Here is a 144,179-nt window from a genome sequence, read left to right as displayed (position 1 = left end):
CTGCCACCTAGTGGGGAACAACTGTACAGGTGGTGGTGACAGACATAACTAAACAGGTCAACATGGCCGCAGGGCCAGACGGATTACCAGGACCGAGTATGCACTGACCAACTGGCAACTGTCTTCACTGACATGTTCAACCTCTCCCTGTCTGAGTTTGTAATACCAACATGTTTCCAGCAGACCACCATAGTCCCTGTGCACAAGAACACGAAGGTAGCCTGCCTAAATGATTACCGACCCGTAACACTCACGTCTGTAGCCATGAAGTGCTTTGAAAGGCTGGTAATGGCTCACATTAACACCATTATTCCAGAAACCTTAGACCCACTCCAACTTGCATACCACCCCAACAGATCCACAGATGATGCAATCTCTATTGCACTCCACACTGACCTTTCCAACATGGACAAACGAAACACCTACGTGAGAATGCTATTCATTGACTACAGCTCAGCGTTCAACAACATAGTATCCCCAAAACTCATCACTAAGCTAAGGACCCTGGTACTAAACACCTCCCTCTGCAACTGGATCCTGGACTTTCTGATGGTCTGCCCCAGAAGGTAAGGGTAGGTAGCAACACATCTGCCACGCTGATCCTCAACACGGGGACCCTCAGGGCTCAGTCCCCTCCTGTTCCCTGTTCACTCATGACTGCATGGCCAGGCACGACTCCAACACCATCATTATTTTTGCAGATGACACAACAGTGGTAGGCCTGATCACCAACTACGACAAGACAGCCTATAGGGAGGTCAGAAACCTGACCGTGTTGTGCCAGGACAACAACCTCTCGCTCAACGTGATCAAGACAAAGGAGATGATTGTGGGCTATTAGGAAAAGGAAGACCGAGCACGCCCCCATTCTCATTGACAGGGCTGTAGTGGAGCAGGTTCAGAGCTTCAAGTTCCTTGGTGTCCACAACAAACTAACATGGTCCAAGCACACCAAGACAGCCGTGAAGAGGGCCCACGGCAAAACCTATTCCCCCTCAGGAGACTGAAAAGATTTGGCATGGGTCCTCAGATTCTTAAAAGGTTCTACAGCTGCACCATCAAGAGTCCTCAGACTATTTGCATTAACCCCCCCCCCCCCTTTTACACTGCTGCTACTCTGTTATTATCTATGCATATATCACTTTAATAACTCTACCTACATGCATATATTACCTCAATTACTTCAACTAACCGGTGCCCCTGCACATTGATTTTGTCCCGGTACCCCCTGTATATAGCCTCGCTATTGTTATTTTACTGCTGCTCTTTAATGATTTATTTCTTATTTTTCTTTAGGCATTTTTCTAAAAACTGCATTGTTGGTCAAGGGCTTATAAGTAAGAATTTCATTATAAGGTCTAGCTGCACCTGTTGTATTCGGCTAATTTGACAAATAACATTTGATTTGATTCGATTTTAACACCCATTTGAAATGATGCAAAAGAAGCAAACAGACCGAAATGGGGAGAGACCTACCTGAACTTGTCCAATAAGACACAGAGCGCGCTCAGGACACACAGAGTGCACCCAGAGTAGGCTTTAGCGTTGTCGAATCACACAAAGTTTGTAAACGGCGGTCATTTTTTAATATTTTTTGTTCAAATTGAACCTTTATTGAACTAGGCAAGTCAGTTTAAGAACAAAATCTTATTTACAATGACAGCCTACCCCGAACAATGCTGGGCCAATTGTGCACCGCCCTATGGGACTCCCAATCACAGCCAGATGTGATACAGCCTGGATTCAAACCAGGTCCATCTCTTGCACTGAGATGGAGTGACTTAGACCACTGTACCACTCGGGAGCCCCAACAAAAGTCCAAAGTTGCTAAATTTGCTAGATTACCTCCAATTAATGACTATTTGGCTAAATCTAGTTGATGATTATACAGATAGCAGATCAGCCCATGAACAACAGCGAGATGAAGAGAGGAAAGTGTTTAAATATCAAGGTATCTTAACGGAGACCAACAGTTTAAAAAATATTTCCATATCTACCCTCATCGGCCTACCATTTGTTGATCACACATTCTCTACTGAAGCTCTCACATCGGCAGCAATACCAGACTACATTATTAGACTACAGGATTACAGAATAAAGTTTGGAATGTTCATGCAAGACAGGAGTCAGGATTTTTGATTTCAGTGGGATTGGGACAATGTGAAAATTGCCTAGGCTCTATATAAGGCTACTACAGTACGTGAGTCCATAGATAAATAATCATCTTGATTTACATTATTGCATGCTAAATGTTTCTAATCAGGGATAGATGAGCAAACGAATAGATGATCTACCACTTCCACTTGTCCAGCCAGAGATCAATTAACCAAATATACAGACAGAGATTCAGTGAAACAAAATCACATTGATTGATTATCAGACAAGTCACAAGTCACAAAATTCACTTGTATAAAATGCTAGCGAAATGTTCTGATCAGTTAATATGTGAGCAAACTAGACTAAAGATGATCATTAGCACTCACTTCAACTTAGCTAACATTTCCCCAGCCTAATTGTAACAAAATATCAAAACAGAGATGAAGTGAAAACAAAAAACAAAAATGGGACATTCATTGATTTATCTAATTGATTTATCTAGACCAGGGATTCCCAAACTCGGTGGGGCCCCCCCTGGGTGCATGTTTTTTGCCCTAGCACTACACAGCTGCCGCCCGCCTCCGCAGCGTTGTTCTCAACACCAGTTTAAATCAAATAGCCTAACGTTTTCTAGAAATCTGTTGTTTTTACTAATCTGCATGTTGTGTATTTTGTGGAAAATGTTATAATTTACCAGGTCTTGTCATAAAATGTTTTGGGGAAAGCTGTACAGGCAAATCCCTTGCATTAATCTGCCCAAAGATAACAAAGTCACAGGCTGACACCAAATAAGAATTTACAAGAAACATGTCCAAAAATGTGCATAGTTATGTCCCAAATGACACCCTATTCCCTATATAGTGCACTACTTTAGACCAGAGGCCTATTGAACCTGGTCAAACGTACTGCACTATATTGGGCATAGTGTGCCATTTGGGATGGAACCAGAGTGTAGGACCTTCCAGATGCAGAGGACTAAAGGGAGTCCATCCAGTGGCATAGTCTGCAGTCCATACTAGTCTCGCCTTTTCCACTACACTATGTGCTATGGGATGAGGGGAGTTAGTGCACACTATGGGGCTCTCCCACTCTGTAAGGCAGGGGCATGGTGCGGTTACGGCCCATCAGAGCTTGGTGTTCTCCTGAGAGGTGGAAAGATAACAACACACACACACATGACTGTTAGAGGTCAGCTTAAGGCCGGTATAATACAAGTCATTTCTTAAAGATAATAACAGTTGTTGTGTTATCAGCAAACAGATTATATTCTGTGCATGGGGATGGTAAAGGATAACATGAGGTGACTTGATGTTGAATAGAGTTGTTTCAGAGTTTTTAGGAAACGTCCATAGATGTCCTTAGATACAGTTGAAGGGGGAAGTTTACATACACCTTAGCCAAATATATTCAAACTCAGTTTTAAACACTAATTCCCTGTCTTAGGTCAGTTAGGATCGATCAGAAGTTTATTTTAAGAATGTGAAATGTCAGAATAATAGTCGGGAGAATGATTTATTTCAGTTTTTATTTATTTCATCACATTCCCAGTGTGTCAGAAGTTTACAAACACTCAATTAGTATTTGGTAGCATAGCCTTTAAATTGTTTAACTTGGGTCAAACGTTTCGGGTTGGGTGAATTTTGTCTCATTCCTCCTGACAGAGCTGGTGTAACTGAGTCAGGTTTGTAGGCCTCCTTGCTCACACACGCTTTTTCAGTTCTGCCAACAAATGTTCTATAGGATTGAGGTCAGGGCTTTGTGATGGCCACTCCAATACCTTGACTTTGTTGTCATTTTGCCACAACTTTGGAAGATGGATTGGGGTCATTGTCCATTTGGAAGACCCATTTGCGACCAAGCAACTTCCTTAACTTCCTGACTAATGTCTTGAGATGTTGCTTTAATATATCCACAGAATTTTCCTGCCTCATGATGCTATTTATTTTGTGAAGTGCACCAGTCCCTCCTGCAGCAAAGCACCCCCACAACATGATGCTGCCACCCCGGTGCTTCACGGTTGGGATGGTGTTCTTCAGCTTGCAAGCCTCCCACTTTTTCCAACAAACATAACGATGGTCATTAAGGCCAAACAGTTCTATATTTGTTTCATCAGACCAGAGGACATTTCTCCAAAAGTACGATCTTTGTCCCCATGTGCAGTTGCAAACCATAGTCTGGCTTTTTTATGGCGGTTTTGAAGCAGTGGCTTATTCCTTGCTGAGTGTCCTTTCAGGTTATGTCGATATAGGACTCGTTTTTACTGTGGATATAGATACTTTTGCACCTGTTTCCTCCAGCATCTTCACAAGGTCCTTTGCTGTTGTTATGGTATTGATTTTCACTTTTCGCACAGCTAAGTACGTTATCTTCAGAAGACAGAACGCGTCTCCTTTCTGAGCGGTATGACGGCTGCGTGGTCCCATGGTGTTTATACTTGCATACTATTGTTTGTAAAGATTAATGTGGTACCTTCAGGCGTTTGGAAATTGCCCCCAAGGATGAACCAGACTTGTGGAGGTCTACAATTTTTTTTCTGAGGTCTTGGCTGATTTCTTTTGATTTCTGTATGATGTCAAGCAAAGAGGCACTGAGTTTGAACGTAGGTCTTGAAATACATCCACAGGTACACCTCCAACTGACTCAAATTATATCAATTAGGCTTATTATCTGAAGCATCTAAAACCATGACATCATTTTCTGGAATTTTCCAAGCTGTTTAAAGTCTGACCCACTAGAATTGTGATACAGTGAATTATAAGTGAAATAATCTGTCTATAAACAATTGTTGGAAAAATTACTTGTGTCATGCACTGTCACGTTCTGACCTCTATTTCCTTTGTTTTGTATTTATTTAGTATGGTCAGGGCGTGAGTTGGGTGGGCAGTCTATGTTTGTTTTTCTATGTTTTGGGGCAGTTCTATGTTTTCGGCCTAGTATGGTTCTCAATCAGAGGCAGGTGTCATTAGTTGTCTCTGATTGAGAATCATACTTAGGTAGCCTGGGTTTCACTGTGTGTTTGTGGGTGATTGTTCCTGTCTTTGTGTTTGCACCAGATAGGGCTGTTTTGAGTTCTCACGTTTCTTGTTTTCGTTAGTTTGTTCATGTATAGTGTCTTCATTAAAATACAATGAACAACCACCACGCTGCTTTTTGGTCCGCTTCTACTTCACAACAAGAGAACCGTTACATGCACAAAGTAGATGTCCTAACCGACTTGCCAAAACTATAGTTTGTTAACAAGAAATTTGGTTAAAAAACTAGTTTTAATGACTCCAACCTAAGTGTATGTAAACTTCCGACTTCCACTATAAATAGTTCAGTGATCTTGGTTCGTGAAATATCTACCATCAATATCTTGGGGCTCTATTCAATCGGATTGAATAGAGCCCCTGAACGTGAACGAACACCTTCCTCACCTTCTCTTCGTTGCAGTCTGTATCTCTCTCTCCCTCCTTTTCTTTGCAGGCCAGCTCTTCCCCCTCTTCTTTCTCTCTCTCTGTAGATGACTCCTCCACTGAACAAGTCTCCCTCCCCTTCTCCTTTTCTTCTCCTCCACACCCCTGACCACAATCTTTCACCTCTTCTCCTCTAGACCCTGTTGCCTCCTCTCCTGTCTGCCTGTCCTCCTGTCTCTCCTCTCCTGTCTGTCTCTCCAGCGTTTTTTCTGACTTTGTCTTTTCCAGTGGGTCAGGGTCTGTAGTTGATCTGTCTGTTGTGGCAATCTGTTGCTGTGAGTTAGCAGGGGTAGAGGAGCCTGTCTCTATCTTTTCTTTGGTATACATAGTGGTGTCTGCTCTTTCACCATCCTTCTCTTCCACTTCCTTCTCAAACACCTCCTCCCCCTCTCCTTTCTCTTCCTCCCCAACTTTGGCCTCAGGGTCGTCGGGTGTAGTTAGGGGCATCTCTTCACCCGTCACCCCGTCTCCTTCCTCTCCGCTGGACTTCCTGTGGCGTCTCGAAGGTGGGCGTCGCCGGATGGAGAGGCGGGCTCTTCCCTGGAGAGGCAGGGACACAGACCATTAAGAACAGGTATGACACAGGATATGACATAATACACATGCTGACAAACACACAGGCTTAAAGGTATAACACACACACACCCTGGCACACACACACACACACACACACACACACACACACACACACACACACACACACACATTTGTTTTACTAACCATGAAGGGACCAAAAAAATTATTGCAATCCAAATCCTAATTTCCCTAACCCAAACCTAACCTCTTAACCTAACCCCAAACCCTAATTGTAACCCTAATTGCAACACTAAACACAACCCTTAACACTAAAATAGCATTCTTCCTTGTGGGGACTGGCAAAACAATGAATATATATATATATTTTTTTAATAAAAAAAAAATATATATATATATATATATACACACACACAGTACCGGTCAAAAGTATGGTTACACCTACTCATTCAAGGCTTTTTCTTCATTTTTACTATTTTCTAATCATGTAGTAGCCAAAAAAGTGTTAAACAAATCCAAATATATTTTAGATTCTTTAAAGTAGCCATCCATTGCCTTGATGACAACTTTGCACAGTGCTGGCATTCTCTCAACCAGCTTCATGAGGTAGTCACCTGGAATGCATTTCAATTAACAAGAACAGCTCAAATAAGCAAAGAGAAATGACAGTCCATCACTACTTTAAGACTTGAAGTTCAGTCAATCCGGAACATTTCAAGAACTTTCTTCAAGTGCAGTCACAAAAACCATCAAGCGCTATGATGAAACTGGCTCTCATGAGCACCGCCACAGGAAAGGAAGACCCAGAGTTACCTCTGCTGCAGAGGATAAATTCATTAGGTTTTAACTGCACCTTAGATTGCAGCCCAAATAAATGCTTCACAGAGTTCAAGTAACAGACACCAACTGATCAGAGGATTGCCCAAACTTTTGATTGGTGCTGTATGTGTGTGTATTTTATGGTCACATACACAAGATGGGTACAGCGAAGCGTGATCTTTTACAGGGTCAGCCATGGTAGTACGGAGCAAATTAGGGTTAAGTGCCTTGCTCAACGGTACATCAACCTGATTTTTTTGCCTTGTCTGCTAAGGTATTCGAACCAGCAACCTTTCGGTTACTGGCTCTAACCACTAGGCTACCTGCCGCCCTAAAATTTTACCACTTGTTGAATGTTCCTTGTTTTACTATCCTTGTGAGGACTTCTGATCCCTACAAGGATAGTAAAACCAAAAACACACACACACTTAGCAGACCTTGTTGATACTGGGCAGTAGGGATCCGTCGGTGGGTGTGGCTGGGACCTCAAAGGTGGCAGGTGTCTCTTCCTCGCTCAGCGACCGAGGGAGGGGTGCCCTGCTGACTGGGGAGGTGGGGGTTACTGTAGTAACAGGAGGGATGGGGGAGCAGGTGGAGGTGGGGGTGAAGGAGGGGGGCAACAGTTTCAGCCCAGGGCTCTTAGGAGAGGGTAGAAGGGAACAGGGGGATAAAGCCAGGTTAGCCTGGAGAGAGAGAGAGAGGTTGGGGAGAGAGAGAGAGAGAGAGAGAGAGAGAGGGTGAGGAGAGAGGGAGAGAAAGAGAGGGTGGGGAGAGAGAGAGAGAGGGTGAGGAGAGAGGGAGGGAAAGAGAGGGTGGGGAGAGAGAGAGGGGGGGTGGGGAGAGAGAGAGGGAGAGAGAGAGAGGGTGGGGAGAGAGGGTGAGGGTGGGGAGAGAGGGAGAGAGGGTGAGAGAGAGAGGGTGGGGAGAGAGGGAGAGAGAGAGAAGGTGGGGAGAGAGGGAGAGGGTGGGGAGGGAGAGAGAGGGTGAGGGGAGAGGGAGAGAGAGAGAGGGTGGGGAGAGAGGGAGGGGGTGGGGAGAGAGGGAGAGAGAGAGAGAGGGTGGGGAGAGAGGGAGAGAGGGTGGGGAGAGAGGGAGAGGGAGAGAGGGTGGGGAGAGAGGGAGAGAGAGAGAAGGTAGGGAGAGAGAGAGAGAGGGTGGGGAGAGAGGGAGAGAGAGAGAGGGTGGAGGGAGAGAGAGGGTGGAGGGAGAGAGAGGGTGGGGAGAGAGAGAGAGGGTGGGGAGAGAGAGAGAGGGTGGGGAGGGAGAGAGAGAGAGGGTGGGGAGAGAGAGAGAGGGTGGGGAGAGAGGGAGAGAGAGAGCAAAGAAGAAAGAGAGAGAGAAAGACAGGGAGAGAGATAGTTATTGCAATGTTATTACATACTAAGATGTACCTAAGATTCAGAGAGCACAGCAGGCATTTTGTGTGGGCTGTGCTCAGTGACACTGACTGGATGTTGAAGTGTGAGACACTCAGTCAGGAAATGGCTGCTCTCTCTTATTATCAACCTGTGAGACTGTAACTGATCCTCTCCATCTGACCTCCCTTCTCTCTCTACATGCACCTACACAGCTCACTGACATACAACAGGGGCCTTGAATGCTCTTCACATAACTGTATGGTACAACAAGAGCATATCACTCTCCAAAATCAACACGCACACAGATGCAGACCACTACTCACACACACACCATGCTCACCTGCAGTTTCTCAATAAGAGCAGAGTTCCTTTTGGTTTTGGCAGGATGCAGAGACGGGGAGATGGGTTTCTGAAACACAGGTGAGAAATACACACACACACACTGCATCACTGCATCACTGCATGCTTCTCTGTTTCGTCCTAGATATTAACTTTATCTCCGCCTGTATTAGATACCAGGTTTAGGGTCAACTCTAGATACAGATGATGTACATAGAACTGTACAACACACAGCCCCTCACACTAGAGGTCGACCGATTAATCGGAATTCAGGGTATATGCAACAGTTTGGGCTGCCTGGCTCATTGCGAACTAATTTGCCAGAATTCTACGTAATTATGACATACATTGAAGGTTGCGCAATGTAACAAGAATATTTAGACATAGGGATGCCACCCGTTAGATAAAATAACAAACGGTTCCGTATTTCACTGAAATAATAAACGTTTTGTTTTCGAAATGATAGTTTCCGAATTCGATCATATTACTGATCAAAGGCTCGTATTTCTGTGTGTTATTATGTTATAATTAAGTCTGATTTGATAGAGCAGTCTGACTGAGCAGCAGCAGGCCCGTAATCATTCATTCAAACAGCACTTTCGTGCGTTTTGACAGCAGCTCTTCGCAAGCACAACGCTGTTTATGACTTCAAGCCTATCAGCCTAATGGCTGGTGTAACCAATGTGAAATGGCTAGCTAGTTAGCTGGATGTGCGCTAATACTGTTTCAAACATCACTCGCTTTTAGATTTGGAGTAGTTATTCCCCTTGCGCTGCAAGGGCCGCGGCTTTTGTGGAGCGATGGGTAACGATGCTTCGAGTGTGGCTGTTGTCTATGTGTTCCTGGTTCGAGCCCAGGTAGGGGCAAGGAGGGGGACGGAAGCTATACTGTTACACTGGCAATACTATAATGCCTATAAGAACATCCAATAGTCAAAGGTATATGAAATACAAATGGTATAGAGAGAAATAGTCTTATAAATACTATATTAACTACAACCTAAAACCTCTTACCTTGGAAAATTGAAGTCTCATGTTAAAAGGAACCACCAACTTTCATATGTTCTCATGTTCTGAGCAAGGAACTTAAACGTTAGCTTTTTTACATGGCACATATTACTTTCTTCTCCAACACTTTGTTTTTGCATTAAACCAAATTGAACATGTTTCATTATTTATTTGAGGCTGAATTGATTTTATTGATGTTTTATATTAAGTTAAAATAAGTGTTAATTCAGTATTGTTGTGTCACGCCCTGGTCTTAGTATTTTGTGTTTTCGTTATTATTTTGATCAGGCCAGGGTGTGACATGGGTTATTTTATGTGGTGTGTTTTGTCTAGGGGTTTGTTGTAGGTAATGGGATTGTGGTTAGTAGGGTTGTCTAGAAAAGTCTATGGTTGCCTGGAGTGGTTCTCAATCAGAGGCAGGTGTTTATCGTTGTCTCTGATTGGGAACCATATTTAGGCAGCCATATTCTTTGAGTGTTTCTTGGGTGATTGTTCCTGTCTCAGTGTTTGTTTGCACCAGATAACCTAAACAGCCTTTTCACGTTATGTTTATTGTTTTGTATTGTTCATGTTTATCTTTTATTAAACATGTATCGAAATAACCACGCTGCATTTTGGTCCGCCTCTCCTTCATCGGAAGAAAGCCGTAACAGAATCACCCACCACAACAGGACCAAGCGGCGTGGTGACAGGCAGCAGGAGCAACGAAGTCTGGATTATACGACTTGGGAGGAAATAGACAGGTGGGCGGTCGACCCAGGGAGAGTGCCGGAGCCCGCCTGGGATTCGCTGGAGCAGTGCGAAGAGGGTTATAGGAGAATGGAGTTGGAGAGACGAACACGGTGGCGGGGATGGAAGCCCGAGAGTCAGCCCCAAAAATGTCTTGGGGGGGAGCACACAGGGAGTATGACGACGCCAGGTAGGAGACCTGCGCCAACTTCCTGTGCTTACCGGGGGGCTAGAGAGACCGGGCAGGCACCGTGTTATGCTGTGGAGCGCACAATGTCTCCAGTGCGGGTGCATAGCCCGGTGCGGTACATACCAGCTCCTCGTATCGGCCGGGCTAGAGTAAGCATCGAGCCAAGTGTCATGAAGCCGGCTCTACGCATCTGGTCTCCAGTGCGTCTCCTTGGGCCGGCTTACATGGCACCAGCCTTGCGCACAGTGACCCCGGTTCGTCTGCATAGCCCAGTGCGGGCTATTCCACCTCGCCGCACTGGCAGGGCGACCGGGAGTATTCAACCAGGTAAGGTTGGGCAGGCTCGGTGCTCAAGAGCTCCAGTGCGCCTGCACGGTCCGGTCTATCCAGTACCACCTCCACGCACCAGCCCTCCGGTGGCAGCTCCCCGCACCAGGCTTCCTGTGCGTGTCCTTGGCCCAGTACCACCAGTGCCAGTGCCAGCACCACGCACCAGGCCTTCAGTGCGCTTCGCTTGTCCAGCGCTGCCAGAGCCTTCCTCCTCTCCAGCGCTGCCGGAGTCTCCCGCCTGTCCAGCGCTTTCAGAGCCTTCCTCCTCTACAGCGCTGCCGGAGTCTCCCACCTGTTCAGCACTGCCAGAGTCTCCCGCCTGTCCAGCGCTGCTAGAGCTGCCAGTCTGCAAGGATCCGCCAGAGCTGCCAGTCTGCAAGGAGCAGCCAGAGCTGCCAGTCTGCAAGGAGCAGCCAGAGCTTCCAGTCTGCAAGGAGCCGCCAGAGCTGCCAGTCTGGAAGGAGCCGCCAGAGCTGCCAGTCTGGAAGGAGCCGCCAGAGCTGCCAGTCCGGAAGGAGCCGCCAGAGCTGCCAGTCCGCAAGGAGCCGCCAGAGCTGCCAGTCCGCAAGGAGCCGCCAGAGCTGCCAGTCCGCAAGGAGCCGCCAGAGCTGCCAGTCCGCAAGGAGCCGCCAGAGCTGCCAGTCCGCAAGGAGCCGCCAGAGCTGCCAGTCCGCAAGGAGCCGCCAGAGCTGCCAGTCCGCAAGGAGCCGCCAGAGCTGCCAGTCTGCAAGGAGCTGCCAGTCTGCAAGGAGCCACCAGAGCTGCCAGTCTGCAAGGAGCTGCCAGTCTGCAAGGAGCTGCCAGTCTGCAAGGAGCTGCCAGTCTGCATGGAGCCGCCAGAGCCGCCAGTCAGCATGGAGCAGCCAGAGCCGCCAGTCAGCCAGGATCCGCCATTCAGCCAGGATCTGCCAGAGCCATCAACCTGCCTGAGCTTCCTCTCAGTCCCGAGCTTCCTCTCAGTCCCGAGCTACCCCTCAGTCCCGAGCTACCCCTCAGTCCCGAGCTACCCCTCAGTCCCGAGCTACCCCTCAGTCCCGAGCTGCCCCTCAGTCCAGTGGGGCCCTTGGTGAGGGTTACTAGGCCAAGGTCGGCGGTGAGGGTCGCCAATCTTTTCATCGGAAGAAAGCCGTAACATGTTGTAATTGTCATTATTACAACAACAAAAAAATTCAATCGGACGATTTAATCGGTATTGGCTTTTTTGGTCCTCCAATAATCGGTATCGGTATTGAAAAATCATAATCGGATGTCCTACACACAGACGTCAAAAGGGACATGGCATTATAGAACTGTACAACACACAGCACTACCCCTCACACACACATGTACACAGACATCAAATGGGACATGGCATTATAGAACTGTACAACACACAGCACTACACCTCACACACACATGTACACACAGACATCAAACGGGACATGGCATTATAGAACTGTACAACACACAGCGCTACCCCTCACACACACATGTACACACAGACATCAAAAGGGACATGGCTGTACATAGAACTGTACAACACACAATTGTCAAACAGTCTCCTCAAACACTCACACACTCCTCTCACCTCCTCGTCCACCTGTCCCTGTGCTGTGGTCTTGGGGAGATGTAGGGTTCGAGGGGGGCGTCTCCTAACAGGCTTATTACTCTGGAAGAGAAGCCAACACCAAGGGTGTTACTATACCAACAGCCATAATACTATTACACATAGTAATCACATAACACTAACACACACACACACAGATCAAGAGACACAAGACCAGAGGCTACTAAACCAACACTGTGCCATGAACACAATAGGCCTACTAACAACATAACATACACACAACACTGGAACGTCAACATAACAGAACAACACAACTAGAACACAGGGCGCTACAGACATGCAGACATACACATCTGATACTACAACACTCACACATGCCACTGACCAACAACACAAACGTTAATTTTAGAGATTTTAGAGACAAAAAACGATCATAGTGTACTGTCACTGACATGACTCAGAGGCACACAGCACAAATGCAGTACACCGACTGACAACACAGCAACCACAACCCATACATGAACACTGACAAACAAACACACTCCACATACACACACATGGCATGCTGACATCAACGAACACACCAAAGTACAAGAACTGTGCAGCACGTCAGAACAAAATATGTCGATAAGAAACAGCATTACACATAAATGATAAGTTTTAGAACACCTACTCATTCAAGGGTTTTTCTTTATTTGTACTATTTTCTACATTGTAGAATAATAGTGAAGACATCAAAACTATGAAATAACATATGGAATCATGTAGTAACCAAAAAAGTGTTAAACAAATCAAAATATATTTTATATTTGAGATTCCTCAAAGTAGCCATCCTTTGCATTGATGACAGCTTTGCACACTCTAGATATTCTCTTAACCAGCTTCATGAGGAATGCTTTCCAACAGTCTTGAAGGAGTTCCCACATATGCTGAGCACTTGTTGGCTGCTTTTCCTTCACTCTGCGGTCCAAATCATCCCAAACCATCTCAATTGGGTTGAGGTTGGGTGATTGTGGAGGCCAGGTCATCTGATACAGCACTCCATCACTCTCCTTCTTGGTCAAATAGCCCTTACACAGCCTGAAGGTGTGTTGGGTCATTGTCCTGTTGAAAAACAAATGATAGTCCCACTAAGCGCAAACCACATAGGATGGCGTATCACTGCAGCATGCCGTGGTAAAGGGAACTGAATGTACTCAACGGAAATGTGTCTTCTGCATTTAACCCAACCCCTCTGAATCAGTAGCCATGCTGGTTAAGTGTGCCTTGAATTTTAAATAAATCATTGACAGTGTCACCAGCAAAGCAAAGCACCACCACCCACACCATCACACCTCTCCTCCATGCTTCACAGTGGGAACCACACATGCAGAGATCATCTGTTCACATACTCTGTGTCTCACAAAGATACGGCGGTTGGAACCAAAAATCTCACATTTGGACTCATCAGACCAAAGGACAGATTTCCACCGGTCTAATGTCCTTTGCTTGTGTTTCTTGGTCCAAGAAAGTCTCTTATTATTATTGGTGTACTTTAGTTTCTTTGCAGCAATTCGACCATGAAGACCTGATTCACGCAGTCTCCTCTAAACAGTTGATGTTGAGATGTGTCTGTTACTTGAACTATGTGAAGCATTTATTTGGGCTGGTAACACTAATGAACTTATCCTCTGCAGCAGAGGTAACTCAGGGTCTTCCTTTCCAACGGCAGTCCTCATGAGAGTATCATCATAGCACTTGATGGTTTTTGTGACTGCACTTGAAGAAACTTTAAAAGACTTGACATTTTCCGGAATGTAGAAAATAGTAAAAAATTAAGAAAACCCCTTGAATGAGTAAGTGTGTCCAAACTTTTGACTGGTACTATACATTTCATGAATTAATGTTTACGACTGAGTGTGTGTTTATGATCTATTTGGTCAGAACTAAACACGTAAAAAACATAAATGAGGAGCTAAAATTATTATATTGACACATTACAGTGCCCATCAATACATCAATGAATGTGGTTGTGTGTTTTAAAGCAGGGCTGACACTGTGTTCACCCAGAAGCACAGTGTCACGCCCTGACCGTAGACTGCTTTGTACTATTTTTAGTTTGGTCAGGGTGTGATGTGGGTGGGTATTCTATGTTGTAGGTCTAGGTTTTCTTTTTCTATGTGTTTGGCCTGGTATGGTTCTCAATCAGAGGCAGCAGTCTATCATTGTCTCTGATTGAGAGCCATACTTAGGTAGCCTGTTTTCCCACTGTTAGTTGTGGGTGATTATTTTCTGGTTAGTGTTTGTTGCACCTGTCAGAACTGTTCGTTTATCGTTTTGTTGTTTTTGTTCGTGTATTCATTCGGGATTAAAAGTAATATGGGCACGTACCACGCTGCACTTTGGTCCTCCTCTCCTTCCACCAACGAAAATCGTTACACACAGATATTCATAGAACCACTTCCTGTGTGTAACTTCCTGTTTCACTTATCGGCGTTTTAACACGTGTAGCTGCTTCAGTACTATCTATCTATCTATCTATCTGAGTGTGAAAGAATAGAAGAGAAAAGAGAGAAAAAAGAGAGATAGAGAAAAGGAAGTTATAATGACCTCACCCCGTCAGTTCCCGTGGGGAAGGGAGGGGCATGAGCTTTGAACTTTCCAGCCAGCTCCGCCACTGACTTCTTAGGCGGGGCGTCCTCCTGAAACACAGGAAGTACAATATGGCTTAGTCCACACACACAAAGTAAATGGCTGCTGACACACAAAGAGACGAGGTGAGGTCATTGATTTGGGGGAAGCTGGGAATGCTTCCCAAATGGTACCCTATTCAATAAATGTTCAAATCAAATGTTATTGGTCACATACACGTTTAGCAGATGTTGTTGTGCATGTAGCGAAATGCTTGTGTTACTAGCTCCAACAGTGCAGTAATATCGAACCATTCACAACTACACACAAACCTAAAAGTAAAATAATGGATTTAAGGAATATATTAGTATTAGGATGAGCAATGTCGGCGTGGTATAGAATAAAATACAGTAGAATAGAATACAGTATGTACATATGAGATGAGTAAAGCAAAAATATGTAAACAATATTAAAGTGACTAGTGTTCCATTATTAAAATGGCCAGTGATTTCAAGTATCTGTAAACGGGGCAGCAGCCTCTAAGGTGCAGGGTTACAGAACCGGGTGGAAGCCGCCTGGTGACGGCTGTTTAACAGTCTGATGGCCTTGAGATAAAAGCTGTTTTTCAGTCTCTATGTCCCAGCTTTGATGCACCTGTACTGACCTCGCCTTCTGGATGATAGTGGGGTGAACAGGCAGTAGCTCGGGTGGTTGTTGTCCTTGATGATCTTTTTGGCCTTCCTGTGACATCGGGTGGTGTAGGTGTCCTGGAGGGCAGGTAGTTTGCCCACGGTGATAAGTTGGGCAGACCTCACTATCCTCTGGAGAGCCGTACGGTTGTGGGCGGAGCAGTTGCCGTACCAGGCGGTGATGCAGCCCGACACAAAGCTCTCAATTGTGCATCTGTAAATGTTTGTGAGGCTTTTAGGTTAATTATTTCTGTTGCGCCTTTTTCACCACGCTGTCTTTGTGGGTGGACCATTTCAGTTTGTCAGCGATGTGCACGCTGAGGAACTTGAAGTTTTCTATCTTGTCCACTGCAGTCCCGTCGATGTGGATAGGGGCGTGCTCCCTCTGCTGTTTCCCGAAGTCCACGATCAGCTCCTTTGTTTTGTCGACATTGAGTGAAAGGTTACTTTCCTGGTACCACACTCCCAGGGCTCTCACCTCCTCCCTGTAGGCTGTCTCATCCTTGTTGGTAATCAGTCCTATTACTGTTGTGTCGTCTGCAAAATTGAGTTGGAGGCGTGCGTGGCCATCCAGTCATGTGTGAACTAGGGAGTACAGAAGGGACTGAGCATCCACCTTTGTGGGGCCACTGTGTTGCGGATCAGCGAAGTGGAGGTGTTGTTTCCTACCAGGACCCAGTTGCACAGGGCAGGGTTCAGACCCAGGGCCCAGAGCTTAATGATGAGCTGTGAGGGTACTATGGTGTTGAATGCTGAGCTGTAGTCAATGAACAGCATTCTTACATAGGTATTCCACTTGTCCAGATGGGTTAGGGCAGTGTGATGGCGATTGCATCGTCTTTGGACCTATTGAGGAGGTATGCAAATGCAAGGTATGCTTTATTGGGTACAGGAACAATGGTGGACATCTTGAAACAAGTGGGGACAGTAGACTTGGATAGGGATAGATTGAATATGTCCGTAAACACTCCAGCCAGCTAGTCCGCCCATGCTCTGAGTATGCGGCTAGGGATGCCGCCTGGGCCGGCAGCCTTGCAAGGGTTAACACGCTTAAATGTCTAACTCACATTGGCCACGGGGAAGGAGAGGCCACAGTCCTTGGTAGCAGGCCACGTCAGTGGTACTGTGTTATCCTCAAAGTGGGCGAAGGTGTTCTAGCTTGTCTGGAGGCAAGACGTCGGTGTCCGCAACGTCAGTATAGAGACAGTGGATTTGCAATTGAACCGCTCAGACACAAGATGTATGTGATGTTTTGCCTGTTTGATTGTCTTACGGAGGGAATAACTACACGGCCATATTCCCAGTCACCTTGCCATGGTTAAAGGTGGTGGTTCGCACTTTCAGTTTTGCACGAATGCTGCCATCTATACACGATTTCTGGTTAGGGTAGGTTTTAAGAGTCTGTGTATTCATCAATGTTATTCTCAGAGGCTAACAGGAACATATCCCACGTGATCAAAACAATCTTGAAGCGTGGATTCTGATTGGTCAGACCAGCGTTGAATATTCCTTAGCACGGGTACTTCCTGTTTTAGTTTCTGCCAATAGGAAGGAGCAAATTGGAGTCATGATCAGATTAGCAGAAGTTCAGGGAGGGCCTTGTAGGCATTTAGAAAAGTTGATTAGCAGTGGTCCCATGTTATCTCAGATTGAGTGCTACAGTCAATGTGTTGGTAGAACTTCGGTAGCGTTTTTCTCAAATTTGCTTTGTTAAAATCCCCAGCTACAATAAATGTTGTCTCAGGATATGTGGTTTCCATTTTGCATAAATTCCAGTGAAGTTCTTTGAGGGCTGTTGTGGTGTCGGTTTGAGGGGGAATATACACAGCTGTTACTATAATCAAAGAGTATTCTCTTGGGAGGTAATACTGTCGGCATTTGATTTTGATGTATTCTAGGTTGAGTGAACAAAAAGACTTGAGTTTCTGTATGTTATCACAATCACACCATGAGTAGTTAATCATAAAACATACACCCTGCCTCACTTTTTCCCGGAGAGTTCTTTATTCCTGTTTGTGCATTGTACTGAGAACCCAGCTGGCTGTAAAGACAAAGACAATATATCCGGAGAGAGCCATGTTTCCATGAAACAGAGTACGTTACAATCCCTGATGTCTCTCTTGCCCTGAGCTTGTCTACATTCAGAGAATGAACATTAGCGAGTAATATACTTGGAAGCAGTGGGTGGTGTGCACACCTCCAGAGTCGGACTAGAAGTCCACTCCGACTACCTCTTCTCCGCTAGCAGTGTTTGAGATCAGCCTCTGGAATCAGTTCAATTGCCCTTGGGGGTACGAACAAAGGATCCAATTCGGGAAAGTCGTAAAAGTTATTTCCGGCTTTATGTAGTAACACAAAAAAAATCCTGGGCTAATAGAGTAAGAATTAACACACAAAAAAATACTGCAAAGTTGCTTAGGAGCTAGAAGCAGAGCTGCCCTATTTGTCGGCGCCATCTTGCCCTGGTCCAAAGTAGCACACAATGTAGGGAATAATGTGGCTTTTGGAACACAACTTCTCCAATACAGAACCATACTGACACAACAGAACATTTACATTTATATTTTAGTAATTTAGCAGACGCTCTAATCCAGAGCGATTTACAATAGTGAGTGCATACATTTTCGTACTTTTCCAATTTTCCACAACAGGAAATGACCTCACACCCTCAGAATGGCTAGGGAAGGATATAGGGGGGAATACAGCGAGGAGCATGATTAAAAGAAAACCGAGAGATGGGTGTAGAAATAGAACAAACAGTTGGATGTGTTTGCCTGTCTGCCATTATGTCTGTCTATGGATGCTCTCTCTCTCTCGTCTCCATGTATCCTGTGACCTCACCACACTTATATTTGCCACTCCCCTTTCCTTCTAACTCTGGAACAGTCAGATTACACAGGTTACACACAAATCCCCTCTCTCGCTCTCTCTCTCTTTCCATCTCCCTCCCTCCACCCACCCCTCCTCTCTCTCTCTCTCTCTCGCTCTCTCTCTGCATATGTCTGGGCTACCAAATTTTCCTAGCAAGTTTGTAGCTTTCCTCAATACTCCTGTAAATCTAACATAGAGATAGATGAGAACCACACTGTGTCTTATGGTAAGTAATTCTGCCATATACTGTGGCTCTTTCTACAGTCTAAGTATGATCTCATCCTGCTCTCTCTCTCACTAGGGCAAAACCCAGTTAGATCATGACTACGTCCCAAAAGGGCCTTGGTCAAAATCTGTGCACTATAAAGGGAATATGGTGCCATTTGGGATAGAGCCCATTCCCCTCCCTCCATCCAGAGCTGAGGTCATATCCCTCTCTCTTTCCCCGCTGCTCTCAGCTGTTTTCCCCTGCTCTGGTCAACAAGCACTTCCCTCTCTAGATATCCCCACTGCCCACTCAAGAGAGTGTGAAGAGAGAAATAGGGAAGACAGAGAGATGGAAGGAGAGAGAGAGAGAGAGAGAGAGAGAGAGAGAGAGAGAGAGAGAGAGAGAGAGAGAGAGAGAGACAATATTGATTATTATTTTTATTATGTTCATATTGGAAATCTCAGAAGTAAGCTTTGGCAATATGTACATTGTTACATCATGCCAATATAGCAAATGTAATTGAATTGAATTTAGAAAGAGAGAGAGAGTGCAAGCCGTGTGTCTGTCTGTGTGTGTGTGGGTGGGAACCTGGGGACTTGGGACTGGAGGACATTACATAAAGTGGCAGTGAATAAGGTAAATGACAGGCTGGTGAAAGAGAGAAAGCACTGGCTTGAGAGATATACTAGGGAAAGGGAGAGAAAGCCCTGTCCTGAGAGATGTACTAGGGAGAGGGAGAGAAAGCCCTGGCCTGAGAGATGTACTAGGGAGAGAAAGCCCTGGCCTGAGAGATGTACTAGGGAGAGGGAAAGAAAGCACTGGCCTGAGAGATGTACTAGGGAGAGGGAGAGAAAGCACTGGCTTGAGAGATATACTAGGGAGAGGGAGAGAAAGCCCTGGCCTGAGAGATGTACTAGGGAGAGGTAGAGAAAGCCCTGGCCTGCGAGATGTACTAGGGAGAGGGAGAGTAAGCACTGGCCTGAGAGATGTACTACCTAGAGGGAGAGAAAGCCCTGGGCTGAGAGATGTACTAGGGAGAGGGAGAGAAAGCACTGGCCTGAGAGATGTACCAGGGAGAGGGAGAGGGAGAGAAAGAATGAGAGGGAGAAAGATGAGAGATATCAGTAACAGATTGAGAGTCTGCTGCCTGGAGCACAACCCTTACTCTGTGGTGTTTACAAATCTGAAGAGATGGGATAGGTGTGAGCAATATGTAACAATAAAGCCTAAGTAGGGTCATCACTATATTACTTAGGCCCCAGACCCCCTGTCCCCTGACCCAGATGCCTGGCCCCCCGGACCTGGACCTGGACCCAGACCCTCAAACCCAGACCCCCTGTCCCCTGAACCAGATGCCTGGCCCCTGGACCTGGACCCAGACCCTCAAACCCAGACCCCACCAGGCTCTGCTCTATGGACACATCCTGAAAGGATGGATTGGATGCCAGGCATTTCTTCAACAGTTTCACTTATTCCCATGGAATTTTCTCTGGTGGTAAAAGTTTATATGAGGAAAATGGGATGGCCCTTCTTATTGAGGTGCGTTGTTTAGGGGAGAGAGAGAGAGAGAGAGAGAGAGAGAGAGAGAGAGAGAGAGAGGGAGAGAGACCAGAGCTGTTGACAGTTCCAATGTCCCATTCAGGCCTGCTTCTACAGTACAATACCTTTCTTCCTGTTTATAAGTCCATTTAACACATACACTCAGTATTTGGGACCCATGCAAGGAATTAAACCCACAAACCTAGTGTTGCCACTGCCAGTACTATGCTCCACAATGCTCCAAGTTAGCTCACTAACGTGTGTTATAGAAGAGCTTGGGATAACAATATAGCTGGTCTAACCAAACACACTCTCTGAAGGTGGAAGTTCAGACATTTATGTACACTCTGTGTGAAAATTGTCTTTAAAATAATATAAACCAAACTGCACAATGCATCCAGTGAGTGCTGCCTGGCCTTCTTCTGGCATCATTACTAGACACACACCTGTTCCACAGTGCATGATGGGAGATGATGTCACACCATGGCAGACAGCTTCAACACCTGAACTGCTGTTTTTACGATGCTTTTACAGCATTAAATAAACACGCCAGCCTCACGCACTCCCTTCCCAGCCTCGCCCCATCCCTCCAGACGTGTTGTTAATTTCGTGTGAGCGTGTGTGTGTGTTAACTGGGCTTGGCAGCACTCCAGCCATAGGGAGAGAGTAAACACTGCAACAGCACAACAAAAACACAACATCTTAATCACTTTACCATGCTGGACCTCTCCCTCCCTCTATCTCTCTCTCTTCCTCTATAATCTACACACTCTGCTCTGCTCTCAGTCATGTTACTATGTGTGTGGGCTCTGGGGAGACGTTATTGGTTGCACCCTTCCAGAAACATCCAGATATAACTCATCTGATCCCTATTTATATGCCTGTATACATCATCCTCACACATACAGTGCCTTCAGAAAGTATTCATACCCCACAGAGCTTTCCACACCTGGATTGTGCAACATTTCTTCAAGCTTTGTCAAATTGGTTGTTGATCATTGCTCAACAACCATTTTCAAGTCTTGCCATAGATTTTCAAGTCGAGAGAGAGAGAGAGAGAACAGAGACAGACAGAGAGAAAGAGAGAGAGAGAGAGAGAGAGAGAAAGAGAGAGAGAGAGAGAACAGAGACAGAGAGATAGATAGTCAGAGAGAGAGAGAGAGAGAACAGAGACAGAGAGATACAGAGAGAGAGAACAGACAGAGAGAGAGAGAGAGAGAGAACAGAGACAGAGAGAGACAGAGAGAGAGAGAACAGAGACAGAGAGAGAGAGAGAGAGAGAGGCCTATCGGATAGAATGGAACCGTCAGATTACACAAATTACAATCTGACTGTTCCATTCTGTCAGATATAGACACCTCTCTCTCTCATGACATCATCATCTGGATCTGCTTATGTGTGGTGGATATGAGGTGGAGTCCAGTGTGTGTGTTGGCAGAGACTAAACATTAAGCTCAAACAGCATCCCAAATACACTCCGAACATACACACACACTTTCAGTAAGACCATACCCAGATCTTTACAGTCCTTTACTCCCCTTCCTCTCTTACTTTCCCTCTGTCCCTCTTTCCTTTCTCTCTTTAACCCCCTCTGTCTTGTATCTCTTTGTCCTTCATTATCTGCCCTCACTTGAGGCAGCAGCAGCCTACACACACACACAGCTGTTGAAGTGGGGTTGATACACACTAAGTTGAAGGACTCACATTGCTGGCATTCAGCAGATAATGAAATCACATAGCCCGGAGGCCAGGCGAACGTGGGGGTACACACACACAAATTAATTCTCATCCTTAAAGGCAGGAGACCAATTGTATGAGTATAAAACATGCCTTTAGCATGGACTGGACTTGTCAAATGGCACCATATACCCATTTAGTGTACTTTTGACAATAGGGAATAGGGTGCCATTTGGGATGCAGACAGTCTTGATCTAACGTCTCGTCTCTGGACAACTAGTCGCCCAATCAATGTCACGTTTCACATCCCACTCATGTATATGTCTACAGCGTGTAGAATTGTGCAACTCCATGTGTAGAAACCTGTTGCAAAGGCAACGGTTACACCACTTCCTCTGTGTGTGGTGTGTGTTCCTGTCATATTTCCTGTTTGAGTAACGTACTGAACAACATCGATGCAGAGAAGCAGCTACAGTATAGGGTCAGCAAACCAGGAAGTCTTCCTGTGATAGGCTGCCATTCCACCACCACATGCATCATGCATCTAACTCAAACCAATATGTCTGCTCCAAAATGCTACAACTCTATTCTAACAACTACTACAAGTTACATTCTTTCATCATAGCCTAATGCAGAGGTGTCAAACTTAATCCCAGCTCTTCCCTTGTACTTGATTGATCAATTAAGGAAATTGTTCAGTTAGAAACTCCCCTCACCTGGTTGTCTATTTGTTCACCGTCCCCAGGTCCAGAACATATTCAAGGAAACGTACAGTATTATACAGAGCCATGATTGCATGGAACTCCCTTCTATTTCATATAGCACAGGTGAAGAGCAAACCTGGTTTAAAAAAACAGATACAGCAACACCTCACAGCACAACGCCTCTCCCCAATGTGTTATACCTGTTTTTTGTATGTATTGACATGTGTAACTAATGGATGCGCGCACACACACACATTACATGTTAATAATATGTTTTGTATTTTTTCAGTAATGTCTTCTTCTTTATGTCTCGGACCCCAGTAAAACTAGCTGACACCATTGGTGTCGGGATCGCAATTTAAAAAATGCAACATTTAAAAATGTCTGTCTTAATTGTACACAAATTGAAAGGTTTGTAACAAAAACCAGGAATAACATTTGACACTCTGGGCTTAATGCATACAAATTCAGTCATTAGGCTATATGCTTGACAGTATCTCACACACTGATGGCACTATGAACATGAGAGAAAGAGAGTGAGATGTCATGACAAGTGACAACATGCATGACAAAGTTTAGTTCAGTGAAATGTACGGGCTAAAACTAAGCCCAGGCCTGGTTGTTATGCTCTTCTGTAATTCAAAACATATGAATCATCTAAATCTGCATGCTATCAGTTTGGTCCATACAGATCACACAGAGAGTGTCATGTCTTGCGCAGGTTATTAGACTACATAGCCGACGAAACTCAACTCTACCATTTACGAGTTTAGTCGGCTATAGACTACATTGTACTGGACAGCACAGAATCACAGATATAATTCTATATGTAAATCCACAACTTAACTCTTCAACACAAACAAAAAACGATTTTAAAACACCCCAAAACTCTGTTTACCTCCATCCTCTGCTGCAGCTGCCTTGACTGTCGTCCCGTTCACATCAAGTTTCAACTCCCTCTAAAAGTTTTATTTTGGGACTTGTCAAAGTTGCACTCGGTCTCCTCTCCTCACACCCTTCTCTCTCCTGCCAGGCCCGTGTATGTGAGCTCAGCGAGAACCCTTAGTCGGCTGGAAAGGTGCTCTCTCTCTCCCGCTCTCTCTCTGCGGTTATATTTAGAAAGCACTCTCACAACATTTCCAGAACGTGTGACTAGAGTGAGAGTGAGTGAATCAACAGTAGCCTGTTGGTCGGTTTCAAACTGTAGTGTTGCGTTGCATGCATTTTCATGCTGAGCCGATGCTGAGATTTATACAAAGTGATTGAAGTTCATTTTAGGGATGCGTATGACGCAGGTGTAGCTACCTCAGAGGAGGAAGGGGAGGACGAATCTACTCAGTGAATTTCATAAAAATAGTGCAACATTTAAAAATGTATCCTTTTTACTATACTGAATATATTAATGTCACCAAATAACTGATTAAAACACGTATTGTAATTAAGCCTCAGCAGTACCCTCTAGGGTAGCACACTTGTGAAGCTGGAGGACAGCTAGTTTCCATTCTCCTCTGGGTATGTTGACTTTAATACAAAACCTAGGAGGCTCATGGTTCTAATTGAGGACTTCCGGAGGATGTCATCTAGAGCCTGACTGATTTATCGGTTTACCAATATTATCCTTTTACCAATGTGTTTGTATCGCATTTGATCCATTGAAAATTACCGATATCAGATGCGGAGAAAACGCTATATTTGCTCTTTGTGAAGGGTATTCTTCAAGCTCGGTCTTTCAAATGTTTTCAGAGACACTAAAAAAACTTTGCAGAAAAGTAGCAGTTCGTAACTTCGTTTTGAAGTATGGGTTCATTGTCACTTGATAGGGATTGGTCCAAATTCACATTTCGCCAATCGCCACCCCCATTTCCATGACGAGTGCTCGCTAGCTAGCCAGCTAACTAGCTGTGTGAGACTATTTGACGCCATCACTGAGGTTTAGTGCTATCTGGAATCCTCTTATCACTTACCGTAATCATGTGTATGGACGTCCCAAGGATCTAAGATTGCACCGCGGCAATGCTTGCTGCAAGAAGCAGCGGCAAATTTTGTGATTTAGGTTTTTCAATTCAACTGTATTCAGTGGCTACAGCCCTACAATCGATGAAAACATAGGACACATTTTCAATGCATTAATATTTAACTATGTCATTGTTTTCTGCTTTGCTTTTCAACACTGGACCCCCTCAGGGGTGCACGCTCAGTCCCCTCCTGTACTCCCTGTTGACCCACGACTGCATGGCCAGACACGACTCCAACACCATCATTAACCTTCCGGCGCCGACAGAGATGGCCGCCTCGCTTCGCGTTCCTAGGAAACTATGCAGTTTTTTGGTTTTTTACGTGTTATTTCTTACATTGGTACCCCAGGTCATCTTAGGTTTCATTACATACAGTCGAGAAGAACTACTGAATATAAGAGCAGCGACAACTCACCATCAGCACGACCAAGAATATGACTTTCGCGAAGCGGATCCTGTGTTCTGCCTTTCACCCAGGACAACGGAATGGATCCCAGCCAGCGACCCAAAAAAACGACGTCGTAAAAGAAGGAAACGAAGCGGTCTTCTGTCAGACTCCGGAGACGGGCACATCGCGCACCACTCCCTAGCATACTTCTCGCCAATGTCCAGTCTCTTGACAACAAGGTTGATAAAATCCGAGCAAGGGTAGCATTCCAGAGGGACATCAGAGACTGTAACGTTCTTTGCTTCACGTGGCTCACTGGAGAGACGCTATCGGAGTCGGTGCATCCAGCTGGTTTCTCCACGCATCGCGCCGACAGAAACAAACATCTTTCTGGTAAGAAGAGGGGCGGGGGCGTATGCTTTATGGTTAACGAGATGTGGTGTGGTCACAACAACATGCAGGAACTCAAGTCCTTCTGTTCACCTGATTTAGAATTCCTCACAATCAAATGTCGACCGCATTATCTACCAAGGGAATTCTCTTCGATTATAATCACAGCCGTATATATTCCCCCCCAAGCAGACACATCGATGGCTCTGAACAAACTTTATTTGACTCTTTGCAAACTGGAATCCACATATCCTGAGGCTGCATTCATTGTAGCTGGGGATTTTAACAAGACTAATCTGAAAACAAGACTCCCTAAATTGTATCAGCATATCGATTGTGCAACCAGGGCTGGCAAAACCTTGGATCATTGCTATTCTAACTTCCGCGACGCATATAAGGCCCTCTCCCGCTCTCCTTTCGGAAAAGCTGACCACGACTCCATTTTGTTGCAGAAACTAAAACAAGAAGCTCCCGCGCTGAGGTCTGTTCAACGCTGGTCCGACCAATCTGATTCCACACTCCAAGACTGCTTCCATCACGTGGACTGGGATATGTTTCGTATTGCGTCAAACAACAACATTGACGAATACGCTGATTCGGTGAGCGAGTTCATTAGAACGTGCGTTGAAGATGTCGTTCCCATAGCAACGATTAAAACATTCCCAAACCAGAAACCGTGGATTGATGGCAGCATTCGCGTGAAACTGAAAGCGCGAACCACTGCTTTTAATCAGGGCAAGGTGACTGGAAACATGACCGAATACAAACAGTGTAGCTATTCCCTCCGCAAGGCAATCAAACAAGCTAAGCGTCAATATAGAGACAAAGTAGAATCGCAATTCAACGGCTCAGACAGAAGAGGTATGTGGCAGGGTCTACAGTCAATCACGGATTACAAAAAGAAAACCAGCCCAGTCACGGACCAGGATGCCTTGCTCCCAGGCAGACTAAATAACTTTTTTGCCCACTTTGAGGACAATACAGTGCCACTGACACGGCCCGCAACCAAAACATGCAGACTCTCCTTCACTGCAGCCGAGGTGAGTAAAACATTTAAATGTGTTAACCCTCGCAAGGCTGCAGGCCCAGACGGCATCCCCAGCCGCGCCCTCAGAGCATGCGCAGACCAGCTGGCTGGTGTGTTTACGGACATATTCAATCAATCCTTATCCCAGTCTGCTGTTCCCACATGCTTCAAGAGGGCCACCATTGTTCCTGTTCCCAAGAAAGCTAAGGTAACTGAGCTAAACGACTACTCACTTCCGTCATCATGAAGTGCTTTGTAGAGACTAGTCAAGGACCACATCACCTCCACCCTACCTGACACCCTAGACCCACTCCAATTTGCTTACCGCCCAAATAGGTCCACAGACGATGCAATCTCAACCACACTGCACACTGCCCTAACCCATTTGGACAAGAGGATTACCTATGTGAGAATGCTGTTCATCGACTACAGCTCAGCATTTAACACCATAGTACCCTCCAAACTCGTCATCAAGCTCGAGACCCTGGGTCTCGACCCCGCCCTGTGCAACTGGGTACTGGACTTCCTTACGGGCCGCCCCCAGGTGGTGAGGGTAGGTAACAACATCTCCACCCCGCTGATCCTCAACACTGGGGCCCCACAAGGGTGCGTTCTGAGCCCTCTCCTGTACTCCCTGTTCACCCACGACTGCGTGGCCACGCACGCCTCCAACTCAATCATCAAGTTTGCGGACGACACAACAGTGGTAGGCTTGATTACCAACAACGACGAGACTGCCTACAGGGAGGAGGTGAGGGCCCTCGGAGTGTGGTGTCAGGAAAATAACCTCACACTCAACGTCAAAAAAACTAAGGAGATGATTGTGGACTTCAGGAAACAGCAGAGGGAACACCCCCCTATCCACATCGATGGAACAGCAGTGGAGAGTGTAGTAAGTTTTAAGTTCCTCGGCGTACACATCACAGACAAACTGAATTGGTCCACCCACACAGACAGCATCGTGAAGAAGGCGCAGCAGCGCCTCTTCAACCTCAGGAGGCTGAAGAAATTTGGCTTGTCACCAAAAGCACTCACAAACTTCTACAGATGCACAATCGAGAGCATCCTGTCGGGCTGTATCACCGCCTGGTACGGCAACTGCTCCGCCCACAACCGTAAGGCTCTCCAGAGGGTAGTGAGGTCCGCACAACGCATCACCGGGGGCAAACTACCTGCCCTCCAGGACACCTACACCACCCGATGTCACAGGAAGGCCATAAAGATCATCAAGGACAACAGCCACTGCCTGTTCACCCCGCTATCATTCAGAAGGTGAGGTCAGAACAGGTGCATCAAAGCTGGTACCGAGAGACTGAAAAACAGCTTCTATCTCAAGGCCATCAGACTGTTAAACAGCCACCACTAACATTGAGTGGCTGCTGCCAACACACTGACTCAACTCCAGCCACTTTAATAATGGGAATTGATGTAAAATATATCACTAGCCACTTTAAACAATGCTACTTAATATAATGTTTACATACCCTACATTATTCATCTCATATGTCTACGTATATACTGTACTCTATATCATCTACTGCATCTTTATGTAATACATGTATCACTAGCCACTTTAAACTATGCCACTTTGTTTACATACTCATCTCATATGTATATACTGTACTCGATACCATCTACTGCATCTTGCCTATGCCGTTCTGTACCATCACTCATTCACATATCTTTATGTACATATTCTTTATCCCTTTACACTTGTAAGGGTAGTAGTAAGGTAGTAGTTTTGGAATTGTTCATTCGATTACTCGTTGGTTATTACTGCATTGTCGGAACTAGAAGACCAAGCATTTCGCTACACCCGCATTAACATCTGCTAACCATGTGTATGTGACAATTAAAAATGTGATTTGATTTGAACCTGTTGAGTGTAGGGGGCAGTATTTTGATGTTTGGATGAAAAACGTACCCAAATGAAACTGCCTATTTCTCAGGCCCAGAATCTAGAATATGCATATAATTGTCAGATTAGGATAGAAAACACTCTAAAGTTTCCAAAACTGTCAAAATATTGTCTGTGAGTATAACAGAACTGATATTGCAGGCAAAAACCTGAAGAAAATCCAACAAGGAAGTGCCTAAGAGAAAATAATCTCCCTGTTCCATTGCATGCCTTCCCTCCATTTAAAGGGATATCAACCATATTCCTTTCCCTATGGCCTCCACATGGTGTGAATAGTCTTTAGACATAGTTTCAGGCTTTTATTCTGAAAAATGAGCGAGAATGATCACATCGCGTCAGTGGATGGCTGGGTGCCAGCAGAGTTTTGCATGCGCAACAGCTTGGAGCAGACATTTTCTCTCTCTCTCCTATTGAAAAAGCTACAGTCTGGTTGAAATATTATCGATTATTTATTGTAAAAACAACCTGAGGATTGATTATAAAAAACGTTTGACTTGTTTCTACGAACTTTACGGATACTATTTGGAATTTTCGTCTGCGATGTCGTGACCGCTCGAGCCTGTGGATTTCTGAACAAAACGCACCAAACAAATGGAGGTATTTTGGATATAAAAATTATCTTTATGGAACAAAAGGAACATTTATTGTGTAACTGGGAGTCTCGAGGGTGCAAACATCCGAAGATCATCAAAGGTAAGTGATTCATTTTATTGCTTTTCTGACTTTCGTGACCAATCTACTTTGCTGCTAGCTGTTTGTAATGTTTTGTCTGCTGAGAGATATGTCCTAACATAAACACTTGGATAGCTTTTGCTGTAAAGCTTTTTTGAAATCTGACACGCCAGGTGGATTAACAACAAGCTAAGCTGTGTTTTGCTATATTGCACTTGTGATTTCATGAAAAATACATATTTTTAGTAATTTAATTTGAATTTGGCGCTATGCCATTCAGCGGATGTTGACGAAAATGATCCCGCTAACGGGATGGGTGCGCCAAGAAGTTTTAAGTTTGCAGATGACACAACAGTGGTAGGCCTGATCACCGACAATGACGAGACAGCCTATAGGGAGGAGGTCAGAGACCTGATCGTGTGGTGCCAGGATAACAACCTTTCCCTCAACATAATCAAAACAAAGGAGATGATTGTGGACTACAGGAAGAGGAGGACCATGCACGTCCCCATTCTCATCGACGGGGCTGCAGTGGAGCAGGTTGAGAGCTTCAAGTTCCTTGGTGTCCACATCACCAACAAACTAGAATGGTCCAAACACACCAAGACCTCTTCCCCCTCAGGATACTGAAAAGATTTGCCATGGTCCTCAGATCCACAAAAGGTTCTACAGCTGCAACATCGAGAGCATTCTGACTGTTTGCATCACTGCCTGGTATGGCAACTGCTCGGCCTCCAACCGCAAGGCACTACAGAGGGTAGTGCGTACGGCCCAGTACATCACTGGGTCTTAGCTACCTGCCATCCAGGGCCTTTATACCAGGCGGTGTCAGAGGAAGGCCCTAAAAATGGTCAAAGACCCAGCCACCCTAGTCATAAACTGTTCTCTCTGCTACCACATGGCAATCGGTACCGGAGCACCAAGTATAGGTCCAAAAGGCTTCTCAACAGTTTTTACCCCCAAGCCATAAGACTCCAGAACAGGTAATCAAATGGCTACCCGGACTATTTACATTGTGTCCCGCCACTCCCCCCCAACCCTTCATTTACGCTGCTGCTACTCTCTGTTTATCATCTAATCACAGTCACTTTTACTTTAAATTCACATACATATTACCTCATCTAGCCCGACTAACTGGTGTCCCCGCACTTTGTCTCTGTACCGGTACCACCTGTATTTAGCTTTTTCATTGTCATTTTATTGTTTTATTTTTATTTGGTATTTTTTATCTATTGTTCACCTAATACCTATTTGTTACTTAAAAATTGCACAGTTGGTTATGGCTTGTAAGTAAGCATTTCACTGTAAGGTCTGCACCTGTATTCGGCGCACGTGACAAACTTTGATTTGACCCAGATGCAGACACAGGAGGCGGACAGTTTGATTCTCAGAATATTTATTATAACAAATACAAAGGACAGGTCAATGGCAGGAAGAGGTTCATTATCCAAGACAGAGTCAATCAGGGACAGAACGGCAGGCGTGCTCAGGTTCAGGACAGGCAGAAAGGTCTAAACCAGGAAGACTAGAAAACACACCGTCAGAACAAGTGAAACACACTGGTAAGACCTGACAAAATAAGACGAACTGGCAACAGACAAACTGAAAATGCAGGTATAAATACACAGGGGATAATGGGGGGAGATGGGAGACACCTGGTGAGGGGTGGAGACAAGCACAAGACAGGTGAAAGAGATCAGGGTGTGACACCGTGCTCATAAAACTATTTGAATCCTCCCTAATCTTAAACGGCACTGCTACAGGCCCTATCTGTCAAAACATGTCAAGAGCTCCACTGCTTCTCTGCTGGGGCAGGAGAAGGATAGTGAAGCCCTATTCTGTAACGCACTGAACTGCAGACCTAATGGAGGTAACACGTTTATTCAACTCCAATGAATCAACAGTGCATGGATGAATGATCAAACTAGATACTTGAAAATATTCAACAAACTAATGGCATTACAATGCAAAGTCCCCAAAGTATATTTCTGCTAGGATCATAATAATATTTTAAACACTGTTTTATTTAGGTTATTTAATTAATCTCGACTAATCATCAAGCGGTTGATTAGTTGAAGCAGGTGTATAAGTACTGGTCAGGAACAAAAATGTGCAGTCCATTGGGGCAGGCTTTATGACTATGGGCCTTGGATTGCACTTTTGTGTCATGTTGGGTCGGGAGACAGGCGCAGGAATGCATAAGAGTTTTTTTATTTCTTACCCAAATTATGGAGTGCTGTGTAAAGGCACGGGGACAAAGACCAAACAAACACTATACAAAACACAGGGTTGAAACCCAAACAAAAGAGCGAGGAGTACCTCGAATAAATAACACACACCCACGGGAGGAGACCTATAATCATCTGCACAATCCACAATGGCATAAAAACCAGAACACACAGCACAGGTACTCACACACACCAATGGACATTGTAACAATAATCGACAGGACACTGGTAAACCAAGGGCACACTTATACAATTACTAATCACTGGGAATAGGGGCCAGGTGTGCATAATGAAAGTTCCGTAGGGATCTGACATTTTGGGACGATTCCATTGGCTTCCATAGCATCAGGCAAGCTCAGTCAATTATCTGAGAGAAAACAAACAGTATTTCATGGTGTGTAGAAACATTTGTCTCTTCTCTCTAACTGCATCTTTGCTCCTCACAGGAAGTTGAGTCACTGAACTGCTTTCACTTCTGCTTCTTCTGCTTCTTACACACTGTGAAAGTTGTGAGTCACATTCAGCAGCAGCTCCCCTCGATAGAGCACACTGTCGTGTCCAAGCTAAGCAGGAGAAGCTCTCCCTTGAGAAAGATACCTCCCACCCTGAGTGGGTCAAACCAGACCTCTTCATTATATAACCCCACAGACGAGCAACCCCAAGCAGAATGTCAACCCCCCAGCACAGAGTTCTACTCCCTCATTGAAATGAAAGATACATTTACCCAGCTGGAGGTAAGGCAGGTGGAGCTGGAACAGCAGGTGATTACACTCGTCAGCACAGACCCAGACAACAGTCCTTCACAACAACACCCCCTTAACCAGAGCTGGAGAGAGACATATCTGCACTCTGGACTGCGGTGAGACAAATTCAACAGGAGAAAAAGCAGAAGCATGAGAAGAACAGAGCACCAGAGGAGAGGATCAGACTGCTGGAGGAGAGGGTGAGGGGGATGACATGTAACAGAGAACAACCCACTAGAGAGGTGGCCACCCCTGCAAAGAAGCCAGCAGAACAGCCCACCTCAGCTCCCGACAAAAGTCTCGACACCACAGCAGAACAGTCCACCCCAGACCCTGACCACGTCGACATCACGGGAGGACAGACAAATTAAGAACCCCAAGTCCCCTCGGAGCAACCCCCCGTCAGCCACCCTGATAGCCCTCCTGACGACACAATGATGAAAATAATCATGGCCTCTAAACCTTCAAGCTGCATACTGGACCCTATTCCAACTAAACTACTGAAAGAGCTGCTTCCTGTGCTTGGCCCTCCTATGTTGAACATAATAAACGGCTCTCTATCCACAGGATGTGTACCAAACTCACTAAAAGTGGCAGTAATAAAGCCTCTCTTGAAAAAGCCAAACCTTGACCCAGAAAATATAAAAAACTAGAGGCCTATATCGAATCTTCCATTCCTCTCAAAAATTTTAGAAAAGGCTGTTGCGCAGCAACTCACTGCCTTCCTGAAGACAAACATTATATGAAATGCTTCAGTCTGGTTTTAGACCCCATCATAGCACTGAGACTGCACTTGTGAAGGTGGTAAATTACCTTTTAATGGCATCAGACCGAGGCTCTGCATCTGTCCTCGTGCTCCTAGACCATAGTGCTGCTTTTGATACCATCGATCACCACATTCTTTTGGAGAGATTGGAAACCCAAATTGATCTACACGGACAAGTTCTGGCCTGGTTTATATCTTATCTGTCGGAAAGATATCAGTTTGTCTCTGTGAATGGTTTGTCCTCTGACAAATCAACTGTAAATTTCGGTGTTCCTCAAGGTTCCGTTTTAGGACCACTATTGTTTTCACTATATATTTTACCTCTTGGGGATGTCATTCAAAAACATAATGTTAACTTTCACTGCTATGCGGATGACACACAGCTGTACATTTCAATGAAACATGGTGGAGCCCCAAAATTGCCCTCGCTAGAAGCATGTGTTTCAGACATAAGGAAGTGGATGGCTGCAAACTTTCTACTTTTAAACTCGGACAAAACAGAGATGCTTGTTCTAGGTCCCAAGAAACAAAGAGATCTTCTGTTGAATCTGACAATTAATCTTAATGGTTGTACAGTCGTCTCAAATAAAACTGTGAAGGACCTCAGCGTTACTCTGGACCCTGATCTCTCTTTTGAAGTACATATCAAGACCATTTCAAGGACAGCTTTTTTCCATCTACGTAACATTGCAAAAATCAGAAACTTTCTGTCCAAAAATGATGCAGAAAAATTAATCCATGCTTTTGTCACTTCTAGGTTAGACTACTGCAATGCTCTACTTTCCGGCTACCCGGATAAAGCACTAAATAAACTTCAGTTAGTGCTAAATACGGCTGCTAGAATCCTGACTAGAAACAAAAAAATTGATCATATTACTCCAGTACTAGCCTCCCTACACTGGCTTCCTGTCAAAGCAAGGGCTGATATCAAGGTTTTACTGCTAACCTACAAAGCATTGCATGGGCTTGCTCCTACCTATCTCTCTGATTTGGTCCTGCCGTACATACCTACACGTACGTTACGGTCACAAGACGCAGGCCTCCTAATTGTCCCTAGAATTTCTAAGCAAACAGCTGGAGGCAGGGCTTTCTCCTATAGAGCTCAATTTTTATGGAACGGTCTGCCTACCCATGTCAGAGACGCAAACTCGGTCTCAACCTTTAAGTCTTTACTGAAGACTCATCTCTTCAGTGGGTCATATGATTGAGTGTAGTCTGGCCCAGGAGTGGGAAGGTGAACGGAAAGGCTCTGGAGCAACGAACCGCCCTTGCTGTCTCTGCCTGGCCGGTTCCCCTCTTTCCACTGGGATTCTCTGCCTCTAACCCTATTACAGGGGCTGAGTCACTGGCTTACTGGGGCTCTCTCATACCGTCCCTGGGAGGGGTGCGTCACCTGGGTGGGTTGAGTCACTGATGTGATCATCCTGTCTGGGTTGGCGCCCCCCCCCCCTGAGCCCTAGGACCATGCCTCAGGACTACCTGACATGATGACTCCTTGCTGTCCCCAGTACACCTGGCCGTGCTGCTGCTCCAGTTTCAACTGTTCTGCCTTATTATTATTGGACCATGCTGGTCATTTATGAACATTTGAACATCTTGGCCATGTTCTGTTATAATCTCCACCCGGCACAGCCAGAAGAAGACTGGCCACCCCACATAGCCTGGTTCCTCTCTAGGTTTCTTCCGAGGTTTTGGCCTTTCTAGGGAGTTTTTCCTAGCCACCGTGCTTCTACACCTGCATTGCTTGCTGTTTGGGGTTTTAGGCTGGGTTTCTGTACAGCACTTTGAGATATCAGCTCATGTACGAAGGACTATATAAATACATTTGATTTGATTTGACCAAACTCACTCCATTAAATTAATCAAAACAGGAACATTTGGCTAGAAATTCAAAAGGAAATGATCTTAAGAGAAAATGTCATCCTGTGTGCTACCTATATTCCCCACTAGATTCCTCATACTTTAATGAAGACAGCTTCTCCATCCTGGAGGGGAAAATCAATAATTTCCAGGCCCAGGGACATGTACTAGTCTGTGGCGACCTAAATGCCAGAACCGGACAAGAACCTGACATCCTCAGCACACAGAGGGACAAACACCTGGCTGTAGGTGACAGCATTCCCTCCCCCTTGTGCCCCCCTAGGCACAACTATGACAACCAACAAATATGGGTCACAACTATTGCAGGTCTGCCACACGCTATGTACAGTGTCAATGGTAGGCTTCGAGTCGACTCGTATGGTAGGTACACCTATAGCTCATCTCTTAGCAGTAGTACTGTAGATCTGAACTGAGTAATATTAAGAAATTATATAGATGGAAGGAATGTAGTGTAGAATAAAAACAATTAGCCAACAACAAATTCAATCCCTTTTAGACAATTTCCTGGACAATTTATTTTTATTTTATATTTTTATTTAACCAGGTAGGCTAGATGAGAACAAGTTCTCATTTGCAACTGCGGCCTGGCCAAGATAAAGCAAAGCAGTGCTACACATAGAGTTACACATGGAATAAACAAATATACAGTCAATAACACAATAGAAAACAAAATGTCTATAAACAGCATGTGCAAATGAGATAATAACAGGGAGTTAAGGCAATAAATAGGCCATGGTGGTGAAGTATTTACAATATAGCAATTAAACACTGGAATGGTAGATGTGCAGGAGATGAATGTGCAAGTAGAGATACTGGGGTGCAAAGGAGCAAGATAAATAAATAAATACAGTTTGGGGATGAGGTAGATAGATGGGCTGTTTACAGATGGGCTATGTACAGGTGCAGTGATCTGTGAGCTGCTCTGACAGCTGGTGCTTAAAGCTAGTGAGGGAGATATGAGTCTCCAGCTTCAGTGATTTTTTGCAGTTCGTTCCAGTCATTGGTAGCAGAGAACTGGAAGGAAAGGCAGCCAAAGGAGGAATTGGCTTTGGGGGTGACCAGTGAGATATACCTGCTGGAGCACGTGTTACGAGTGGGTGCTGCTATGGTGACCAGTGAACTGCGATAAGGCGGGGCTTTACCTAGCAGAGACTTGACGATGACCTGGAGCCAGTGGGTTTGGCGACGAGAGTCAAGCGAGGGCCTGCCAATGAGAGCGTACAGGTCGCAGTGGTGGGTAGTATATGGGGTTTGGTGACAAAACGGATGGCACTGTGATAGACCGCATCCAATTTGTTGAGTAGAGTGTTGGATACTATTTTATAAATGACATCGCCGAAGTCAAGGACCGGTAGGATGGTCAGTTTTACGAAGGTATGTTTAGAAGGATGCTTTGTTGCGAAATAGGAAGCCGATTCTAAATTACATTTTGGATTGGAGATGCTTAATGTGAGTCTACAGTCTAACCAGACACCTAGGTATTTGTAGTTATCCGCATATTCTAAGTCAGAGCTGTCCAGAGTAGTGATGCTGGATGGGTGGGCAGGTGCGGGCGGTGCTCGGTTGAAGAGCATGCATTTGGTTTTACTTGCATTTAAGAGCAGTTGGGGGCCACGGAAGGAGAGTTGTATGGCATTGAAGCTCGTCTGGAGGTTAGTTAAATTACAGGTTGTAATCCAACAAAATAGGAAAAACGCCAAGGGGGTGAGTACTTTTGCAAGGCACTGTAGTTGGGAAGGTTCCTGTCTCTTTCTGTGGCTAAACCAACTTGGCTCGTAATTTAACAATTGTATTTGCATTTACAGATGGCATACACAAGGCACATTAAAGTTCATGTTCCAGAAGGCATTTCTGCCCAAAAAAACGCATTGATAAAAAAAAAAATTAAGTTCAAATGCCTCTCCTGTGAAGTAGGAACCTGCGACGACTAGTTTCCGTTAGCTAACTGCTTTTTGTCACTCTAAACTCTGAGAAACACCTGTACATTTTTATTGGTAGAATATATTTTTGTTCGAATGCCAAATTTGAATAGCAGAAATGTAGAGGAAGATTAAATACACTAAGTTTTTGTGACTTTGTAAAGTGCACGCTGGGAGTCGGGAAGCAAGTTCAAGGACTGAATTTAATAAATATACTCCCTGAACCAGCTGAATCATGGGAGCATGTCGCGCTTACCAAGTCTTGTGAACCTGTCGAGCCAGCTGAGGCATCCTCGGTAGACTCAGCAATAGATGCTTGACGGGCCAACCGGGTCTTGTCAAACTGACGTGTCGGCAGAGGCATGGAAGCCTGACTAGCCAGCTGAGGTATCCCTGAGTGCTCCGGTAGCGACACCTGAACCCTACGTCACCTACACTAAAAAAAAACAAAAAAACACTCCCTGATGCGTCCCTTTGGTGAAGCGTTATTCTGTAACGTGTATGCTGGGAGTCGGGAAGCCAGTTCAGGAAGTGTATTTAAGTCTTTTGGGATAGGGGGCAGCATTTTCACTTTTGGATGAATAGCATGCCCCGAGTGAACTGCCTCCTACTCTGATGCTAATATATGCATATTATTAGTAGTATTGGATGGAAAACACTCTGAAGTTTCTAAAACAGTTTGAATGATGTCTGTGAGTATAACAGAACTCATATAGCAGGCAAAAACCTGAGGGAAATCTGAGGTTTGTAGTTTTTCAAAGCTTGGCCTACCAAATACACAGTGTCTATGGAGTCAAGTTGCACTTCCTACGGCTGCCACTAGATGTCAACCGTCTTTAGAAACTTGTTTCAGGCTTCTGCTATAAAGGAGAGGCTCATGAGACCTGTTTGGGTCAATGGTCTGGCAGAGTGTCTCAGGCTCGTGACACGCGCTCCCAACAGAGTTAGCTCTCGTTCCAGTGCTTTTCTTCAGACATAGGAATTCTCCGGTTGGAACATTATTGATGTTTTATGTTAAAAACATCCTAAAGATTGATTCCATACATTGTTTGACTTGTTTCTACGACCTGTAACAGAACTTTTCGAGTTTTTGTCTGGATGAAGTTCTCGCACCTCATGAAGATGGATTACTGGGCTGAACACGCTAACAAAAAGTGGCTATTTGGACATAAATTATGGACTTTATGGACATTTATGGAACAAATCAGTCATTTATTGTCAAACTGGGATTCCTGGGAGTGCCTTCTGATGAAGATCATCAAAGGTAAGTGAATATTTATAGTGTTATTTCTAACTTCTGTTGACTCCAAAATGGCGGATATTTCTCTGGCTGGATTGGGCTTTGAGCGCCGTTCTCAGATTATGCTTTTTCCGTAAAGTTTTTTTAAAATCTGACACAGCGGTTGCATTAACTTTTTATGACTGCAGGGGCAGTATTGAGTAGCTTGGATGAAAAGGTGCCCATTGTAAACGGCCAGCTCCAGTCTCAGTTGCTAATATATGCATATTATTATTAGTATTGGATAGAAAACACTGTAAAGTTTCCAAAACTGTCAAAATATTGTTTGTGAGTATAACAGAACTGATATTGCAGGCGAAACCCTGAGGAAAATCAAAAAAGGAAGTGGCTTCTATTTTGAAAACTCCATGTTCCATAGCCTCCCTTTGCTCCATTTAAAGGGATATGAACCAGATTCCATTTCCTATCACTTCCTCAAGGTGTCAACAGACTTCAGACATAGTTTCATGCTTTCATTTTGAAAAATGAGCCAGAACGATAACATTGCGTCAAGTGGTCACATGAGTTTTGCTTGCGCAACAGAGTTTGGATAGGTATTGCTTTTCCCTCTCCTACTGTGAAAGACATTTGCGGTTGATATATTATCGATTATATATTTTTAAAACAACCTGAGGATTGATTATGAAAAACGTTTGACATGTTTCTGTGGACATTATAGAAACTATTTGGAATTTTCGTCTGCGTTGTCGTGACCGCTCTTTCCTGTGGATTTCTGATCATAACGCGACGAACAAACAAAGGTATTTTGGATCTAAAAATAATCTTTATGGAACAAAAGGAACATTTGTTGTGTAACTGGGAGTCTTGTGAGTGAAAATATCCAAAGATCATCAAAGGTAAACGATTAATTTGATTGCTTTTCTGATTTTCATGACCGAGCTACCTGATGCTAAGTGTACTTAATGTTTTATCGTGCGATCGATAAACTTACACAAAATCTTGGATTGCTTTCGCTGTAAAGCATAATTTCAAAATCTGACACGACAGGTGGATTAACAAAAGGCTAGGCTGTGTTTTCCTATATTGCACTTGTGATTTCATGAATATAAATATTTATAGTAATATTTATTGTATGTAGCGCTATGCTATTCAACGGTTGTTGATGACACTTATCCCGATATTGGGATTGCAACCATAACAAGTTAAGGAGAAGTCTATCTTTAATTCTGTGAATAACACTTGTCTCTTTTATCAATGCTTATTATGAGTATTTCTGCAAAATCACCAGATGTTTTGGAATCAAAATATTACTGCATGTAACGTGCCAATAATGTAAACTTATATTTCTGGATATAAATATGTAAATATAAATATGCACATTATCGAACAAAACATACATGTATTGTGTAACATGATGTCCTTTGAGTGTCATCTGATGAAGATCATCAAAGGTTCGTGATTAATTTTATCTATATTTCTGCTTTTTGTGACTCCTATCTTTGGCTGGAAAAATGGCTGTGTTTTTTTGACTTGGCGGTTATCTAACATGTTGTGCTTTCGCTGTAAAGCATTTTTTAAATCGGACACAATGGGTAGATTAACAAGAAGTTTATCTTTCATTTGCTGTATTGGACTTGTTAATGTGTGAAAGTTACATATTTCCCAAAAATATTTTCAGCGGAATGTTGTCGAGGGTTTCCGCTAGCGGAACGCCTGCCCTAGAAAGGTTTTAATAACTAAATGAACATAGAACAAAACAAGAAACACAGGTAGAGTACAGACATGATCACTGGAACAGAAACAGTAAAGTGTAGAGAAAGAACCAATGGGAGTTACAAATATAGGGAAGGTAATCAGGGAGGTAATGGAGTCCAAGTGAGTCTGATGAGGCGCTGGTGCGCGTAACGATGGTGACAGGTGTGCGTAATAATGAGCGGTTCCCACCTAAAAAGTCGAAGATTTAAAGTTGGGAGTTTTGCTTCGCAAGTCCTACCTAAAAAGTCAGAAGTATGACGAAGATTCAAAGTCGGGACTTTTGCTTCGCAAGTCACACCTAATAATATAGTATGTATGTAAGTATGTAAGAAATCTACAGTTGTGCATTGCTTTGCGTGCACTTAATAAGTATGTTGAAGATTTAAGTGTGGGCTCTTGCTTCGCAAGCCCCACTAATAATAATAAATACTATGTTGAAGATATAAAGTGGCAACTCTTGCTTCCAAGCCCCATTAATAAATAATTGAAGTAGGATGAATAACAGTAGTGTTTACATAACCAGATACACAGCCTTCAGTCTATGGTCTAGCTACACGTATACTCACCACCATTGGGGACCAACAAACTCCAACCACCTATTTCGCATGGTAGTGTACTAGGGTCCTTCGGCAGGGCATGCAAACCATAGTTGGCTGTGGTCAATCCGTATAAGGCTATTCAGTCTCGGCCGTGATACTTTAATTAAACAAGTTGGGGGTGATGAAACAATGGAGTACCCCCATTCAATGAAGGGAAGCAAAGTGGTAGGAGGGGCGATTTGCATGTAGTGCTTGCCAAAAGGGGGCACGAATTGTTGACAATTGCAATCCAAACCCAACTTCAATTTACTCATTGTGACGCACTCAGCTTCCAAACTCTGTTTTAGAAGAAACTGACATTATGACCAAAATTGTCCTATTTAATAATAATTTATTACATTTGTAAAGCACTTTTCGTTATACAGAATAATCTAAGTGCATTACACATTACATATTTACACTTGTAGTAAATGTTGACACTAGAATAAATGATTGATTTAAATCGATGCTACAGGTTGTTTTCAAAGGGATTAGTTGCTTTTTAGGGGCAGTCGCTCTAATATCTTCGGCAGTGAGTGAGAAAACAAAAGGCCTTCATAACAATTACTGGAAAAAATTATACGGATATTTTTGGTACAAAGGTGATAATGAAAGTGTCTTATTTAGTACTGCAGTTTAACAGAAGAGAAGAGGAAAATTTGACTTCTCTATGGGGAGATCTATGGGAATGGTCCTTTTGGGCTCAGCTTTAGCTAAACTGCCATACCGAAAGTGCCCTCTGAGCACAGGGAAAAGTGTGCTTCCAGATCGGAACCATGGACCCCTGGGCCAGAGGAGGGCCTCAGGCTCCCAGCCTGCTGCAACACAAGCAGTCCAATTGATATATTCACTCTGAAAAAGATCTGATGTGACCGTTAGTTAAAAAAATATCAGAAATCGGCTGCCTTTGTAAACGCAGCCTCAGTATACTGTCTCTGAGACATACACGTTACTCAGAAAGAAATCCTACCCAATCCATAGGTTTAATGGCAGATGCTAGATATTCAGTGGAAATAAAATGATCTAAGATCACAGAAAATAAAAGACAAACTAATTCTAGAGAACTTTATTTGGTATTCAAGCCCCAAGGTGACAAAATCATTAAAAAGCTAACTTTGTAAAAGGGGTAGGAGGAACCAGGGAGACGCAATACAGAAAGCCACACCAATCACTGTTCATACAAACAAACTGTCAGATTTATTTTTATTGAATATTGAGTGTTTTTTACCAAACAAAATTGCTATTGTTTCTCAAACTTCTGCAAATAATGTATTTAAGATTTCCAACAATGTGATTGTAAACCAGGATCACAGACAACTGTGTAGAAACGTTAGTTGCTAGCTATGTCTTGTTGTATGTACACAGCAGTGTAAAGGTCTAAATGTTATTCCTCCTTACCTATTGTAAACTTAAACCATCGATAAATTAATAAACTAAACTGCTTATTTTCAAATTAATTTACCACATATAAACGCAACATGCAACAATGTCAAAGATTCTACTGAGTTACAGTTCATAAGGAAATCAGTGTAAATGAATTCATTAGGCCCTAATCTATGGATTTCACATGACAGGGAACACAGATATGCATCTGTTGGTCATAGTATCTGGCATGAACACTATTTGTGACCACCATTCGCCTCAAGCAGCACGACATCTGCTTTGTATAGAGTTGATCTGGCTGTTGATTGTGGCCTGTGGAATGTTGTCCCACTCCTCTGGGCTGTGCGAAGTTGTTGGATTTTGGCAGGAAGTGGAACAAACTGTCGTACACGTCGTTCCAGGATCGGATGAATGGCACAACAATGGGCCTCAGGACCTCGTCACAGTATCTCTGTGCATTCAAAATTGTTTTTTCGTTGTCCCTAGCTTATACCTGCCCAAACCATAACCCCACTGCCCCCATGGGACACTCTGCTCACAACGTTGACATCAGCAAACTGCTCGCCCACGCAATGGATATACGCTGTCTGCCATTTGCCTGGTAAGGTTGAAACCGGGATTCAGCCGTAAAAAGCACACTTCTCCAGCATGCCAGTGGCCATCGATGGTGAGTATTTGCCCACTGAAGTCAGTTACGACGCCGAACTGCAGTCAGGTCAAGACCCTGGTGAGGATGACGAGCACCCAGATGAGCTTCCCTGATACGGTTTCTGAAAGTTTGTGCAGAAATTATTTGGTTGTGAAAACCCACAGTTTCATCAGTTGTCCGGGTGGCTGGTCTGAGACGACGCCGCAGGTGAAGAAGCCGGATGTGGAGGTCCTGGGATGGGGTGGTTACACTTGGTCTGTTGTTGTGAGTCCAGTTGGACGTACTACCAAATTTTCTAAAACAAAGATAGTGGTGGCTAATGGTAAAGAAATTAACCTTCAATCCTCTGGCAATTTCTCTTGTGGACATTCCTGCAGTCAGTACGTACGGATGAGAGCAGCCCGTAAAAGAGAAAAGAAAAAGAGAAAGCAGCATGGTTTTATTGTGAGCCTCACCACCAGGCTCCCCGACAACAAAGCCTTAACTTCTTGTTTCACTGCAGCGCAGCAGGAAGTGTCCTCACGCTACTCATTGGCCTCACACTTTATGGGTGAAGAGAGACCAACGACAAAAGGAGGAAAAAATATGATCAGCAAGAGGCGTAGAAATATTTGAAAGACTTAATTTCACAGACCAAACAAAAACAAAGATCAAGCGTGTAAACTGATACTTAAATGTTTGTAATCTTCAAAACACAAAGGATGATATATCTGTAGAAACATATTAAGACATAAACATCAAATTTGATTAGAATTACCATCTGTACATTCCATTATTAAAATAATTATTTTACATGCTCGTGCTACGAGTGATCTCTGTAGTGAACAACCATCTTCTCGTCATCTCTCTCGTCATCCCTCAGGTGCCACTTCTCTTCCTCCTCTTCCCAGTACATCTGAAACGGCTTCTGGCAGATCTCACACGTCTACACACAGACAGAGGAGGAAAGAAAAGTTTGACTCTAACAAGATTCTGACAATGTGCAGTGTCTAATTAACAACACAACAAGACATAATATACAGGCTACAGCAGCATGATGTGAGAATGTCCCAGCGATTGAGGATAGAACCAGAAGACGGGGAACATTCTGGCACCGAAGACATAGCACTGGACTTGTTAACACACACAAACATGAGTACAGATGAACAGTGTGCATGCCAAGAATGGAGGTTCAATCCCTAACTTTAAATATAAATGAATATTCACTGTTCTGTTACATGAGTGTTTATTTCCATTTGGGTTTGTTTATCTCCCCCTGCTGGCGGTTTTATATAAGCAGCTTTCCTTTCTGCATACAGTACTACAGTACTAATATGCAGTACTAGAACTACCTCTCCCGGATCCGGGTGAATTGTCATCAACTGACACTAATTAGCATAATGCAACGGACAAAAAATATTACTAGAAAATATTCATATCCATGTGAAATATAGTGAAACACAGCTTAGCCTTTTGTTAATCATCCTGTCATCTCAGATTTTGAAATTATGCTTTACAGCCAAAGCAAGAAATGCATTTGTGTAAGTTTATCGATAGCCTAGCATAGCATTATGTACAGCTAGCAGCAGACAACTTGGTCACGAAAATCAGAAAATCAATCAAATGAAATTGTTTACCTTTGATGAGCTTCGGATGTTTTCACTCACGAGACTCCCAGTTAGACAGCAAATGTTCATTTTGTTCCATAAAGATTATTTTTATAGCCGAAATACCTCCGTTTGTTCTTCACGTTTGGTTGAGAAATCCACCCGGAAACTGCGGTCACGACAACGCAGACAAAAAAAATCCAAATTATATCCATAATGTACACAGAAACATGTCAAACGTTTTTTATAATCAATCCTCAAGGTGTTTTTCAAATATCTATTCAATAATATATCAACCGGGACAGTTGGCTTTCCACTAGGACCGGGAGTAACAATGGCTGCCTCTCTCTTTTGCGCACAAATCACTCTGAGAGCCCCCACTTGTCCACTTACGCAATGTGGTCGTTCACGCTCATTCTTCAAAATAAAAGCCTGAAACTATGTCTAAAGGCTGTAGACACCTTAGGGAAGCAATAGAAAAAGGAATCTGGTTGATATCCCTTTCAATGGGCAATAGGGATGCATAGAAACACAGGGGGTTCAAAATAAGAGTCACTTCCTGATTGGATTTTTCTCAGGCTTTCGCCTGCAATATCAGTTCTGTTATACTCACAGACAATATTTTTACAGTTTTGGAAACTTTAGAGTGTTTTCTATCCCAAGCTGCCAATTATATGCATATTCTAGCATCTGGTCCTGAGAAATAGGCTGTTTACTTTGGGAACATTATTTTTCCAACCATAAAAATAGTGCCCCCTAGCTTCAAGAGGTTTTAATAAGTTGAGAAATAACTATAGTAGGCCTAGCCTATAGAAAGCTGATGGGATCCTCCTCTTTGTAATAGAGGATATCAAAACTTTTCTCACACAATTGTATAGCCTATAAAAATGTTGCTCAACATGAGCAGGGCTCTCATTAAGTGATTGATTAGATTTTAGATCACATTTGCAATGTCAGAGTGATTAAAGGGACAATAGAGTGCTGAGTACCAGACAGTTAACAAGTTTGGTAGGCTACTAATGATCATCAGCAGCATCAGAGCTTGGTGAAGCCTAATTACCATGGCTGAACGGTCATGTGGAATTTGACTGCCTTCATTTCTCGTGACCGCCGGTGTAGCGGTAATACGGTCACTGTAACAGCTCTACACGTAACTTATTCTTTAACTACTTATCTCATGTTGTGGAAGTTTATTCTGGTGAAGTTTGAAACATTTATATAATTATTTTCTAGATTGATGAAATAATTATCTTAGCTATGGCTCTAATAGTTTACATGTTAGCTACACAAATTGTGTGTTGTTTTCTCACGTTAGATCATGCTAGTTTTGTATAAGAATGCATTGAGCTCTTTTGGTTGTATTAGTCAGAAGATGGATTATGTCTATGACAGTACATACTGTTCTGCATTAGCCGGCAGCATACCACCCTGCATACCACTGCTGGCTTGCTTCTGAAGCTAAGCAGGGTTGGTCCTGGTCAGTCCCTGGATGGGAGACCATATACTGCTGGAAGTGGTGTTGGAGGGCCAGTAGGAGGCTTAGAAAATATCCAATGCCCCAGGGCAGGGTGCTGTGTTTTGGATGGGACGTTAAACAGGTGTCCTGACTCTCTGAGGTCCTTAAAGATCCCATGGCACTTATCGTAAGAGTAGGGGTGTTAACCCCGGTGTTCTGGCTAAATTCTCAATCTGGCCCTCAAACCATCACAGTCACCTAATCATCCATCTCCTCTCCCCTGTAACTATTCCCCAGATTGTTGCTGTAAATGAGAATGTGTTGTCAGTCAACTTACCTGGTAAATAATAATAATGTTAAATTGCAATAGTGGCCTTTTTAGCTGCCATGATGTTGTATAATACTGTAGTTTTAAGGACTTTGAGTAATTGTTCCCTCTTTGTCCAAGTTTCACCATTTCCCAGTCAAACCTGAGGACAAATGGATATCCTGTCTTCAGAGGTTTGATGAGGGGAATACGTTTACAGGGTATCTGCAGGTTCCATGAATTTGAATTTATGACTAATGCCACTTGCCACCTCCGCGGCCTCTCTACTGAGACAGGCATGAAAGAAAATGTATATATTTGCAACTGCCTACAGCTTGTTCAATGAACCATAAAAAATGTATGAATATGCACCTGTGGAACAGTCGTTAAGACACTAACAGCTTACAGATGGTAGGCAATTAAGGTCACAGTTATGAAAACTTATGACACTAAAGAGGCCTTTCTACTGACTCTGAAAAACACCAAAAGAAAGATGCTCAGGGTCCCTGCTCATCTGCGCGAACGTGCCTTAGGCATGCTGCAAGGAGGCATGAGGACAGCAGATGTTGCCAGGGCAATAAATTGCAATGTTCGTACTGTGAGACGTCTAAGACAGCGCTACAGGGAGACAGGATGGACAGCTGATCATCCTCGCAGTGGCAGACCACGTGTAACAACACCTGCACAGATCAGTACATCCAAACATCACACCTGCGGAACAGGTACAGGATGTCAACAACAACTGCCAGAGTTACACCAGGAATGCACAATCCCTCCATCAGTGCACAGACTGTCCACAATACGCTGAGAGAGGCTGGACTAAGTGCTTGTAGGCCTGTTGTAAGGCAGGTCCTCACCGGACATCACTGTCCACAACTTCGCCTATGGGCACAAAACCACCATCACTGGACCAGACAGGACTGACAAAAAGTGCTCTTCACTGAAGAGTCGCGGTTTTGTCTCACCAAGGGTGATGGTAGGATTCACGTTTATCGTTGAAGGAATGAGCGTTACACCGAGCCCTGTACTCTGGAGCGGGATCGATTTGGAGGTGGAGGGTCCTGTCATGGTCTGGGGTGGTGTGTCACAGCATCATCGGACCGAGCTTGTTGTCATTGCAGGCAATCTCAACACTGTGCATTACAGAGAAGACATCCTCCTCTCTCATGTGGTACCCTTCCTGCAGGCTCATCCTGACATGACCCTCGAGCATTACAATGCCACCAGCCATACTGCTCGTTCTGTGCGTGACTTCCTGCAAGACAGGAATGTCAGTGTTCTGCCATGGCCAGCGAAGAACCCGGATCACAATCCCATTGAGCACGTCTGTGACCTGTTGGATCAGAGGGTGAGGTCTAGAGGTCGACCGATTAATTGGAATGGCCAATTTTTTTTGGGACACCAATTTGGCCGATTTTTTACATCATATTTTTTTACACCTTTATTTAACTAGGCAAGTCAGTTAAGAACAAATTCTTATTTTCAGTGACAGCCTTGAAACAGTGGGTTAATTGCCTGTTCAGGGGCAGGACGACAGATTTGTACCTTGTCAGCTCGGGGGTTTGAACTTGCAACCAACAGGTTACTAGTCCAGCGCTCTTACTAGTCCAACCCTGCCGCCCCAATGATCAATCAATGCGGTGCGCATTCGCGAAAAAGGATTGTCATTGCTCCAACGTGTACCTAACCATAAACATCAATGCCTTTCTTAAAATCAATACACAGAAGTATATATTTTTAAACCTGCATATTTAGCTAAAAGAAATCCAGGTCAACAGGCAATATTAAGCAGGTGAAATTGTGTCACTTCTCTTGCGTTTCATTGCACGCAGAGTCAGGGTATATGCAGCAGTTTGGGCCGCCTGGCTCGCTGCGAACTAATTTGCCAGAATTTTACGTAATTATGACATAACATTGAAGGTTGTACAATGTAACAGCAATATTTAGACTTAGGGATGCCACCCGTTAAATAAAATACGAAACGGTTCCGTATTTCACTGAAAGAATAAACGTTTTGTTTTCAAGATGATAGTTTCCGGCTTCGACCATATTAATGACCAAAGGCTTGTATTTCTATGTGTTCTTATGTTATAATTAAGTCTATGGTTTGATATTTGATAGAGCAGTCTGACTGAGCGATGGTAGGCAGCAGCAGGCTGCCTACCATAAGCATTCATTCAAACAGCACTTTCGTGCGTTTTGCCAGCAGCTCTTCGCAATGCTTCAAGCACTGAGCTGTTTATGACTTCCAAGCTTATCAATTCCCGAGATTAGGCTGGTGTAACCAATGTGAAATGGCTAGCTAGTTAGCGGGGTGTGCGCTAATAGCGTTTAAATCGGTGACGTCACTCGCTCCGAGACCTTGAAGTAGTTGTTCCCCTTGCCACGGCTTTTTTGGAGCGATGGGTAATGATGCTTCGAGGGTGGCTGTTGTTGATGTGTTCCTGGTTCGAGCCCAGGTAGGGGCGAGGAGAGGGACGGAAGCTATACTGTTACACTGGCAATACTAAAGTGCCTATAAGAACCTCCAATAGTCAAAGGTATATGAAATACAAATGGTATAGAGAGAAAGAGTCCTATAAATACTATATTAACTACAACCTAAAACCTCTTACCTTGGAATATTGAAGTCTCATGTTAAAAGGAACCACCAGCTTTCATATGTTCTCATGTTCTGAGCAAGGAACTTAAACGTTAGCTTTTTTACATGGCACATATTGCACTTTTACTTTCTTCTCCAACACTTTGTTTTTGCATTATTTAAACCAAATTGAACATGTTTCATTTTTTATTTGAGGCTAAATTGATTTTATTGATGTATTCTATTACATTAAAATAAGTGTTCATTCAGTATTGTTGCAATTGTCATTACAAATAAATAAATACAAATCGTCAGGCTTTTTTTGGTCCTCCAATAATTGGTATCGACGTTGAAAAAACATAATCTGTCGACCTCTAGAGAGGGCTAGGGCCATTCCCCCCAGAAATGTCCGGGAACTTGCAGGTGCCTTGGTGGAAGAGTGGGGTAACATCTCACAGCAAGAACTGGCAAATCTTGTGCAGTCCTTGAGGAGGAGATGCACTGCAGTACTTAATGAAGCTGGTGGCCACACCAGATACTGACTGTTACTTTTGATTTTGACCCTCTCCTTTGTTCAGGGACACATTATTCCATTTCTGTTAGTCACATGTCTGTGGAACTTGTTCAGTTTATGTCTCAGTTGTTAAATCTTATGTTCATACAAATATTTACACGTTAAGTTTGCTGAAAATAAACACAGTTGACAGTGAGAGGACGTTTCTATTTTTAATTAGTTTATTTATACACTTTTTGAACTATAACCATTTTACATTTGCATAAATTAACATGGTTTGAATGAGAACCACAGGAATACAGAGGTAGCTGTTCAAAATTGTCCTGCTCCTTGGCCAATTAAGCTACAAGACCAACTTTAAAACATTCAGACTATCTTAACTTCAAATTCTTTAGAATCTTTATCAACTATAACTACATTGAACAAAAATAAACAACATGCAACAATTTCAAAGATTTGACTGAGTTACAGTTCATATAAGGAAATCAATCTATTGAAAAATTCATGAGGCTCTGATCTATGCATTTCACATGAATGGGAATGCAGATTTGAATCTGTTGGTCACAGATATCGTTAAAAAAAAGGTAGGGGCGTGGATTTGAAAACCAGTCAGTATCTGGTGTGACCACCATTTGCCTCATGCAGCATGACAGAGTTGATCAGGCTGTTGATTGTGGGATGTGGAATGTTGTCCGACTCCTCTTCAATGGCTGTGCGAAGTTGCTGGATATTGGCGGGTCCTGGAACACGCTGGCAAACACGTCGATCCAGAGCGTCTCACATTTTTAAACATTTTATTTCACCTTTATTTAACCAGGTAGGCAAGTTGAGAACAAGTTCTCATTTACAATGTGTGTCATGTCTGGTGAGTATGCAGGCCATGGAAGAACTGGGACACTTGAAGAATTGTGTACAGATCCTTGCGACATGGGGCCATGCATTATAATGCCGAAACATGAGGTGATGGCAGCAGATGAATGGCATGACAATGGGCCTCGTGTTCATTGTTCCGCAGCTTATGCCTGCCCATACCATAACCCTACCGCCACCATGCAGCACTCTGTTCACAACATTGACATCAGCAAACTGCTCGCCCACACGACGCAATCTGCCCAGGAGAGTTGGAACTGGGATTCATCCGTGAAGAGTACACTTCTCCAGCATGCCAGTGGCCATCAAAGGTGAGCATTTGCCCACTGAAGTCGGTTACGACACCTAACAGCAGTCAGGTTAAGACCCTGCTGAGGACGACGAGCACGCAGATGAGCTTCCCTGAGACTGTTTCTGACAGTTAATGCAGAAATTCTTCAGTTGTGCAAACCCAGTTTCATCAGATGTCCTGGTGGCTGGTCTCAGACAATCTTGCAGGTGAAGAAGCCAGATATGGTTGTCCTGGGCTGGCGTGGTTACTGGTCTAAAGTCCATTGCTTGTGTTTCTTGGCCCAAACAAGTCTCCTCTTTTTATTGGTGTCCTTTAGTAGTGGTTTCTTTGTAGCAATTCGACCATGAAAGCCCGATTCACGTGGTCTCCGTTTGAACAGTTGATGTTGAGATGTGTCTGTTACTTGAACTATGTGAGCCATTTATTTGGGCTGCAATTTCTGAGGCTGGTAGCTCTCAGCAGATGTAACTCTGGGTCTTCCTTTACTGTGGCGGTCCTCATGAGAGCCAGTTTCATCATAGCGCTTGATGGTTTGTGTGACAGCACTTGAAGAAACTTTCAAAGTTCTTGACATTTCCCAGATGACTGATCTTCATGTCTTAAAGTAACGGACTGTGGTTTCGCGTTGGGCTTATTTGAGCTGTTCTTGCCATTATGGTATACATCTTCTGTATACCACCCCTACCTTGTCACAACCCAACTGATTGGCTCCAACACATTAAGAAGTAAATAAATTCCACAAATAATATTTTAACGAGGCAAACCTGTTAATTGCAATGCATTCCAGGTGACTACCTCGTGAAGCTGGTTGAGAGAATGCCAAATGTGCAAAGTTGTCAAGGGGAAGGGTGGCTACTATGAAGAATCTCAAACCTATTTTGAATTGTTTAACACTTTTGGCTACTATATGATTCCATGTGTTATTTCATCATTTTGATGTCTTCACTATTATTCTATAATGTAGAAAATTGAAAAATAAAACCAAACTTGACTGTGTGCACACACAATAACTTCCCAACCTTAACTCTTGAACTGTTAAAGACACCAAACCAACATGTTTTAAGGCTATCCTATCAATGTTTCTTCTTGGAAAATGACCTTTAGTTGATTGTATTCAGTCAAATTACCAGGTCAAATAAAGAGTTGTCACCATTGCCAAGACAAGCAGACAGTTGTTGACATGTTTTATTTCTGCTTAGGCCTTAATGAAATCAATTCCTTTTCTGTCTGGGAATGTAAGGTCGTCCTCAAACCGGCACACTATTCCCTACATAGGGCTCTGGTCAAAAGTAGTGTACTATGGGGCTTTGAAGGATGGCACAGGCATTGAAGAATCTTCCGCCTTGAAAAACATAACAACATTGGCCATTTGCACATAAAACATTGAGACAGTACAAAACCTTTCAGTAGAGAATCGATTCATCTGGTTTAGTTGTCTCTATGGGCCAAGCCTGTGGAAGGAAATAAAATGCCACAAACTCAATATTTGTTGTTCAAAGTCACTCACACATAGATACCATAGACTGTATGATCCTGTGTCTGGTTCCACACACACAGAGAGCCATGGAGAGCGCTCAGTATCTGGATCTTATCCTTGTCCCAGTTCTTCTGTAGTTGACATCACAGGGGCCAACAGAGACATTTATATTGCCCTTTAAATATTTGACATGACTTGAAGTGTAGGTAGGCCATCAGTAAAATGTCACAGGAACACATTTGATCAGAACACCAGTCCCATGGGCTGCAGAGATCATATGCCTCCTGTCCATAACTTCTCTCCACATCAGACAATTCTGTCCAGTTCTTTTGTGTTGGTACGATGGACCAGGTCACAGCGACGGGGGCCCATAAGGATCTAAACAGAGACGAGTAACTCAAGAGGAGAGCAGGGGTGGGGGTGGTCACCTTTCTGCTCTAGAGGAAGGCATGACCCAATCCACACTGATCTAAACCCTCTACCACCATTTGTATTTATTCTGCATTTCACTCACACCTCTCTTCCCCGACTCAGTTTCTATCAACATGTCTCGTTCCCCTACTCATTCTCTGCCCCCTCCCTACCCTTCCTCTCCCTCAGTCTCTCAGGAGTCTGAGTCGGACCCGTTGCTGCTCTCCCGGCTGATCTCTATCTGTAGCGAGGGCAGGTTGTCAAGCCGACTCCTCTTCATCTTGTGGGTCTGCTGTTCCTTCTGTTTGATCAAGGCCCCCCACACCTTCTGCAGTGCAGAGTCGTTCTCCTTCTCAACGTCTTCTTCTCCCCGCCCCCCCAACCTGGAGCTGGTTGATCCCGAACCCGCTCTGTGACTGGGAGGCTTCCGCACGGGAACTTCGCCCTTATAGGAGGAGGGGCCGAGCCTGTTCCACAGACGACCTGGAGAGGGAGGGGGTTCAATATTCATTTCTTGGTGACTGGGGGGGCAGTATTAAGTAGCATATAATATGCATATAATTAGTATATTTGGATTGAAAACACACTGAAGAAGTTTCTAAAACTGTTTGAATGATATCTGAGTGGAACAGAACTCATATGGCAGGCGAAAACTTGAGAAAAAATCCAACCAGGAAGTGGGAAATCTGAGGTTGGTCGTTTTTCAACTCATTCCCTATTGAAGACAGTAGGATATTGGTCATGTTGCACTTCCTAAGGCTTCCACTAGATGTCAACAGTCTCTAGAACCTTGTTTGATGCTTCTACTGTGAAGGAGGGCCAAATGTGAGGGGAATGAGTAAGGTGTCTGGCAGAGGGCCCCGGGCTCGTGATGCGCGTTAACGTGAAAGTTGCCTCGCGTTCCATTGCTTTTCTACAGACAAAGGAATTCTCTGGTTGGAATATTATTGAAGATATATGTTAAAAGCAACCTAAAGATTGATTCTATACTTAGTTTGACATATTTCTACGACCTGTAATATAACTTTTTGGACTTTTCGTCCGACCTTTCGGCTGGACTTGCACGTGCGTTTGGATTTGTTTACCAAATGCCCTAACAAAGGAAGGTATTTGGACATAAATTATGAACTTTATCGAACAAATCAAACATTTATTGTGGAACTGGGATTCCTGGGAGTGCATTCTGATGAAGATCATCAAAGGTAAGTGAATATTTATAATGCTAATTCTGACTGTTGACTGCACAACATGGTGGATATCTCTTTGGCTGTTTTGGTCTCTGAGCGCTGTACTCAGATTATTGCATGGTGTGCTTTTTCCGTGAAGCTTTTTTGTAATCTGACACAGCGGTTGCATTAAGGAGAAGTGGATCTATAATTCCATGCATAACAGTTGTATCTTTTAGCAATGGTTATTATGAGTATATCTGTGAATTGATGTGGCTCTCTGCAAAATCACCAGATGTTTTGGAAATACTGAACATAACACGCTAATGTAAACTGAGATTTTTGGATATAAATAGGCACTTTATCGAACAAAACATACATGCATTGTGTAACATGAAGTCCTATGAGTGTCATCTGATGAAGATCAAAGGTTAGTGAATAATTTGATGTCTACTTCTGCATTTTGTGACTCCTCTCTTTGGCTGGAAAAATGGCTGTTTTTCTGTGGCTTGGTGGTGACTTAATCGTTTGTGGTGCTTTCGTTGTAAAGCCTTTTTGAAATCAGACACTGTGGCTGGATTAACAAGAATGATATCTTTAAAATGCTGGTGTAAAATGCTTGTATGCTTGAGGAATTTTAATTGTGAGATTGTTGTTTTGAATTTGGCACCCTGCACTTTCACTGGCTGTTGACGGGGTGGGACGCTACCGTCCCAAATATCCCAGAGAGGTTAAAGCACTTTCTATCAGTGTCTTTTCAACAAACCTACTGCATTATTGACTATTAGCAGTATATGGACATGTGCGTTTTTCTTCCTTATTTACTTGATTTCCTGTCTTTGGACAAATCGGGGTGGAGGCCACGGGTGTCTTGTATTACCACGCCCAGTCGCCTGTGCACATCTATGATCGGCTCTCGGGGAGGGGATGAGTCTCGGGAGGCGACGGGAGAGGTGGAGTGTCGTCTCTCAGAAGAGTACGGCCTCTTCCCTAACCGCTGCCTCACATCTACACACACAACCCAGAACATGGTTAAATACAGCACTCAACATACAGTGTCCGGGAACAATATTACATTGATAATGTTATTTATATTTATGTATTACTTCAGTTTATTTTTGTAAATAATTGAACACTTTTCTTATTAAAACTGCATTGTTGGTTAAGGGCTTGTAATTCAGCATTTCACTATAGGGTCTACACCTGTTGTATTCGCCACGTGACAAAAAAAAAAGAGTTGATTGACTTTGGAGAGTGGTGGACAACTGACCCGTACTTCCAATGCTGGCCACAGGGTGGCGATGTTTGTGCTGGGATAGGCCACGCCTCTTCTCCTCCAATAGCTGCCTCACGTCTATCACTTTCTCCACCGCACTGCTTTTGGTCTCACCCACCGATCCTCCACCAATCCTGTTCCGGATGCCACTACCCCCCGAGCCGCTGTCACGCCGAACAGCAGAGTGTCTGAAAAACACAGACAGCAAATGTTTTCACTATGTTTACCTATATTAAAAGGGTCCACATTCTACACACTCACAGAAAAAGACTGTAGGCTCCTGAGGTTGGTCATGGCCTTGTCAGGATACATAGTCCTATTCTGACTGTATAGTCCTGAGGTTGGTCATGGCCTTGTCAGAATACATGGTAACCCACCACTCACTGACCGTATAGTCCTGAGGTTGGTCTCGACCTCGTCTGCGTACATTGTCATCTTCATGCTCTTCTTGGGAGAGGGGGTGGAGATCATCTTGAGCTCCAAGTCATAGTCCATCTTGTCTGAGTCTGACAAGACCGAGGGGGAAGAGGGTCTTCCCAAACGACTCCACAGGGCCACCACTGGGCCCCCCACCCTCACCCTCCCTCTTTCCCCCTTCTCCTTGTACTCCACCACCCTGTCGTCTGAGTCCATGTCCTCTTCCCCCTCTTCCTCATCCTCTTCTTCCTCTATTGGTTCTTCTGGCAGGTTGATCAGGTCAGCTGGAGGGGGGGGGGGGGGATGAAGGAGAAAGAAGGGGAGGAAGTCAGATTAACACAGGGGATCTGGAAATTAACATTTGCACATGCAGTTGGGCCTCGTCTGTAAATGTTTGTTTGCGCGTGTTGTCACCCAAGTATATTTAGGGTGGCGTGTGAGTGTGTTGGTCCCAGGGTTGGTGTTTGTAGAGCAGTGTGTGTAGAGCAGTGTATTGGTAGAGCAGTGCGTGTGTAGAGCAGGGTGTGTGGGGGGGTCAGGGTGTGTTTATGTGTACTTATCAGAGTGTGTGTGTGTGTGTGTGTAGGGCAGTGTGTGTGTGTGTGTGTGTGTAGGGCAGTGTGTGTGTGTAGGGCAGTGTGTGTGTGTAGGGCAGTGTGTGTGTGTAGGGCAGTGTGTGTGTGTGTGTGTGTGTGTAGAGCAGTGCGCGTGAGTGTGTAGGGCAGTGTGCAGGGCTGAGTGTGTGTGTGTGTGTGTGTGTAGGGCAGTGTGTGTGTGTAGGGCAGTGTGTGTGTAGGGCAGTGTGCAGGGCTGTGTGTGTGTGTAGGGTGCAGGGTATGTGGGGGTCAGGGTGTGTTTGTGTGTTTATGTGTACTTACCAGAGTGTATGTGTGTGTGTAGGGCAGTGTGTGTGTGTGTGTAGGGCAGTGTGTGTGTGTGTGTGTAGGGCAGTGTGTGTGTGTAGGGCACTGTGTGTGTGTGTGTGTGTAGGGCAGTGTGTGTGTGTGTGTGTGTGTGTAGGGCAGTGTGTGTGTGTGTGTGTGTGTAGGGCAGTGTGTGCGTGTGTGTGGTGTGTGTGTGTGTAGGGCAGTGTGTGTGTGTGTGTGTGTGTGTGTGTGTAGGGCAGTGTGTGTAGGGCAGTGTGTGTGTGTGTGTAGGGCAGTGTGTGTGTGTGTGTGTGTGTGTGTGTGTGTGTAGGGCAGTGTGTGTGTGTGTGTGTGTGTGTGTAGGGCAGTGTGTGTGTGTGCGCGTGTGTGCGCGTGTGTAGGGCAGTGTGTGTGTGTGTGTGTGCGCGTGTGTGTAGGGCAGTGTGTGTGTGTGTGTGTAGGGCAGTGTGTGTGTGTGTGTGCGTGTGTGTAGGGCAGTGTGTGTGTGTGTGTGTGTGTGTGTGTGTGTGTGTGTGTGTAGGGCAGTGTGTGTGTGTGTGTGTGTGTAGGGCAGTGTGTGTGTAGAGCAGTGTGTGTTTATGTGTACTTACCAGAGTGGCTGTGTTTGTAGGGTGGTGTGTCCCCCATGCTGTCCCCTATGAGGGGTTTCTTGCTCTTGCTCACAATTCTGCGTGTGTGATACCGTCTCTTCCTGCAGAAGGTGACAGACATTAGCAACAAACATACCCACTCATATACTTCACACAGCAGCCTATACCTCACCTAGTACCCACCCTATCTATACCTTCTATACCTTACACAGTACAGTCTATACCTCACCTAATACCCACCCTATACCTTCTATACCTTACACAGCACAGTCTATACCTCACCTAGTACCCACCCTATACGTCACACAGTACAGTCTATACCTCACCTAGTACTCACCCTATATCTTCTATACTTCACACAGCACAGTCTATACCTCACCTAGTACCTGCCCTATACCTTCTATACTTCACACAGTACAGTCTATACCTCACCTAGTATCCACCCTATATCTTCAACTTCTAACCTAACCAGATCCACTTAACCTTCTAGTCCAGGGATATTCAAATCTTTCCCTACAGGGTCCAGAGTACTGCTGGTTTTCTGTTCTACCTGGTGTCCCAGGTTTAGATCAGTCTCTGATTAGACGGAATAATTAATTAAAGCACTGGAACTGGCTACCAAGTCCAGTTATACATTTGGGGATTCTAGACTAACCAGCATGTCCAGCATTGTGATAGAAGTGGAAATAAACTGAAAAAAGACAGAAAAATAGTTTAGTAGAGAAAGTGAGTGATGGGAGAATAAAAGGGAAAGAGAATGATTTCTGTTGTGTTCAAGACGTGGATGACAAACAAATGTTCAGGGATGCAAACCTGTGAGGTCCCAAAAAGGTGACACCTCTTTCTTCTTCACTGAAAACATCCCTGCTCGGGGGAAATGCAGGTTAACTAATTAAACAACATGATCTCCATGATCAGTCTGGGTGTAAAATAAATAGTGGTTCATGTGAACCTAACTCAATCCAATGGTATTTGTTGCCTAGATTTTACTGCAAATGACACTCAAGTCTTGAGAAAAAAAACAATGCACTAATATTACAGTTACCATGCCAGCCTTTATAATAGAACACTTCTGACCACACACACACACACATCTAAATATTGCACTTGGGAAAAAAACATCTTAAAGTAGAAATAGAATGAAACAAACAGGCATTCTCTTGCTGCTCTATTATAGTGGCCACTATAGTAGACATTGATCAAGTGCACAAGGCTACATGTGTGCAAAAATAACATTCACTGAGTAAAACATTTAATAATAATCCCCCCTCACTCATACAAAAGTTTTACTGTCAAGTTAAACACAACAAAAGCAATATCTTTGGGCTACACTGCACGGTATTACATTGAACACTTTGCCTGTGGACATCTGTTCTCCAATGTGCCAGCAGAGCATGAGACACTTTTCGTGGCATAATTAGATCTCTTTCAGGCAGAGTACACCTGGCATACCCCTTTCATTCACTGTATTGAAAGAAGGAAAGTGTGTTCTTTCACCTCTATAGTGGCATCCAGCTTAAGCCAGGCCCAGCTCCAGCTACACTTGATCCCTGAATCCACTTGTTTAACAAGCAACACCTCATTTTTCTCTCATTCTGAAAATGAACCACATACTGTAGAGGGAAAACAGTTTGTTAGCTAGTCAACATTTCACACAGATTGCCAGGGTCCAGTAAGCAACTAACGCGTTATAATTTGAGGAACGGCAAGGAGTCGTATACCAGTTAATACTATAGCGAATTGGTTAGGTTTAATTAAAATTTTTAACCCTGTTTTCTCCCCAATTTTGTGGTATCCAATTGGTAGTTAGTCGTCTCATCACTTCAACTCCAGTACGGACTCGGGAGAGGCAAAGGAGGTCGAGAGCCGTGCGCCCTCAGAAACACAACCCAGCCAAGCTGCACTAATGTGTCGGAGGAAACACTGTACACCTGGCGACTGGTTGTCTCTTCTCTCTTCAGTCGCGCACTGATTCTGTAACTAGCAAACTGGTTCTCTTCAGTCGCGCACTGATGCTGTAACTAGCAAACTGGTTGTCTCTTCTCTCTTCAGTCGCACGCTGATTCTGTAACTAGCAAACTGGTTGTCTCTTCTCTCTTCAGTTGCGTGAATGATTGGCTGAGCCTTGGATAGTGCCAGCATCACTCGTTCGCTTACAAACGCGCATCACTCGTTCGCTTACAAACACGCATCACTCGTTCGCTTACAGCCAGGGGTGATCCAAAGCACCCCCCCCCCTCCCCCCCTGCTAAACTTTCCTCATCGGATCTACACGATTCACGTAGGTCACCTATTTTGGATTTAAAACGGCGAAATTCAGCCGAAAGGTGACTAGTTTGCATCCCTGAATGTTAGCAATGTTGACCTAGTATTTTTCTGATAGAGGGAAAGTGCAGACAAAGAAAAAGTTAAAGATGGTGTCATGTCAGGAAATAGTGAGCAAAAAGACAAAGGAGGACCATGTACAACAGTGTAGCAGCATATCAGTTCCAGTCAGCCATGGTGGTGACTGTCTGGTGGCGGCTGCCATGATGGCTTAGCACACCACTGTATCGCCATGGAGACGCACCACAGGGTCATCTGGTGTGCCTATCCAGCAAGTATGAATGAATGTTGAAGTAAGGAAGTCGGTGTGTGTGTGGTTACCAGGAGTTGCTGAGGATGCCCCTCATGCCTCCGTAGTTGGGGTTGCCGTACTTCATGTAATATCTGCTCTTCCTCGCAGCACCCATCTCCTTCTTATCATCTGAACACACAGTGAGAGAAACATTGTACCAGAATCCTAATCTTACCACTCCTTCAGACATCAAATACAACTTCAAATTCTTAAGAAGAAACTAATACTTATGACTTATAAATGTTGCTAGCTTGGTGTCCAAAGCCTTTGTTTGTAGTGTGTATACGTCTTGTGAGCGTGTCTGTACAGTACCAGTCAAAAGTTTGGACACACCTACTCATTCAAGGATTTTTATTTGACCATCCTACTCCTCTGTAGCAGAGGTAACTCTTTCTCTTCCTTTCCTGTGGCAGTTTCATCATGGTGCTTGATGGATTTTGCGACTGTACTTGAAGAAACCTTCCGGATTGACTGACCTTCATGTCTTAAAGTAATGATAGACTGTTATTTCTCTTTGCTTATTTGAGCTGTTCTTGCATATGGACCTGGTCTTTTACCAAATAGGGCTATCTTCTATACCACCCCTACCTTGTCACAACACAACTGATTGGCTCAAACTCATTAAAGAAAGAAATGACACAAATTAACTTTAAACAAGGCACACCTGTTAATTGAAATGCATTCCAGGTGACCTCATGAAGCTGGTTGAGAGAATGCCAAGATTGTACAAAGCTGTCATCGAGGCAAAGGATGGCTACTTTGAAGAATAGAAGAAAAGAGTGTCCAAACATTTGACTGGTACTGTATGTATGTATGTATGCATGCTTGTTATGTATGTATGCATGCATGTATGTTATTTATGTACGTTATGTATGCATGCATGCATGTATGCAAGCATCTCACCGTAGGTGGCCAACCTCAGGAAGAGTCTGTTGCCCTTGAAGGGTTTGGTGGCTGGACGTAGGTCATTCCGGAGCAGTGACTCAATCTCTGCCTGGGACAGCAGGTCCACCTGAAACACACAGGTAAACAACATGCAGCGTTTCCACACACACAGGTTACTAACATGCAATGTTTTCCACAGAAAATGGTCTGGCATACAGTTTTACCTGGGTGGTCTCAGGCTCTGTTTTCTCCTCAGTCTCTCCCTCGCTGGCTTTTCCCTCACTCTCCTCACGGTTCTCTTTCACCGGCTCTTTTTGCTCCTCCTCCACCTCTCCATCATCATCATCATCATCATCATCATCATCGGAATTGGATTGCCCTCGAGCTGAGAGAATGGCAGGCAAATTTCAGTGACAAAACACATCAAGTACATGCTTCATATGACTGACCACACAAGCACCACATCGCAGTTCTGACCATTAACACAATTACCCACTTTATCTGATCATAAAACATAGACACTGAACATTGAACAAGGACACACACACACACACTGGACAGTACATGAACAAGCGCACACACGCGCCGAACAGTACCCTTGCTCTCCTGGGTGGGATCACCAAGTTCTTTGGTGTCGCCTGTCTCTTTGGTAACCACCTCTGGGTCAGGCACGTGGCTGATGTTGATCAGAGCCCGGGTGGAAGTGACATCATCCAGCCACACCACGTTACCTAGGAAACCATATTTAATGACATGTTAAAACAGCCCATTTGTTGTCAGTTGCCGCTGTGTGTTACTCACAGGAGGTGTCGTCGATCCACTCAATGTGTGCTGGAGGGTACTCCTTAAAGTAGCCAAACACATCCTGGGTGCTCATATCATCCACACCCGCCACATGCAACGCCTCCAGGCGCAAGTTAGGGATGGCTGAGAAAGAGAGAGTGTATTCAGTATGTGAATAAGTGTGAAAGTGATAAAAAAAAAGGCCAGCTAAGTCTATTTGCGTGTACTTTTCTTCATTTTTGTCTCTATCCAGCGCTGTGTGTGTATGTACCTTTCTTCATGGTGTCTCTGTCTAGTACCACAATCTGGCCTGGGTTGGCCTGTGCACAGAAGTGGAAACTTTCTGTGCTCTTCTCCGTCCTCTGAATCGCCTCCTAGAAACACAAAGTCAACAAAGGCAAGACGTGTTATGGCAGTTAAAGTTTGACTGTTGGTTTAGCCTCATCTTTCAATGATGGAACTAGTATTCATGCAAATGTTTGCCAGATCACTTTCAGGTGTGGTCAAGTACTGAAATTCATGTTGCATAATTACACAATCTGAATAGTTCCATGCCTGATATCGGTGTACATTCCTTGTTGTTGTTGTACGTGCCCTTTTAATGTTTCACACTTCCTTCTGCATTCCCCCATATAAACGTCACCTGCCCCCATTACCTCATCCCTGTCTACTGTACCCATGTGGAAGAGGTAGGTTACTGTCAAATTGTCCCAGAAGTCATAATCAATCCTATGTTAAGACACTTATAAAATGAATTTATATGGTCTCTGACAGGGCATTATAAAAATGGTCTCCCACCATTGTGATATGTATGCATTTGTTATTTATTCACTTTTTTATCTTGTAAAGTGTCTGTTCCTACTGTACATGTTAGCTAGCTACTGTAGGTTACATGTCATCATTGGGCTTGCTTGGCTATTCATGTCCCCCTTCCGTGTGAATTTGTACTTTGCAGAGGTCAGCATAGGCCTATACTGTACATTCACATTTCATACTGTACATTGAGTTTGCATTATACTGTACTGTTATGTGAAATGAGATTGTTATACTGGGCCCAGACTACTGTACCTATGTGGAAGAGAGGTGTTGGAATATAAGGGCATTACAGCATTTGTTTATGGAAGTTTTTTCTGTAATTATCAGAAAATAAAACAGATCCAAATGCAATGTAGAGGCAATCTACACCGGTCACACTTGGTGCAGTGTCCATTCAGATCTGCATGATCGCCACTGGACCCATTGTGCAAATCTATGCACCAGAGGAACAGCGCACTTAGGCACGAAGCAGAGACATTCAATACTTGTGTTCACTAACACAAAAAAGGGTTGAGCTACTGTGTCAAGAGATATTTTATCACTGCAGACATTCTCAGTTTCATTTAGAATGTTTATGCATACTGAACATGGATTTCCACGTGTGGTGGAGGAATAACATGGATTTCCACATGTGGAGGAGGAACAACATGCTGCTAGCTAGCTAACATGGATTTCCACATGCGGAGGAGGAATAACATGCTGCTAGCTAGCTAACATGGATTTCCACGTGCGGAGGAGGAATAACATGCTGCTAGCTAGCTAACATGGATTTCCACGTGCGGAGGAGGAATAACATGCTGCTAGCTAGCTAACATGGATTTCCACGTGCGGAGGAGGAATAACATGCTGCTAGCTAGCTAACATGGATTTCCACGTGCGGAGGAGGAATAACATGCTGCTAGCTAGCTAACATGGATTTCCACGTGCGGAGGAGGAATAACATGCTGCTAGCTAGCTAACATGGATTTCCACATGCGGTGGAGGAATAACATGCTGCTAGCTAGCTAACATGGATTTCCATGTGCGGAGGAGGAATAACATGCTGCTAGCTAGCTAACATGGATTTCCACGTGCGGTGGAGGAATAACTTGCTGCTAGCTAGGTAACATGGATTTCCACGTGCGGTGGAGGAATAACTTGCTGCTAGCTAGCTAACATGGATTTCCACGTGCGGTGGAGGAATAACTTGCTGCTAGCTAGCTAACATGGATTTCCACGTGCGGTGGAGGAATAACTTGCTGCTAGCTAGCTAACATGGATTTCCACGTCTGGTGGAAGAATAACATGCTGAAAGCTAGCTGACATGCATCTGTTGTTGCTACACCGTATTCAAAAGATTAGCCAGCTGGCTAGACTATGGCTGGTTCAGGAGCAGCATTTATCATAAGGATTTAGGGGGGAAAAAATGTTTGCCCATAGAAATAGAAAGAATAAGATTAAGCTGAGATTAAATGTATTTGGCTAATGTGTACATAAACTTCCGACATCAACTGTATATGGGGCATACAACAATCTCAGCTCTGTAGATTTTGCTGTGTAGAGACAGAATCAATAGATAATTTATTCTGGTATTGCCCCTATGTAGCTTGTTTCTGCTCACAGGTTCAGGAATCGTTAAAAAAATACAAATCACAACACGCACTTAAAAATAAAAACAGACATACAGTGAGGCATAAAAGTATTTAGTCAGCCACCAATTGTGCAAGTTCTCCCACTTAAAAAGATGAGGCCTGTAATTTTCATCATAGGTAGACTTCAACTATGACAGACAAAATGAGGGGGAAAAATCCAGAAAATCAAATAGTAGGATTTTTAATGAATTTATTTGCAAATTATGGTGGAAAATAAGTATTTGGTCAATAACAACAGTTTCTCAATACTTTGTTATATACCCTTTGTTGGCAATGACAGAGGTCAAACGTTTTCTGTATATCTTCACAAGGTTTTCACACACTGTTGCTGGTATTATGGCCCATTCCTCCATGCAGATCTCCTCTAGAGCAGATGTTTTGGGGCTGTTGCTGGGCAACACGGACTTTCAACTCCCTCCAAAGATTTTCTATGAGTTTGAGATCTGGAAACTGGCCAGGCCACTCCAGGACCGTGAAATGCTTCTTACGAAGCCACTCCTTCGTTGCCCGGGCGGTGTGTTTGGGATCATTGTCATGCTGAAAGACCCAGCTAACGTTTCGTCTTCAATGCCCTTGCTGATGGAAGGAGGTTCTCACTCAAAATCTGACGATACGTGGCCCCATTCATTCTTTCCTTTACACGGATCAGTCATCCTGGTCCCTTTGCAGAAAAACAGCCCCAAAGCATGATGTTTCCACCCCCATGCTTCACAGTAGATATGGTGTTCTTTGGATGCAACACAGCATTCTTTGTCCTCCAAACACGACGAGTTGAGTTTTTACCAAAAAGTTATATTTTGGTTTCATCTGACCATATGACATTCTCCCAATCTTCTTCTGGATCATCCAAATGCTCTCTGGCAAACTTCAGACGGGCCTGGACATGTACTGGTTTAAGCAGGGGGACACGTCTGGCACTGCAGGATTTGAGTCCCTGGCGGCGTAGTGTGTTACTGATGGTATGCTTTGTTACTTTGGTCCCAGCTCTCTGCAGGTCATTCACTAGGTCCCCCCGTGTGGTTCTGAGATTTTTGCTCACCGTTCTTGTGATCATTTTGACCCCACGGGGTGAGATCTTGCGTGGCGCCCCAGATCGAGGGAGATTATCAGTGCTCTTGTATGTCTTCCATTTCCTAATAATTGCTCCCACAGTTGATTTCTTCAAACCAAGCTGCTTACCTATTGCAGATTCAGTCCTCCCAGCCTGGTGCAGGTCTACAATTTTGTTTCTCGTGTCCTTTGACAGCTCTTTGGTCTTGGCCATAGTGGAGTTTGGAGTGTGACTGTTTGAGATTATGGACAGGTGTCTTTCATACTGATAACAAGTTCAAACAGGTGCCATTAATACAGGTAACGAGTGGTGGACAGAGGAGCCTCTACAGGTCTGTGAGAGCCAGAAATCTTGCTTGTTTGTAGGTGACCAAATGCTTATTTTCCACCATAAGTTGCAAATAAATTCATTAAAAATCCTACAATGTGGTTTTCTTCTCTCATTTTTTCTGTCATTGTTGAAGTGTACCTATGATGAAAATTACAGGCCTCTCTCATCTTTTTAAGTGGGAGAACTTGCACAATTGGTGGCTGACTAAATACTTTTTTTGCAACACTGTACCTATATCTCCACCTATAGGAAGCAATGGGAAGACCTCAGACTTCCATGAGTACATTTGAACTTTCAGCAATTGTTTACAGCATTGCATGCTGCGCAAACGTACATTATTAGAAATAATATGTTATCCCGATTAAAATGGTGCAGAACTTCAAAACATCAAAATATACAGTGCCTTGCGAAAGTATTCGGCCCCCTTGAACTTTGCGACCTTTTGCCACATTTCAGGCTTCAAACATAAAGATATAAAACTGTATTTTTTTGTGAAGAATCAACAACAAGTGGGACACAATCATGAAGTGGAACGACATTTATTGGATATTTCAAACTTTTTTAACAAATCAAAAACTGAGAAATTGGGCGTGCAAAATTATTCAGCCCCCTTAAGTTAATACTTTGTGGCGCCACCTTTTGCTGCGATTACAGCTGTAAGTCGCTTGGGGTATGTCTCTATCAGTTTTGCACATCGAGAGACTGACATTTTTTCCCATTCCTCCTTGCAAAACAGCTCGAGCTCAGTGAGGTTGGATGGAGAGCATTTGTGAACAGCAGTTTTCAGTTCTTTCCACAGATTCTCGATTGGATTCAGGTCTGGACTTTGACTTGGCCATTCTAACACCTGGATATGTTTATTTTTGAACCATTCCATTGTAGATTTTGCTTTATGTTTTGGATCATTGTCTTGTTGGAAGACAAATCTCCGTCCCAGTCTCAGGTCTTTTGCAGACTCCATCAGGTTTTCTTCCAGAATGGTCCTGTATTTGGCTCCATCCATCTTCCCATCAATTTTAACCATCTTCCCTGTCCCTGCTGAAGAAAAGCAGGCCCAAACCATGATGCTGCCACCACCATGTTTGACAGTGGGAATGTTGTGTTCAGGGTGATGAGCTGTGTTGCTTTTACGCCAAACATAACGTTTTGCATTGTTGCCAAAAAGTTCAATTTTGGTTTCATCTGACCAGAGCACCTTCTTCCACATGTTTGGTGTGTCTCCCAGCTGGCTTGTGGCAAACTTTAAACGACACTTTTTATGGATATCTTTAAGAAATGGCTTTCTTCTTGCCACTCTTCCATAAAGGCCAGATTTGTGCAATATACGACTGATTGTTGTCCTATGGACAGAGTCTCCCACCTCAGCTGTAGATCTCTGCAGTTCATCCAGAGTGATCATGGGCCTCTTGGCTGCATCTCTGATCAGTCTTCTCCTTGTATGAGCTGAAAGTTTAGAGGGACGGCCAGGTCTTGGTAGATTTGCAGTGTTCTGATACTCCTTCCATTTCAATATTATCGCTTGCACAGTGCTCCTTGGGATGTTTAAAGCTTGGGAAATATTTTTGTATCCAAATCCGGCTTTAAACTTCTTCACAACAGTATCTCGGACCTGCCTGGTGTGTTCCTTGTTCTTCATGATGCTCTCTGCACTTTTAACGGACCTCTGAGACTATCACAGTGCAGGTGCATTTATACGGAGACTTGATTACACACAGGTGGATTGTATTTATCATCATTAGTCATTTAGGTCAACATTGGATCATTCAGAGATCCTCACTGAACTTCTGGAGAGAGTTTGCTGCACTGAAAGTAAAGGGGCTGAATAATTTTGCACGCCCAATTTTTCAGTTTTTGATTTGTTTAAAAAGTTTGAAATATCCAATAAATGTCATTCCACTTCATGATTGTGTCCCACTTGTTGTTGATTCTTCACAAAAAAATAAAGTTTTATATCTTTATGTTTGAAGCCTGAAATGTGGCAAAAGGTCACAAAGTTCAAGGGGGCCGAATACTTTCGCAAGGCACTGTATCTTGAGATACTTGGCGAAATAGACATGTCCCCATTTCCGCAAAACAATGGCTGTATGAAAGTTCTAAGAGCATCCTTATTTAACCAGCATATGATTTATCTACCACCATTTGCCTTTTTGTAGTTTGTAGTCTAGCGGTTAAGGGCATTAACCAAAAGGTGGCAGGTTCAATCCCCCAAGCAGACTAGGTGAAAAATCTGTCAATATACCATTGAGCAAGGCACTTAACCCGAATTGCTCTAGTAAGTCACTGTGGACGAGAGTGTCTGCTAAATGACAAGAATGTTAAATGTAAACTAGGCCTCTCTGTGAAAGCGTGGCAATAACTGATGACATGGCAGGCAGCAAACTCCGGAAAACGAACTGCTCCGCAAAGCAAAGGCTCTTTTGAGAGCTACCAGATTTATATTGACGTATAAATAGTATGGTGTTTTTGGTTAATGTCAGTTTCATTGTTATGCTATAAAATTGTTATTTTAAGGTTGTAAGTGATCAACTTAATTATAAAATGTTATATTTTGCAATTCTGAGTAATTACTACTTTAGTATGAATATACACTATTCAGTATTACTGCAATTGCTAAATAATTCCAATAGATTGCAACCTAAGATCTCAAATTACATTTCAGAAGAAAACTCCATTTCCACACTGCTAACTCAAGACATAGGACTGAAAAAGTATTTACCTATTACTTTGTAATATGATGATTCATGTTTATTACTACCCGTTTTCATATTATACTTGATTACTATAACTATTATCAATAATCATGAACATTAATTCAGTCACCCCTGGTCAACAACAACACGTTTTCATAGTACATTCATTGTTAAATTCATCAACCAGCCGCTCTGCCTTCTCGGACAAGTAGCCATTTCAACAAGCTCCGCTAAAAGCTTGTGCCGTCAACGGCAGCGAGCACTCTGCCTTCTCGCTGAAACGAGGGGCATGTTGAGGTAAATTTGTTAACCACAAGGGTTGCATGATGTCATTTATTGGCTGGCTGTGGAAGATGCACGCTTATGTATTTTATATTCAGACGCTGTTCATTCACACGGTCACGTGAGATATTAAGATGATTTCATAATGCATGTATATGTAACAGTATAGCTTCCGTTCCTCTCCTCACCCCTACCTGGGCTCGAACCAGGGAACCTCTGCACACACCTACAACTGCCCACGAAGCATCGTTACCCATCGCTCCACAAAATCCGTGGGCCATGCAGAGGAAGGGAAACAACTACTTCAAGGTCTCAGAGCGAGTGACGTCACCGATTGAAACGCTATTAGCGCACGCCCGCTAACTAGCTAGTCATTTCACATCGGTTACACTCACCCCCCTTTTGACCACCACCTTTTCCGCAGCAACCAGTGATCCGGGTCAACAGCATCAATGTAACAGTTTTGCTTCCGTCCCTCTCCTCACCCCTACCTGGGCTCGAACCAGAGACCCGCTGCACACAAACAGCAGCCACATTCGAAGCATCATTACCCATCGATCCATAAAAGCTGCAGCAGAGCAAGGGGAACCACTACTTCAAGGTCTCGGGGGCGAGTGACGTCACCGATTGAAACGCTATTAGCGCACACCCCGCTAACTAGCTAGCCATTTCACATCAGTTACATATACTAGGGTTGAGGTTAGCACATCTGACTAGTAACTCTTTGGCTGGGGTTCAATACCTGCTATAGTTATATTTTTGCTCTCCCAAAAGCAACACAGGCCTAATACGAGATTATACACACAAAGTAATGAGTGACCATTTACAAAATCATGGAACATTGGTTGCATGCTGTTTTATGTCAATCATATTGCTGCTTGTACCCTTAACCGATGATTCAGGGTCTTTTATTTAACTAGGCAATTTAACGAACAAATTGTTATTTTCAATGACAGTCTAGCCTGGCCAAACCATAACGCAGACAACGCTGTGCCAATTGTAGGCTGCCCTATTGGACTCCCGACCATGGCCAATTGTGATACAGCCTGGAATCTAACCAGGGTCTGTAGTGATGCCTCAAGCACTGAGAAGAAGTGCCTTAGACCATAATGCCACTCGGGAGCTGCCATCTATTGGAAATAGTTAGCAATTAAAAGTTATTAATTCACAAAGACATTGGTGAGGCAGCTAAAATATGAAGTGTATTTTTCTTATTCATTCCTGAGATCAGTCGATCTAACCTGCCCCACACCAATTAATGGACTTTCACATAGAGGTTACTAGATCACATTTGAAAAATGTCAAATAAAACGTGGTTTGTTAATCAAGTGTTCTGCCTTGCAATAATAAATATCATAAAATAACTAAACAGCAAAATGCTTACCTTGGATTTAAAAAATGTTTTTTTAAATGCTATTTAGTAATATGAATGGTATTAACAACTTCTAAAAGTGTTATAGGCTACCCTAGAATTAGGGTTAAGGCTAAAATAGGTTATACCTAAGGTTATGTTTAGGGTTTTTAAGGCAAAAAAAAAACAGTGGGTTTATAGCTCAAACCAAATGGATAGGTCTAGCTAGCTCATAGTTGCTACCTCAGATTGAGCCTAGCAAGTGTTGTTTAATGAGGTACCTGCAGAAGGCTTATCAAAGTAATGAAGTGGGTTACCTGACGCATATCAAATTACCCTGCAGCCATTTAGGAACAACAAATCGTCAAAAAAAATATAAAGGCTATTCTTAATTAAAAAATATATTCTGGCTGTTTAAAATCAGCCACATCTTGAAAAAGAGGACAGGGACATGCGTTTTGTTCGGATTTTTCCACCCTTTTCTGAGAAAAAAAAATACATATATATATATATATATATTTGGTTACACATGACCAGAAAATGTTTAACATTTGATGCATCCCTAGCCTCGTGAGTCACCGCAACGTGTAACCAGGTGAACGGTGAGCTCACTCATGAAGTAGCCGTAACCTTGTTAATAATAAATTACCATGGGTAAGAGCTGGCAGGGTGAAAAATGCCCTAAAATAAGACCCATTTTTTCCACGATTACTTCAAAACTACCAATCAACTAAGATGTGTTTTCGAATACCCATACTTGCATAATGTATACTACATTCTTAATTGAGTATATACTAACTAGTTCATTTTCGTACACTAAACGAACGGTATCGTTTCAGTTGAGTATACTAGTAGTGTATGTTACTATGCAACCTATTGCTAGCATAACAAATGACTAGCTAAACATTTTACGGTTCGGGAGTTTTCATAAATTCAATCTGGAGTGCCAGAGTGCGCTCTGGGCGTTCCTAAATCCAGAGCGTTGCCAGATTGAATTTACGAATGGGCAATCTGGAGTGCCAGTGTGCGCTCTGGGCGTTCCTAAATCCAGAGCGTTGCCAGATTGAATTTACGAATGGGCAATCTGGAGTGCCAGAGTGCGCTCTGGGCGTTCCTAAATCCAGAGCGTTGTCAAGATTATACACTGGCAGGGTGAGGGAGGAAGGAATGATTTTTAAATGGACCGCCCTTGCCCGGAAATTCACTCGTTCATCCCGCAACGATTGTGTTGTTTTCAGCCACCGGTAGCTTGTGGGTGCTTTATATGCGTCACAGTCAATTATGATTACTTATATTAATAATGATATCGTTAATGTACGCCTACTGTATGATAGCTAGCAAATGAATTAGCTAACTAAACGTTAGCCTGCCTAGCTACTTCTGAAGAAGGAAAATTGTCATTTTTACTTACACTTGTATGTTGACTCCATATTAACGTTTAAATTAAGTTTTTGGCGGACATCTCTTAGCAGATGTACAATCATTGCGAATTGAATTATGGGGCGTTCAATGCCCCGAAGTGAACATAATTGTGCACTTGCAAACTACACTGAAAACGAGGGCTGAAGATTTAAATTGCAAACTTCCCTTGCTTGGCTAATCATTTGGACCGACTACAAATATAATAATATATAATTATTATTATAATAAAATATAATAAATCAGAAAATGTGTCCAGCCTAGTTCGTCATAAAATATGTAAAGTTAGTTAGTTTGCTACCGCTAAAAATCAACAAGTATACTGTAGCTTGCTAGTTGGCTGCTAGCTAAAAACATGGGTACTGAAAGCGAGGATATTGACTAGTTACAGTGGCTAGCGTGATCTACTTGGCCGTCTTGCTACAGTAGCTCATTGAGCTCCCCAATAACCAGACACTATCCGCAGGCCCAGAAGGTACGCGAGCCCGCGGTCTCGTAAAACTTTACTCACCGGCAGCACTTCATTCAAGGACCGGTTAACGGGGATGTCCTCTGCCTCGAGTTCGCCCTCCTCCACCTCCATCGGTTCAACTTCGCGGGCATCTCGGTCTGAATCCGACTCTGAGCAGTCTGACTTCACCGAAACCCGTAGGCTGCGTACTGCGGCCATGATGCGAGCGACCGGTTTCGAAACAGGAACTAATGCCCCGTTTACGTCGTGACGTACTTCATTACGCCGTACGTCGTCTTCACCGAGTCTCGTAGCAAAGCTTTGTTTAATTTTTTTTATTTTTATTTTTTTTTATTTTTTTTATTAATTTCAAATCAATACATAAAGCACATGAGGGAACACAAGCATACATAGATTACAAACAATAGACAATCGAGCTAAGGGGTACAATATCACATTACAATTACACAAGGACCTTAAGGGACATGCATATACTTACAATTCTAACAGCTTTTTTGTTAGTAGAGCATTTAACTGTCTTAAAATACAGTTCCATTTCTTTTTGTAGGGTACGAAAATGTGGTTTTCTGTTTGTAAATTTACATTTGTGTATATGAAATTTGGCCAAAAGAATAATGAAATTAATTACATAAAAATGATTCCGCTTATTTCTATTGTATGTAAAGAATCCAAACAGTACATCTCTCCACAATAGTGTAAAATCTTCATAAATGTGTTCAATTATAAACCTACTGATGTCTTGCCACAGTTTTCTTACATGCATACAATGCCAAAAAAGATGCACAACTGTTTCTGGGTGGTCATTACAAAAGGAGCAATTTGAGTTGATGTTTTCCTTAAACTTCTTCATATAGTGGTTGGCAGGATAATATTTATGAATAATTTTAAAGGAAACTTCCTTAATTTTGTTAACAAGTAGGTATGTGTGTGGCAACATCCAAACTTTTTTCCAACAGATATTCTCAATTAATCCATTCCAATAAGGCATGACATAAGGTACAACTGATACAACATCCTGCTGAAACAAGGTTTGCATCGCTCTGTTGTTGAATGGACCAAAAGAGAAACAAATCTTTCCTACTGATGAGTCAACAGGGTCAACAGAAGGTAGGCTCTGAGGGTCAGGCCTTGACAGGTTCCTGAATAACATAGCAACACCTGAGGGAATGGCATCTAAAACAATTGCAAAATCTTTAGGTGTTACAGGGACCTTGTAAAGTGATAAGAATTCTTTATAACTGAGTAAAAGACCCTCTGCATTTACCAGTTGGCTCACCAATAGGATATTATTTCGGAACCAATATTCTAAAAACAGAGAGGTATTTTTATACAATATATCCCGATTATTCCATATATAATATCTGTGTGGAGAAAAATTGTGTTTATAAATTAAGGACCATGACAAGAAAACCTGCCGATGAAAAGCAGAAAGTTTCACTGGAACTTTGTCAATATTATAATTGCAAAACAACATGAAGTTAAAGCCACCAAAAGTAGAGAAGACATGATGAGGAATAAAATTCCAGATAGAAGTGGGTCTTCTTAGAAATTGTTTTATCCAATTTATCTTAAAAGTATTATTTAAATTAGTAAAATCCAGAAAATTCAGTCCTCCATTCTCATAAGTGTTCATTACAACAGTTTTCCTAATGTAATGGGTACGGTTTCTCCAAAGAAAGTTGAAAAGCATCTGGTCTATCTCCTTGCTTATTTTACGGTCAAGATATAAAGATAGCGCACCATATGTTAGTCTAGAGATACCTTCAGCCTTGGTTATTAGGACTCTACCTTTTAAAGATAGGTCCCTCTGTAGCCATTGATTTAGTTTCTTCTGGGCTTTTTTAATAAGAGGGTTAAAATTTAGTAAGCCTCTAGACTTCTGATCCTTTGTAATGGTTATGCCTAAATATGTAAGTTCTTCTTTTACTGGAATACCATAATATGAAGGTGTCACACAATCTTTGACAGCCATGAGTTCACATTTCTTAATGTTAAGATATAGACCAGACGCTTTGGAAAAGGATTGTATCACATTGATCGATATGGGAATTTGGTTAGCGTCTTTCAGAAAAAGTGTAGTATCGTCAGCCAGCTGGCTTATAATAATTTCTTTACCAGCTATGGAGATACCTTGTACAGGACTATTATTTAAAGAATTTGCAAGAAGTTGGGTGATTAATAAAAACAGGTACGGAGAGATAGGACAACCTTGCCTAGTTCCTCTCTTTAACTCAAATCTAGGTGAGGTGCCATATTTCAATTTGATAGAGCTGTTACCATTTGCATAGAGAGTCTTAATAGCCTTACAGAAAAAATCCCCAAAGCCAAGTCTCTCAAGGGAGTGGAAGAGAAACTGATGCTCTACTGTGTCAAATGCTTTATAAAAATCTAAAAATAATATGAAGCTATCCTCAGTTATTAGGTCTGAGTAGTCAAGTACGTCTAATACTAGTCTGACATTGTTAGAAATATGTCTGTTCCTCATGAAGCCAGACTGTGTTTCATCAATGATTGCATCCAGGACTTCTTTAATTATTTTTGCAAGTAGTGAGGCTAATATCTTATAGTCATTATTAAGAAGACAAATTGGACGCCAGTTATCGATGAGCAGCACTTCTTTTTGGGGTTTAGGTATCAGTGTTATTAACCCCTGACTCATTGTAGGAGGGAGAACATTGTTTTTAATACTCTCTAAAAAGACTTCAAATAGGAAGGGAGCTACTTGTTCAGAAAATAATTTGTAAAATTCTGATGTAATTCCATCAACACCTGGTGATTTATTGTTCTTTAGATGTTTGATAGACTCTATAATCTCTTCAACTTTGATGGGTTCATCACACTGTTTAGATTCTATATCACTAATAGAGTGAACATTATTCAGTGAGTTAAAAAACACATCTGTGGATTCCTGACAGTACGTAGAGCTATAAAATTTTCTGTAAAAATTGCTGCAGTATTTAGCGATTAATTTTTGGTCATCTGTAATAACACCATCAATGTTTAACTTATGGATAGTGTTATTTTTAGAGTGACATTTCTCAAGTCTAAAGAACTAGGCTTTGTTTAATTAACCCTGTGAGCGTAGCGTTATTAACGCAAGATTGAGTTCTTCTTCGGTGAGGTTTATCAGCGGTTGGCATCCAACGTTATGGTGCAAATACTTGCCTAGTTAACTAAAGGTTAAATAAATAAGTAAAATTACCGCCACCTACTGTACTCAGTGTGAGGAGACCGTCCCTCCTCAGATATCACATTTATTTTGGGAGATTGTAAAATATATTTTAATTCAAGACAGGATAAATATATTGTTTCAGGTGATAATAAACATGTTTTATTTAGTTACTTTTTCCTCAACTTTATATCAAGTCAAGCTAGATTGCACTGCAGAGCAACTAGCTCTTTAGAAGCAAATATATTTTTTAACTACCCAAGATAGACCATATCCTGTCGTTTCCAATGGGAGGCAAGTGAGCTGAGTAGATGGGATCAAGTGTGGAGATGTGTTTTTCAAAGTCGCATTTATTGGTCTATCAGATGTCAGTCAGATGGCTTAGTTACTTAAATTAAATAAATCGTCATCATATTCAAATGAAGCTCAAATGAGATGCAGATGTTGAACTGGACTGAGATTTGGAGAAGAGGGAATGCAATGCTTTTCCAACAGTCTTGAAGGAGTTCCCACATATGCTTAGCACTTTTTGGCTGCTTTTCCTTCACTCTGCGGTCCAACTCAACCCAAACCATCTCAATTGGGTTGAGGTCGAGTGATTGTGTAGGCCAGATCATCTGATCCAGCACTCCATCACTCTTCTTCTTGGTCAAATTGCCCTTACACAGCCTGGAGGTGTCCTGTCCTATTGAAAAACCAATGATAGTGGGACTAAGTGCAAACCAGATGGGATGGCGTATCGCTGCAGAATGCTGTGGTAGCCATGTTTGTTAAGTGTGCCTTGAATTATAAATAAATCACTGACAGTGTCACCAGCAAAGCACCCCCACACCATCACACCTCCTCCAGTGCTTCAGGGTGGAAACCACACATGCGGAGGTCATCCGTTCACCTACTCTGCGTCTCACAAAGACACGGCTGTTGGAACCAAAAATCTCCAATTTGTACTCATCAGACCAAAGGACAAATTTCCACTGGTCTAATTTCCATTGCTCGTGTTTCTTGGCCCAAGCAAGTAATCTTCTTATTGGTGTCCTTTAGCCTTTAGTAGTGGAATCTTTGCAGCAATTCGACCATGAAGGCCTGATTCATGCAGTCTCCTCTGAACAGTTGATTTTGAGATATGTCTGTTACTTGAACTCTGTGAAGCATTTATTTGGGCTGCAATTTCGGAGGCTGGTAACTCTAATGAAGTTATCCTCTGCAGCAGAGGCAGTGGCGATTTAGCATGTAAATCTTGGTGGGGCAACAAACAAAAAAAAGGCTAAATTAATAGGTGAAAATAAACAAAATTATTAGGGTGAGGCACATTGAACGCCGTTTGGGTCTTTGTGTGTCAAAAAAAAGATACACATCATAACACTATTTGACACGTCAAATAACACAATTCTATTATAGAATGTTGTGTGTGCTGAATTTGCACGTGCAAGCCAAGCACCCACATGGGTAGGCAGAGCCTTCCATAAAAATGAAGCTCTATAGGAGAAAGCCCTGACTCCAGCTGTTTGCTTAGAAATTCTAGGGACAATTTGGCCTTTCTAGGGAGTTTTTCCTAGCCACCGTGCTTCTACACCTGCATTGCTTGCTGTTTGGGGTTTTAGGCTGGGGTTCTGTACAGCACTTTGAGATATCAGCTGATGTAAGAAGGGCTATATAAATACATTTGATTTGATTTGATTACTACTATCAGTAGCACTGTCAAAGCTGTACAAAAAAAGTTAGTAAACAAGCACACACCGACCAGGAACGATATGTTTACAATACCTCCGTTGGTGAAAATAGACCAAATTATAATGGTGAGGCACATGGGCTACTAACAGCTTACTACATAACATACACTTAGTATTACTTTCTTAGCTACTGTGGGAGCAAAACTCATGACTATGATTACATTTCCATTATTAGCAGCATATAGGCTGTCCACTTTGAAGAGCTGACACAGAATGGCTATATAAGGAATGGAAAATACATGACCAGGGCCTGCTACCATTATAACCTAAACGTGGGTGTTAACAAGCAAGAACTGAGATGGAAAGATAATGGTGGAGGAAGGTCAAGGGAAGCTATTTTCATATAAAGGGAGGGGACTCTATACGTTATGCAGAGACAGAATACTATAAAGGCAGGGCTCTGTGATTTGAGAATTGAGCTTTTTCCTTGGAAATGCTCGGCTCTGTTACTCTGTAATTATGTCTAACTGAATCTACAAGTTCCGGTATCTGTGTAAATATCAATATTTTCCACAACACTACATGACACATACAGTGGGGCATAAAAGTATTTAGTCAGACACCAATTGTGCAAGTTCTCCCACTTAAAAAGATGAGAGAGGCCTGTAATTTTCATCATAGGTACACTTCAACTATGACAGACAAAATGAGGGAAAAAAAATCCAGAAAATCACATTGTAGGATTTTTTATGAATTTATTTGCAAATTATCGTGGAAAATAAGTATTTGGTCAATAACAAAAGTTTATCTCAATACTTTGTTAATATACTGTATATACTGTACTCTATATCATCTACTGCATCTTTACGTAATACATGTATCACTAGCCACTTTAACTATGCCACTTTGTTTACATACCCTACATTACTCGTCTCATATGTATATACTGTAATCGATACCATCTACTGCATCTTGCCTATGCCGCTCTGTACCATCACTTATTCATATATTTATGTACATATTCTTTATCCCTTTACACTTGTGTGTATAAGGTAGTAGTTTTGGAATTGTTAGGTTAGATTAGTCGTTGGTTATTACTGCATTGTCTGAACTAGAAGCACAAGCATTTTGCTACACTCGCATTAACATCTGCTAACCATGTGTATGTGACAAATACATTTAATTTGATTTACCAAATGCCAATGACCAAAAGCCTACTTCCAAAGTTGTGGCAAAATGGCTTAAGGACAACAAAGTCAAGGTATTGGAGTGGACATCACAAAGCCCTGACCTCAATCCTATAGAATATTTGTGGGCAGAACTGAAAAAGCATGTGCGAGCAAGGAGGCCTACAAACCTGACTCAGTTCCACCAGCTCTGACAGGAGGAATAGGCCAAAATTCACCCAACTTATTGTGGGAAGCTTGTGGAAGGCTACCCAAAATGTTTGACCCAAGTTAAACAATTTAAAGGCAATGCTACAAAATACTAATTGAGTGTATGTAAACTTCTGACCCACTGGGAATGTGATGAAAGAAATAAAAGCTGAAATAAATCATTCTCTCTGCTAATATTCTGACATTTCACATTCTTAAAATAAAGTGATGATCATAACTGACCGAAGACAGGGAATTTCTACTTGGATTAAATGTCAGGAATTGTGAAAAACTGAGTTTTTAAATGTATTTGGCTAAGGTGTATGTAAACTTCTGACTTCAACTGTATATACAGGCACCGGTTAGTCGAGCTAATTGGAGGTAATATGTACATGTAGGTATAGTTAATGTCACTATGCATAGATGAAAAACAGAGAGTAGCAGCAGTGTAAAAGAGGGGTGGGGGGTGTGGGACACACACACAATGCAAATAGTCTGGGTAGCCATTTGATTACCTGTTCAGGAGTCTTATGGCTTAGGGGTTAAAGCTGTTGAAAAGCCTTTTGGTCCGGTAGCAGACAGAACAGTCTATGACTGGGGTGGCTGGGGTCTTAGGGCCTTCCTCTGACACCGCCTGGTGTAGAGGTCCTGGATGGGAGGCAGCTTGGCCCCGGTGATGTACTGGGCCATACGCACTACCCTCTGTAGTGCCTTGCGGTCGGAGGCCGAGCAGTTGCCGTACAAGGCAGTGATGCAACCAGTCAGGATGCTCTCGATGTTGCAGCTGTAGAACCTTTTGAGGATCTGAGGACCCATGCCAAATCTTTTTAGTTTCCTGAGAGGGAATAGGCCCTCTTCATGACTGTCTTTGTGTGTTTGGACCATTGTAGTTTGTTGGGGATGTGGACACCAAGCAACTTGAAGCTCTCAACCTGCTCCACTACAGCCCTGTCGATGAGAATGGGGGAGTGCTCGGTCCTCCTTTTTTTAGGGGTTAAAGCTGTTGAAAAGCCTTTTGGTCCGGTAGCAGACAGAACAGTCTATGACTGGGGTGGCTGGGGTCTTAGGGCCTTCCTCTGACACCGCCTGGTGTAGAGGTCCTGGATGGGAGGCAGCTTGGCCCCGGTGATGTACTGGGCCATACGCACTACCCTCTGTAGTGCCTTGCGGTCGGAGGCCGAGCAGTTGCCGTACAAGGCAGTGATGCAACCAGTCAGGATGCTCTCGATGTTGCAGCTGTAGAACCTTTTGAGGATCTGAGGACCCATGCCAAATCTTTTTAGTTTCCTGAGAGGGAATAGGCCCTCTTCATGACTGTCTTTGTGTGTTTGGACCATTGTAGTTTGTTGGGGATGTGGACACCAAGCAACTTGAAGCTCTCAACCTGCTCCACTACAGCCCTGTCGATGAGAATGGGGGAGTGCTCGGTCCTCCTTTTTCTGTAGTCCACAATCATCTTGTCCTGATTACGTTGAGGGATAGGTTGTTATTCTGGCACCACCCACCAGGTCTCTGACCTCCACCCTATAGGCTGTCTCGTCATTGTCGGAGATCAGGCCTACCACTGTTGTGTATTCTGCAAACTTAATGATGGTGTTGGAGTCATGTCTGGCCACGCAGTCGTGGGTGAAAAGGGAGTACAAGAGGGGACTGAGCACGAACCCCTGAGGGGCTCCAGAATCAGTGTGGCGGATGTGTTGTTAGCTACCCTTACCCCCTGCGGGCAGCCCGTCAGGAAGTCCAGGATTCGGTTGCAGAGGGAGGTGTTTAGTCCCAGGATCCTTAGCTTAGTGATGAGCTTGAGGGCACTTTGGTGTTGAACGCTGAGCTGTAGTCAATGAATAGTATTCTCACGTAAGTGTTCCTACTGTCCAGGTGGGAAAGGGCAGTGTGGAGTGCAATAGAGATTGCATCATCTGTGGATCTGTTTGGGTGGTATACAAATTGGAGTGGGTCTAGGGTTTCTGGGATAATGGTGTTAATGTGAGCAATGACCAGCTTTTCAAAGCACGTCATGGCTACGGACGTGAGTGCTACGGGTCTATAGTCATTTAGGCAGGTTACCTTAGTGTTCTTGGGCACAGGGACTATGGTTGTCTGCTTGAAACATGTTGGTATTACAGACTCAATCAAGGACATGTTGAAAATGTCAGTGAAGACACCTGCCAGTTGGTCAGCGCATGCCCGGTGCACCTGTCCCGTTAATCCGTTTGGCCCCGCGGCCTTGTGAATGTTGACCTGTTTAAAGGTCTTACTCACTTAGGCTATGTAGAGCGCGATCACACAGTCGTCCGGAACAGCTGATGCTCTCATGCATGCCTCAGTATTGCTTGCCTCGAAGCGAGAATAGAAGTGATTTAGCTCAACTGCCAGGCTCATGTCACTGGGCAGCTCGCGGCCTTCGTAGTCTGTACAGTTTGCAGACCCTGCCACATAAGACAAGTGTCGGAGCCGGCGTAGTACGATACAATCTTAGTCCTGTACTGGCGCTTTGCCTGTTTGATGGTTCATCGGAGGGCATAGCGGGATTTCTTAAAAGCTTCCGGGTTAGAGTCCCACACATTAAAAGCAGTGGCACTACCCTTTAGCTCAGTGCGAATGTTTCCTGTAATCCATGGCTTCTGGTTGAGGTATGTACGTACAGTCACTGTGGGGATGACGTCCTCGATGCACTTATTGATAAAGCCAGTGACTGATGTGGTGTACTCCTCAATGCCTTCGGAAGAATCCCGGAACATAACCCAGTTTGTGCTAGCAAAACAGTCCTGTAGTTTAGCATCTGCTTCATCTGTCAACTTTTTTATAAACTGAGTCACTGGTGCTTCCTGCTTTAATTTTTGCTTGTAAGGAGGAATCAGAAAGATAGACTTGTGGTCAAATTTGCCAAATGGAGGGCAAGGGAGACCTTTGTACGCTCTCTTTGTTCGGTCTACAGCTCTAGTGTGGTCTACAGCTCTAGTGTGGTCTATAGCAAAATCACACAATTCTCCCCAAAGCTAAAAAAAACAATCACACAACCCTCCCCTTTTTTGGACCACCCCATTAAATGTATAACTGTCCCTTACTCCTCTCTAACTGGAGGAGATGTCAGTGGGTCACAGGTCGCTCTCAGAGTCCTTGATTATTGCTTCACCTCTCCCTTTTTGCATTAAAATGGGTCTGTTTACAAGACTGAGAGCTGAGAATAACTTCAGTTCTTCAAAGAAAAAGGGATGGTGAAAAATCATGCCCCTCTAGAACATTGCAGTTAATTGATAGAATCCAGAATCAGAGCATTTTGTATTATTCTGTATGTAAATCCGGACAAACCCTTTTAGTATGATATCTTACGTTTAGTATGCTTACATAAGATACTGTATGTAGATAGATATATGTGTGTGTACATATACATACATTTTTGTAATAATGACAATTGCAACAATACTGAATGAACACTTTTATTTTAACTTAATATAATATGCGCTTTTGGATGGGTGTTCTTTAAGGTGATTCCACAGGTTGGTGGTGTTTTTTGATTTAGCTGTTGCTGACCCCATGCTTACATCTTTATCACAAATGAAGACACCTTGCTTTCTTCCCTGGTGCCAATTCCATGTAATAGTCCCATACTGGTGCTCTGCTTTTCTCTGCCATCTGTAAAAAACACACACAGCTCTGAAGTGACAATGATACGGAAGAGTCTGCTTAGGAGACAAATACTCTCAACTGTTTCAATAAAAATAGAGTTTCAGTTACCTGTGATGAATGTTGAAAACAAAAACTGTCATTTCTATATGCAGGAAATCCTATTTTAATAATGGACATGGTAAGAATTGACTACCAAAGTGCGAGTCAATTCTCATGACACCTTCTAGCAAAAACCAGAAAAGCGGTTCCTTCATTCATTTATTCCATAGGATATTTTTAGATTCACTTAAAATAAGGTGTGTGTTTCGTGTAGGCTTACACCACCTTGCCAATTTTATAACTGTGTAGATATCCATAGGACAAGGTAACTGATCATTATTGGCTAAATATAAGCAAAGATAAAAAATTTTGTAGAGTGGATTTATGAAAATATTTTTGAAAAACGTTACCTTATCCTAGCGAGATTTACACGGGTATCAAAACCGCCGAGGCGGTTTAAGCCCGCACGAAACACAGACCTTATTGGAAGTAGATCAAGACATTCTCTATGGAAGACATGAACGGTAAAATAATGAAGGAACCCCTTTCAAGTTCAGCCGCAAGTTATTACAGGAATTATAACGCGTCGACTATTTCTCTCTAAACCATATACCTTTGACTATTACGAGCCTGCTGCTGCCTACTACCCCTCAGTCAGACTTCTCTATCAAATACGAGCCTTAGGTCAAATCCGGAAACGATCACCTCGAAAACAAACGTTTATTCCGTTCCGTATTTTATCTAACGGGTGGCATCCATGAGTCTAAATATTCCTGTTACATTGCACAACCTTCAATGTTATGTCATAATTACGTAAAATTCTGGCAAATTAGTTCGCAAAGAGCCAGGCGGCCCAAACTGTTGCATATACCCTGACGTGCAATGAACGCAAGAGAAGTGACACAATTTCACCTGGTTAATATTGCCTGCTAACCTGGATTTCTTTTGGCTAAATATGCAGGTTTAAAAATATATACTTCTGTGTATTGATTTTAAGAAAGGCATTGATGTTTATGGTTAAGTACACATTGGAGCAACGACAGTCGTTGATTGTTTTTTATAAGATAAGTTTAATGCTAGCTAGCAACTTACCTTGGCTTACTGCATTCGCGTAACAGGCAGCCTCCTCGTGAGGCAGGTGATTAGAGCGTTGGACTAGTTAACTGTACGGTTAAAAGATTGGATCCCCCGATCTGAAAAGGTAAAAATCTGTCGTTCTGCCTCGTTCCTAGGCCGTCATTGAAAATATGAATGTGTTCTTAACTAACTTGCCTAGTTAAATACAGATTAAATAAAGGTTTACATTTTTTTTTTTTAAACGGCAAAATCAGGCGCCCAAAATTACAGATCTCCGATTATTATGAAAACTTGAAATCGGCCCTAATTAAATCGGCCATTCCGATTAATCGGTCGACCTCTATATTAAACACCTGTCTCCGGATTAGAGGTTGACCAATTTTGATCTTTCAATGCCGATATCGATTTATTGGAGGACCAAAAAAAGCCGATACCCATTTTTATTTGTTTATTTGTAATAATGACAATCACAACAATACTGAATGAACACTTAATACATCAATACAATCAATTTAGCCTCAAATAAATAATGAAACATGTTCAATTTGGTTTAAATAATGCAAAAACAAAGTGTTGGAGAAGAAAGTAAAAGTGCAATATATGCCGTGTAAAAAAGCTAACGTTTAAGTTCCTTGCTCAGAACATGAGAACATATGAAAGCTGGTGGTTCCTTTTAACATGAGTATTCAATATTCCCAGGTAAGAAGTTTTAGGTTGTAGTTATTATAGGAATTATAGGACTCGTTCTCTCTATACCATTCGTATTTCATATACCTTTGACTATTGGATGTTCTTATAGGCACTTTAGTATTGCCAGTGTAACAGTATAGCTTCCGTCCCTCTCCTCGCCCCTACCTGGGCTCGAACCAGGAACACATCAACAACAGCCTCCCTCGAAGCATCATTACCCATCGCTCCACAAAAGCCGTGGCCCTTGCAGAGCAAGGGGAACAACTACTTCAAGGTCTCAGAGCGAGTGACGTCACCGATTGAAACTTTATTAGCGCGCACCCCGCTAACTAGCTAGTAATTTCACATCGGTTACATCAGCCTAATCTCGGGAGTTGATAGGCTTGAAGTCAAACAGCTCAACGCTTGAAGCACAACGAAGAGCTGCTGGCAAACACACTAATGTGCTGTTTGAATGAATGCTTACGAGCCTGCTGCTGCCTACCACCGCTCAGTCAAACTGCTCTATCAGATATCAAATCATAGACTTAATTATAACATAATAACACACAGAAATACGAGCCTTAGGTCTTTTAATATGGTCAAATCCGGAAACTATCATTTCGAAAACAAAACGTTTATTCTTTCAGTGAAATATGGAACCGTTCCGTATTTTATCTAACAGGTGGCATCCCTAAGTCTAAATATTGCTGTTACATTGTACAACCTTCAATGTTATGTCATAATTATGTACAATTCTGGCAAATTAATTACGGTCTTTGTTAGGAATAAATGGTCTTCACACAGTTCGCAACGAGCCAGGTAGCCCAAACTGCTGCATATTCCCTGACTGCTTGCACGGAACGCAAGAGAAGTGACACCATTTCCCTAGTTAAAAGAAAGTCATTTTAGCAGGCAATATTAACTAAATATGCAGGTTTAAAAATATATACTTGTGTATTGATTTTAAAGAAAGGCATTGATGTTTTATGGTTAGGTACACATTGGTGCAACGACAGTGCTTTTTTTTTGCGAATGCGCATGTTAAATGGTCAAGTAGGCTGTGATTCGATGAGAAATTAACAGGCTCCGCATCGATTATGTGCAACGCAGGACACGCTAGATGAACTAGTAATATCATCAACCATGTGTAGTTAACTAGTGATTATGTTAAGATTTATTGTTTTTTATAAGATACGTTTAATGCTAGCTAGCAACTTATCTTGGCTTCTTGCTGCACTTGCGTAACAGGTAGTCGGCCTGCCACGCAGGCTCCTCATGGAGTGCAATGTAAGGAAGGTGGTTAGAGCGTTGGACTAGTAACTGGAAGGTTGCAAGATCGAATCCCTAAGCTGACAAGGTAAAAATCTGTTGTTCTGCCCCTGAACAAGGCAGTTAACCCACCGTTCCTAGGCCGTCATTGAAAATATGAATGTGTTCTTAACTGACTTGCCTAGTTAAATAAAGGTAAAAAAAAACAAAACAATGGGTGTCCAAAAATGCTGATTACTGATTGTTATGTAAACTTGAAATCGGCTCTAATTAATCGGCCATTCCGATTAATCGGTCAACCTCTACTCCGGATTACATCTTCAAACTAAGGGCAACCATAGCATACATGACAAAGAGGGAGAAGCGTTTATCCATGTATACGGGTAAGGGAGTCTAGCTACATTTTCAGATATTATAAGTTTCTGATTTTGTCCGTTTTCATTGCAATTTAAAGCTTACTGTTAGCTAGCTAATGTTAGCTGGCTGGCTCACTGGCTAACCTATTGCGTATGGTCTGTGTAGTAATATTATTTGTATCTCTGAGCCATATGCATTGCTAGTTATAGCATAATTTTAGCTAGCTAACATTGAACCTAGTTGGTAAGCTTTAGCTACCTGCAGATTCATGCAGGGTAGTAACGTTATGAGTTGGGATTATGGTAGCTAGCTACATGTCTAAACAAAAGACTCCACTATGCAAGTAACCATTTCACTCTTTTTTTACGAGACTGTCCAAGTTATATATAGTAAATTTGTGTTTTAAACAGATGGGTTTATTGGTGTTAAAATACACCAGTTATGTTATTTTGGACCACCATACTGCTGATGTCATGCAGCCTGTCGTTTTTGTGTTTATACTTTTTCATAACAACAATGACAAGTTTGATGTCGGATGACAATAGAATCTTCATGATGTCACTGAAGCAACTGTCTACAGACCTAAAACCAGACTCCAGTAGAAACCAGCCTTTAGTCTTGAAATCTTTGGTTGTTTAGTACACTATGTTTAGCACAAGGCCTTACATGTGAGGCCTTAAAGAGATGGGTGGAGTTGAGGGTGTGAACGATGCTGAATGGATGTAGACAAAGAAGGGCTCTCCAGTAGGTATACCAAAACATTCAGGGGTAATTTTTGCAAAAGTGGGTTTATTAATTCTTATAGCTGCAATCCCGTTAACGGGATCGATATGACAACAGTCAGTGAAAGTGCAGGGCGCCAAATTCAAAACAGGAATCTCATAATTAAAATTCCTCAAACATACATGTATCTTATACTGTTTTAAAGGTCATCTTGTTTTTAATCCCACCTGTGTCCGATTTCAAATATGCTTTACAGCGGATGCACCACAAATGATTGTTAGGTCACCACCAAGCCACAGAATAAACACAGCCATTTTTCCAGCCAATGATAGGAGTCACAAAAAGCACAAATAGTGATTCATTTTTATCTCTAACCTTTGATCTTCATCAGATGACACTCATAGGACTTCATGTTACACAATACATGTATGTTTTGTTTGATAATGTTCATATTTATATGAAAAAAGGTTTACATTGGCGCGTTATGTTCCAAAAACATCCAGTGATTTTGCATAGCCACATCGATTCAACAGAAATACTCATCATAAATGTAGATGATAATACAAGTTATACACATGGAATTATAGATATACCTCTCCTTAATGCAACCGCTGTCAGATTTTTTTTTTTTTAATTACGGAAAAAGCAAACCATGTAATCTGAGACGGCGCTCAGAAAAATAATCAAATTAGCCGCCATGTCAACAGAAACCAGAAATCACATTTTAAACATTACCTTACCTTTGATCTTCATCAGAATGCACTCTCAGGAGTCCTAGTTCCACAAAAATGCTTGATTTTGTTCGATAATGTCCATTATTTATGTCCAAGTAGCTACTTTTGTTAGCGCGTTAGGTATACAAATCCAAACGCTCGTGCAGGTCGAGCATTACTTCGGACAAAAACTACGAAAAGTATAGAATCAATCATTGGGATGTTTTTATCATAAATATTCGATAACGTTCCAACCGGAGAATTCCTTTGTGTCTCGAGAAGCAATGGAACGCAGGTCGATATCATGTGGAATGCGCGTGACTAGGAAATGGCTCTCTGCCAGTAACCTGACTCATTCAGCTCTTATTCAGTCCCACAACACAGTAGAAGCCTCATTCAACTTTCTAAATACGGTTGACATCTAGTGGAAGACCTAGGAAATGTAACTTAATTCATATCCCACTGTGAATTCAATAGGGCTTGGGTTGAAAATCGACCAACCTCAGATTCCTCACTTCCTGTTTGGATTTCTTCTCAGGTTTTTGCCTGCCATATGAGTTCTTTGCTACTCACAGACATCATTCAAACAGTTTTAGAAACTTCAGAGTATTTTATATCCAATACTAATATACATATATTTGCAACTGAGACTGAGGAGCAGGCCGTTTTACTCTGGGCACCTTTCATCCAAGCTACTCAATACTGCATCAATGACGTAGTCCCCACAGTGACTGTACGTACATACCCCAACCAGAAGCCATGGATTACAGGCAACATCCGCACTGAGCTAAAGGCTAGAGCTGCCGCTTTCAAGGAGCGGGACTCTATCCCGGAAGCTTATAAGAAATCCCACTATTTCCTCAGACGAACCATCAAACAGGCAAAGTGTCAATACAGGAATTGTACAACACCGGCTCTGACACTCGTCGGATGTGGCAGGGCTTGCATTCCATTAGACTACAAAGGGAAGCACAGCCGAGAGCTGCCCAGTAACATGAGCCTACCAGACGAGCTAAACTACTTCAATGCTTGCTTCGACGCAAATAACACTGAAACATGTATGAGAGCACCAGCTGTTCCGGACGACTGTGTGATCACTCTCTCCACAGCTGATGTGAGTAAGACCTTTAAACAGGTCAACATTCACAAGGCCGCAGGGCCAGACGGATTACCAGGACATGTACTGCAAGCATGCGCTGACCAACTGGCAAGTGTCTTCACTGACATTTTCAACCTCTCCCTGTCCGAGCCTGTAATACCAACATGTTTTAAGCAGACCACCATAGTGCCTGTGCCCAAAAACACTAAGGTAACCCGCCTAAATGACTACCGACCCGTAACACTCACATCTGTAGCCATGAAGTGCTTTGAAAGGCTGGTCTTGGCTCACATCAACACCATTATCCCAGAAACCCTAGACCCACTCCGGTTTGCATACTGTCCCAACAGATCCACAGATGATGCAATCTCTATTGCACTCCACACTGCATTTTCCCACCTTGGACATGCCATTCATTGACTATAGCTCAGCATTCATCACCATAGTGCCCTCAAAGCTCATCAGTAAGCAAAGGACCCTGGGACTAAACACCTCCCTCTGAAACTGGACCCTGGATTTCCTGAGGGGCCGCCCCCCAGGTGGTAAGGGTAGGTAACAACACATCCGCCACGCTGATCCTCAACACAGGGGCCTCTCAGGGGTGCGTGCTCAGTCCCCTCCTGTACTCCCTGTTCACTCATGACTGCATGATCAGGCATGACTCCAACACCATCTTTAAGTTTGCAAACGACATAACAGTGGTAGGCCTGATCACCGACAACGACGAGACAGAGACCTGGCCGGGTGGTGCCAGAATAACAACCTATCCCTCAGTGTAAGCAAGACTAAGGAGATGATTGTGGACTACAGGAAAAGGAGGACCGAGCACGCCCCCATTCTCATTGGCGGGGCTGTCGTGGAGCAGGTGGAGAGCTTCAAGTTCCTTGGTGTCCACATCACCAACAAACTAGAATGGTCCAAACACACCAAGACAGTCGTAAAGAGGGCACGACAAAGCCTATTCCCCCTCAGGAAACTAAAAAGAATTGGCATGGGTCCTCAGATCCTCAAAAGGTTCTACAGTTGCATCACTGCCTGGTACGGCAACTGCTCTGCCTCCGACCGCAAGGCACTAGAGGGTAGTGCATACGGCCCAATACATCACTGGGGCTAAGCTGCCTGCCATCCAGGACCTCTTCACCAGGCGGTGTCAGAGGAAGGTCCTAAAATTTTTTCAAAGACCCCACCCACCCCAGTCATAGTTTTCTCTACGACCGCATGGCAAGCAGTAACGGAGTGCCAAGTCTAGAACCAAAAGGCTTCTCAACAGCTTTTACTCCTGAACAGGTAATCAAATGGCTACCTGTACTATTTGCATTGTGTCCCGTCCCCCCCCCCCCCCCCCCCAACCCCAACCCCTATTTTACACTGCTGCTACTCTGTTTATCATATATGCATAGTCACTTTAACCATACCTACATGTACATATTACCTCAATCAGCCCAACTAACCGGTGTCTGTATATAGCCTGGCTACTTTTATAGCCTCGCTACTGTTATTATTAACTGTCTTTCTTTTTACTGTTGTTTTTTATTTCCTTATCTATTGTTCACATAATACCTATGTTTTACTTAAAAATTGCAGTTGGTTAGGGCCTGTAAGTAAGCATTTCACTAAGGTCCTGTTTTAAATAAACTTTGATTATACAGGTGCTAATCATACTGTAACGACCCTGAGTTTATAATCGCGGAAATCTACTCTGCCGCACGAGCATGCTTTTGCGGCACAGTCGATAGCGCGCCGGACCTCGGGCTCGAAGGTCGAGGGTTCGAGATCTGCTACCTGCTGTTTCATTACAATACTTTTCATTCTTGAACATTTACGGGATTATTTTATTTTCATACACTGGCCTCAATTTGCCAGTCTGTTATTGACATTGAAAACGATTTTTCACCTTTCTGAAAAGATGTCGACATCGAGATTAAGTGGGGAAAAAAATAACAGAGTAGTTTATGATTCATGCCTAGTTAAATAAAGGTTTATAGATATATAATAATAATAATAATAAATTAGGCAGCTCTGCAGCTATTTCTGTTCAGGCAGATCATAGGGCAGCCGCACTTGAAGGGTCCTTCTTGCTGGAGGTGACATTCAGTTGCAGCAAATAGCCTATAGCGTATTTTTCACGACTCTAAAGCAAACCACCATGGCACAGGCAGTCCAGAAATTGGTGGCCAAAGTACCTACTTTGATCGGAGGTAAGTTAAATGATTGTATTTAGATATAAGCTTAACGTCGACGCTATTAAAACATGTTAGTATATTCAAGTTGACAGTCACGCTGGCTATGCTAGTAGTTAGCTATGTTAAAGTTTAGCGCATCTTCCCGGCTGCAGCTAGCTAACTACTGAGTGTACAAAACAATAACACCTTCCTAATATTGAGTTGTAACCCCCCGTTAGCCCTCAAAACAGACTCAATTCGTCGCGGCATGGACTCCAAGGTCTCGAAAGTGTTCTACTGGGATGTTGGCCTATGTTGACGCCAATGCTTCCCACAGTAGGCTGACATTTAACGCTTTTTTAAATAAACTAGTTAATTGCATGGGGCCGAGTTTCATAAGACCGTATGTTCCAGCAGCTTCCCGTAGTTTATGAAGTAATCGCGTTAACTCAGGCCTTATTTTAGGGCATCTTTCACTCCTGCCAGCTTCTATTAGTTGTATGGAGCACCGCTGCACCAACCCGCATTCCGAACGGTTCTATTCCCAGCCCATTGGTTTGCGTCACAATGTCAGCCCACTGCACTGAGGCTAGGTAACACGGTCACCACCGATAAATCCATGATTATCGAAAACTTCAACAAACATTTCTCAACTGCTGGCCATGCCTTCCTCCTGGCTACTCCAACCTCGGCCAACAGCTCCGCCCCCCCGCAGCTACTCGCCCAAGCCGCTCCAGGTTCTCCTTTACCCAAATCCAGATAGCAGATGTTCTGAAAGAGCTGCAAAACCTGGACCTGTACAAATCAGCTGGGCTTGACAATCTGGACCCTCTATTTCTGAAACTATCTGCCGCCATTGTCGCAACCCCTATTACCAGCCTGTTCAACCTCTCTTTCATATCGTCTGAGATCCCCAAGGATTGGGAAGCTGCCGCAGTCATCTCCCTCTTCAAAGGGGGAGACACCCTGGACCCAAACTGTTACAGACCTATATCCATCCTGCCCTGCCTATCTAAGGTCTTCGAAAGCCAAGTCAACAAACAGGTCACTGACCATCTCGAATCCCACCGTACCTTCTCCGCTGTGTAATCTGGTTTCCGAGCCGGTCACGGGTGCACCTCAGCCACGCTCAAGGTACTAAACAATATCATAACCGCCATCGATAAAAGACAGTACTGTGCAGCCGTCTTCATCGACCTGGCCAAGGCTTTCGACTCTGTCAATCACCGTATTCTTATCGGCAGACTCAATAGCCTTGGTTTTTCTAATGACTGCCTTGCCTGGTCACCAACTACTTTGCAGACAGAGTTTAGTGTGTCAAATCGGAGGGCATGTTGTCCGGTCCTCTGGCAGTCTCTATGGGGGTGGCATAGGGTTAAATTCTCCGGGCAGACTCTTTTCTCTGTATATGTCAATGATGTTGCTCTTGCTGCGGGCGATTCCCTGATCCACCTCTACGCAGACGACACCATTCTGTATACTTCCTTGGACACTGTGCTATCTAACCTCCAAACGAGCTTCAACGCCATACAACACTCCTTCCGTGGCCTCCAACTGCTCTTAAACGCTAGTAAAACCAAATGCATGCTTTTCAACCGTTTGCACGCCCGACTAGCATCACCACCCTGGATGGTTCCGACCTAGAATATGTGGACATCTATAAGTACCTAGGTGTCTGGCTAGACTGCAAACTCTCCTTCCAGACTCATATCAAACATCTCCAATCGAAAATCAAATCAAGAGTCGTCTTTCTATTCCGCAACAAAGCCTCCTTCACTCACGCCGCCAAGCTTACCCTAGTAAAACTGACTATCCTACCGATCCTCGACTTCGGCGATGTCATCTACAAAATAGCTTCCAATACTCTACTCAGCAAACTGGATGCAGTTTATCACAGTGCCATCCGTTTTGTTACTAAAGCACCTTATCACCCACCACTGCGACCTGTATGCTCTAATCGGCTGGCCCTCGCTACATATTCGTCGCCAGACCCACTGGCTCCAGGTCATCTACAAGTCCATGCTAGGTAAAGCTCTGCCTTATCTCAGTTCACTGGTCACGATGGCAACACCCACCCGTAGCACGTGCTCCAGCAGGTGTATCTCACTGATCATCCCTAAAGCCAACACCTCATTTGGCCGCCTTTCGTTCCAGTTCTCTGCTGCCTGTGAATGGAACGAATTGCAAAAATCGCTGAAGTTGGAGACTTATCTCCCTCACCAACTTCAAACATCTGCTATCTGAGCAGCTAACTGATCGCTGCAGCTGTACATAGTCTATCGGTAAATAGCCCACCCAATTTACATACCTCATCCCCATACTGTTTATACTTATTTACTTTTCTGCTATTTTGCACACCAGTATCTCTACCTGTACATGACCATCTGATCATTTATCACTCCAGTGTTAATTTTGCGAAATTGTAATTATTCGCCTACCTCCTCATGCCCTTTGCACACAATGTATACAGACTCTCTTTTTTTTTCCTCTTTCTACCTAGTTATTGACTTGTTAATTGTTTACTCCATGTGTAACTCTGTGTTGTCTGTTCACACTGCTATGCTTTATCTCGGCCAGGTCGCAGTTGTAAATGATAACTTGTTCTCAACTAGCCTACCTGGTTAAATAAAGGTGAAATTAAAAAATGTATGCTCCTATTAGTTGTATGGAGCACCGCTGCACCAACCCGCCTTCCGAACGGTTCTATTCCCAGCCCATTGGTTTGCGTCACAATGCCTCACTGATGTCTTTATGTGAATTGATAACTTTTAATTGCTAAATATTTCCAATAGATGGCAGCATAAGATCCCGACGCATCAGCTATAGGCTATAGCAGCAATATGAGTGACATAAAATAGCATGCAACCAAAGACTATGTCCCATGATTTTCTAAAATGGTCACTCATTACTTTACAGTTAGCTATATATCTCGTATTAGGGCTGTGTTGCTTTTGGGAGAGCAAACAAATAGTGACTATAGCAGGTACTGAACCCCAGCCAAATAATCACTAGTCAGATGCACTACCCTCAACCCTAGTAGAATTGCATTATTATTAAAAAGACCATAACTTAATCATATTGGGAGTAAACTGCTTCGGGAATAGAGAGGACGAGTGCAGGAAACAGCAGAGGGAACACCCCCCTATCCACATCGATGGAACAGTAGTGGAGAGGGTAGCAAGTTTTAAGTTCCTCGGCATACACATCACAGACAAACTGAATTGGTCCACTCACACAGACAGCATCGTGAAGAAGGCGCAGCAGCGCCTCTTCAACCTCAGGAGGCTGAAGAAATTCGGCTTGTCACCAAAAGCACTCACAAACTTCTACAGATGCACAATCGAGAGCATCCTGGCGGGCTGTATCACCGCCTGGTATGGCAACTGCACCGCCCTCAACCGTAAGGCTCTCCAGAGGGTAGTGAGGTCTGCACAACGCATCACCGGGGGCAAACTACCTGCCCTCCAGGACACCTACACCACCCGATGTCACAGGAAGGCCATAAAGATCATCAAGGACATCAACCACCCGAGCCACTGCCTGTTCACCCCGCTATCATCCAGAAGGCGAGGTCAGTACAGGTGCATCAAAGCTGGGACCGAGAGACTGAAAAACAGCTTCTATCTCAAGGCCATCAGACTGTTAAACAGCCACCACTAACACTGAGTGGCTGCTGCCAACACACTGACACTGACTCAACTCCAGCCACTTTAATAATGGGAATTGATGGGAAATGATGTAAATATATCACTAGCCACTTTAAACAATGCTACCTTATATAAATGTTACTTACCCTACATTATTCATCTCATATGCATACGTATATACTGTACTCTATATCATCGACGGTATCCTTATGTAATACATGTATCACTAGCCACTTTATACTATACTATGCCACTTTGTTTACATACTCATCTCATTTGTACATGCTGTACCCGATACCATCTACTGTATCTTGCCTATGCTGCTCTGTACCATCACTCATTCATATATCCTTATGTACATATTCTTTATCCCCTTACACTGTGGACAAGACAGTAGTTTTGGAATTGTTAGTTAGATTACTTGTTATTACTGCATTGTCGGAACTAGAAGCACAAGCATTTCGCTACACTCGCATTAACATCTGCTAACCATGTGTATGTGACAAATAAAATTTGATTTGATTTGCATCTTCCAGCTTGCCAATAAGTCACATCATGTAATCCTCGCGGTTAGCAAATTTACCTCAACATGCCCCTCGCTTGCGCGAGAAGGCAGAGCGGGGTCGATGCTGGTTGATGAATTTGACATTTTAATGTACTAGGAAAATGTTTTTGTCAACCAGAGGTGACTGAATTAATGTTCAGGATTATTGATAATCGTTATAGTAATGTTATAGTAAGTATAAACATGAAATAAAAACTGGTAATAATAAACATGAAGCATCATTATATTACGCCACAGTAATCTGTTAAATGCTTTTTCAGTTCTTCCTTTTCGTTAGCAGTGTGGAAAGGAAGGGACAGAAAAAAGCACAAACAGGAATTTTCCTGTGTGGGGAGTGGTGTATCCAGGAAGAAAGCTAAATATTATTCAGAAATGTCATTTGTGGTCTTATGCTGCCATCTATTGGAATTATTTACTAACTGCAGTAGTACTGAATAAAGTGTATATGCTTGTGGTGTTAATGTTTTGTACACACACTAATGGTAGACAAACGAACAAGCCATGTCACCATCAATCTCAAATAAAAACTTGTTTCCAACTGAGTGTTGGTTAGCTAGATGTGGTAACGTATTATAGTAGATAAGTGTTAGCTAGCTAGGTAACTTGGCTACCTAACTAGCTAATGTCAAGCTCAGGTAGGTCTTCTGACAAGCTCTTTGAGTCACCTAGCTGTCTAACCTGTAAACTACATCTAATGTTTCTTATCTCGCTTGACCAAGCAGCATAGGACACATTTCATGACATGGCGTGTTCATCTTGTTTTTTCAGCCGCTGCCACCTACTCCAAGCCCCGGCTAGCGACCTTCTGGCACTACGCTAAAGTCGAGCTTGTGCCACCTTCCCCTGCCGAGATTCCCCAGGCCATTGCAGGAATCAAGAACATCCTCACCGGTGTCAACAGTGGACGCCTTGGACAGACGACAGTGAAGGTGAGAACTGAGAAGATTGCTTGAGTGGGTATCAATGCAATACTGTATAAGTAGCTAGCAAGTTCTTTCTTTTGCCCATTGGCTCTCAATGTGGGTGTTGTGATCAATGTTCCCTCAAAAACAATTTGTCACTGAGCAAATTTCAGGTCTGCTGAGCGCAAACTTGAACGTTGTGAACTTCCAGCGTGCATTTGCTGTGAACACTGGGTCTGTACTGTGGCTATTTGATCATACTGTAGGTCTACCATCAAAAACAATGGAGAAAATACATCCCATAACATTTAACATGGAAATAGCTGTTCTATCATTCAGTCTACAGTAGCAGCCAATGTGTGGTGTTCAATTTAGGCCTACATTCCATGAGACTTATGGGGGAAAAAACATGCAGGGGTTGACATTAATCTGTTTATCCACTTGTCCTTCAGACAAGGATGTGACTGAAAATGTTGTTTGATGTAAGAAACCACTTTACAAAATAAAGGGCATTTTTATTCCCATACCATTATTACAGAGAATCAGACATATTATGCTACCCTCTGCCTATTGGCTACTTAGCTTATTCAAGCCTGTCCAAAATACAACACTGCCCCTTTAAGACGTAAAAAAAGCTCTTTACCTGACTCGCTTTTCAAAGATGTCTAGAAATGTACACGGTTTGTGCTGACTACAAATGATCACTGGGCTCACTAACTAGCAAAGGATATGAACAATATGCACATGTGGCTCCATGCAGCTCTCGCTTTGATCTCTAAACAAGCGCATCTACTCACGACCGCTAATGCTGCACCGGTCTGAGTAGTGCGTGTCAATGCAATAGAATCCTACTGAAATGCATTCTGCCTACAACAAAATCTGTTGCATAGTTTGTGTCGTCGGTATGTTGCATTGAAAGTGGCTAATATTGCGTGTCCCAATTGCCACAGTAAAGGGAAACGTTGAGTGTTAACAGGGGAAAACTGTAGAACAGTGGTCACCAACCTTTTCTGAGGTCAAAATACAAGCCGAGATCTACCGCTAATGACTTGTAAAATGCAACATTAACCCGTTTAAAACCGTATTCTAGCAATGAGGTTTGTGCAGTAAGCTATAGGCCCAATATATTACCACCCCATACTGGCTTTGGTTGAATTGCCCTGCCAATGCATTGTTGTTCGGGACATTTTCTTTTGTACAAATTCTATTTAAAAAAATGAGGTAGGCTATATGACCACACTGGTTGTATTACTTGTGAAACACAGTTGAGTGAGTCTACATTTCAATAATTTGCTTTTCATTTTACTGGAATGATGGCGTCTACAGCTGGAGGGAGAGAGCAGCAGACTGAGCCTCTCATCCCTCCGCTCTCCCTTTCCTCCGCTGACACTGACCAAAAGGGGCAGTCTTCCATTATTTCCTCATGTACAAAATCACGTTATGCCTATGAACAGAGGAAGTGAAATATTCCTTGATATTAAAAAAAGACCCAGGCTACAAATAACCCCTATAGATACATTGCTACTCATTCATTACTATTGTAGTGCTGAGTGGAAATGGAAGGAACATGCATTTTGTGGTTTAAAAGGGTTGAATGCAAAGTGTTTAGTCGACTGTCTAGGAATGACTTGGAGATTGACCAGGTTTGCTATCGACTGGTTTGTGACCACTGCTCTAGAAAACTTTATGAAGTATAATCTCCTGCTTCTCTCTGTGGGCTGATATTTCTGAGCGGCAGCTCGTGGTAGTCTTGGGGCTGCTGCTTGCACAAGCTCACAGCTTAGCGGGAACATTGGTTGTGACTTATCTCAACTCTTACAAGTATATCATCTACTGCATCTTTATGTAATACATGTATCACTAGCCACTTTAACTATGCCACTTTGTTTACATACTCATCTCATATGTATATACTGCACTCAATACCATCTACTGTATCTTGCCTATGCTGCTCTGTACCATCACTCATTCATATATCTTTATGTACATATTCTTTATCCCCTTACACTTGTGTCTATAAGGTAGTAGTTTTGAAATTGTTAGCTAGATTACTTGTTGGTTATTACTGCATTGTCGGAACTAGAAGCACAAGCATTTCGCTACACTCGCATTAACATCTGCTAACCATGTGTATGTGACAAATAAAATTTGATTTGATTTAGTCCCGTCATTATCAAAATAAGTAGCTGCAATCCACCAGACATTAGGCCTACATCCTAACCAATTGGGAAATATGGAATTGTCTGCCATGTTGGTTTTTAGATATGACTCTGGTATTTGTTTGGGATTAATGTCAATATGCTTTTGTTACAGGATGCATTCAGAAATGGATTGGTCTGCACTGAAGTGCTGATGTGGTTCTACATTGGAGAGTGCATCGGAAAAGGAGGCATTGTTGGATATGCCGTTTAAACCTTGTTCTGTTGCTGTTGTACGCTCTTACCTTCCACCTGTGAAGATCAGTTAATAAATGTCCATTGTTTAAAGAACTGTTGTACTCTTACCTTCCACCTGTGGAGATCAGTTAATAAATGTCCATTGTTTAAAGAACTGTTGTACTCTTACCTTCCACCTGTGGAGATCAGTTAATAAATGTCCATTGTTTAAAGAACTGTTGTACTCTTACCTTCCACCTGTGGAGATCAGTTAATAAATGTCCATTGTTTAAAGAACTGTTGTACTCTTACCTTCCACCTGTGGAGATCAGTTAATAAATGTCCATTGTTTAACCTCTCTGCGCACCGAACCCGGTAGCGGGATGAAATTCGACAACATACGGTGATCGCTACATAAATAGTCATATTAAACGTTCATGAAAATACAAGTGTCTCACATGTTTCGAAAGCCTAGAATCTTGCTAATCCAACTGCGTTGTCAGATTTAAAAAAGGATTTACTGCGAAATAATACGATGCGATTATCTAAGGATAGAGCCCCATAAACAACTATTTCAACCAGCACAGGCATAACAAAATCACAAACTGCAATAAAAAAATAGTTTACCTTTGACGATCTTCCTCTGTTTGCAATCCCAATGCTCATTGGTACACAATGAATGGTCTCTTGTTTGATAAAATCCATTTTTATAGCCTAACACAAAACATTTTGTGAACCGCTTGTCGTGAATTCCGTCTCATTCCATTTTCGACGACACATTCAAGGTAAATACACACACAAAACGTGACTTTTACAGTCATATTTGGTTTCATTGCAATCAACTGGTTTGTAATGCAACCAAACCTGATGGGTCATTTTGAGGGATGTATTGACTGAAAGAAACCGTTTTGAAGACAAGTAATGACATTGTGCACCAATGATTTGCCCGCTGTTTCGTTGATTTAACTGTATTTTAACCCAATGACCACTGATCGTCTTGAAATCTAGCTGGGTAGATAGCCAATGAGCTTAGGTAAACGGCAATATGTAATGTTTATGTGTTGGAAGACCAACCCATGTAGTGAACTCCGGCGTAAAGAGGTTAATTCGCCATTGACGATTCATACCGGAAGGAGCAACGCATATTACGCACAGCATTGTTTTGGTAAAGCGCATATTCAGCTGTTTACATATCAATCAGTATGGCGACTAAGTCAGGGAAAGCTAAATCTAAGTCTAGATATACGGATGTACACACAATTTTAGAAATTGATCGAGGACGATTCATTTAGCGATTCCCAAATGGAGGAATATTTTTTGAACGGAGAGGACATCGTTTTGGACTGGTAAGTTCTTCTCATGCTAATGCCGTTGTTTGAAATGAATAATATAAAATAGCCTATTTGAGGCTGAGGGGAGGGCAGGCCCACAATGGCCAAGTGAAATGGAGACAGTAGATACAGCTGGTCTGTCAATATAAATGAGACAGATCTAGCAGGTCTATAAAAATATTCAACCCCATGTTCCCTGTACTCATATCTATCTGTTTATTATACCTGTTGATACAGGGCTCATGTGAAACTATTCTAACTGAACATTTTCTTTCACAGTGACACTGACTCCGAATGGGAGCCCCCAGTGCCAAGGTGTCATCCCCCACTGAAGCTGGTTCATCCAGCTCCTGCCACAAGTGGTGTTCATCTGCCCAAATGTATTTCTGCAGGCATGGATGTGCTATGGCACCTGGCATCAGTAGCACAAGAGAGGACTGAGGGAGTGTAGAGGACTGAGGGTCTTCCAAATATTGAAAGTGTTATTTTGTAAATGTATATTTTTTTTCATGTTTTTTTCTCCATTTGTTGGGGGGGGGGGGGGGGGGTGTGTGTGTTAGAATACCATTTTGGTATTTTGTATATAATTATTCCATTCAAAATGTATAACCACCAATTTGGCACATGTGGGCTACTTGTGTGGGACACCTAGGTGAATTCATGATAAATGTCATGTAGCACACCCATTTTGGAAGTTATCATTCTGAAACTTTGCACAAGTACTGTTGCCCTCTTATATTTTTCACTGAAATTGTCCCCATCCTGAATGTTTGTTTTATCTTGTTCATTTTAAAGATGAATTAACAAAAAGAAAGTGTTTTTTTCATTATCTAAACCAGATCTATTGTTATATTCTCCTACATTCAATTCACATTTACGCAAACGTCATTGTTTTCTTTCAAATGGTACCAAGAATATGCATATCCTTGGATCTGTGCCTGAGCTACAGGCAGTTTAGATTTGGGTATGTCTTCAGGCGGAAATTGAAAAAAGTAGGGGGGTAGCTCTAAGAGGTTTAAAGAACTGTTGTACTCTTTTCTTCCACCTGTGGAGATCAGTTAATAAATGTCCATTGTTTAAAGAACTGTTGCACTGTAACTTGAACATTTACCTATCTTTTTTAGACACTTCAGGACTTATTGAAGTTGCCAACTTTATTCTGAGACTTTTAGTGTAAAGTGTTTAATAGTAGACATTTTATAACTTTTTTTTTTATATACACACACACAACAATCAGTGAAGGCTGCTGAGGGGAGGACTGCTCATAATAATGCCCGGAACAGAGTAAATGGAATGGCATCAAGCACATGGAAACTATGTATTTGTATTTAATACCATTCCACACATCCCGTTCCAGCTATTACCATGAGCCCGTCCTCCCCAATTAAGGTGCCACCAACCTCCTGTGAACAAAACATCCAAGTGCAGTTGAAGGTTGACAGATTCATTTTCTGGTTAAACTTTCTTTGTGCCACCTCAAATCTAGATAGCGGTGGAATTATGTTACGTAAAATGAGAGGTCGCTGAGGGCGGATTGGTTAAAGTTGGAATCAATTCTGATGTCAGTGGCGGTCGGTGTTGTTTTAAGATGAGGGAGGATTTTTTTTGTCTCGTGCTCATGGCCTTATTTATTTTATGGCATATTGGATGACTCATTCATATTCCATTCACCCAGTTCAATGTAGCAGTGATGGGTTTAGGCTACTACATGATACTGAACGTTTTTACAATGTAGGTGCACACAGATCCAGAGAAACATTTGATCTAGGGCGTAATCATTAGTCCAGCAGTTGAAAACAAGAGTTTCTATTGGACAAATCCAGGTATTTTTATCCCCGCTCCCCGTTTGCTTCTGTTTTAATAAACATTTTACAACAGAATCGGCAGAATGAATGCACCCTTGATCACACGTAAAGAGTTTACATCAAATCAAATTTTTATTTATCACATACACATGGTTAGCAGATGTTAATGCGAGTGTAGCGAAATGCTTGTGCTTCTAGTTCCGACAATGGAGTAATAACCAACAAGTAATCTAACTAACAATTCCAAAACTACTGTCTTATACACAGTGTAAGGGGATAAAGAATATGGATGAGTGATGGTACAGAGCAGTATAGGCAAGATACAGTAGATGGTATCGAGTACAGTATATACATATGAGATGAGTATGTAAACAAAGTGGCATAGTTAAAGTGGCTAGTGATACATGTATTACATAAGGATGCAGTAGATGATATAGAGTACAGTATATACGTATACATATGAGATGAATAATGTAGGGTATGTAAACATTATATTAGGTAGCATTGTTTAAAGTGGCTAGTGATATATTTTACATCATTTCCCATCAATTCCCATTATTAAAGTGGCTGGAGTTGAGTCAGTGTGTTGGCAGCAGCCACTCAATGTTAGTTACTTTCATAGCAACCACAGTGTAATCCTTCTCACAACTACGCGCTCTCCGCCGCTCATATTTTCCCTTTGCTTATGTACTTTAATTCACACCAGCTGTATGTGACCAGGTGAAAAAATCATTCCAAACCATTTCAAAACCGCTACACACAGCCTACATCATTGTCACCATATTAGCTAAAGTAACATCATAGTCAACATAGCTAATATAACTAACGCCTTAGTAAACCTGCTACAATCATGCAGTAACATTAGTGTGCAGTTTAGCAGTTCCACCGGTGGGCCCCGGTGACAATAAATTAGTCAAACCCGAAAGCTTACCATGAATTGGAAGGGTTCCAGTGTTGTTGGATAGTCAAAGCCAGCTAGCTAACATAACGTTCCTGTGTTTGAGTAGGCAAAAAATGCATTCAAAACTGTTCAACTATTGTATTTTAGTCAACTACTCACCACATTTTATGTACTGTAGTGCTAGTTAGCTGTAGGTTATGCTTTCAGTGCTAGATTCATTCTCAGATCCGTTGATTGGGTGGACAACATGTCAGTTCATGCTGCAAGAGCTCTGATAGGTTGGAGGATGTCCTCTGGAAGTTGTCATAATTACTGTGTAAATCATGGGAGGAGGTGAGAACCATGAGCTTCCTAAGTTTGGTATTGAAGTCAATGTACCAAGAGGAGGAAAGAAGCTAGCTGTCCTCCAGCTAGACCATGGCACTACCCTAAAGAGTGCTTTTGAGGCTACTGTAAACCATTGCAAAACATTGTGTTTTAATCAATTATTTGGTGAAGTGAATATATTTAATATAGTTTATCTAAAAAGGCAAACTGTTTTACTATTTTTATGAAATTCACTGAGGACGGTCCGCCCCTTCCTCCTCTGAGGAGACCACTGTATAACATGCACAGAAATGTCTGAGGTGCGCTGTGGTGAAGTCACAAAGGGGTTGCAGATCCTTTGACTACAGAGTGTAAATCCAAACATAGGCGATGATCGATGAAGAACCCTGGGTTTCGGACAATATTAACTAATGATAGATATCTCCTCTCGCTCCCGGTCCTCTGACAGTGTTTGCACAATGTTGACCAAGTACCTGCGGAACCCCTGGTGCACAACCTCAGGATCCTCCTCCAGGTTAGTTCAAATGTGAGGCTGCACACGCATGCAAAAACATGTCAAAGAAATCCAAATGACAATTGTGGCCTCTGGTATGAACCGAACAGCAGTGGCAAATGCCCTGTGTTTAAAGAAGTGACACATGATATGTGACGCATGTACTCACAAAAGGTTCCCTTTAGCATCAGGAGCGTTGGAAATTTTCAAATGTCAATGGGAAAAAACAAATGTATTAGCAAATGATACATGATGTAACACACGGATAAGCTTGTTGATTTTTAGGCCTACCTAGGTTGTTTCCAGTGGAGGCTGGTGGGGTAGCTATAGGAGGACGGGCTCATTGTAATGGCTGCAAAGGAATTAATGGAACGGAGTCAAACAAGATTTCCATATGTTTTTGATACTGTTCCATTTATTCCATTCCAGCCATTACAATGAGCTCATCCTCCTATAGCTCCTCCTACCAGCCTCCACTGGTTGGGTCTTAGGTTATCTGCTCCACTGCCAGGTTTGTGGTGGGCCATCAGCAGACACTGGGAAGAGATGAGCGTGTAGTGCCATGTCTACTTCTGCCAGGTGGCGTAGTTGAACACTATCACTACACTGTTGGGAGTTTTTCATAGACGCTGGCCAGCATGACATGAAGAGGCAAGTTAGTAAAGTAGTAGCTTTGATGAGATGGACGTAATGTAACTGCAATGCAGTATTCAGTTTTGCTGGGAATTCTGATGGACAGATTCATAATTAACATTGAAGTGAAAGAATTAACCTGTTAATTGACTAATTCCCGAAAGCTGTGAGTGAGTTTCTGTGTTAGGTGTACACTGTACAGTTCACAGGAGGTTGGTGGCACCTTAATTTGGGAGGACGGGCTCGTGGTAATGCCTGGAACGGGATGAGTGGAATGGTATCAAATACATGTGTTTGATGCCATTCCAATTACCCAGTTCCGCCCATTATTATGAGCAGTCCTCCCCTCAGCAGCCTCACTGGTACAGTTCAGATGTGAAATGGGTTTGAAATGGCATATTGGTCCTTACCTGAAATCTCCAGCACAGTCCCAATGTTTCACTTCAAGACATGATTGTCACCACTTCCCTCATTCTGAGATTCAATCTCCAGTATCCTTTGAACACAACAATGGTTTAATGGTGCACTTATGGTTGTCATCTACCAAGCTTTTGCTGAATGATTGATTGACAAATAATCTGATTATCGGACTGGGAAGTATGAATGACTCTTATCTGAACTCCCCTCCAGGGCCAGTCCTTGCTGTTCTGCTGAGACCTGCAAAGCGAAGGTGACAAGATGTCTAAAAGGCATCTTTCCTGTACGTTGAAAAATAAGTATTATCTGGACGTTGATATCACGTTCATTTTCAGTTCTGAATGAAAGTCCTGACCGGACCAAAAACCTATGTCAATGGGTGGATGTGGAAATCAAGGCCGGTCCGGACTGCACCAAAAAAAGATGTCCAAACGGCGCCGATGTGTCAGCGATGCGTCTCTCCAACAGCATCCTGGGGATGCGCTCTGGGAATGGCCAGGGAAAATATTTTGCCCACCTGCCTTTAACAAAGTGGCCACAGGGCGGCATCAGTACTCACCTAAAAAGACCATATACCACTGGTTACTCCGGGATGCTGGCCTTCTAGGCAGAGTTGCAAGGAAAAAGCCATACCTCAGACTGGCCAATAAAAAGAAAATATTAAGATGGGCAAAAGAACACAGACACTGGACAGAGAAACTCTGACTAGAAGGCCAGCATCCCAGAGTCGCCTCTTCACTGTTGATGTTGAGATTGGTATTTTGCCGGTACTATTTAATGAAGCTGCCAGTTGAGGACTTGTGAGGCGTCTTTCTCAAACTAGACACTCTAAGGTACTTGTCCTCTTGCTCAGTTGTGCATCAGGGCTTTCCATCTTCTCTTTCTATTCTGGTTAAAGCCAGAATTGCACTGTTCTGTGAAGGGAGTAGTACACAGCGTACCAGATCTTCAGTTTCTTGGCAATTTCTCGCATGGAATAGCCTTCATTTCTCAGAACAAGAATAGACTGACGAGTTTCAGAAGAAAGTTCTTTGTTTCTGGCCATTTTGAACCTGTAATCGAACCCACAAATGCTGATGCTCCAGATACTCAACCAGTCTAAAGAAGGCCAGTTTTCATCTGTGCTAACATAATTTTAGGGTTTTCTAATGATCAATTAGCCTTTTAAAATGACACATTTAGATTTAGCTAACACAACGTGCCATTGGAACACAGTAGTGATGGTTGCTGATAATGGGCCTATGTAGATATTACATTCAAAATCAGCCGTTTCCAGCTACAATAGTCATTTACAACATTAACAATGTCTACACTGTATTTCTGATCAATTTTATGTTATTTTAATGGACAAAAATGTGCTTTTCTTTCAAAAACAAGGACATTTCTAAGTGACCCCAAACTTTTGAACGGTGGTGTATGTATGTGTGTGTGTGTCTGTACAGTACAGTACAGTACCAGTCAAATGTTTGGACACACCTACTCATTCCAGGGTTTGTCTTTATTTTTTTTACTATTTTCTACATTATAAAATAGTGAAGACATCAAAACTATGAAATAACACACATGAAATCATCTAGTAACCAAAAAAGTGTTAAACAAATCAAAATGTATTTTATATTTGAGATTCCCACCCTTTATTTCCTCTTAATGCATTTGAGCATTAAGTTTGAGCATTTCCTCACATTAAGAGGAAAGACATTTCACAAATTAACTTTAAACAAGGCACATCTGGTAATTGAAATGCATTCCAGGTGACTACCTCATGAAGCTGGTTGAGAGAATGCCAATAGTGTGCAAATCTATCATCAAGGCAAAGGGTGGCTATTTGAAGAATCTCAAATATAAAATATTGATTACTACATGATTACATATGTTTTTTTTAATAGTTTTGATGTATTCACTATTATTCTACAATGTGGAAAATAAAGAAAAACCCTTGAATGAGTAGGTGTTCTAAAACTTTTCATCAGCCCAGCCAGGCAATTTATAAACTTGATCTCCACTATAAAAAGCATCTAGATATTATCTCACATTTATTTTAGACTAACATTTAGTTTTCAACAGCAGAGATTTGTATAAACCTTGCTACCTGTATCTACGACATTTGCAACATTGTTTCAATATTCAAATTCGATCTCCAGCTGTCCCATAGTAGTGCACGTGTCTGGACTCGAGACAGATATGCAGTCAGCGTTTCTCAGCAATCAAAATCATGAATCAACTGGCATCAGCTGACAAACGACTATCAATACTTAAAATGTATGTTCTGTTCCAAATCTGTGAGTACTCACTTTTCAGATTTATACTGACATTTATAAATTATGACGTGTTTTACTGGAGTTAGACAGCTTATCACAGCATAGCTAGCGACAAAGAAAAATCGCAGCACCCCCTACCCCCAAACTACTTCCTGTGTCTATGGCTTAAAGCATTACTTAGGACATGTAGTGTTTTGTATTCAAGGATTTAGAGCACGAATGTGTCATTTTTCTTAAAGTTGCACTATGTAAATTTGTGTGTACAGGTGTTTTTAGAGACCCCTCCGGCTAGAATGCTGTATTTTTTATAGATTAGAACTCAATTTCCCAGAAACCCCAACTCTCCCAGCTAGGAGGAAAATGTCAGAAGCGGATGTTCTGTTTGAATCAGATGGATTGTCAAGTGGAGATGAGAGTGAGAAGAATTGTATTACAGTGGCGAATGCAAAAGGAAATAAGAGAAGTAAAGTTTTAGTGTAAATCCAAACCCAGTTGTGGGTCTTTTTTGGTTGGAATAAGGGTTTTGGATCGATGTTGTTAGCTGGGAGACCTGTTTGAAGTCTCTTAAAATTGTGGATGCATTGGATGAGGTGGCTTCAATGAGAATAACGATAAGTGGGCTTATTTAGTTTTTGTGTTTCTATGGAATAGAAGGAGCGAGCTTTGCGCCTTAAGAGGATGTTGGATTGGAATGTGTTGTGTGTGGATCTTTGAAGCAGGGAGCCTATTAAGTGTGTTATCTCTGGGGGGGGCGCTAGAAGTGAATTCAAAGTATATACATGAATAATTTGATCAAGTGGTTGGTGCACAATGACTGACCCGCATGGTAGATGGAGTGCTGAAGCCCACTCCATCAATTCTATTGTTTTTTGATCAATTCTGTCAATTCTCTCATGTATTTGGGTTATATAAGATTCCCTGTGAAAGCCTTCGTGCCCAAACCCATGCAGTGTGATAAATGTCAATTATTCCCTAAATGTGTCAAGTGTATGTAGATGGGAGGAGTATTATATGCCAGCTGAACCTAAATTCTGCAATTGTGGTGGTGAACATGCACCCACATTTCTGAAGTGTCCTGTTAGGATGAAGGAGACAGATATGGCAAGAATAAGGGCTGTCCAGAACGTTTCCTATCTGGAGGGGTTGAGAAGAGTGGAAGAAAGGAGTGAAGTTGAAGAAGTAATGGTAGTAGGAGCAGAGACACCAGATGATGTTCCTTGTCAGCAGAGGGATCAAATCAAATCCAAATCCAATTTTATTTGTCACATACACATGGTTAGCAGATGTTAATGCGAGTGTAGCGAAATGCTTGTGCTTCTAGTTCCGACAATGCAGTAATAACAAGTAATCTAACTAACAATTCCAAAACTACTGTCTTGTACACAGTGTAAGGGGATAAAGAATATGTACATAAGGATATATGAATGAGTGATGGTACAGAGCAGCATAGGCAAGATACAGTAGATGGTATCGAGTACAGTATGTACAAATGAGATGAGTATGTAAACAAAGTGGCATAGTTTAAAGTGGCTAGTGATACATGTATTACATAAGGATACAGTCGATGATATAGAGTACAGTATATACGTATGCATATGAGATGAATAATGTAGGGTAAGTAACATTATATAAGGTAGCATTGTTTAAAGTGGCTAGTGATATATTTTACATCAATTCCCATCAATTCCCATTATTAAATCCTGACATGTTGCATGTTAACAAGGTGGACTTTGTTGTGTTTATTACTTTGGTTATCAACTGCACAGCGTAAATGAAGAGGAAATCGGAGAAAATAGGGATCATTGTGAGTGCAGCTGAGCGTTTTTTGGGACTCAAGGACTTTTCTGTAGAGGCATTACATGGAATCCTGTCGATTTAATGCTCACAGGTACCTGAGCCTGTTTAAGGATGTGATTTAAATGTGACTGAAAGAGTGAGATGGTTATTTAATTAATTTTTGTATTTTGTATTATCTCAGCCCCCCCTTTCCCGCAATGGAATATATTATTATTTGAATTGGTTTTGGTTAGGTACCTGCAAGTGTGCGCTCTGAATGCTCCGAGAGAGAAACGCTCTGAATTTATGAACGGCCAATCTGACAATGATTTTACTAACACTCAGAGCACACTCTGGCACTCTAGAAAACATTTTCAAACACATCCGTAGTATGCCCGGATTTTGTGTTAAACGCTCTACAACAAAGCTCTCTTAGTGTCCAACAAGCTTCCTCTACCCTTAACCCTGTCTGAACACCTCCAAAACAAAGGTCATGTGGTTTGGTAAGAAGAATGCCCCTCTCTCCACAGGTGTGATTACTACCTCTGAGGTTTTAGAGCTTGAAGTAGTCACCTCATACAAGTACTTGGAAGTATGACTAGATGGTACACTGTCCTTCTCTCAGCACACATCAAAACTGCAGGCTAAAGTTAAATCTAGACTTGGTTTCCTCTATTGTAATCTCTTTCACACCAGCTGCCAAACAAACCCTGATTCAGATGACTATCCTACCCATGCTAGATTACGGAGACTTAATTTATAGGTCGGCAGGTAAGGGTGCTCTCGAGCGGCTAGATGTTCTTTACCATCACATTTTCCACCAATGCTCCTTATAGGACACATCACTGCACTCTATACTCCTCTGTAAACTGGTCATCTCTGTATACCCGTCATAAGACCCACTGGTTGATGCTTATTTATAAAACCCTCTTAGGCCTCACTCCACCTATCTTAGATATCTACTGCAGCCCTCATCCTCCACAAACAACACCTGTTCTGCCAGTCACATTCTGTTAAAGGTCCCCAAAGCACATACATCCCTGGGTCGCTCTTTTCAGTTCGCTGCAGCTAGCGACTGGAACGAGCTGCAACAAACACTCAAACTGGACAGTTTTATCTCAATCTCTTCAAAGACTCAGTCATGGACACACTTACTGACCGTTATGGCTGCTTTGTGTGATGTATTGTTGTCTCTACCTTTGTGCTGTTGTCTGTGCCCAATTATGTTTGTACCATGTTTTGTGCTGCTACCATGTTGTGTTGCTACCATGCTGTGTTGTCATGTGTTGCTGCCTTGCTATGTTGTTGTCTAGGTCTCTCTATTTAGTGGTGTCTCTTGGGATGTGTGTTTTGTCTTATATATTGTATTTATTTTTTATCCCAGGCCCTCGGTCCCGCAGGAGGCCTTTTGGTAGGCCGTCATTGTAAATAAGAATTTGTTCTTAACTGACTTGCCTAGTTAAATAAAGGTTAAATAAAAAAATATAAGCCAGGCTATGTACTAAACAACTAGATCTTTAGTTGTTTAGTAGCTAGCCTCACATGTGAATCCTTAAAGAGATGGGTGGGGCTGATGCTGAATGGTTGTAGAGAAAGAAGCACTCTCCAGTAGGTACCAAAACATTCAAGGGACATTTTCTCATAACTGAGGTTACAAGTTGATCAACTTTCAAAACAGAATTACTTTCCCATTGTTTCTCAACTGTAGTGTATGATATACAATTTTATAGCTCTGAGTCTACTTTTATCCAATGTAAAAAAACACCCTTTCAAATTTGGCTAAATAAGACCGAATCGAGATGGTTGGCCACATATCCCTGGTTTAGATTGCCCAGTGCAGTAAAAACAAACAAAGCTTCCATTATTTGATGTAAAAGATCCTAATGTGAACAAGACAAGTGGTGCTAAATGTGCACCAAATAAGATTTTTTTAGACAACCCATTCAATTTCATCATTTAAAAAAAATCAATTACAGCTACTGCGGGCCTCACTGCGTCGCAGAGCATGAGGTGTCACTACAGCCCCGTTTTGATCCAAGGCCACGTAACAGCCGGCCGTGACTGGGAAACCCATGCGGCGCGACAATTGGCCCAGCGTCATTAGAGGAGGGATTTCCTTGTCCCATCACGCTCTAGTGACTCCATGTGGTGGGTCGCGCGCCTGCAAGCTGACTACGGTCGCCAGTTGGATGGCGTTTCCTCCAAGATATTGAGGTGGATGGGTTCCGGGTTAGGCGAGCAGTGTGACAAAAAGCAGTGTGGCTTGGCTGGGTTGTGTTTGAGGACGCATGGCTCTCGACCTTCGCCTCTCCCGAGTCCGTAGGGTTGCGATGATGGGACAAGACTAACTACCAATTGGATACCACGAAAAAAGGCGTACATTTAAAAATATATAATTACTGCATTTAATTGGGTTTCTGTACAAGTGGTGATTTTATTAGCTACATTGCATATCAAGATGTGTATCATATTGATTGTAGAAGTGTGCATGAGACCTTACACAATATTTGACTTAATTCTGTTTTTTTCCTCACTGTCTATACAGGCTAAGTTGAGAGAGCTGTTCTGGAGGAAGAGGTCCAGGAGCAAGTCGCTATCCATCTACCTGGAGGGATGTTTGACATAATTAAGTTGAAGGCCTATCCCAGGATCCCCAGACATCCTAGACAGAGGACAGACCCGCTGTTGCACCTGCCTGAATTTCCGGGAAATGCCCACTGACCTGGAGAGGGCCCCAACAGATGTGTGACCTGAACGGCACACATGGAATGAGGGGATTTTGCAGCTAATCCAAATTGTAAGAAATGACATGTTGACATTGGGTGATCTGCAGGATCCAGGCACAGACCACAAGGCGTACCGAAATGCAGCATATAGACAATATGTTGTTTGGCAGTATGGAGCCCTGGGACAAGGGAACAGTGTGGGTGATCCCTAGATGTGTCTGGTATGTTCGAAAAACAAGTCTGTTGATCCCCTAGGGCAATACACTGGCTTCATTCCTAATAGGCTGTGAGGTCCTCACTCCAGAAGACAGCACAATAAATCAGCTACCGGCACCGTGACAACAAAGCCGATAACAATATGGACAAATGTTATTTCATATACCGTCCGGCAGTACTACCAGAGACAGCACCAAATTCAGGTGAAATAATTGAATCGAAAGAAATCCTGTACCATACAACACAACTGCTGCTATTTCAACATCTCACTATTCTATTTATTTATTACCAAGTATGGTGCAAGTGATTACCACTGCCCACAGGATAGCAGTGGACGGCCAGTTACTTCCAGGGGTGAGTGGCTGGCGATACTCCCATTTCCAAATCAAGAATAACCGTTTCTATCAGGTGTCGCACCAACAGGGGGGAACTTCGAGAGGTGCTGTTGGGAACCATTCTCCAGTTTTCCCACACCATCTGTTGGGGGCGCACCTGGGAATGGAGAAGACCCCGGAACGCATCGCCGCCCGGTTCCACTGGCCCGGGATGAGGAGGTCCGTGGAAGACTATTGTCCCATCTGCCCGGAGTGTCAAATCACTGAACCAAAAGCACACTTCCCAAACCCCTACTGATCATCGGGTGCCATTTGAACGCATCGCCATGGACATAGTGAGGCCCCTGGTAAAAACTGCGTGAGGACGCAAGTACATCCTGGTAATAGTAGCTTATGCCACCCGATATCCCGAGGCCATTCCCCTACGGGTGGCGGTCTCCAATGGAATGGGCTCATCGAACGTTTCAATAAAATGCTCAAGCAAAAGCTGTGGAAGGTCATTGAGCAGGATGGAAATAACTGCGACCAGCTACTACCCCACCTAATGTTCTCAGTCCGAGAAGTGCCCCAGTCATCCACCAGGTTTTCCCTCTTTCAAACTCCTCTACGGGCAGAGACTAAACAGCCCACTGGACCTCACCATGGAGGTGTGGGAAGCCCAGACGAAAAAGAAAGGGACTTGATTGGTTTGGATAGTCAGGGGAAAGGACACAAACGATCTGGTCACCAGGTGGTTCTTGTAACTTTAACACTTCTCTTTTTCTGTTATGTTATTTTGTCTTATTTGTCTTGTACAACTGCTATAGCAAAAAAAAAAAAATTACTCTGTCATTTTCAGAAGGATACAAAGATTTTTTTTTTTAAATGTCCATAATAAACCTTTATTTCACCTGATCACGGTAATCAGCCAAAGTTGTTTCATACTGTATTTACATCAGGGTAGTTATCCCTATTCCTGGGCATCTACCCTCTTGTAGGTTAGGTCATTTGGAATTAAAACCAGGAGCATAGATATCCATGAAGAGAAGTTTAGTAAATTATTATAAAACCGTTCAAAAAGTTCACTACTGATAGATAAAAAAATTATATTTGATATTGTTTCTCACAAGTTTGTTGCCCTCACAATGATTCACATGGTGGTTGTAGTCAAGTGCTGCCAGTAGGAGAGAAAAGCTCATCTTTTGCTCAATCAAGACAATTTCCTTAGATCCCTGCTTCATCGAGTCTTTGTTGCATTTCTCCTCCAGATTGTCATGCTGGCAGCAGCCGAAGGCCCATTCTTGTTCATTGACCACGTGATACAAGACACCCCTCCACAGATTCTGAAATTAATTGAGAATGTATCATTGAGAGCTTTACAACCTCAACTATGTACAGTAAAGATCTTATGCAACTTGTGTGGGAGGCAGTCATCATAACTTGATGTTTCTTGGATGACATTTTACATGTGTCGGTAATTGTCTCTGGCCCCCTCCCAGTTAGGGGGAGCTGCAATAGTTTGTGTCGGGGAGCTAGGGTCAGTCTGTTACATCTGGAGTATTTGTCCTGTCTTTTCCAGGTCCTCACTCTCTCCTCCCGGAGGACCTGAGCCCTGGGACCATGCCTCAGGACTACCTGGCTTGATGACTCCTTGCTGGTTGTGCTGCTGCTCCAGTTTCAACTTTTCTGCCTATGGAACCCTGACCTGTTCACCGGGTGTGCTACCTTGTCCCGGACCTGCTGTTTTCAACTCTCTCTCTCTCTCCCGCACCTGGTGTCTCTAACTCTGAGCATGGCTATGAAAATCCAATTGACATTTACTCCTGAGGTGCTGACCTGTTGCACCCTCTACAATCACTGATTATTATTATTATTATTATTATTATTATTATTATTATTATTATTATTATTATTATTATTATTATTATTATTATTATTATTATTATTATTATTATTATTATTATTATTATTATTATTATTAGACCCTACTGGTCATCTATGAACATTTTAACATCTTGGCCATGTAATGTTATAATCTCCACTCGGCACAGCCAGAAGAGGACTGGCCACCCCTCAGAGCTTGGTTCCTCTCTAGTTTCTTCCTAGGTGCCTGCTTTTCTAGGGAGTTTTTCCTAGCCACCGTGCTTCTACATTTGCATTGCTTGCTGTTTGGGGTTTTACGCTGGGTTTTAGGCTTTTTACATCAGTCAATGTCACAAAGGGCTTTATAAATACATTTGATTGATTATTTGATTGGAACGATTCTACAAGTTGCAACCCATCATAAGAATGACTATTGGATGTCCTGGTTTGCGGATCATCATAGCAGTCCCCCTCTACTGGCTTACCCTGGTAGGATTTCTGCAAGCTGCAGACCACCACAAGAATGGCCAGGGGATGTCCTGGTTGTGGATAGTTGTTCTGGACACATCGTCTGGTTCTCCAAAATGGTGGATCTAGGCAGTAACTTAGACAGACGTTAATAATGCACAACACTCAAGCAAAACATCACTACATTTCTTCACCAAATGAGCGGCGTTGTGGCACAAACTAGTGGTCGTATGGGGAACTTGTTTGTGGCTCTATCACTTCCTAAGTGTCAAAGAAAATGAAACAAAAATTAATAAAAACACAAAATATAGTTACCACACCCTAATCATCTAATTGGACTGTATTCTATATACGTCCACGGTCTTGGCTAAATGATGGCATTTTGTCTAATGTCATATGTAGGGCGATCCTAATTAGTGGTGTGTTGCTTAGAGCACTATCCTAAGTTTATAACTACATGATAAATCTACAGCTGTAAGGCACTAGCTTCGGACAGTCTACAGGGATGACCTGTGGACCTCTGGGGAGAAACTGATGGTTAATGTAGTTGTAGAGTCAAAGGGCTTCAGGGTCAATTTTCAACTTCGCCAAGGCTGGTATTTTGCTGGGACCCTTATGTGATCCTAGTATAAATGCTCATTAAATGTTCCATTGTACATGTGTTTATGCTTACACAAGCGCACATGCCAAGGGAAAGAAAACCAAGTATCCTAGTAGGCTGCAACCGCTTCAGAATGAGTTTGACTTCATCAGATAATTCCCTTGTCAATGACCCAAAGGGGTACTTTAGACAGATACACCTTGTGGATGACTGTGTTGCAGCCAGCGCTAGGAGAATCAAATCCAATTGTATGTCATATGCGCCCAATACAACAGGTGTAGACCTTGAAGCCCCTAACCAAGAATGTGGTTTTAAGAATACCTATAAAAAAATAAAAAATTAATAAAAGTGAGAGCTAAGAAACTTTTATCATAATTGGTGCAGCACTAAAAGCTTTTGAGGATCTGAGGACCCATGCCAAATCTTTTCAGTCTCCTGAGGGGGATTGGGTTTTGTCATGCCCTCTTCACGACTGTCTTGGTATGCTTGGACCATGTTAGTTTGTTGGTGATGTGGACACCAAGGAACTTGCAGCTTTCAACCTGCTCCACTACAGCCCCGTCGATGAGAATGAGGGCGTGCTCGGTCCTCCTTTTTCTGTAGTCCACAATCATCTAACCTCCTCCCTTTAGGCTGTCTCGTCGTTGTCAGGGATCAGGCTACTACTGTTGTGTCATCAGCAAACTTAATGATGGTGTTGGAGTTGTGCCTGGCTGTGCAGTCATGAGTGAACAGGGAGTACAGGAGGGGACTGAGCACGCACCCCTGAGGGCTCCTGTGTTGAGGATCAGCGTGGCGGATGTGTTGTTACCTACCTCTACCACCTGGAGGCGGCCAGTCAGGAAGTCTAGGATCCAGTTGCAGAGGGAGGTGTTTAGTCCCAGGGTCCTTAGCTTAGTGATGAGCTGTGAGGCACTATGGTGTTGAATGCTGAGCTGTAGTCATTACTCCTGATCATCGCAGCTAGCTAACTACCGAGTGGCCCAGCCCCGAAGCTAGCCTTGAGCCAGGTCCATCTCCCGACCTGCTCAGTGGACACTATGATCATTTGGCTACACCTCCCGGGACTCTTCACTAACACGACTACAATCCACTACAGAACCGGATTCTTGCCATAAGCTCTGGACCTTTGCATCGGATCATCGCTGCTACCGATTGGCTATAGTGGCTAACCCCCTTTTCCCGAAGCTAGCACCAGTTAGCCGCGAGCCAGGCGCATCTCCTGGCTAGTAAACACAATTACTTCAGCTACAATATCTCTTTTGCCAACTGGCCTGGAGCCTTTGTCGACATGGAGCCCCGCCGTTCCATCACGACTGGTCTGCCGGCGTAATTCCATCCCTTGTGCCCTCAATCCGTTGTGCCCTCAACGTCGGAGCAGACGCTTCTACTAGCCCTGGCCTGCTAACTTACTTTTGAACGCCTTGTCTCCCTCTTGCTAGTGTAGTAACGACAACATAGCGGCTTCCCTGTTTCATCTATTGCTGTTCACTGGAACCTGTGATCACTTGGCTACATAGCTGATGCCTGCTGGACTGTTCATTAATCACGGTACTCCATTTTGTTTATCTGTTGGCCCCAGCCTCAAACTCAGGCCTTGTGTGTTGTTAACTGACCCCCTCTGCCCATTCATCGCCATTTTACCTGTTGTTGTCTTAGCTGAATAGCTGCTGTCTTACCCATTGTTGTCTTGTTAGCTCTCCCAATCAACATCTTAAATAAGCATGCCCCTTTCAAAAAATCCATCTGGCCCTGCAGCCTTGTGAATGTTGACCTGTTTAAAGGTCTTACTCACATCGGCTGCGGAGAGCGTGATCACACAGTCATCCTGAACAGCTGATGCTCTCATGCATGTTTCAGTGTTACTTGCCTCAATGCGAGCATAGAAGTTATTTAGCTGTCTGGTAGGCTCGTGTCACTGGGCAGCTCTCGCCTGTGCTTCCCTTTGTAGACTGTAATAGTTTGCAAGTCCTGCCACATCAGACAAGCGTCAGAACCGGTGTAGTACTATTCGATCTTAGTCCTGTGTTGACGCTTCGCCTGTTTGATGGTTTGTCGGTGGCCATAGCAGGATTTCTTATAGGCTTCTGGGTTAGAGTTACGTGCCTTGAAAGTGGCAGCTCTACCCTTTAGCTCAGTGCGAATGTTGCCTGTAATCCATAGCTTCTGGTTGGGGTATGTATGTGCAGTCACTGTGGGGACAACGTCCCTCGATGCACTTATTGATAAAGCCAGTGACTGTTGTGGTGTACTCCTCAATATCATTGGAAGAATCCCGGAACATATTCCACTCTGTGCTAGCAAAACAGTCCTGTAGTTTAGCATCTGCTTCATCTGACCACTTTTTTAAATACCGAGTCACTGGTGCTTCCTGCTTTAATTTTTAAAATGTAAGTTATGGTCAGATTTTCCAAATGGAGGGCGAGGGAAAGCTTTGTATGTGTCTCTGTGTGTGGAGTAAAGGTGGTCTAGAGTTTTTTTCCCCTCTGGTTGCACATTTAACATGCTGATATAAATTTGGTAAAACTGATTTAAGTATCCCTGCATTAAAGTCACCGGCCACTTGGAGCGCCGCCTCTGGATGAGCGTTTTCCTGTTTGCTTATGGCGGAATAGAGCTCATTGAGTGCGGTTTTAGTGCCAACCTCACTTTGTGCTGTTATGTAGACAGCTACGAAAAATACAGATGAAAACTCTAGGTAGATAGTGTGGTCTACAGCTTATCATGAGAAACTACCTCAGGCGAGCAAAACTTTGAGACTTCCTTAGATATCGTGCACCAGCTGTTGTTTACATAAATGCATAGGCCCCCACCCCGTGTCTTACCAGAGGCTGCTGTTCTGTCTTGCCAATAGAATGTATAACTGGCCAGCCGTATGTTCTTAATGTTGTCGTTCAGCCACAACTCGGTGAAACATAAGATATTACTGTTTTGAAGACATTTTTGTCAGTGGAGACGGCACGATTACCTGTGACCATCATTGATTGTTTTTCCAATACATCAGTGGGACCAAACGATCCATCATGTCTACTCCGAGTAGGAGATGTTCAGTCTTGAGGCAGGTAACATACAAAGGGTGAACAACTGATACATTTGGAAGTGTAGTTTCAGCATGAGTCGCATTGTGAGAGGCGAGATAGTCTGAGTTAAACCTTGACGTTCAATGTCGCATCCTTCCGTTTTTTCAAACATTTAGCTGGGTTCACAGCCCTTTTGAGATCATTGAACAATGTTTGAGAGATGAGTAATATTGTCGAGCCTGAATCAATTAACGCATCACAGGTTAAGCAGTCCTCCAGGACTGTTTTGAGGTTTGGCCTCCGAGTTGTGTTTTGTTGTCATATTCCCCACAAAGTGGAGTGATTTTTTTCGCAACTGCTGGATGTGTCATTTGTATTCATGGTTAAAACAGATAAACTCATTGGAGTTTGAGTGGAATTGGCTATTGCGATGTTTTGTTGTGCGTTGCAACATTGCAATATTATCGTGTTTCTATTCAGAGAAAAACAAAATCCTCAGGGTTTCCGTTGGGATAGAATGGAAAATATGGCGCTGTACAACATGAGTCGGGAGTAGGCTACAGGATTGGAGGATTCTAAATTGTTTGCCTTCATTAAACTTTTTTAAATATTTCATTAAACTTTGTTCCAATATTTCTGTAAATAAGTGATATTTTTCCCCATAGTAATTCGTTATGGATCCATAACTAAATCAACATCTGCAATTTGAAAGAGTTTTGTTATTATTATCTTATTAACGAAATGTGTTTCTGTTTATTATGCTACTGTGCAGTCTACAATACATACTGTAGTAAATATGGGAAAGATCCTAATTCCTTACATAAGGGAGAGCAGGCCATGTCCGTACTACGGAATGTGGGGCATGCGGAAGACTGGTGTTATTTCATAGTTGTGATGTCTTCACTATTATTCTACAATGTGGAAAATAGTAAAAAGAAAGAAATCCTGGAATGAGTAGGCGTGTCCAAACTTTTGACTGGTACTTGGTTAATTAACTAGATTAATATTATGGTGTTTCTATTCCATGAAAAATGAAACCCTCTGGGTTTCTGTTAGAATGAAGCAGAAAATATGGCGCTGTACAACGTGACGCTCAAAAATTCAGAGCGTTGTCAGATTGTCAGTTTGTAAATTCAGACCATTTTGCTCTCGGAGCGGACGCTGGATGTTCGGGCTGAGGAGCAGGGTTGATTTGAGCGTTCTGGCCTAACAACGGCAGTTGTACCCAAGCTAATGTTGTCTAGCTTGCTAGCTACTTCCAGACACAAATGAGACCACTCTGACCATTTTACTCGCCTGGTAAGACCGTTTTCATGTTAACCAGAGGGTTGGTGACTAACTGTGCTGCTGGAAATAATTTAGTTTACTGACAGTTTACTGACACCGGCCATATTCAACGGGTGTTGAGTGCTTATAAATTCATTATTCTGCTCTCTGGTACACTCAGAAGAGAATGCTCTGAAATCGGTGTAGAGAGCCAGAGCGAATTTACGAAAGCACCCGACTATACTATTTAGCTAAGCTAAGAATGAGGGGAATAATCAAGTCAATAAAAGTTGGGTAGTTAGCCAGCCTATAGTTAATATACTGGCAAGTTTGATGTTTAACTACTAACGTCAGGTAGCTAACATACCGGTACATACTGCTGTAATGATATGCTATGTGGTTCGCATGGACAGAGTAGCTAACAAATTGTCAGCCAACATAACGTGTAAGGTAACTTATTACATTTGAGTAGCAAGCTACCCCTTGGTCATTAGGGCAAATCTGGTCTGTGATGAGTTTTTTCACACCTAGGTCAGCTATTAGACTATTCTTTAGTAAAGGTTGAATAGTCTATTGTTCAGCTATTAAGCCCCCTCCCCAACTTGCAATAAATTGTTGTTGTTCCCATCTCGTTTCTTTCCCTCTTCCACGCGTCATCATTCTGCGCCTGAGTGGCTCGCTTGTGGAAATGCTGGCAGGATATGGCAGCCTCTTCGGTTGTGCGTCAAGAATTCTGCATACAGTAGCACGTTTGTATGAAGGTGTGGTTATTTACAGGCAAATTGTTATATGCTATGGAGGTACATTTGTGTCTTTTTGTCGTGGGCAAAACTTTTTTTATTTTCAATCAAAAACAATTGTTCTGAAAGCAACTTTTTTCCGACATAAAGGAAGTCATAGCGGACACCTACGAAGAAGGACTGTGATGGCATCTCAGGTAAGCAGCACTGGGCGTTCTTCCATCCAACTTTTACATAGCTAGTAGTTAGCTCCTACGATTTAGTGTCAGTTCATAACATTCTACTATATTACATACATATTTACATACCGTAGAATGATAAATCATGCAATTATTATTCTCAAGCTAACTAAAAGCATTTAGCTACGAACACCTGTTCTCACCATTTTCAGTTGAATTAATTGTATTTTCTTTCATGGCAACTCATAAGCAGGCCATGTCATATTTGTTTCATAGTTGATATATAATCATATTTAATGACAGTGTAACTAACGGTTAGCTTTTTAACAGAATGGTGGAAGAAAACAATATGTCTGTCACAAAGAGTTAGGGAGTATTTGCAGCGTGTAGATGGTATCATCGCATATTTCCCATCACCTAATGAACAACCACCAGTCTGGTGTTAAGCTTTCTGTGCTGTATTGATGTATCCTGAAAATGACATCTGCTGCTTTAGATTGGACGGTCATATCTCAGTTATTGTTTTCATATCTACAAAAAATAAGCTATTTTCTTTACTTTCAGAGAGCGAGCTGATCAAGGGGTCAAATGTAGATATTGCCAGATGTTCACTGTCCAAGGAACAGGCCGTGGAAGCTTTATTTCTGGCAGAAGTAACCAGAGGTAATTAAACTGTTCTGTTTCTCTCATCATCTCTGCTTGTCTTGTTGTACATGGAACCTGTCTCACATGAATTAATTTTAAAAAACTTAAGATGTCAGCTGCTAATTTTCAGATTTACACCACATAAACACAGCCATTTTCACTGGACTATCTGTTGCTGCCAAGTCATGAATTCCCTGGGGGTTAGCCTTGCAATAACCAAGTGGTGAGACACATAGCCGTCTATTTAAAATGTTTCAGGTACACTCCAATAGGTGTCTGCGTCACATAGTATCTTCTATTGTTTGTCCTCGTGTCTGTTTTTCAGTATAAAGTACTCCGTAGCCAGTTAGTGTGGACACCAGGTGAGACCACACACAATAACAGTCTCTTTATAGGTGAGAAGTCACTTGGTTGGGTCAACAGGAAGAATTATTAAAGATACTTTACATTGAAATACAGATAGAGATGTAGTAGTCCCAGAGTTAATGATCCAAGGTCAGTTTTGCATTTCACCTCCTGATTTAAGATGACTGGCTGTCTTAGAATAATAAAAAATAAAAAAAAACAAGGTTTAATCATGCTCTCTCCATCCATCTGTCTCTCGTCTGCAGGTATGTTTTGAGGAAGCCAGTCCCGTCATTGCCACCTCACCCGCTCTTAAGATAACCTTGGGCCCCTAGTTGGCCCGAAGGTTGGTTAGGAGACACCGCAATTGTGATGAACTGAGAGAATATTAGGGTAGCACTAATTCATTAAACATATGCTGTCTGCCGCTGTCCTTACCCCTTTCAGCTACACCTCTCTCCCCACCTCGACTTTCTTCCTCATTTTATCATGCACACCATATGTGCATTGAAGTACAGATTGAGCTTGTATATATAATATTACAATTATCATAATGTATGTATTATGTAGTTATAACACCTGGGTAATGAACTTTTCAATAAAGTGTTTCACATTCTCCACTGGTTGAAATTAAGTAACTCATTGAAATACTACCTATCCTGTGTCCTCAGATTAATGCAGCTGAACGGAGTTAGATATGCATCGTTTTTTCCCCCTGTATATTTGAAATTACAAATCAGCCTTTACGTAAATCATGTTTCTAGTCTATTGCATAGTTACAGTGTGTAGTCTTTGATGTCCCAGGAGCGGCAAACACTGTTGAAGTGTATAATTGTAATACATACATGCAGACACAGCAATCAAATAATGGAGTTTGATATGACAGAAAAATAATGTCTCAGAGATTCATACCTGAACCGCACCTTTATTTGCCAAGGAAGAGTACATGATCTTTGAATATATTCAATGTACAGGCTACGATGTGGGGATCTCATGAGTGGTAATAACTACAGTACATGTATATAGGACTTGCATCCTTGGCACAATAATGTTATCCATAGGCTTCATTAATGCCATTCAGACTTGAAGTTCATACAACTATGATAGCTGAGGTTCATAGATTAGTATGAATATTAGCTCAGAACCTAACGTTTTAGGGTCCATACACAGATTGGTTACATACTGTAGCTAGCTACACAGCCCTAGGCCTAAAGTTATTTTTATCCTCCACTACACAATAAGCAGGTAAATAGTTAGCTGCATTGCAAGGCAAGCTAACAATTGTACATTCAATTTGCAGTAAATTCTTTAGCTAGCTAGATTTTTTACATCCACAAGACAGCCTGGTTTCCTCAGGAGTCCGTAAAACATTAAATAACATGAATTACAAAGGAATTCTCCTGTCATAACACTAGCTAGCTAGCTGGCTAATGTTAGCTAGTCAGATAACTTGCTAAATAGTGATTTTTGTAAATTAACTTTATGACAAAACAATATGCACAAAAGTTTCTCTACATTAACTAACATAACATTCCTCTCAATTATACATGTTGCGCTTGACTCGTTATGACATAACTACTTGCATTTGGTTCCACAGTCATGTTTTGTCAGCCATCTTCACCCAGGGACGGGTGGCTCGTGTCAAATTCGTCATTGGAACCACTCAATATGATTGGTCATATTAAAACCTTGGTTCCCAAATTCATAATGAGTGGTAGGTCTGGAGCAATGAAGCCGTGACACTGGGTACCCGCAGTGCAAGTTTTTAAAGGAGGAACCACTGCATAACACAGGGCTGTAACCCAAACAAAGCGCTGTAAACCTCTAATAAATACACTGGACGAGACCCGTAATAACACTAACACGAAAGCCGATACTACGGAGCACAGTGACTCACAAGACAAACAGACTTAGAACAATAATCAACAAGGCCAATGGCGAACAGAGGGCACATACACTACCATTCAGAAGTTTGTGGTCACTTAGAAATGTCCTTATTTTTGAAAGAAAAAGCACATTTGTCCATTAAAATAACATCAAATTCGTCAGAAATACAGTGTAGACATTCTTAATGTTGTAAATTACTATTGTAGCTGGAAACAGATTTAATGGAATATCTACATAGGCCCATTATCATCAACCATCACTCCTGTTCCAATGGCATGTTATGTTAGCTAATCCAAGATTATAATTTTAAATGGATCCTTAGAAAACCCTTTTGCAATTATGTTAGCACAGCTGAAAACTGTTGTTTTGATTAAAGAAGCAATAAAACTGTCTTTTAGACTAGTTGAGTATCTGGAGCATCAGCATTTGTGGGTTCGATTACAGGCTCAAAATGTCCAGAAACAAAGACCTTGGTAGAGAAATGGTGGTGTATACGCACATACTAATCAGGGTGATTGGGAACCAGGTTTGAGTAATGAGACAAGACAGTACGGGTTAGTGGTAATGATCCAGTTCAGTGACGCCTAGAAGGCCGGTGACGTGGACCTCCAGAGCTGGTGACCGGAATGAGCAGCAGTACTGGGGGGGATCCGTAACAGTACCCCCCTGACAGCGGGATGACACTGGCCCCGGGGACGACCACAGAGACGCAGAAAATCCCTGGTCAGGGAAGAGTCCAGGATGTCCACCGCAGGAACCCAACACCGCTCCTCTGGGCCGTACCCCTCCCAGTCGATGAGGTACTGGAGACACCCCGCCCGACACCTTGAATCCAGGACTTCACGGACTGAGTACGCTGAACCTCCCTCGATGTCCAGAGGAGGTGGAGTGTCACTGGGTCCAGCATCAGCGAGGGGACCAGTCACCACTGGCCTGAGGAGAACCACTGGCCTGGCACCACTGCCCTGTGTGTGCACAGCGTTCCAGATCTCCTCAGCATGCCGAAACCACTCATCCACCACATGAGCCTCGGTCTGGCTCGGATGCCAAGGTGCCAGGGCCGGCTGATACCCCGACACGCACTGGAAAGGAGTGAGGTTAGTGGAGGAGGGGCGAACGGAATTCTGCGCATACTGAGCCCAAGGTAGAAAATCCGCCCACTCCTCCGGCCGGTCCTGACAGTAACACCTCAGGAACCTGCCCACTTCCTGATTGACCTTCTACGGGAGTGAGAGGTTAGGATGTGCCAGCACGGGAGCAGTGGTGAAGCTTGCCTTCACGTCTCGAATGTCCTCTCCGCCGTCCAACGAAGCCACTGGGGTCCTCTCAGCAGGGAGGTAAGAGGTGCGACCACCGTGCTGATGCCCCGGATGAACCTCAGGAAATAGTTGGCGAACCCCAGGAATCTCTGGACTGCTTTCACAGAGTTGGGGATGGGCCATGACCTGACTGCGCTGATGCGTTGCTCCTCCATCTCTACTCCCTCCGTGGATATGAGGTAGCCCAAAATGGACACGGGCCGCTGGAAAAACATTCTTGTTTAACATATAGATGCTCCAACCGTCTTCCCAGCACAGACCTGGCCAACGAGACATGTTGGGCGCAGTCAGCAGAATAGACCAACATGTCTATATAAACCACAACGCCCCGTTGATAAACAGTCTTATTAATCATAACGTCATAACCCCAGCCTTGCTCATAATTCAGTACTACACAAATTGGTTTAAATATTTATTTACTAGCTAACTAAATACTAACACAGAATAAACATGCACCCTTTACATGAGACAGTCCCTAGGGCACTGACAAAGGTGCCAAAACCCCCCTCTGCAGGTGAGAGAAGTTCTGGTTATTGTCAGCCATTGCCAAGCTTATCTGACCCATTGTGATCCTCACAGGACAGTCATAGCACTAAATGTATAATGTGTTACTGGAGTTTAACTTCCTAGGGACTAGGAAGTATCTATCTATTGGGAACTGATAGACAGTGACAGCCTAGTTATAGTGAAATAGACTCTAGCCTCGAGAGCTACCTTAAAAAAGGAAACTCCATCCAAAGTTGGTATTTTATAAATTTAGCGCATTACATGTTCATCAAATAAACATTTAATAAGTGTGAAGCAGAACATTAATACCCAACAGAAATTGGTAACACTAACTCTTGAAACACCTTAACCCAACCAGGGAATGAACCTGCAAACTATTGAACAATAACACCAACTCTTGAAACTCTCTTAACCCACTTATTTTACACATAACCATGCATTTGCCTTTATAGACAGACATTAGCATAATGAATGAATGGTGTATCGCATTGAGCCTTGGGCTGTAATATAAAAGGATCCTAAAATGATTGTCAGTTCCATCTGCAACAATGTGAACTTTTTGCCATCACTATTGTTTTCCCCTACTGAATGCAGCCCACCTCAATGAATTGACTGCATGTCATGTGACAAACAAATAGCATACTTCCTGGTACCAGTATTTCACATGGAATTACCTAGACATGAAATAACTCTACAGATTCCTCAATATTCAAGATTAAAATAACACACCCATGGAACAATACATTATCTGCATGCTGATCACACATGATAGAAATAGTGCTTGGTAACAACCTTATCCTTATTCCAGTTTAAAAATAACAAAACAACAATCACAAAAGAAGAAAAAAGGCAGCATTCAAAACTACCAGAGAAGATAATTGCATCACAGTCACAGTGTATGACAAACATTTGATGCCCATGCAAGCTTGTACACAACATGTTGGCCTGTCCTCTGTGCAATGCAACAACAATCTTGCTAAACTAATAGCAAGATTGTAATAGCAAGAACTAATGACTATTTTCATGGTTGAATGTAACCTGCCAAACACCTTGCAACTTGGAAATCGCTGCTAAGTATTCTCCAGTGTCGGAGCTTACAAAGCACACGTTTGCCCATTATAGAGAAATGCTTTCTAAAATACCTCCAACTATACAGAAGACATGTCTTGAGATATCCTGCACAATTTGTGAACAGAGTGCCAAGTTTGACTGCACTCACTTCCCATTACAATGAGCATTGTAAAATCTGTGTGAAGCTGTGCAGTGTGTAATGAAAACCTGCAATGTGCCGTACTTGTACAGATCTCATATGACCAGACAACATGACAACATGGAAACTGCTGTGATGATCACGGATTAATTGAAACACATGATTTGATATGAATGCAACATGAAGTGTTGCTGATACAGTTACTGGATGATCTGATGACAATGAGAAGGAAAGAACATGTTACTCAGGAAGATGTTACAAGAACCCTTCAGTCACATCTTTTTAATTACAAGAGGACATGTTTGCTTCAAGCACAACACAAAACATTGAAAAGTGTAACTATTCTCAACGCCTCTAATGACCTCCTGAAGTTGAAAAGATTTGTAAATCATGCAGACTGGAGAATCAACTGCAGCTCAAATAAATAAAAGTCCATGCTGAACAAAACTATCCACTCAGAGGAAAAGGGCCCAATATTATGAGGCCCATTTTCCATTTGTTGAACCAATTAAATAAAAAATCAGAAGCATATCTTGGAGTTTAAAATAAAGAGGCATCTATTTTGTACAGGTCTTGTGAATTCATAGCCATTTGAATTAAATGGAAAACATAACACTAAAGCAGACCTCCACTTTTATAGGATGTAATCAATTAAAGCTATAGCTAAGTAATTTAATTAGTTGTATTGCTTATATAAAATATACAATGTTCAATCATGTACATTGAGTTTTTAAATGTAATTTACTTTAAATTCAGCTCTTACCATGAAATTGCTGGTAATGATTGGTGAGTCATCAAAACCCATTTGACATAAGGAGCCAGCCTCCATGGATGGTCTTACACAGGTATGTTGTCACGTCTGCTCCTCCCCTCTGGCATACGCCGTGTCCAGAGTAATAACCACCGGTCCTGGGATTCATCATTACGTACACCTGGCACTTATCATTACGCGCACCTGTTCATCATTATGATTCACACCTGGACTTCATTACCATCATCATTTCCTCCCCTTTATATGTCATTCTCCCATGTTCATTCACCAGTTGGTATTGTTCTTGTGTATCAGCGTTCTGCCTTATGTTAGTGTCGTGTTCTTGGTTTTGTTGTTTTATTAAAACATTTCAACTGCTTCCGACTCACCGCCCCATCATTACATATGTCATGTCTTTGATCACTGTAAAGGCTGCTGCTGGAGGTGGTGCTGAAGGGCCATTAGGAGGCACCCTTTCCTCTGGTCTAAAAAAATATCCCAATGCCCCAGGGCAGTGATTGGGGACACTGCCCTGTGTAGGGCGCTGTCTTTTGGATGGGACATTAAACAGGTGTCCTGACTCTCTGTGGTCACTAAAGATCCCATGGCACTTATCGTAAGAGTAGGGATGTTAACCCCGGTGTTCTGGCTAAATTCTCAATCTGGCCTTCATATCATCATGGCCACCTAATCATCCCCAGCTTAAAATTGGCTCATTCATCTCTCCTGTAACTATTCCCCAGGTTGTTGTTGCAGGTTGTTGACTGTGTTCCAGTCAACTTATCTGGTAAAATAAGGGTTAAATATAGAAATTCCTACAATCATCTTTAAATAATAAATATTCACTGGCATAATAAATAACAGTGCATATTGTTTTGTCTTTCAGACAATAAGACAGCGATTTCAACTGGATTCTGAAATGGACATTACTGATACAAAATATTGGGATGAGGATTTAAATGACTACCTTGACCTCAAGGATGACATTCTGCTGCAAGATAGAGGCAAACTAAAGGTCACAGTGGCTCAGGCATCCCCAAATATCCTGGCCCCTTGCACCTCAGTAGCTGACTCACTTCTAGATTACTCACAAGGTATATACAGCAAATTCCTATTTTTATCAGTTAAAATAAAATGTAGGGATAATTATTTAGCATGAAGTATCTGAGGTTTTTGTAATTCAGAGATCAATCGTTATCTGCCATGTGAGTGAAGAAAGCAACTTGAAATAGTAGAGACAACTTGGGGGAGGCGGGTGTTCAAAGAATTCAACTGGACAATGTTTAGTGTTTTTTATACAGAGTTAATCTTAAAGCATCTCCCCTGGAAGAAACATCTGGAACTGATGCCCCCAAAAACGTATGGCCAGACAATTCCACTATATATGAGGACACTGTCACTGGAGCTTAAAGGCATTACAGAAACAAAGTGGATCTCACAAAACCTCAATCTCATCACCTGAGGGGTATGTTGCTGTCTGCACTTGTTGACGAAGCACTGCAGTACACAACATATCCTGAAAAGTACCAGAAAATTAAAAGGGCAAATGCCATAATCTTGAAATGGCCTGAAGTCCAAATGGGGTTCACACACTATCAAATCAAACTTTATTTGTCACACGCGCCGAATACAAGTCTAGACCTTACCGTGAATTGCTTACTTACAAACCCTTAACCAACAGTACAGTTCAAGAAGAGTTTAGTAAATTTGGTAAATATTTTCTTAAGTAAATAAAATACAAAAATATTAAAAAGTAACACAATGACATAACAATAAGGAGGCTATATACAGGGGGTACCGGTACCGAGTCAGCGTGCAGGGGTACAGGTTAGTTGAGGTAATTTGTACATGTAGGTAGGGGTGAAGTGACAATGCTTAGATAATAAACAGTGAGTAGCAGCAGTGTACAAAACAAGTTTGTGTGTGTGTGGGGGGGTCAATGTAATAGTCTGGTGGCCATTTGATTAATTGTTTAGCAGTCTTATGGCTTGGGGGTAGAAGCTGTTGAGGAGCCTTTTGGTCCTTGACTTGGCACTCTGGTACAGCTTGGGGTAGCAGAGAAAGCAGTCTATGACTTGGGTGACTGGAGTCTGACAATTTTATGAGCTTTCCTCTGACGCCACCTATTATATAGGTCCTGGATGGCAGGAAGCTTGGCCCCAGTGATGTACTGGGCCATATGCACTACCCTCTGTAGCGCCTTACGGTCAGATGCCGAGCAGTTGCCATACCAGGCGGTGATGCAACCAGTTAGGATGCTCTCAATGGTGGAGCTGTAGAACTTTTTCAGAATCTGGGGACCCACGACAAATCTTTTCAGTCTCCTGAGGGGGAAAATGTTTTGTCGTGCCCTCTTCATGACTGTCTTGGTGTGTTGGGACCATGATAGTTTGTTGGTGATGTGGACACCAAGGAACTTGAAACTCTCGACCCGCTCCACTACAGCCCCGTTGATGTTAATGGGAGCCTGTTCGGCACGCCTTTTCCTGTAGTTCATGATCAGATCCTTTGTCTTGCTCACATTGACGGAGAGGTTGTTGTCCTGGCACCACACTGCCAGTTCTCTGACCTCCCTATAGGCTGTCTCATCGTTGTCGGTGATCAGGCCTACCACTGTTGTGTCATCGGCAAACTTAATGATGGTGTTGGAGTCGTGTTTGGCCACGTGGTCATGGTGAACAGGGAGTACAGGAGGGGACTAAGTGCACACCTCTGAGAGGCCCCAGTGGCAGACGTGTTGTTGCCTGCCCTTACCACCTGGGGGCGGCCCGTCAGGTAGTCCAGGATCCAGTTGCAGAGGGAGGTGTTTATTCCCAGGCTCCTTAGCTTAGTGATGAGTTTCGTGGGCACTATGGTGTTGAACGCTGAGCTGTAGTCAATGAACAGGCCAGATAAATGGACTGTTTGAAAATGTGAAGAATGTAATACCTGCTCTACATGACGAGGTAACTTGCTTGGCAAGCGAAGGCATCATCCCTTAGTGCTGGAATAGCCTTCACATACAGTACTGTTGGAAAGTATTCAGACCCCTTGACTTTTTCCACATTTTGTTACATTACAGCCTTCTTCTCTGCCAGGTTGGATGGGGAGCGTCGCTGCACAGCTATTTTCAGGTCTCTCTATAGATGTTCAATCAGGTTCCAGTCCGGGCTCTGACTGGGCCACTCAAGGACATTCAAAGACTCCTACGTTGTCTTGGCTGTGTGGTTAGGGTCGTTGTCCTGTTGGATGATGAACCTTTGCCCTAATCTGAATGCTCTGGAGCAGGTTTTCATCAAGGATCTCTCTGTACTTTGCTCTGTTCATCTTTCCCTCGATCCTGACTAGTCTCCCAATCTTGGCATTCAGGCCAAAGAGTTCAATCTTGGTTTCATCAGACCAGAGAATCTTGTTTCCTTTAGGTACCTTTTGGCAAACTCCCAGCTGGCTGTCATGTGCCTTTTACCGAGGAGTTGCTTGCGTCTGGCCACTCTACCATAAAGGCTTGACTGGTGGAATGCTGCAGAGATGAGGAACCCCGGAGCACTGTCATCAGCTTCTTGGTCACCTCCCTGACCTTCTCCCTTGACCTTCTCGCCCGTCTCCCCCGATTGCTCAGTTTGGCTGGGTGGCCAGCTCTAGTAAGAGACTTGGTGGTTCCAAACTCCATTAATTTAAGAATGATTATGTAAAGAAGGATAAATTGTATGAGTAATTTAAATCATCCTCATTTACTATTGTGGAACATTAAGAATTCAAATGTCCTATTATTGTCATCATCATCATACTTGATTATAATTATATGATGTAGCCTATCTTTAATTGTATAGTCTATAAATACAATTAAAATAAACGTCATCTACTGTACGTATCAGGCCAACACTACACTCTAAGGGACATTTTGTAGAATGAAACCATAAAGACCTAACCCCTCAACAATTTCAATCCCTGTTTTATTGTTACCAGCAGAGGCCACCTGTTTTTCAGGGCAAAGCCCCACCTGTTTTGAGCCCACCTGTTAAGCTTAAAAAATTAAGTAAAAAAATAATTATTGAAAAAAAGCTGGTCTCTTTTTTCCCTCTAAAATGCAGGTGTTTCCGCCTAGCACAGTGCTTTCTGTGGTGGTTGGGCAGCCAGCGGAAAATACAGAATGTAGCTGTTGTTCCCTAGTTAGGCTGAGCTAAAGAATTCAAGCCCCTTGGGTACTGCCATAGAGTTACATTAGAAGCGCCCATCCAAAAAAGGCTCAAGGTCATTGGCCACAGATAAAATGATTTCAAATCACATTATATCTACAGTTGACATGATCAGTTCAGTCAAAGCAACATCATACTTTCAAAATCTTAGCTAGCAAGCTAGACAAGCAGTCATCATGAATCACGTTGACAATCTACTGGCAAATCCTTTTCAATCCTTGTCATATGAAGAGAAATTATAGATAAAACGTATCGGTGCTCATCCGCCATTGGACATATACATTACACAACAAGTTGGAAATTGCAAATTCAACAATGAGTGATTTGGAAGGAATCAGTGGCTAACTGCAAATGTTGCAAAGCAATCACTAGCCAGCTATTCAGTGGAGTGGGTGTGTGGTCTAAGTCTGAGTTTAAGGGTCACGTTTTCAAGCTTAAAAGGATATGACTTCTGCCATGTTCAAAACAACTGGACACTCAGAACTGGGAAATCTCGGGACGTCAGTGAGTTCAAGACAACCAGGAACCCAGGGGAAAAAAACTACCTCAGACAGGGAAAAAAAACTACCTCAGACTGGGAAAAGATGTTTTGAACGGTCATCCAACTCGGAATTCCAAGTTGGGAACTGGGGCCTCGTTCTAGAGCTCTGAACTGAAGATCAATCAATCAATCAATCAAATTTATTTTATATAGCCCTTCGTACATCAGCTGATATCTCAAAGTGCTGTACAGAAACTCAGCCTAAAACCCCAAACAGCAAGCAATGCAGGTGAAGAAGGTGAAGATCACTGATGTCATGATTCAACCTTGTTTTTCCTTGAGTTCCCAGTTGTCTTGAAAGCACCATAAATACAGAGAATGACAGACTTTGATGAGAAAATTTTCCCACGAAGGACCACCTGTTCAAGTGAGCACAGCACAAGGTGAGCCCAAACACGTATTGTATGCTGGTGAATTAATGATGTAATATGCCAGGGAGATCTGTACAGTTGAATTCAGAAGTTCACATACACTTAGGTTGGAGTTATTAAAAAACTTGTTTTTCTACCACTCCACAAATTTCTTGTTAACAAACTATAGTTTTGGCAAGTCGGTTAGGACTTACTGTGCATGACACAAGTAATATTTCCAACAATTGTTTACAGACAGATGATTTCACTTATAATTCACTGTATCACAATTCCAGTGTGTCAGAAGTTTACTAAGTTGACTTTAAACAGCTTGGAAAATTCCAGAAAATGATATCATGGCTTTAGAAACTTCTGATAGGCTAATTGACATACTTTGAGTCAATTGAAGGTGTACCTGTGGATGTATTTCAAGGCCTAACTTCAAACAGTGCCTCTTTGCTTGTCATCATGGGAAATCAAAAGAAATCAGCCAATCAGCTTATGTGCTAGTGCAATGTTGCTGCTATATCACCACTTCCTGCACAGCCAGCAAAACTACTGCTGTACCTCAAAGTTATGATTTTACATTTTCTGATTTATAGATGTAGGTTAAATACAGCTTGAGGACACATCAACCTAAACAAATTATATTTATACACATACAGTACCACTCATTACAGGATTTTTCTTTATTTTGACTATTTTCTACATTGCAGAATAATAGTGAAGACATCAAAACTATGAAATAACACATTATGTAGTAACCAAAAGTGTTAAACAAATCAAAATAAATGTTAATTATTCACCGTTTGCCTTGATGACCGCTTGAATGAGTAGGTGTATCCAGTATGTGTATATAAAAATGTAATAATGTTTGACTATATTTAAATGCACATTAAACATAAAGGATGACTGGGAGAGTTTGTTTTGCATTGCCCAGGGCTCCGGCTGAGCAGAGTTTCCATTAGTCCTACCCACCCACCAACGCAAAATGAACCTGCCCACTGTGTGATATTATGGGCGGAACCAAACTAGACCCAGGCCTATAAAATACTCTAATCTTTAGGTGCTTCCTTAGCTAATGTGTCCAGGGTTTGTCCATGAAACCGTAAGAAGTGCCAACCTTCTTTGGCAGTCAGGTCCTCGGCACCTTTGGCAATGTAGAAATCTAGTGATGGTTTGTTCCAATCTAGGACAGATAACTGCAGCCGCACACACTGCTTCTCCACCCCTACCTAGAGAAGCAACCATACACAACTAATCAATCACAGAGAGAACACAGCATCACGTCTATTCAGAGGATGTGGTTCAATGGCAATAAATGAACCTTCTCATCACACAATGTCATTAATGTGTCAATCATACATACTAATGAACATGGTAGATAGATGGAGGAGTTCCAGTTGGGATCAGCCATACAGTGGAACATGAAACCGACCTGAGCTACTTTGGCCATCAGTCCCGTTCCGATGCCTTTTCCTACAGGGAGAAAAATAGAAACAGACATGAGGTGGAGCATTTCTAGCCTAACAGCAGTACTTTCTCATTCCTGTGTTTAAACACCAAATGCAAAGCCCAAAGTGGCATTTATTTTTTCCAATTGTCCATTTATTTCTATACATCTGGTAGAACATTTGGCTGATTCAAATATGAACTTAACAGACACTGTTGTACAGATACTGTAGTATAGTTGTACAGTAGGCTAATAAGTGTACATGCATATTTACCTCTGAAGTCAGGCATTACATAGAGGTCCTCCATGTACACTGACCGCCCTTTCCATGTGCTGTAGGTGTAGAAGTAAAGGGCGTACCCAACAACGGTGTACCCTTCAAACAACAAACAAGCAGTTGATACCCAACTAAAAGTTATATGAAGAGAGAACGTTTTTGTAATGCTACCCGTAATGTTCCCCTAATGTTTGAGCGTCCAGTTTTCCGTTAGTTAGGAGAACATTCTATCTATGTTAGCAAAAACCTTCTGAGAGCCGTTTTAGAATGTTTTGGTGTTAGAATTAGGAGAACATTCCCTTAATGTCAAGCAGAACATATCTAGAGCACGGTTACAATGTTTCCAGAATATTCATGTTCTAGACACGTTTTATGGGACAGTGCAAGAACATTAATGTGTATCAGTTGTCAGGACGTCACCTGATGGTCCCAAATGTTTGGGACCTGACACGTCACACCTTGTTACTGTTGCCAAGTCCATAAATTCCTTGATTGGTGAACTACTGATTCATTTACAGCTCTTTTTGTCTGTTGGCAAGGTTTGGGATACTCACACACAGTGCTTTTAACATACGTACAGTATACATTTTCTTTACACAATTTTCTCCCCAATTTTGAGATACCCAATTGGTAGTTACGACCTTGTCTCATCGCCAAAACATGTCCCACCAAGCCGCACTGCTTGACACACTGCTCGCTTAACCTGGAAGTCACCCGCTCTAACGTGTCAGAGGAAACACTGTTCAACTGACAACCCAAGTCAGCGTCGCCCGGCCCACCACAAAGAGAAGCTAGAGCACAATGAGCCAAAGCCCCCCAGCCAAACCCGGACGGTCAATTGTGTGCCACCCTATGGGGCTCCTAGTCATAGCTGTAGTGGCACCTCAGTACTGTGATGTAGTGCGTCACTCGGGAGGCCTAAACTTATACACAGTATTTTACATACAGTGGGGCAAAAAAAGTATTTTAGTCAGCCACCAATTGTGCAAGTTCTCCCACTTAAGAAGACGAGAGAGGCCTGTAATTTTCATCATAGGTACACTTCAACTATGACAGACAAAATGAGAAAAATAAATCACATTTTTTATGAATTTATTTGCAAATTATGGTGGAAAATAAGTATTTGGTCACCTACAAACAAGCAAGATTTCTGGCTCTCACAGACCTGTAACTACTTCTTTAAGAGGCTCCTCTGTCCTCCACTCGTTACCTGTATTAATGGCACCTGTTTGAACTTGTTATCAGTATAAAAGACACCTGTCCACAACCTCAAACAGTCACACTCCAAACTCCACTATGGCCAAGACCAAAGAGCTGTCAAAGGACAACAGAAACAAAATTGTAGACCTGCACCAGGCTGGGAAGACTGAATCTGCAATAGGTAAGCAGCTTGGTTTGAAGAAATCAACTGTGGGAGCAATTATTAGGAAATGGAAGACATACAAGACCACTGATAATCTCCCTCAATCTGGGGCTCCACGCAAGATCTCACCCCGTGGGGTCAAAATGATCACAAGAACGGTGAGCAAAAATCCCAGAACCACACGGGGGGACCTAGTGAATGACCTGCAGAGAGCTGGGACCAAAGTAACAAAGCCTACCATCAGTAACACACTACGCCGCCAGGGACTCAAATCCTGCAGTGCCAGACGTGTCCCCCTGCTTAAGCCAGTACATGTCCAGGCCGTCTGAAGTTTGCTAGAGAGCATTTGGATGATCCAGAAGAAGATTAGGAGAATGTCATATGGTCAGATGAAACCAAAATATAACTTTTTGGTAAAAACTCAACTCGTCGTGTTTGGAGGACAAAGAATGCTGAGTTGCATCCAAAGAACACCATACCTACTGTGAAGCATGGGGGTGGAAACATCATGCTTTGGGGCTGTTTTTCTGCAAAGGGACCAGGACGACTGATCCGTGTAAAGGAAAGAATGAATGGGGCCATGTATCGTGAGATTTTGAGTGAAAACCTCCTTCCATCAGCAAGGGCATTGAAGATTAAACGTGGCTGGGTCTTTCAGCATGACAATGATTCAAAACACACCGCCCGGGCAACGAAGGAGTGGCTTCGTAAGAAGCATTTCAAGGTCCTGGAGTGGCCTAGCCAGTCTCCAGATCTCAACCCCATAGAAAATCTTTGGAGGGAGTTGAAAGTCTGTTGCCCAGCAACAACCCCAAAACATCACTGCTCTAGAGGAGATCTGCATGGAGGAATGGGCCAAAATACCAGCAACAGTGTGTGAAAACCTTGTGAAGACTTCCAGAAAACGTTTGACCTCTGTCATTGCCAACAAAGGGTATATAACAAAGTATTGAGATAAACTTTTGTTATTGACCAAATACTTACAATAGGTGGCTGACTAAATACTTTTTTGCCCCACTGTACATGATGACATTGTGCATGTTCATTTATACAGTAATTATTATTCAACATGTCCTCAGCTGAGATTTGACCTCACAACCTCACAGCATTCAGATCTTCCTACTACACCACCATGTCTGTGTTGGTCATCATTGATTCTGAATAGCTGTCTAATGTTGGTGGGGCATATTAACCTGTTCTAAGATACTCCTCAATCACTATAATCAAAAGTGTTCTATTGACTTTTAACATAGCTGAGATTCACTTCAACGTGCATTCACCCTATTGCTTACACCTATCAAGATCAACTGGAGTTGCTTACCTAGACGACATTCCTGTGGTATTTTCTGTAGATGGGTGAAAACAACCACAATTGAATCCATTTTGAATTCAGGCTGTAACACAACAAAATGTGGAATATGTGTATAAATACTTTCTTGGGAAAAAAGCACTGTGTGTGAGTATCTCTAACCTTGCCAACAGACAAACAGCTATGAATGGATCAGTAGTTCATCTAACAGGGCCTTTATTGGTTCGACAACAGTTAAAAGACATGATGTGTAATGAAGTTTTCACCTTAATGTTGTTGCAACGTTCTGATGAAACTCTAGAACTTGGGAGACCAGATGCTGCAGGAAGTGGTGCTGAAGGGCCAGTAAGAGGCACCCCTTCCTCTGGCCTAAAAATGTTTTCCCAATGCCCCAGGACACGATTGGGGACATTGCTATGTGTAGGGTGCCGCCTTTCAGATGGGACATTAAATGGCTGTCACGGATCTACACAAAATACTCCATAATGTCAAAGTGAAAATAAATATAAATGTTTACAAATAAATAAAAACAAAATATCTAAAATGTCTTAGTTATATGCAGTCACCTCAAATTATTGACACCCTTGATAAAGATGAGCAAAAAATACTATTATATTATACTAATACAATTTCTCAGAGAATTTAATCTCAAAAAGGTAGCTGTCAAAATGAGGGCAGGAAGTTTTCCCCCGATAATGCATTGGGCAGACCGCATCACGCTCTAGAGAGCCCTGCGGTTGCAGGTGGTGCAGTTGCCGTACCAGGCGGAGATACAGCGCGACAGGATGCTGTCAATCTGTAAAAATGTGTGAGATTCTTAGGGGCCAAGCCAAATTTGTTCAGCATCCTAAGGTTGAAGAGGTGCTATTGCATCTTCTTTACCACACTGTCTGTGTGGCTAGACCATTTCAGATTGTTAGTGATGTGTACGCCGAGGAACTTTAAACTTTTCACCTTCGCCACTGTGGTCCCATTGATGTGGATAGGGGCGTGTTCCCTCTGCAGTTTCCTGAAGTCCACAATTAGCTCCTTTGTTATGTTTTGTTGAGATTGAGGTTGAGGTCATTTTCATGGCAGCACTCCCCCAGGGCCCTCACCTCCTCCCTGTAGGCTGTCTCGTCATTGTTGGTAATCAGACCTACTACTGTGATGTCGTCTGCAATCTTGATGATTGAGTTATAGGCCTGCGTTGCCACGCAGTCATGGGTGAACAGGGAGTACAGGAGGGGGCTGAGCACGCACCCTTGTGGGGCCCCAGTGTTGGGGATCAGCAAAGTGGAGGTGTTGTTTCCTACCTTTACCACCTGGGAGAGGCCCGTCTGGAAGTCCAGGACCCAGTTGCACAGACCGAGGGCCCTAATCTTAATGATGAGTTGAGGGTACTATGGTGTTGAAGGCTAAGCTATAGTCAATGAACAGCATTCTAACATAGGTATTCCTTCTTGTCCAGATAAGGATAGGACAGTGTGCAGTGTGATAGCGATTGCATCGTCTGTTTTTTGGTGCGGTAGGCAAATTAAAGTGGGTCCAATGTGTCAGGTAAGGTAGAGGTGATATGATCCTTAACCGCTCTATCGTATGTGGTCCCTCACCTGGCCAACATCCAGTGAGACTGCAGAGCGCCAAATTCAAATACAGAAATACTCATAAAAATTCAGAAAATATGCAACTATTTTACATAGGTTTAAAAATTAACTTCTGGTGAATCCAACCACGGTGTCAGATTTCAAAAATGCTTTACGGCGAAAGCATACCTTACAATTATTTGAGAACATAGCCCAGCAGACAAATCATTACAAACAGTAACCAGCCAAGTAGAAGAGTTACACAAGTCAGAAATAGAGATAAAATTAATCACTTACCTTTGATGATCTTCATATGTATGCACTCAGAAGACATTCCCTTTGTTCGATAAAGTCTCTCTTTATATCTGTAAACCTTAGTTTGTTCGCACGTTTTCTTCAGTAATCCACAGGCTCAAACGCAGTCACAACAGGCAGACAAAAAAATCTAAATTGTATCCGTAAAGTTCATAGAAACATGTCAAACGATGTTTATATTAAATTTACAGGTTGTTTTTAGCCTAAATAATCGATAACATTTCAACCGGACAATAACGTCGTCAATGCAAAAGGTAAACAAGAAATGCACTCTCTCGGTTGCGCGCATGAAAAAGCTCTGACACGGCAGGGTCCACTCATTCAGACTTTTCTTACTCCCTCATTTTTCAGAATACATGCCTGAAACCATTTCTAAAGACTGTTGCCATCTAGTGGAAGGCATAAGAACTGCAATTTGAGTCCTAAGTCAATGGATCCTGTAATGGCATTGAAAAGAAAAAAAATCCTACTTCCCGAATGGATTTTTCTCAGGTTTTCACCTGCCAAATCAGTTCTGTTATACTCACAGACATTATTTTAGTTTCCTATCCAAATCTACTAATTATATGCATATCCTATCTTCTGGGCCTGAGTAGAAGGCAGTTTAATTTGGGCATGCTTTTCATCCAAAATTACAAATGCTGCCCCCTACCCTAGAGAAGTTAACTAGCCTCTCAAAGCACTTCATAAAGACAGAAGTGAGTGATATGGGGCAATAGTTGTTTAGTTCAGTTACTTTTGTTTTCTTGGGTACAGGAACAATGGTGGCATCTTGAAGCAAGTGGGGACAGCAGACTGGGATAGGGAGAGATTAAATATATCTGTAAACACTCCAGCCAGGTGGTCTGCACATGCTTTGAGGAAGTGGCTAGAGATGCCGTCTAGGCCAATAACCTTGCGAGGGTTAACACGCTTAAATGTCCTACTCACGTCGGACATGGAGAACGAGAGCCAACAACTCTTGGGAGCGGGCCGCGTTGGTGGCACTGTGCTATCCACAAAGTGGGTGACTAAGGTATTTTGCTTGTCCGGGAGCAAGACGTCAGTGTCCGTGATGTGGCTGGTTTTCCCTTTGTAATCCGTGATTGTCTGTAGATCTTAACACATACGTCTCGTGTCTGAGCTGTTTGAATTACGAGTCATAGTGGGCTGAACAAGCAAGGAGATGGGCAGAGCCAGGCATGCACTAGCGAGATCCTATGGGCACATTCTAGCATGCGTCTGCATATTTCCGTTAGGGAAAGCCTACTCTGTGAAGTGCGCGTGTGCAGTAACTCAATTCGCCTTTGCACTCCTTCTACACAGCACAATTTAAAACTTTTGCAAAGGCTAATGTCTACAAAACTTAGTCCACTCTGTCCATTGCAGACTATAGTTTTGGGAACAAATAACTGTATTGAGAGCAAATGTTTCATTGATGAGAACATTTGCATAATGTTGGCCAAAATCCCTCTCGCTACATCTTCTCCCACTGCCCACCAATGGGCTTCCTCTCACTACCATATTTGGTCGTGAGTGGAAACTCCAAGTGGATGCTTCCTATTTATACACTCAGTGAAATATCTGTCTCATTGTTCTATCTGTGGTATCGGCTTGAGGGGGAATTTACAAAGCTGTGACTATAACCGAAGATAATTCTCTCGGTCGGCAGTTGATTGTGAGGGATTCTAGGTCGGATGAACAAAAAGGACTTGTACGTATTTCTGTACATTATCACAATGAGTAGTTAATCATGAAAGATACACCACCGCCTTTCTTATTCCCGGAGAATTCTTTATTTCTGTCTGCGCAATGTACTGGGAACCCAGCTGGCTGTTTGAACAGGGACAGTGTATCCGGAGAGAGCCATGATTCCGTGAGTATGTTACAGTCCCTGATCTCTCTCTGGAAGAAGATCCTCGCCCTGTGCTCGTCTACTTTATTGTCCAGAGACTGAAGTAAGTAATATACTCGGAATATACTCGGAAGCAGTGGATGGTGTGCACGCCTCCTGAGTCGGACTAGAAGCCTCTGGGATAAGTTCAATTGCCCTGGGGGGAACGAACAAAGGATCCAATTCGGTAAAGTTATATTCCTGGTCGTAATGCTTGTGCGTTACCACCGCTCTGATATCCAAAAGTTATTTCCGGCTGTATGTAATAACACAAAAATTGTTCTGGGCTAATAATGTAAGAAATAACACAGGCAGTGGTCTAAGGCACTGCATCGCAGTGCTAGAGGCGTCACTACAGGCCTTGGTTCGATTCCAGGCTGTATCACAACTGGCCGTGATTGGGAGTCCCATAGGGCAGAGCACAACTGACCCAGCGTCGTCTGGGTTTGGCCAGGGTAGGACGTCATTGTAAATAGGAATTTGTTCTTAAATGACTTGAATAATTAAATAAAGGTTCAATAAAAATTCAATTAAAAAAAATATATATTTTTAAATACTGCAAAGTTGCTTACGAGCTAGATGCAGAGCTGCCATGTCTGTCGGCGCCATCTTGCCTGGGTACTTTTATATTGACATTACAATGATTTTAGAGCTTTTTAAAGGAAATTGAAAAAAATATATATTGCATTGTTTCTGTCAGGTCCACATTGGATAGACCTCAATAGAACAATTGGAAGTACTATACTATGAAATAATTAAATATTTAAGTTGTGTATATTACTTAGTTTTTATTTGATGACTTTATTATTTTTTTTTACCTTAAAGTTATCCTCTCATCTCTGCTCAGGCAGTAGCAGTCAGCCAACCAGTTATTCTCCCTATTTAGCTAGATTGCCTAAGTATTCTTCAGAGCGGTCTGATGAAATCATGACTTGTTCTTTAAAGTAGATAGTAGAGGTCGACCGATTAATTAGGGTCGGTTTCAAGTTTTCATAACAATCGGAAATCGGTATTTTTGGCCGATTTTTAAATATTTTTTATACACCTTTATTTAAATCTTTATTTAACTAGGCAAGTCAGTTAAGAACACATTCTTATTTTCAATGACGGCCTAGGAATGGTGGGTTAACTGCCTCGTTCAGGGGCAGAACGACAGATTTTCACCTTGTCAGCTCAGGGGATTCAATCTTGCAACCTTTCAGTTAACTAGTCCAACGCTCTAACCACCTGCCCCTCATTGCACTCCACGAGGAGACTGCTTGTTACGCGAATGCAGTAAGCCAAGGTAAGTTGCTAGCTAGCATTAAACTTATCTTATAAAAAACAATCAATCAATCAATCATAATCACTAGTTAACTACACATGGTTGATGATATTACTAGTTTATCTAGCGTGTCCTGCGTTGCATATAATCGATGCGGTGCGTATCGTTGCTCCAATGTGTACCTAACCATGAACATCAATGCCTTTCTTAAAATCAATACACAGAAGTATATATTTTTAAACCTGCATATTTAGCTAAAAGAAATCCAGGTTAGCAGGCAATATTAACCAGGTGAAATTGTGTCACTTCTCTTGCGTTCATTGCATGCAGAGTCAGTGAATATGCAACAGATTGGGCCACCTAATTTGCCAGAATTTTACGTAATTATGACATTGAAGGTTGTGCAATGTAACAGGAATATTTAGACTAATGGATGCCACCCCTTAGATAAAATACGGAACGGTTCCGTATTTCACTGAAAGAATAAACGTCTTGTTTTCGAGATGATAGTTTCCGGATTCGACCATATTAATGACCCAAGGCTCGTATTTCTGTGTGTTATTATGTTATAACTAAGTCTATGGTTTGATAGAGCAGTCTGACTGAGCCGTGGTAGGCAGCAGCAGGCTCGTAAGCATTCAATTCAAACAGCACTTTCGTACGTTTTGCCAGCAGCTCTTCGCTGTGTGTCAAGCATTGCGCTGTTTATGACTTCAAGCCTATCAACTCCCGAGATTAGGCTGGTGTAACCGATGTGAAATGGCTAGCTAGTTAGCGGGGTGCACGCTAATAGCGTTTCAAACATCACTCGCTCTGAGACTTGGAGTGGTTGTTCCCCTTGCTCTGAATGGGTAACGCTGCTTAGAGGGTGGCTGCTGTCGATGTGTTCCTGGTTCGAGCCAGGTAGGAGCGAGGAGAGGGATGGAAGCTATACTGTTACACGGGCAATACTAAAGTGCCTATAAGAACATCCAATAGTCAAAGGTTAATGAAATACAAATGGTATAGAGAGAAATAGTCCTATAATAACTACAACCTAAAACTTCTTACCTGGGAATGTTGAATACTCATGTTAAAAGGAACCACCAGCTTTCATATGTTCTCATGTTCTGAGCAAGGAACTTAAAAAATAGCTTTCTTACATGGCACATATTGCACTTTTACTTTCTTCTCCAACACTGTTTTTGCATTATTTAAACCAAATTGAACATGTTTCATTATTTATTTGAGGCCAAATTGATTTTGATGTATTATATTAAGTTAAAATAAGTGTAATATATATGTAAATATATGTATTTTTTAATTATTATTTTTTTATATTTTTTTAAAAAATCGGCCGATTAAGCTGTTAACGTTAGCTAGCTACTACTAGTGGATATAAATTCAGCTAAAAGTAAGCTATAGAGATTTCAAACAAGATTTGCTACCATGTCTAAGAGACAAAAACAATCAGGAAGCAATTTTTTTTTTAAATGAATGAGAAAAGAGGCACAATCTCTAAACCAAATAAATTCTCTGCCTAAATGTATGAACTTGCAGCATTGTCCATCAGCCTATGTGGAGACGACAGCTCTCTGCGTGGACAAGAACAGGTGGTAGCACCAGGCATAGCCACACCTCCAAACAATGCTGGTGGAGACCCTACTATCTTGGACCTGGACTCCTCGCTCCCCGTCCCCGATGACAGTGGTGGTGCTGCTGCTGCTAAATCCGACTCCCCGACTAAAAACATAAAAGATGCCGATGAGTGGTCAAAATATAGGAATGGATCTTTACAGGATATGTTAGAGCAGGCTGGGCTACATTAGGGAAAGGGGCGGGGAATTTCCCAAGAGATGAGGGGCCACTACAATAGGAGGATGGCGAACGGGGAGAGAGTGGAGAGACCATGGCTTGTCTATTCTAAGCAAAATGATCCAGCCTTCTGTTTTTGCTGCAAACTTTTTTTTTCACACGATTGCAAATCTGCGCTGGTCAGGGATGGAACCAGGGACTGGAAGAATCTGTGACACCTCCCCAGCTCGCATGACAAGTTGCATGACCACCTACATAGTTTCCAGAGGTGGAAGGAGCATGAGATAAGGCTGGTGTCCAAGCAAACTATTGATGCCCAAGCCCAGCGGGCTATTGACAGAGACTCTCCACTGGCAGTAGGTGCTGCATTGACTCATAGCCCTGATACGCGTAATGGTCACCCAGAACATTGCGCTACGTGGGACCACTGACAGGCTGAACGAGCCTTTCGGAAGTTTGTGGAAATGCTGGGTATCTTTGATGGAATCACGAAGGAGCATATAAGGAGAGTGCATTCCAAAGAAACACCTCTAAAATAATTCAGAATTAAATCATTGATATGCTGGCACAAGAGATCCATCTACATATTTTTCTATAATTTTGGACAGCACACCAGACAAGAGCAAAATAGAGCAGATGGCCATGGTGGTGCATTTTGTTTCAACCGAGGATGATGGGTCAGTGCGCACGAGAGCACTTTCTGGAGTTTAGTGAACTGCTTGACGCAACAGGCGGGTATGACCGAGTTGCTCATTTAAAAACTACAGAAACATGACAACAAGGACATGACAACAGGGCAAACATTTTTGTTGTATTTTTAACACCATCCAAGAGATTTTTTTATCCCGGATCTACACACCGCTGGGACTTGCCGAAAAAGTATGTAAAAGATGGACTAACAGTGAAACCACCAGGCATCAAGAGCTGGGAGAGCCGGGTGGAGGCTGTGACACCTGTGCATTACCAACTCGGGAGATTTATGATACCCTGTTGTCGATGGCCACTGACACCAAGCATGGAGGCCGCTGTGGTACCAGTCATTCAGGGCAGGTGAGCCCCACCTATTTAGCAAAAATACTATTATTCTGACATTTCACATTCTTAAAATAAAGTGGTGATCCTAAACTGACCTAAAACAGGGAATTGTTACTAGGATTAAATGTCAGGAATTGTGAAAAACTGAGTTTAAATGTATTTGGCTAAGGTGTATGTAAACTTCTGACTTCAACTGTACAGTACCAGTCAAAAGTTTGGATACACCTACTAATTTTAAAAAACTATTTTCTCGAATAATAGCGAAGATATCAAAACTATGAAATAACACATATGGAATCATGTAGTAACCAGAAAAGTGTTAAACAAATCTAAATACATTTTAGATTCTTCAAAGTAGCCACCCTTTGCCTTGATGACAGCTTTGCACACTCTTGGCATTCTCTCAACCAGCTTCATGAGGAATGCTTTTCCAACAGTCTTGAAGAAGTTCCCACATTCGATGAGCACGTTGACTGCTTTTCCTTCACTTTGCGGTCCAACTCATCCCAAACCATCTCAATTGGGTTGAGGTCGGATGATTGTGGAGGGCAGGTCATCTGATGCAGCACTCAATCACTCTCCTTGGTAAATTAGTCCTTACACAGCCTGAAGGTGTGTTGGGTCATTGTCCTGTTGAAAAACAAATGATGGTCCCACTAAGCGCAAACCAGATTGGGAGGCATATCGCTTCAGAATGCTGTGTTAGCCATGCTGGTTAAGTGTGCCTAGAAATCTAAATAAAATCAGACATTGTCACCAGCAAAGCACCCCCACACCATCACACATCCATGCTTCACGGTGGGAACCATACATGCAGAGATCATCCGTTCACCTAATCTGCGTGGTTGGAACCAAAATCTCAAATTTGGACAGATTTCCATCGGTCTAATGTCCATTGTTCGTGTTTCTTCGGAGGAGAGGTGGCAGTTTTTGTATCGCCTAGGGCGGCAGAACGTCCAGTGCGCCCTGAGTATACTATAGTATTTACAGTAGTGTTTGTATCGCCTAGGGCGTCAGAACGTCCAGTGCGCCCTGAGTATACTATAGTATTCACAGTAGTGTTTGTATCACCTAGGGCGGCAGAAAGTCCAGTGCACCCTAAGTATACTATAGTATTTACAGTAGTGTTTGTATCGCCTAGGGCGGCAGAACGTCCAGTGCGCCCTGAATATACTATAGTATTTACAGTAGAGTGTTGGTATCGCCTAGGGCGGCAGAACGTTCAGTGCCGGCCCTGAGTATACTATAGTATTTACAGTAGAGTGTTTGCATCGCCTAGGGCGGCAGAACGTCCAGTGCCGGCCCTGAACATACTATATATAGTATTTACAGTAGAGTGTTTGTATCGCCTAGGGCGGCAGAAAGTTCAGTGCCGGCCCTGAGTATACTATAGTATTTACAGTAGAGTTTTTGCAGACATGACTGTGGTAAACTGCAGTATTTACTGTTGTGTTTTGGCTGATATGACTGTAGCATACTGTAGTAATTACTCTGGTGTTTTCACGTACATGACTGTGGTATATTGTAGAGACACCTAGTGACTAATGTTACCTAAACTAGAATAAGTACCAGACTATGCCAGTTACTGTTTAATGAGGGGAACTCCTCAACCAAAACACAAGACACACAGGTTTGTGACAGGCCACCTATTGAGTTGGGTCAACAGTTCTGAGCAATGCAACGGACCAGACAACACCTTAGCAAAAATATAAACAATGTATTACAATTGTACAGCCTATATGTACAAAGAACCTTCCAGGTATAATGCTCTTCCCTGAACATGACCAAGGGGAGCTTTTATACATTTATACTGACTAAAACTTTGAATCCTTGCTTGTCACTGTCAATATTTTTCTGCTACAAGATTGTTTGTTGTCCATAGCTTATATTTTCCTCATACCAGTATGCTTCGTCTAAAAGGAGACTGAAAGGTGCAAATAACAAATGTTCAATAACAGCAATGAACACACATAATTAATTTTCTGTTAATGGCAATAATCAATGACTATATGCAAATGCATTAACTATATAAAATGGGTAAAGTTATGCATTAATATAGCAGCAGTTAACAAAGAATGGTCAGAAAGAGGGTGCAATAGCATGCGGCATGGTAGACCGAAGCAATAGCAGGCTAATTTATCAATGATAGCATAGCATAGCATGGTAAGCAAACAAGCTAACAAAAGTAGCAAGCGTTGCCATAAAGCAGGCCTAATTAGCATAACAAAGGCAATGCACAAAAAGTGTAACAATTATTAACATGTACCATTAACACTACAAGTATCAACGAGAAGAGATAAAGACTTAAAATGGCTGTTTGACTGAGCCGTTAGCATTTTGTGTCCAATATCAACTTTACAAAACAAACAATCGTATTCTAGAAGATAAAAGGCTTGTACTAAAATTGTAATGACTCATACTGGTTATTGGTTGTCAAGTTCAGCTACTCAGCTCTGTCTGGGTGAAGAACCCAGATTGAAAGGAGACGCAATCTTCTTCTTTGGGGTTTAAACGGAGGTTGGCATCAATATGTTCCATTACTGCCCCCAACTGGAAAATAAATCCATTATACTTGGCGATGCAAAATGGGAAAAGGAAAAACTAAACTCATTATTATAGTTTTTGTATAAAATAAAATGCACCCTTCCAACTAACCCTACCCCATTCCACTACTTTGATCATATCTGTTCCTGCACCATGCCACGACCTGGGAGGACAGGACACCCCCACTCAACACACCCTATAACTCCTCTGAAGTCAAATCTCATTTACCCAAATAATTATCTGCAGCTGGCACCACAACATATGTTTTCTGTGATTTATGTTTCATTTCTGCGGTACAGTTGATAAACATTGCTAAGAACACTAAGAAGCCAATCTTACTAAAGTTTAAACACTACATAACCAAATGTATCTGGACACCTGCTCGTCGAACATCTCATTCCAAAATCATGGGCATTAATATGGAGTTGTTCCCCCCTTTGCTGCTCTAACAGCCTCCACTCTTCTGGGAA

General features: G+C 42.7%; 4 protein-coding genes and 1 pseudogene across 10 annotated transcripts in view; 1 reads left to right on the top strand and 4 right to left on the bottom strand.

Moving 5' to 3' along the window:
• Window positions 1-1,243: 1,243 nt before the first annotated feature.
• Window positions 1,244-23,937, bottom strand: LOC110491269 (capZ-interacting protein). 2 transcript variants are annotated; one of them, XM_036950241.1, is made up of 7 exons: window positions 23,601-23,933; window positions 14,999-15,085; window positions 12,426-12,506; window positions 8,604-8,672; window positions 7,343-7,588; window positions 5,514-6,092; window positions 1,244-3,239 (listed from the first exon to the last, which is right to left on the bottom strand). In XM_036950241.1, the coding sequence occupies exons 1-7, from the start codon at window positions 23,604-23,606 to the stop codon at window positions 3,222-3,224; spliced, it is 1,086 nt and encodes a 361-aa protein (XP_036806136.1). In that variant the 5' UTR covers window positions 23,607-23,933; the 3' UTR covers window positions 1,244-3,221. The 2 variants fall into 2 exon arrangements, with proteins under 2 accessions (XP_036806136.1, XP_036806140.1); XM_036950245.1 differs by lacking the exon at window positions 7,343-7,588 and having other exon boundaries at window positions 23,601-23,937.
• A 19,359-nt stretch (window positions 23,938-43,296) lies between these two features.
• On the bottom strand, window positions 43,297-43,421 carry LOC118944166 (annotated as a pseudogene).
• Window positions 43,422-51,012: 7,591 nt separating this feature from the next.
• Window positions 51,013-70,653, bottom strand: LOC110491259 (nuclear cap-binding protein subunit 3). Of its 2 annotated transcripts, none has more exons than XM_036950237.1 (12): window positions 70,451-70,653; window positions 60,641-60,743; window positions 60,388-60,513; window positions 60,183-60,317; window positions 59,811-59,971; window positions 59,605-59,713; window positions 58,731-58,830; window positions 56,085-56,185; window positions 54,579-54,891; window positions 54,191-54,378; window positions 53,740-53,922; window positions 51,013-52,231 (listed from the first exon to the last, which is right to left on the bottom strand). In XM_036950237.1, exons 1-12 carry the CDS (start codon window positions 70,607-70,609, stop codon window positions 51,942-51,944), a joined length of 1,968 nt encoding a protein of 655 aa, XP_036806132.1. In that variant the 5' UTR covers window positions 70,610-70,653; the 3' UTR covers window positions 51,013-51,941. The 2 variants fall into 2 exon arrangements, with proteins under 2 accessions (XP_036806132.1, XP_036806126.1); XM_036950231.1 differs by having other exon boundaries at window positions 54,185-54,378; window positions 70,451-70,652.
• A 17,293-nt stretch (window positions 70,654-87,946) lies between these two features.
• LOC110491241 (ATP synthase subunit g, mitochondrial) lies at window positions 87,947-96,207 on the top strand. Of its 2 annotated transcripts, XM_036950227.1 has the most exons (4): window positions 87,947-88,400; window positions 93,345-93,505; window positions 95,792-95,936; window positions 95,998-96,150. In XM_036950227.1, exons 1-3 carry the CDS (start codon window positions 88,349-88,351, stop codon window positions 95,888-95,890), a joined length of 312 nt encoding a protein of 103 aa, XP_036806122.1. In that variant the 5' UTR covers window positions 87,947-88,348; the 3' UTR covers window positions 95,891-95,936; window positions 95,998-96,150. The 2 variants fall into 2 exon arrangements, with proteins under 2 accessions (XP_036806122.1, XP_021420264.1); XM_021564589.2 differs by having other exon boundaries at window positions 95,792-96,207.
• Window positions 96,208-129,591: 33,384 nt separating this feature from the next.
• sat2b (spermidine/spermine N1-acetyltransferase family member 2b) overlaps window positions 129,592-144,179 on the bottom strand; it is a 25,595-nt gene continuing 11,007 nt past the window's right edge. The window contains exons 4-6 of one of the 4 annotated variants that reach the window (XM_021564562.2): window positions 130,645-130,746; window positions 130,287-130,396; window positions 129,592-130,152 (exon numbers count right to left, since the gene is read on the bottom strand). In XM_021564562.2, the coding sequence (XP_021420237.1) occupies window positions 129,973-130,152; window positions 130,287-130,396; window positions 130,645-130,746 (392 nt within the window). In that variant the 3' untranslated portion in view covers window positions 129,592-129,972. The remainder of the gene's footprint in view (window positions 130,153-130,286; window positions 130,397-130,644; window positions 130,747-144,179) is intronic. The other 3 variants (XM_021564569.2, XM_036950213.1, XM_036950217.1) reach the window with 3 other exon arrangements.

The sequence above is a fragment of the Oncorhynchus mykiss genome, chromosome 2 (genome assembly GCF_013265735.2).
Source record: "Oncorhynchus mykiss isolate Arlee chromosome 2, USDA_OmykA_1.1, whole genome shotgun sequence".
Classification (NCBI taxonomy): domain Eukaryota; kingdom Metazoa; phylum Chordata; class Actinopteri; order Salmoniformes; family Salmonidae; genus Oncorhynchus; species Oncorhynchus mykiss.
This window is presented reverse-complemented; position numbering and strand designations above follow the sequence as displayed.

Excerpts from the sequence above, each read along its gene's own strand:
- LOC110491269 (XM_036950241.1), bottom strand. Across the intron at positions 12,507-14,998 it reads TCCCCACGGGAACTGACGGG|AGTAATAAGCCTGTTAGGAG; the intron begins GTGAGGTCATTA and ends CTTCTCTTCCAG. Across the intron at positions 8,673-12,425 it reads AGGGACAGGTGGACGAGGAG|AAACCCATCTCCCCGTCTCT; the intron begins GTGAGAGGAGTG and ends CCTGTGTTTCAG.
- LOC110491259 (XM_036950231.1), bottom strand. The coding sequence starts at position 70,609 with ATGGCCGCAGTACGCAGCCTACGGGTTTCGGTGAAGTCAGACTGCTCA. Across the intron at positions 60,318-60,387 it reads GTGGATCGACGACACCTCCT|GTAACGTGGTGTGGCTGGAT; the intron begins GTGAGTAACACA and ends ATGGTTTCCTAG. Across the intron at positions 54,379-54,578 it reads ACCAACCTCAGGACTATACG|ACACTCTGCTGTTCGGCGTG; the intron begins GTCAGTGAGTGG and ends TGTGTTTTTCAG.
- LOC110491241 (XM_021564589.2), top strand. The coding sequence starts at position 88,349 with ATGGCACAGGCAGTCCAGAAATTGGTGGCCAAAGTACCTACTTTGATC. Across the intron at positions 88,401-93,344 it reads AGTACCTACTTTGATCGGAG|CCGCTGCCACCTACTCCAAG; the intron begins GTAAGTTAAATG and ends TTGTTTTTTCAG. Across the intron at positions 93,506-95,791 it reads TTGGACAGACGACAGTGAAG|GATGCATTCAGAAATGGATT; the intron begins GTGAGAACTGAG and ends CTTTTGTTACAG.